The 132541-nt window shown below is 48.0% G+C and overlaps 2 protein-coding genes and 1 long non-coding RNA gene across 3 annotated transcripts; all 3 read left to right on the top strand.

The window, feature by feature from the left end:
* Positions 1 to 5632: 5632 nt before the first annotated feature.
* On the top strand, positions 5633 to 8618 carry FUT4 (fucosyltransferase 4). The gene has a single exon (XM_035328562.1). It carries the CDS (start codon positions 5748 to 5750, stop codon positions 6810 to 6812), a length of 1065 nt encoding a protein of 354 aa, XP_035184453.1. The 5' UTR covers positions 5633 to 5747; the 3' UTR covers positions 6813 to 8618.
* Positions 8619 to 55143: 46525 nt separating this feature from the next.
* AMOTL1 (angiomotin like 1) lies at positions 55144 to 122393 on the top strand. The gene is made up of 15 exons (XM_035328516.1): positions 55144 to 55279; positions 57227 to 57277; positions 73483 to 73629; positions 75922 to 76819; positions 88618 to 88888; positions 94875 to 95019; positions 96132 to 96221; positions 103580 to 103725; positions 109561 to 109710; positions 113377 to 113567; positions 114644 to 114769; positions 116638 to 116864; positions 117525 to 117788; positions 119135 to 120013; positions 120611 to 122393. Exons 1-14 carry the CDS (start codon positions 55195 to 55197, stop codon positions 119236 to 119238), a joined length of 2895 nt encoding a protein of 964 aa, XP_035184407.1. The 5' UTR covers positions 55144 to 55194; the 3' UTR covers positions 119239 to 120013; positions 120611 to 122393.
* Positions 86192 to 87746, top strand: LOC118168273. The gene is made up of 3 exons (XR_004751461.1): positions 86192 to 86308; positions 86560 to 86994; positions 87454 to 87746. It is a non-coding gene; the product is annotated as an uncharacterized LOC118168273 (long non-coding RNA).
* Positions 122394 to 132541: the final 10148 nt, after the last annotated feature.

Raw genomic sequence — 132541 nt, 5'->3', positions numbered from 1 at the left:
GATAATTTAAGATCAGAGTTGAAACGTTCTTTGTTCCTACTGCCACCTCAAACTGATGATTCATGTCACTCCTAAGACATTCATGTGATCCTAAGAGGTGGAGATGGAATTTCTCTGTGGGACTCTGAGATTCTAAGGAAGGATCTGAATATTGTTAAGAAAATAATATTTTCTTATTCAGAAATATTATATTATTCAGATATTATTCAATATCTGAATATTGTTAAGAAAAGAGCCTCAGTGACAACTTTATGAAACTAGACTTTCTGTTTGTTTGCTTTTTTTATGGTTATCTGTGAATGAAAAGGGACGTTTGTTTTTTGATTGCCTGGAAGTCTTCTCAAACACTAAAAAATTGGTTTTATTTTGGTATCAGTGATAAGGGGAAAAAAAAAAAAAAAAACCTTAGTTGGCTTGAAGGTAACAATTTTCAGCATTTATATTTGACTTCTAAATAATAAAAATATTGGCACTGAAAATTGCCCCTGAGGCGCTAGAGGATTTGCGGCTTTTGAAAACATTATTTTTAGTTTTGAGATGCAAATTTGATCATGAACCACACAATGATATTTCAGAAGCACTGGGTTATCAGATAGAGGCTTTGATTAACTTTGCTGCATCTCCCTTCTGCTCCTTGCTTCATTTTTATTCAAGCTTCCTCTGCCTGTTTTCTCAATCTTAGTCATTATTTTCTTTGTGATCTTATTTTAAAACTTGCCAAATGAAAACACTTTGTGGGTTCAGCACAGATTTCAGATTTCTGCACAACCTCAGTTTTGCTACGACAAAAACAGATCTGTGAAATTCGTTGATGCCTTTGCTTTTTCATGCAACCTTGTACAATGGAGAAATGTCTTTTAGATCTTTTCTACTGAATATGTTGTTATTTCAGTTATGATTATAATTTTTTTTAATGCCTCTCATCTTACATTGAATCAAACTAAGCAATTTGTTTAAATATAATGTCATAGCAATACTATCAATATTACTACGATATTTATAATAATTCATTAAACTGTTTTTCTGCTAATCTAAATTAACTGTACTCATATTTTATCAGGCATTTTTTATCCTCTAACTCTTCAGCTGCCCTTTTCTGTTATTTTTTTATTTATTTTTCAAAACTAAACACTGCTGTTTTGAAAGACAACAGCTAGCATTGCTTCCACATATTGAGTCAGTTCAAGCACTGTCGTCTTTCAGCAGCTACGTCTGCACTATCAAGTAATAAGGCACAGTAGGAGGGGTTCAACAGATTAAAGCAACTGGTGGTGAGGGCCCCAAAACTATGTGTTTTAGGAGATTTACTTCAAATGAGAGCCAGGCTTGTCCCCTGGACTGCAACATTGCTTCGGTGGTTGAGGTTCAAAGATGTGTGAAGAAAAGCTGTACCACAAACCCGTGCACTCGGGCCTGTGGGATGCTCTCTGGGTAAAATGAGAGCATCAGAGCATTCCCCTGGGAGCAGGCGTTTGCCTGCTCTGTACAGATGGCCGTGAGTCACTGCCCCTGCAACGGGTGCTGCTTACGATGCAGTCCAGTACTTCAGAAAACAAGACAGATTGAAATCCATGATAACTGCTAACCCCCAGAGCCAAACTCCAACTTGCTGGTATACACACACGTGTCAAATTATCTGAGGATCGTGTGGTTTTGGCAGGAAAGTTTTCTGCTCTGATTTTGGTTCTGATCTACACTGGTGACCAAAGATATGTGCTGCACTGGAAGGTAGAAGAGATGGGATCCTTCCTCCACGGTGTGCACAACACATCTGTTCGTGCCCGTGCCTTGTCCTGGAAACATCAACTTCACATAGTTTCAGTGCAGTGCTGCTCAGCCACAAATAGATCTGTATAGCCAGGCAGAATATTTTAACATCACATTTGCTGCGTGTGCAGTCACGTGGGCTTGTCTGTTCAGAAGCTGTTCATCCAACGAGGCAGGCATCAGCTTTCAACTCAATCTTTTATCTCTAGTCATATTTCAGAATTGTAAACTTCCAAGCAGAAAGATCCTAATTCTAACATGAAACATTAGTTAATCAAACTACAGGCATTTAATTTTTATACTAAAATACAGCAAGCAATTTATACAGAACATTTATCGCTTTTTCACACAAGATTTAGGGCCTTACCTGGCAGAAGCTTGCATCAAGACTACAGTGACTGTTTATGGTAAGAGATTTCAAAGTCATTCTTAAGTGTCATTTTGGTATCAGGTAGTTTCTGCCACTCCTTGAAGCTGGTCACATTTTTTTTAGGATAAAAAAACACCTGCATGGGTTTTCCCTGGTTGATAGAACATCTGACTTGATAGCTGTGGCTGAAAATAAATCATCCTTTGGTACCTTTTAAACCATGTTTTCAAGACAGATGACAAGTAACTTCATAGAGTCTTCTAGGCCTAAATACTTCTCAGATGTGACAAAACAGAGTGAGTCAGAGGACAAGAGGAAGCCAGCTGGGAAGCTCTAGGCAAAAACATTAACTGCTGTTAAAAATTGCAAACATTTAGCCTTCAAATAAGCAAAATGTATTTTATTTTGCAACAGCCTCATTACTAACAGACAGCATTTTATTTTAAATTCCTGTCTATCACCAACAGTGGAGCTTACTGCCGTTTCCATGGAGTGGTTCAATCACAGATCTCCCAATTTGTGTATACTGTACCGAGAAGTCTGTGTGGTCCTTGGGCCACAGAGCGACAGCCTGGGCTGGTTGACCTCCAAAAGCAGACAAGATCAGGTCTGTTTCCTCTGGAATATCTGCAGGCCTCTGGTAATGCCACTTGGCCTTCATCACATTGTACTTCCCATCAGTGTCTGTGGGTATGTTTCCCAAGTCAGACTGAACAAAGCTGCTTGAAAAAACGCTCTTTATGAAAAAGAAATTTTGTAAAGAAAAGTGCTGCTCTAGTTCCCACATCCCTAGCTCTGGTTGAGGTGCAATTTGTGAACGAAAGAGTGCAAGGGACATAGTCATGTTTTTTTTTTTTCTTTGTTTTTGTTTTGTTCAAAGTTGTCACTACTTGGCTTGTAAGAACTTCCATTTGAGTTGTCCTGAAACATTTCATAAAGCCTGAATGAAAGAAAATGTTGTTGACTTCACTATGTGCAGGATTGGGCCTGGCATGATCAACGGATTCTACTTGGCTGGGCTGTGGAACTGGAATGGCTTACCAACAAATCTGCAAGACCAGAAAGGAAAACTTGATTAGGCAAGTAAAATCTGGTTCAGCTTCCTCCAAACTCATATATCAAATTTATGTTCTTGAAGGAAAACAGCTGCCATTGCGGCTCATACAATCAAATTTATTGGGTGAATCATAATTCCACAGAAGTCAGTTGAGCTCTCCCACTGATTTTTATGGGTCCCAAATTTCTCACATTATCAGCAGAAGCAGCTAAAGAAACAAAATTATTTACAGTAGAGTTGTTGACCACTTTGAATCTTTCATTAAATCAGGCTAGGGATTGTGTTCATTTTAGGTAGCGTTCATTGTATTGGATGGGTTCTGGCCTGAGTGATTCCAAGTACAGCTCATGCACTCAAATAATTTGAGTCTGTTAGCGAGGTATTTCTACATGCTTGCAGTTTTCTAAAATAATTTTCCCAGATCCCCATTTTGTGACTAAAATCAGTGTTGTTTGTCAAGGCAGCTCCTATGTTTATTGCATTATTGTTTTATTTTGCTACTGTTGGCTAGCACACTATATTGAAGACAATACTAAATTAGAAAAGGGGATTTTCATACTGGTTTGAACAACTTCAGAGAGGACTGGAGAAGCTTGGACTGAGCCAGCGGAAATCTTGGGGAATTCAGCAAGGAGAAATATAAAGTTCTGTATGTACAACAGAAAAGCCCCGTGCACTGGTACAGTCTGGGAACTGACTGGCTGATAAACAACCACGCTGTGAAGGACCAGGTGAACAGCAAGTAAAATGCAAGCCAACAGTGAGCCCTCCTTGAAAGGAAAGCAAGCCATATGCTGGGCAACATCAGGTATATGTGCAGCAGCTTGAGGAAAGTCCTTGTCCCCCTGCACTCAGCACTGGTGAGGAGACACCCGGTATATTGTGTCCACTTTCCAGCCTCCCAGTTCGAGGTGGAAGTTGAGAATGTGGAGAAGGTCCAGTGGAAGGCTACCAAGGGGTCCTACAGCACACAAACTGACATTGAGGGAGGTGGTCTTGTTTAGTCTTGTGGAAAGGAGGCAAAGGGATGATTTAACAGCAGCCAATAACTAGCTACCTGGAGGTGTTATGAAGATGATGGAGCAGTTCTGTCCTTGGATATAACAAGGGGCCTTAACAGACAGAAATTACAGGCTGGCAAGTTCAGTGTTGAACAGTAGGAAAAAAATCTTGACCAAGAGGGTGGCACAGCACTGGGATAGGCTGTCAGAGGTGTTGTGGCATCTCTGTCCTTGAATATTTTCAACTTCTTGCTGCTAGTCAAGCCAGCACCTACGTGACCAATGTAGCTGGTGCTGGCAGTGGTCCTCCTCTGAGATGGAGGGTGGAGTAGTGACCTCCAGAAATCCCTTCCAACCAGCACTGGGAGTTACAGCAGAGGCAGTAAAATGCTTGCTGTAACCACAGCTGTTTTTTTGTTGTTGTTTGTTTGTTTGTTTTTGAGTGCTTAGATCATGGGCAATGGAGGTCTGCAAGTGTTTTCATGTACAATTAATAAGTTTATGGACTCACATGACCTAGTTGCTAATCTAACAGCGACCTCACATGCAATCACTCAGCATTTTGTGGCATAAATGGGCTTGAATTGCTTTCTTTTCTAACACAGAGACGAGTCACAGAGTCTTGACCTATGTGGTATGGAAACGCTGTGCTGCTACCCAAATTGTCAGCAAGAATCTATGCCCGGTGTACCTTCGCTGTCCTCGGTGGATGAGTATGAGAGGTCCTTGGATCTATAGCTGTGGGTACAAAAATGCACAGAGACAGAGCTGGCTCCAGCTCTGTGCAAACATTCTCTGAGCTGTGTGAATCAACAAAATCGTGGTTCGCTGAAACAAATGACTGGGGAAAACATCTCAGGGCTATCTGATAAAGTTTTTCACACTTTCTGCGTGAAACAGAGCTGGGAAAAGCAATTTTCTAGTAACCATGGAGTTTTTTAAATAGCAGTGGGATTTAAAAACTAAATGAAAACGTATGTAGTCCTAAAATGACAAAATTATATATATATATATTTATTTTTTTTTCCCCCCCCCCCCCCCCCCAATTTGCTAGACCTTTTAGAGGTGCTTAAAACCGTTTGATGACTTGGCAGGAAGTCAAAGCTGCTGTGGCTGCCGTCCTTCCCTTTATTTTTTCCCTCTTTCGCTCAGTAACTGATTTATTCAAGACTTCGCTCGACCTCACCCTCGAAACCGTGAGAGCTCGAAAAGAGACTCCCCCCCTTCTTCCCAAGTACTCCCCGGAAACCGGCGGGCCCGGGCCGTGGGAGAGAGCCCTTTCTGCCGGCCCTAACCCCCAAATCACGAAGAAATAGGAAGATCTGGGCTCCGGGGGGGGGGAAGGTTGGCCGCTCTCCTCACAGGGCGGCGGGCAGGGCCGGCGGCTGTGGGCGGGCGCGGGCCGGCATGGCCGGGAGGGGCGGCGGCGGGGCAGGGGTTGGGCGCTGAGGGGAGGCAGCAGGAGCAGCAGCAGCAGCAGCAGCAGTACCAGCACTAACAGGAGGAGCAGCAGCAGCATGCGCTGGGCGGCCCTGCGGCTCCCCAGCGGGCGATGGAGCCGTGCCCCCGCCGCAGCTGCCCCAGGAGATGGCGGCGGCTGTGGCGGCGGCGCTGGGCGCTGGCGGCCGGGCTGCTGGGGGCCGCGCTCGCTTTGTTCGCCTGCCTCCGGCAGCCGGAGCCGCGGGCTCCGACGACGGGCCGGGCAGGGGACGAGGTGACCGTGCTGCTGTGGTGGGAGCCCTTCGGCCGCCCCCGGCGCCCCGCAGACTGCCGGCGGCGCTACAACGTGACGGGCTGCCGCCTCAGCGCCGACCGCGGCCGGCTGGGCGAGGCGAGGGCCGTGCTCTTCCACCACCGCGACCTGGCCCTGCACGGAGCCCAGGGGCTGCCCCGAGGGCCCCCGCCTCGCCCCCCGCGCCAGCTCTGGGTGTGGATGAACTTCGAGTCGCCCTCGCATTCCCCCGGCTTGCAGGGTCTGGGCGGCGTCTTCAACTGGACCATGTCCTACCGGAGGGACTCGGACGTCTTTGTGCCCTACGGGTACCTCTACATGCTGCCGGAGCCCCGGCCCTTCGTGCTGCCCCGCAAGACGAGGCTGGTGGCGTGGGTGATCAGTAACTGGAACGAGGAGCACGCCCGGGTGCGCTACTACCGGCAGCTGAAGGAGCACCTGGCCATCGACGTGTACGGGGCGCAGGGGCAGGCGCTGGTGGAGGGCAGTGTGGTGAAGACAGTGTCGGCCTACAAGTTCTACTTGGCCTTTGAGAACTCACAGCACACCGACTACATCACCGAGAAGCTCTGGAGGAACGCCTTTGCTGCCAGCGCCGTGCCCGTTGTCCTCGGCCCCCGCAGGGCCAACTACGAGCGCTTCATCCCCGCCGACTCCTTCATCCACGTCGATGACTTCCCCAGCCCCAGGCTGCTGGCCACCTACCTGAAATTCCTCGATAAAAACAAGCCTAATTACAGGAGGTATTTTGCCTGGCGGAACAAGTACGAGGTCCACGTCACTTCTTTCTGGGACGAGCATTACTGCAAGGTTTGTGAGGCTGTGAGGACAGCTGGGAATCAAGTCAAGACGGTACGAAATCTGGCCAGCTGGTTTGAAAGCTGATGATCCTGGTGGGTGAGACTCACTTGGCCAGCGAGACTTCACTAAAGCATGAGGAAGGTTGCATCTCACAGAGATAACCACCTTAGCAAAGTTAGTTTGTCATCTGTGAGAGAGATGTACAGATACAGGTAAATAAGCTGGGGAAAAAAGTGACAAAAGGAAGATTTTTACTACAGGGAAAAATCATGAAAATACAGAGAACCATCAGCCAAGAGGATTCTTCAAGAGCAAAGTTTAATTAAAGTTCCAGAAGTCATGCAGATCTGAAACCTTTGCAGTTGTGCACAGCTAAATGTAAATAAAACATGCCAAGTTCTTCGGCTGTACAGCTGAAACCAATTTTGTCAGCTATGACAGCTTCCTGGACTGTGAAACTTTCTTCTGCTTATAGGGGATACGTGATCAGTGCTGGCTTTCTGCATTCCAAAGACAAAAGCAAATACTTTTAACAGTGATTATTAAGAAAATCAAAGTTATTTGCTGACAAATGCTGAGCCATAAGTGTTGAACGTAAGAATGTGATGATACGGTAGCACTTTTTAGCAATGTGTTAAATTGCAGCAGCCAAATAATAATTCCTTGAGCCAAAAAAAAATCCATTTAGGAAAAAGTGTATGGAAGGGTCTGGGTATGAGTGGAAGGAACAGCTCAGATGATACAAAGTATTTCTTCTACTCCCTACCCAAACCATGAGCACATTTGTCCTGTGTGAAGGCAGCGAAGAGCTTCAAGTACAGGAAAAGACAGAATGTAGAAATAAAGTTGGAATGTTTCTGCCCTCCCTTTTTTCAGGAATTTGAAAATGTTTACAGGAGTCTGCATGTTTTTCTCTGCAAAATTACTGCCACATAGGAAAAAGCAGAGAAAGACTCAGAACTGCAGGGTTTTTTATTACTGTATTGAGTATGTATACAGAAAGGCTAACTTATTTCTCTAGTATCCTTCAAATGTCTTATTGTATAGCAAATGCTTTGGTGTATGGCATGCATTTTTAAAAATTCTGCCAGGTGACAGACTACTCAGAATGCCAGCTCGCTGTTTGTGAAACAATAATTACGACAAAAATCCCGAAGTCCAAGTCCCTGATCACTACCTACAGGAAATTACTGTAGAGAATACAATCTAAACCGTTGTTAAATACAGGTTGTATGGGGGAAGTATATGAAAGGGAGAGGAAGGATTTCTTATCTTTGGTTTTGAAGGTTTCTTCCGCCTATTTTTTTAAAATGTATAACTAGGCTAAAACTACCTTCTGCACTGCCAACCCAGAACATTTAAATGAGGTGTTCCCTTTCAGACTCTGCCATCCTGATGGACTAAGGTCTTGGCAGCAGTCAGTGTGTGGTTACTTTTTGGTTATTAGTAATCTTGCATCCTGAAATCCAGAGAGGGTCTTCAGTTGCGGTTACTGATCCACGGGAACCTCAGCCCTCCCTGCCCTTTGCAGCTGTAAGATTTGGTGGCAAAAAAAAATGATGACCCACAAGAGTGCTGTACAAATGACTGAGGGTTTTGTCCTGCTCTTATTTAAGGACATTAAATTATCCAGAGACTTCACTTGGAGTAATATCATGGGCACAGAACAGGTGGGGAAATGCGAGTTTGTTGCACATAAGGGAAAGGTCAGTTTGCTGGCATTTGGGGTCTTATTTAGGTTAGAATAGGATTACATTTGATTTGAGCAATAAGGGATGCCAGGTTAGGTGCTTAGACTTATCAGCTGACAGCCTCCTGTAATTTATTGTAAATTACATGTTCCCATGTTTCCATGATTAGGTAAGCACGGAACTGAAGGTTACTGAAAAAAAAAAAAATCTGTAATACTCACAGTTCGTGAATAATTTGCAAAGATTTACGCCTTCAGATCTTAGTGGCTCCTGTTTTTATTCTCTCCTGCTTTTGTGGAAGGGAAGATGAGTACTTCATGAACAGGGCTGTTGTTCATGCCAGAGTTGCTGCAGAGATTTTATCAGGAAAGCAGAGAAGACTGTCAGTGCAATGCAGAGTGCAGTAGGGGTGCTCCCTGCTTACTGCTGCGCTTTGGTTTAAACAGTTCCAAGGGATTCTTTAAAGCAAAAGCATGCTCTTCATTGCATGGTCATCTGTTTCTCTGCCAGTGGTTAATGCTCCCATAAAACTGATGTTGATAATTTTTAAAGTAGAAATCTAAGTATAACATTAACACTGACAGCTAAGTGTCAGGATAATAGTCTCTCTCTTTGATTTATCCATTTTTTTTTCTTTTTACTGATTATCTCAGTTTATATAAGTCTTTACAAAAACCTGACCTTAAAAGCAGTGAGCAGTCTCTGAAAACTAATAATTAAGATTGCACTACTTTTTATCAGCCTGCCAAAAAGTGTATTATTTTTTCAGTCCTTCCAAATGTTTTAGCATGTTCTGGAGGTTTTCAGACACACATTTTTTCTGGATTATTTTTTCTGTTCTGCCACAGGCAGCTGAGGCTACAGGAGCATGGGAATTGCCAAAAATTGCAACCGGGACTTCATTCTCAGCTCTTCTTACAGGAATCTTGGTGGAATTTGAGTTTTGTAAAATTCAGAAAACAGCTATGCAATGATCAAAGTGTTATTTTTGAATATCACAGCCGTGCTCTGTTTGTAAGTTGTACAATGATTATTTTAAAAATTGTATAATGAAAACTGCAGTCTTGTAATAATTATTGCAGAGTACTTGTGGGAGAAAAGAAGCCTTTTCTAGTTTCAAAGTTCTCAAATAAGCATTACAAACTTTTCCTGTTATCAGGAGGAAATTCAGACCTGGTCTACAGCTGCTGCAGTCAACAATACAGCATCTCCACAAATCCAGTTTGATTTGTAGTTCAGCCACTCCATGGTCTTAGAAGAAATAAGCTAATAATTAGAGTACTGCTATAGGCTGAGGGCTGTCTTTTGTAATTCCCAAGTGAACTGAGCCCAAGTTCAATGGTAAATAAGAATTTTGTCTGAGCAAATTGGGTTGCAGATCAGGTACCAGACTCCAGAAGACATTGCAGGTGATGTCTATAATGGGTCTATAAAAATGAAGCAAATTATCTTCTACATAGACAAATCTTCTGGAGTACATTTTGAAAAACTGTTTTATTCCATGTATTAAAAGGTTGGGGAGGAGGGAGGGAAAGGAAGAAGATTATGTTCTATTTTTCAGAAGGAGACGAATCAATATTACCCTTTGATTGTAAGTGGAACGGAGAAGTGTGTGATCCTTTCAGTTACATAACGTGTCTCAGGGAATTTTATACTGTAAAGTCTCTTCATCTTCATAGAGTGGAGTAACTTTGTATTAATCATGTAGATTAACACTCAATAAAATTACAGAAAGGAAGTAGCACAAAATGACCCTATTTTTATTTTCTTCTTCATGCGTTATGAAGGGTAGCTGTAGAAAAACGATTTTTTAAGAAAAAATTCTTTTCATGTTTTCCACCTTTTAATCAAGAGAAGTGGCTCATTGTTCTCAAATTAGTCAGACTGTCTGAGGTTAGGAATGAAACCTGGTTGTGCCAGGGGAAAAATATTTTCACAGGAGAGGCTGTACTGGGTTATTTTCACTATGAAAAGGAGCATTTATTGAAGTTGGATGTCTGCTGGAAAAAATGTCATTTAAAACAACAACCAAAAACCATCCAACAAACTCTCTCTTCACCTTCAGAGAATTTGAAAGTCCTCAGAGTTTTTTTTTTCTTAAATTTTGAAGTGTAACAGAGATTGGGGTTGACGTTCAGCACGTAGTGTGACTCTTAGCTGCAGCTTTTTTCACGCTTGTTCATTGACATCTTCAACTGAGCAACAAAAGACAAAGAGCCCTAAGCCTTTTTCCCCTAAATTTCTCAACGTTTTTTGCAGCAAAGGCGATTGATGACCTTTCTCTTTATTCATCTTCTGTACCACGTAGTGGGGAGTTTTGAGTAAGTTTCAGCACTTGAAACTTCCACCCCCCTTCCCCAGGATGTGGTAAGTGCTGCAGCGCTCGCTTTTCTTTTCCCCTTCGGGTGGTTTGTGCTGTGTCACCGCCACATTTAACTTCTGAAAACCAACTGCTTGTTTACCTGTGCCCAAGATGGGAAATGTTTTTTTTTGCTGGTTTTCCAACCGTGATTGGACTCTGGGAGGTGGAAATGGGTGGAAATATTTATCTGCCAAACACTGGGTACCATTTGCTCAAGCTTGTTTGCTGACTTTTAAGTAAGATGTGAGTTATGCTTGATTAGTTAAAACTCACTCTTTGTCCACCAATCATATAAAATGGTATTTGTTTTCCGAGGGCAAACAGTCCTTCCTAGGAAGCATAGAGCTGGCTCAATCTGCAATCTGTTCAAGAGATGGTGACTTAACATGGATTTAAGTGGTATTTAACTAAAGATAAAGCGGGATCCAAGTCTAAACACCTATTTCTAATCAGAAAAAAAAAAAAAGGTTATTTGAATAATTCAAATATGTCTTGGAACAGGCTGTTTATCGGTTATGCTCCATATACTCCTGTGCTTCCTTCTGAGGTCAGCTTGGAAGCAATACCTGAGGCCACCGTATCTATGTCTCTGCTAAATTCTGCAGGCGTTTTGCCTTACAGTTGCTGCTGTTCCTGAGGGCCTTGCTGGAAAGACTCCGAGATGAGTAAGAGAAAACCTGGTCCTCGGGAGGCTTTGGGCACTGCGGGGATTCAGCAGCGAGGTGCTCAGGGTGCATTCGGAAGCTACGAGCCCTGTAGAGTGGGCAGTTTTCTCTTAAGAAGTCAATACTGCCCTAAACCAGTAAAGTGCTTCAGGGATTTCAGGTCCTTGGAATTATATAATTGCATGGGTTAAAATTCTGTGAAGAGAGTTAAAATTGGACATTGTTTTAGTGACACTTAGGATTTTAATAATGTCCTTTTAATAACTATCTAAAGGCAGTGCAAAATTTGAAACCTGGATATTCTTGTGTTTTCCCTATGTCTTATTAAACCATCTTCTGAAGTTAGTCAGCCCGTGGCTTGGCTGTATGTGTTGTGGAAGGTGGCTCAGCATTTACATCCTCAAATTTGCCACCAGAGTAAAAAACATTCTAGGCATTTTGGATGATGGGATGCTAAGTCCAGGAAGAAACAGAGTATTATCGATTTATTTGTGAAGATTATATTACCAGGTACCCCTGAAGATTTCCAGTCCTTTATTCCTCAAAGATGGACCAAGAACACAAAGACCTCACGTGGCATGTCTGCGCTGTGAAAAAATGAGTAAGGTTAAGTAGAGCAGAATTCGTGCTGGGTTCAGGCTCTCATTGAGCTCCATCAGGCACATTCATGAAAAAAAAAAACACACAGGTTCGCTGTTCACTGCCCAGCCTGTTCACTGTGGTGAGGAATGTTTTCTGCACCAAATTTTTGGAGGAAGCCTGAATGGTGCTGAGTTACTCTTGTCTTTCACAGTGGCTTCTCACTGCAAATATGAAAATTGCTGCCATTACGTCGAATCTATTCCTAAGCGCAGATATTGAGTGTATGCTCCCACTCTTCAAAAGTACTTTAAATAATAACAAGAATTACAAAAACATATTTCACTGATGTAACTGGAAAATGAGAGTTGCTCGTGGATTTGATTCCCAGAGGATACTCCAGGTGTACAAAGCTGTAACCTGCAGCTTGCATCCTGGGCTTTATCTGCTTGTCCTACCTCTGCCCCTGCAAGACAAGATGAGCCAAAGCTGCTACCAGTTCCTCTGCCTCTTCTGCTGCAGCCTTCTGTCCTGTTCCCATCCTTGTTCTGGGCAATGCTTTTGGTGTCAGAGGAGGATGAAGATGGAAATACCTGTGAGAGCCTGTGTGAGTGCAAGCTCAAGAGAGAGCTTGAGTGTTCAGCAGGGAAATTAAGAGAATGAGAGAGATCTTCCCAGTCATGCTTCCCAACTTCCAGCCTTCTTAAACTTTTTGGCAGAAGGTGGCTGGAGGAAAGGGGAGGCACAAGCTAGTTTCAGACCTTTTTTTTGGAGAATTGCTAGTTATCTGGGATCATTGCAGGAGAGGAAAGAAAACCCATCCCTTCTCCTGTCCTCATCACTTTCACAGACTGAGGTCGCCTCTGCTGGACCACAACTACCCCATGGAATAAGAACCTTTCAGCATGCCACGGAAGGCAGTAATCCAACTAAAATTATGGCTGTTTGTCCGAGGGTCAGGTGCTTATGACTCCATTTCACGTCAGTAAGAGTTTGGGCAGTGCTCTCACTGGAAACAGGATTCCATTCATTTTGCATCTGCTCTCGGTAATGGATAAAATTAGTCATTAAAATACTGCTTTATCCACAGCACAGAAAGTGAGCATTCTGCCAAGTTGTGTGAAGTTACTGAGGTAACCTCATCCTACAAATTATGGCTGTTTACTTAATTCTTCTCCTCAGTGGCGAATGTTCAATTTTCAATAAAACTCCCATTGTATCCCATAAAAAAGCCTGAGAGAGGACTAGGAGGGCAGGGCTCAGAGCAGGAAGATGCAGGGCAGAGATGACAACTGAAATGCTCACTTGGACAGCCCCAATTCATGTGGAAAAAAAAAAAAAAGTGGGGGTGTCTGTTTTGCTTATTTTATTTTTGCATTAGCCCTGGAGGGAAAGACATTTCCTGCAACTTGACAGATTTTAGCAGTCTTTTTTGGAGTCTCACGCAGTAACCTCTCCCGCAGGAGGTACCTTTCTGCTTCAAACTTTACGAGGAGCTAAGAAAATGAGATCGAGCTCTTAAAGATGGAAACCAGCTTGTCCACCTTTACTTCCTAAGGTGGTTCATTTCATTTTTGAAATGTTAGTAATTGCTGATTAATAAGTACTAATAGTACTAAGAGTAGTAGTAATAGTACTAATGGTAGTACTAATGTCTTCAGAAAGCCACCTTGGATATATTTTAGGGTTTACAGAAGACACCGTTCCTTTAGTTCTGGTGTATAGTTGTCACTTCGGATTCTCTGCCTGAAGCTGCGATATAGCTTGGCATTACAGTTGAGCCATTCCCATTTCTATTAATTAGAAAGTTACTGAAGTGGGGAATAGTTTACAGCAGCTGCTGAGTTAGTAGTAAACATTTTTCATCTGTGATATGTGTATGGAAGGGAGGAAATCTGGCCTGCTCCAAGCCAAGGAGTCCAGGAAACCTGTCTGCTACCCACAGCTCTGCCTCGTCATGGGCTGCAAACCACCGACAGTGAGATACCACCCACAGCTGGTTTGCCAGGACCAGTTCAAAACCCAGTGCATGCCCCAAAACTTTCTCTTCCCACCCCGTTGAGGCTGCTGACGAGTCCTGCCCAGCAGCGGTGCGTGGGGCTCAGGGAGGCACCCACCTGCCCGCTCTCCACCTGGTGACAGCACTAAGGGACAGATGCCGAGGGGATTCAGGTCAGTGTTCCTGCCCACACAGCACCTGGGCTGGTGCTGCAGCTTGGGGCATCTTCCCTCCCTCCTGGACACCTGGTTGTGGCGTTCTGGGGCAGCCCCCAGTGGTACCATCAGTGCAGGCAGTGTGAATGACCAGCAGACCCGGCCATGTGTGAGGCAGAGAAATGAATGTCACCAGAGGATTTCTTTAAGATGCTGAAGTTCTGCTTTGAGACTCGGTGCCTGAAGAACTTGAGGAATGCAAAGAACTTCACAGCACAACACAAGAAGACACCATTTTGATGCCAGACAGGGACTTTGTCGTAGCTGGGTTCCCTTAAGCTCCAAGGCTTTTTTCCACATGCAGCAATCAGAAGAGAGCAAGAGAAAGCAAGGGCATCACCAAGGCAGTAAAATAAATGTGCTAGATGAAAAAAACCTGCAGGAACTTAGGAAGCTGATGAGCATCCCCTGGTGACCTGACGAGGGCTGGGGGGATCCCTTCTGGATCTCCCACCTGGGAGCAGTTACACCCTGAGCACACCAGCAGGGTGTATGACCCACTCTGCCCCTAGGCTGGGCAGCAGTAGGACCACCAGGGCACCGAGCATCAAGCTAAGGTTAATTAGCTGGCTAAGCTAATGATCCTTTCATCAGTCTGCTAGCTGTGGGACAGCCAGATATGGATAGATATTTAAGGGTTTACATGTTTTCTCTGTTCCTGTCGCTCTAGGGGTTGATTTATCTCCCTGTGCCCTTATCTATTACACTTCTGCCTTGGGCCGCCTGCCACTGCGTGCTTTCATTTCCCTCTTTCATTTCCCTCTTTCCCTGCTCAGCGGCTTGGGCAGTCAGTCTGGCCTGGCAGGTTGTGATCGACAACTCAGGAAAAGTGCTGTCATGGAGAAACGGTATGTACGTGATTTTCTTTGGTGGTCTTTAGGGACTGCAGATAGCCAGGCTGGGGAGTTACCAAGCAGCTGGGAAGAGCAGAAAGGTGTGATGAAGAACTGAATGATGTATTTCCTTGCCTTAACCACGGCTTAATCATACCTGAAGGATAGAAGAGCTTCCAGAAGGCAAGTGTCTCAAAATGGCAAATTGACGAAACTCCCCTTATCTGTACTGTAATATTCTCCATGACAGTAGAAGAAATGGAGGTGGGGAAGATCTCCATTTCTTTTTAAAAAAATCATGTTTCTCTGCAAATTTAGGTTCAATCCCTGACTGCCTCAGTCCCTGACTCCCTCATCTTGTGTCTCTTCACATAACGTGTTCACCTGCTTGATCTTGCTTATCTGCAGGGGGATCCAGACTGGTTATAATCTTCCCTCAGGGTTACCCGCTTGCTGTTGATCGTTTCCTCTGGCAGGTGTGTGGGGCCAGGAGCAGGCAGCGAGCTCTGTGCTGAGAGCACCGAAGGCTCAGATCCCATGCTCACATCTGCCAACAGGATGCGGAGCCAGACCTGGTTGCACAGGTCAGCCCCGTGAGGTGCCTGGTGCTCTGAGGCACGCTTATGTCCCCCATCTTGTAATTTGTCTAAGTACTTGAATGGCATTATTTGTGGTGCACTGCCTCTGTTATGGCAGATTATATCTTAGACCCACATCCTTAAAAAGCCCACAAGCTAAACTCACAAATAAATTAGCTCGGTCATCTCTAGATACATCCCTTACGAAAGAAAGATTGCACCACTGCAGGCCATCTTCTTTGTTTTCTCATGAATGACCTCATTTATTTTACAAAAGCTGCAGTGTCATTTTTTTTCTGAAGAGAAAGCAGCTTGATTTTTACCTGATGCTACCTTCTGGTGTATGTACAGGCTGCCTGAAAAAATCTGGCTGCTTGGGACACTGGTGAGCCACGTGCTGCTTACACTGCCTGCCAACATGCACTCGTCCTCTGGATTTCAGAAGTGTGCAAGTTTTTTGGACACATTATGTGCTAGGAAGCAGAAATTCAAGCAAAACTGGTAAATTTTTCTATGGCATGTCCATTTTTCTAAGTCCAGATTGGGACCAGTGTTTTAAATCATGCTGAGATAACACAATTACTGCACTGGTGCTGTTCTGCGCTGCTTCTGCCTATCTGGCACACGTGCTGGTGTAGCAGCCTTAAGGCTGCCACGAAAACAGAGGCAAATAAACAAGGAAATCAAGCATATTTCATCAGTTCAGATGAAACAGCTCCTTCACTGTAAAGTTTTAAGCTGAGAATGAAGAAGGTAATTGTAAATGCATTATCTAAAGTTGCACCAGGCAGTTTTAGTACCTGCTACACTGGTTATCCCAGTGATTGCAGTGTTGCTTCCAGCTGGAAGCTTAAATCTGAGCCTTGCAGCTTCAAGACCGAGCAGCTGAGAGCCCATCTGCCAAGGCAGGGCTCGCCTGGCAGAACACAAGTGAGGGGGGCAACAAATTTCCTAGCTACGCTGTGACTGCCCCCTTCTTTAGGCATGTTGAGGCTGGATGGCAGGTCCATCGCTGGCGAGGTGGAGTTCATGGCATCCTGTGCTTGCAAGCTCATTTTTCTGCTCTTCAGGTGAAGCCACAAATCCCAGCTAATGCTTATTTATATATAGACTTTACTGTGTCATACGGATGCATATGTTGAGTCTGGCTTCAAATTAAAGAGCTACGGAAGAGCTGAATGTGTGTCATTTCTATGTATTATGAATTAGCAATATTGCTGCAAGATGCTTCAGCATCAAAGATCCAGCAGCCAAAGCAGAGTGCTACACCATCCAGACTTGGACCACCAAGTTTCACTTTATATTGAAATTAAGCCTGCACATCTGTAGGAATTTGTATTTGTTTCAGGAAGTCAGCGTGTAAAAACAGGCTTTTACTGGCACACCAGCTTTCCCTGTCTGAGCTGGAGAAGTGCCTGTGTAAGGCCCCTGGTGGATTAGTGCTGTAGTGGCGGCAAGCAGGAGGGGCAGCAGAATGGGGGGAGCAATGAACAGTGGGGAACGTGACAGGGGAGGCAGCATTTGTGTAGGTGTGAGTTGGATCCAGGCACTGGGTCAGGCATGGGGCTGGCACCCACTCCAGGTGCTGTCTGTGTGCAGCCCTGCTGCCTTCACCAAGATACTCGTAGGAAGAATGAAGTCCTCCACTGCATTTGCAGTCCAGATATTCCTAGGCACATGGAAATGCTAAAGAAATATGGTCAGAGTGATTGACAGGTCCGTAATAGCACAAGGAGTGCCTGGTTGGTTGTCAGGAGCCCGAATTTGGCCCAAAACCTAATGGCAGGGGGACGGTGGCTTTGTTCTCACCGAGGGGTCTGATGCATTGTCCCTCCTGGGCTCATCTCATTTCTCATGGTGCTCTCAGTACATTAAAGCCTTCTATATCGATCCCTCTAAAATGCTACAGCTGGTTGAAAGTAAAAGTATGCATTAGTCTCAGCAGCATCTCACCAGTCTGGTTTAACTGGAGCAGGATAAAAAGCGCCAGCGAGGCAATTGACTGCTGTGGGGATATTGAATTTCCAGGGCTGTCACTCAGCCGATTTCACAGGTACTGCTCCACTCTGCTGAGAGAAAATGAGTTCAGTTATATCTCAGGTTACTTGGTTTTTAGCATTAAGCTAAAGAATTTATGGCTTTAGTGAAAATGTCACAGGAACTTCTCTCGGCTCCAGCCTCCACGAAGTCGGTACAAAACACAAGAAGGATGCTAGAGGAGTTTCAAAGTCTGTGTCCAGCCTCGACATCTTTCCCAGCTGACAGAGCCATTGCACTTCAAAGCCTAGGGCCCTACTGTAGACATCTGATCTGCTCCTCAAGCAGCAACTTATGTTTGTCGTTGGCAATAAGAGGAATTCAGTCTCTCTGAGCCAGGAGGGTATGTGGCCAGGCTGTCCACACAGCCGGTGCGGTGTAGGAAGGGGACGGCAGCTTCTGGAGTCTATTTCATTTGCTCCTTGGGTTTATTCCAGCTGGTGGAACTTATCTGTGTCCCCTGCCTTTCTGATGAATGTCTCAAACTGCTCTCTGCAATTCATACGGGCAGTATTGTTTTGTCCTTTTGGTATGCTGGAACTAGGGTTTGTCCAAGCGTCCCAGTGTTCTGCGACACAAATCCACCACCCCTTGTATGAGAAATGCCTCATCGTTAGCCAGTTACTTACATATCAATCTACTCCCAAGCCAAGCTGAGGTATTGTGAGATAGCTTTTTCCATTAATAAAGTGCTATAGGATCTACAAAGAAAAATCTACCGTGGTAGTGCAAAGCAGCTGATGCTGGAGATGACACGGGCGGGTGGCAGCCCGAAGAAAGCAGAGTAGCGCTGTACTAACGCAGCCTGGGTCCAGGGGCTCCGCTGGGACCAGCCACAGGCATCTTTGCTGAACTGGTGCCCTCACGGGAGTTCTCGCTCCTCCCTGGCAGCACAGCTGTAACCCCTGGGCTTTGCCCTCCTGGGGAAATTCACAGCACAGCAATGCTGATCTCAGCCTCTGCTGGAGACGGGGACCTCTCCTTCATGCCGGCACTCTCAGTCAGTTTGACCTGGGGCATCAAAGCCATCTCTTCACTCAGCACTCACCAAAACACATGGAAAATCCCTGCAGAGAATGGTTGGCGTGTCACGCAAAGGCTAGGTGCTGTGCCTACACGGCCACTGCAGAAATTGTCACGGGACAGGGCGCTGCTGCAGCGCCAACCCGCGCTGACGTGGTGTTTGCTCCGAAAGCAGCAGAAAGCGAAATGAGGTCAGACTGTTCCTTCCACAAGCAGTGTTTGCATTGCTTTAATTTAGTAATAGGTGTACATATTCCCAGTGCTTTACATCCCTTTGATCTTTGTAATCACACAAATTGCAGCACAAATAGAGCAGGGGCTGCAGGAAGTAACGCTGTGTTGTGTTCCTGTGCTTGCGGCGGGCATGACCTCATGGATTTCATTTCTCCTGGACCTAAATGCACGAACCTTGGCTGTGTCAAGAATAAAAATGCCAAGGTCACTTGCTCTGCTTCTCCCCTGTTTTCAAGTGGAATTTCATATAAAGTGCATGTGACACGGTATTTCTGACCAATTTTGAATCAGATGGCAAATTTACTCCACGTATGTAACATCACAGAGTGTGTGGTGGAGTTCTGAGCTTTACATGAGCTTTTTCCTGGCTGTGAACAGTGGCCCTGCTGCAATACCTTGAGCTGACTCTTAACAGGAGCAATATACATCAACATAGGCTTTTAGTGAAAATTTTAGGACGTTTTCTCTCAAGCTAATGAAGCAAAGACGCTCAAAGTTTCAGAGAAGCCCACAGCCCCAGCGCAGACCACAGGGAGATGGCAATGGGGAATGTGTTTGTGTCTGCGTGCCGCAAAGCACATCCTGTGGCCGGGATGTGTACAGGAGCAGAAGAGGGGCTGCAGCCCCTAGAGTGGGCAGAGAGGCACTGAGCTGCTCAGCGCTGGTGCCAGCCATCGCCACCTGTCCTTGGCCAGGCTACTATGTAGGTTTTGGGTAAAAAATAAGTGTTTTTTTTTTTTTCTTCTTTTTTTTTCTTTCTTTCTTTTTTTTTCTTTTTCTTTTTCTCCTTTGTCTCTGGAGATGGTGCTCCTTATTCTCTTTGAAGCTTAATAGGGCATTAATTTGCTCTCTCATGCATGGATGTCCAGGGTAAAACCTCAATAATAGCCCAAAATAATGGGCTGAAATGAACAGAAGAACACTTGACCTACACAGCAAAGAACAACTTGCCCTAATCCTCCGCCCAGCTTTTAATAAGGTTGTACTGGGTCTGCCTTGGAGAGAAAAACCTCCTGAAGAGCAACACCCGTAGTAGCAAATGAAAGCCCCTGCTAGCAACGTCCTTCTTAATAGGAAGGGCAGGTTTCTAGCTCAAAAGTTGTTATTGATTTTAAATAAGACAGCATGTAACAAGAAGAGTCACACGGGCTCTTTGGTTGCACATCACACAAGTGGCAGCTGAGTCAAGCACAGGGGGGTAAGTGTCACTCCTTCTCCTTGGTCCTTTCCAAATATCAGGTCCTTTGCCTCAGGACTTTCCACACTGCATCACTGCCAGAGGGCTCTCGTCCAAGGCCAGGACTCATCTGAATGCTGAATTCTTTGTTCCGCTGCACTTTCTCAGGTCAGAAGGAATGCAGATCATCAGATCTCTGTTCAGTGACAAGCTGTTTTCCTTAGCAGGTATTGCAGAACATGCCCACAGAGACTGAGATCAAAAGCTCTGACGACTGCTTTTTTGCCAAATCTTCATCTAGCCTCCAATATCTTTGGGGTAATTAAAGCACCAAGCTTCTATCTGGGACAACCACAAACACGGTTAACTGCACGGTTAGCGTTTCACTCCAACCAGAAAGTATGGCCATGAACACACAGAAGTGCTGATTACACTGATCTTCTCTGTTTGGAGAGCACACATAAATACTGTTTTTCTCTGTTTGGAGAACACTTAATTTTGTTTGTGGACTAGCAGGGGAATTGCCTATTCTCTTGTCACATCGCATGTGACAGCTGGAATGGGCATGCTCTTGAAAACTGGATGGTTCCCATTAAAAGCCAAAAAAAATGGCTAGTTTTCTCTGTGGGTATTTACTCACTTATCAGTTCTCCAGCTGTATAGCTGGTATCTTGCATTTTGCTGTCCTTTATGTTTTTGTATTGTGCACTAAGAATTATAAAATGAACAAAGGGTTTGTGTAGGGCTGCCTGTGTCCCACCTGTTAGCGACGTGGTGGTTGTATGTATCAAAAAGAAGCCGCTCATACTTCCTGAAAACTAAAATAAGAAAGAAAATGTCATATTAACAGCAGCCTTCCAGCACCGAGCTCAGCTTGTTCACTGCTCCTTCAAATCCCAAGAGCAGAGATGAGCACGGTAGCAGACGATGCATGTTATTAGGTCTGAGTCATTTCTGTTTCAGGAGGTGAGGAACTGACTTCTAACATAAATTGAGCATAAAATTGACCCTGCAAGCCCCAGCCAGAGCTGCTGTGGGAGCATCATCCCTGCTGTAACTGTATCAAGATGGCTCAGAAATCTCAGATTTCAGGGATTTAGGATTCAGCAGAAAACAACCCATAGTCAGCCCCCTGTCCAGCACACCATTAGCAGGAGTCCAGGATCTGGGGGCTGTGCAGGGCAATGGTGCTGCACATTCCCACGGCACATTCCCATGGTCCAGCCCCATGGCTTGTGTGCTTGTCCTGTCCCTGCACCCTCCCCTCCCGACAAAGAGTCCCTCCCCAGCTTTGCTGTAGCCCCCTTTAGGCACTGGCAGGCTGCTGTAAGGTCTCCCCAGAGCCTTCTCTTCCCCAGGCTGAAGAAAGGCAGGGAAGAGGTTAAAGCTTCTTCCCTCTGTTGATTTTCTCTCTTTAAGCTTGCTGTTTTAGCTGAAGCGTTATGTATTGACTATTTGTTCTGTTGCTTCTTTCATGTCACGGCTTCTACACTGTGTGGGCTTTAGGGCATTAAAGCTTTTAGTGAAGAGCAAGGTAAAGATGTGCTTTGGTGTTCTTGTGCATCATTTCTTTAATATCTTGAATCTGTAGACGGACCATGCAAGTCTGGATGGGAGGACTGAGCTGATGCTGATGTTTATTGGCAGATGGTAAGAACAGAGCCAGCCCCATTTCCCTGCTTGTGTATTCCCTGGTACAGTGGAAGCCAGATCCAGACAAATAAATATGGTTAATGATAGTGGTAAGACATAAAAATGGCAGTCCTGACTCACTGTCTTGTATTAGTCACGGACCCCGTGAAAAGGTCCACTCTACATTCCTCCAACTGCAAAAAAACTGAAAATAGCTCTGTTAATTTGGGGGCGAGTCGTTTTTCTTGTAAGTCTTGAAGGATATTACTGTACTGAATGCACAATGACTGCTGTGTTTTGTCTGTGCTGCACAAAAATATATACATAGAATGGATATTTATCAGCCTTCAGCATAATTTACCCATGCCTCTCCAACCAGCTATTTTTAGGAAGAGCTGAGTTATGTCCAATATCTTCCCAGTGCCTAGAGCAGGAGCCTAAAACAACCATCTCGGAGGCAGGTGTCTTCTGTAACCTTTTTGTAAGAAAATATAAAAAATCAATTTTATAAAAATAAAGCACCACTTTTGTTTTCTGTTTATAAAATGATTCATCATTTACATTTTTGGGAAAAGGAATTAATAGATTACACTGCCATACTCGTCATTAAGCTGACTGGGACAAGTTTAGTAAGATTAATTTTGCCTCCTGATCCCGTGTGCTCTGCTGGCCGGATGAAAAGCAGTGAACTGCAATGAACCTTCAGATTTGCTATTCATTTTGCTCACCCAAGAAAACCAGAAGACTGTAACACCAGCTGCATCTAAACTTCACCAGTCCCAGGGGACCCAGTAAAAATGAACATTTTCCTCCTTTTCTCTGTATTTCCATTTCCCCCCACCTTTTTCCACACTGCAGGAGAGGATGCAGCAGTGCAAAGCCACATTTTGTGCTCACGGGATGCTGTTGCTGTGTCAGCTATCCCCTTATGCTTGGGGATAAGTGGAAAATGAGTGCAGGGTCGGCTGTGTGCCAATAAGCGTTTTAGAAGCACCTGCCTCTAAACAGTGACAGCGACTTTCAGGGCTCTTTGCATTGGCTCTCAGCACAGTTGCGGAAGGGGTCCCCATGATTTTGGTTCTGAGTCTTGTTTTATAGCCCTTCAGAAGACTCCAAAAGGTGAGCTTAATGCCTATTTTCCTGTACTTACTTGTTGCTTTACAGTCAGCTTTTTCTATTCCTCCACTTAATTTTGCCATCTTCATCATGTGTATTCCCATAAGGTGATAGATGTTGATGGCAGAAAATCACTTTTTTTTTTTTTTTTTTTTCCTCTCCCTTCAGGCTGCTTATATCTTCTTATGCTTCACCAAAGAAGATACCAACAGCACACGTTAACAGGAATTAAGATATTAGTATTAAAAACTTCCCCCCCTTTTTTTCATTTAAAACAGACTCCTGCAGGTACCAGCAGAATTGCAGGAACACGGACATGAGACTTGGTAGCTGAGGGAAAAGGAAAGAAATGCTTTCCAAAGGGAAAGAGGCAGAAAATACGATGGAAAGGGCTCAAGAGTTGAGATAAGGACAGGGAGATCACTCAACAATTATCGTGATAGGCAAAGCAGATTCAGAGTAGGGAGATTAATGTAATTTATTACCTATTACTAACAGACTAGAGCAGTGAGAAACTAAAAGCAAACTACAAACACCTTCCTCCCAACCATCCTATTCTACCTTCTCCCCTGAGCAGCGCAGGGGAACGGGAAATGGGGGCTTTATGATCTATGATTTATTTGGGTTTTGTGAATTTATAGTGAAGTTCTTCATCAGCTTTGTTCAGGAGATTGTGAACAGAGCTTTTACTTCCGTCACATGAACAAATTACCTGTGAATACAGGGGGAGCATGTCCTGTAACACCCATGGAGAAGACAGCTCACAATCCCAGTGCCTGGAAATGAGTTGATTTCCACCCTTTGCAGTTAGGAATTATTAACAGGAGTTGTTAAGTAACTATTGCAAACCACTGGCTTTTTCCAAGGAAGCCCAGCCTTGTCTTCAATGCAGCTGTGTAATATATAGAAAAGAAAAATGTATTATTTGCTAACTTTGGCATGTTTTTGACAGCTGCTGGATGGTGGCTGCCAACAGCTACAATGCCTGCCAAGCCTGCAGAAATTGTAGGTGATAACAACATGGGAAAATCCACGGCTTGTACATGGCAAAATGGTATCATGCTGCTTTTGACAGGCAGGAGTTAATTTTTATTTAATCTAAAACTTCAGGCAGCACCTGTGTTGATGCTCTCGCAGCTCTGTGCTCGTGGTGGAACAGAAGGTGGCACTCCACAGTTGTACATGTGCTTGGGCTCTCACATGTAGCACATTTCCAAAACAAGCATGCTCGTTGCCATAAGCCACCACAAACATAAGGCAGGGAACTCTGTGAGCATCTGGATCTGTTTGGGCTTATCCTCCTGAGTGCTAAGAGGTTTATATGTTTGTACAAACATATAAAAAGTATTGGAAAAAGAAGTAGCAATGGCTATAGATTACATGACAAAGTCCTCCTAAGGATGCGAGTGCTTTGGTCTAAGCCAAGGCGTTGGAGACAGAGCATGAAATAATTGCTTTGTGTTATTCATGCAGTCTAAAGAGAGGTCTATTCTGGCTTTAAATCTATGAAAAGGATGGGCTTCAGCCTGCAGACCCTATGAAACGGTGTCTTCCTCTCTGTGCCATCCAATGTGGCCGGGCAAGGAGACGTGTGTAGGGCAGGGAACCCCTGACACGAGCCGTCCAGCTGCAGCAGAACAAGTCAATTGGGAACCCAAAGGGTGATGGCTGTACCCCAGTGACCCACTGCGGAGAGGGAAAGGGCTGTCCCCTCCTTCCCCACCACCCTACATCCCCCTTACAGTGTCATGGGTGGACATGGTGCAGTGCTGGGGTCTGTTACCCCATGGTGATGCCAACACCATGGGGCCATCCCCATGCCACAGCTGGAGCTCGCCTGGTCCCTGGCTGCATGGGGACAACAAAACCTCCAGAGTACTCATGGCAGAACCCCTTTAGATGCCTCCAGGAGTTTTTTTTAAAAATGGGAGTTTTCCTTTTTACAATATCTCATGTGGGACGGAGAAGTAGTGCTGGGTGAGGTCAAGCTGGGGCAGCTGGCAATGCTGTGACATGGGTGATGTCCCAGGGGCAGCGGGAGCTAAACATCGAGTGAGAATTGCCACATTACCTCTCTACATCAACTATTTTCTTTGCCTTGGATAAGTGTGACAGCACCCATGGGAAAAGCAAAGTTTCAAGCACAAAAACATGCTTTCTGAGATACTCAGATTAAGATGCTCTCAAATAATCAGATTTAGATAGTCTACCTCATGGCAGAGTAGAATTGTATCTTTACTGTCCAAAAAAAAAAAAGTGTGTTTAGGATGTGTATGTGCTTTCTTTCAAATAAATAATTATTTAATCTAGAAAGTGTATGAGATTGTTTTTTTTTTTTTTTTTTGTTTTTTTTTTCTGAACAGCAACCTCACTGCTTTTTGTTCTTTCTGTGTTTATGGCCACAACATCAGGCACACACAGGTGCACCAAAGTGAAGCTACCTTCAGTTGCTATTTCCTGCTGTAAATCACAAAGAATTCAGCTGAAGCCAATGTGATCACTCCAGAGAGAGATGAAAGCCACACCATGACATCTAAAAATGCAAATTTCTGCGTGGATACCAAATCGCTGTATAAATGAAAATGTTTTCCCGTTTGATGTGTTTCTGGAGTCATTTTCTCTCGGCTGAAATTCAAAGGGTGCTCGGTGCAGGGAGGTGGACCCTGCTGTCTGCTCATCTGTCCTGCTGCTACACAGTCCCTTAAATGTCAATGACCAGGGGGCAGCTGTGGCTTATGCTAGTGAGGGGTGGGCTCTTATCTTATGGATTCAGAAAGCACGAGTTACTTCTTAAACTCTCCTTGCAGGAAATGGAATGGAGCTGTTACCTGCTGTCTATATATAAACTATTCAATATATATATATATTTTTTCTTTTTAACCTAGAGGTATCACTGAAAAGTCTGAAATCAGACAGGCAAACAGCTTATTAACAAGTCTTTGCTAATGTGTTGTGCTTAGGAGGCAGTGGTCGTAGATACTCAGCCCTTCATCCTTCTTTTGTTTTCCAAAGTGTCTTTTTTTCCTCTGTTGTGAAAGGCACTGGCCTCACTGCTTTGTCTCTCTGCCAGCTCCAGGGAAGGAGCAGTCATCAGGGCAGATGCAATACCTACCAGCCTCACAGAAGGTAGAAGTAGGGATTATAAAATCATCTAGGTTACAAAAGCTCTTCAAGATCATCATGTCCAGCCAGAAACCCACCCCACCAAGTCCCACCACTAAACCATGTTGCTTACTGCCATGTCCACACCTCTCCTAAATACTTCCAGGGATGGGGACTCCACCATTTCCCTGGACAGCCTGCCTAATGGCCAAAGGTTGACAGCACCATACAGCTCATGTTGAGCTTCTCATCCACCAGCACCCCCAGGTCCTTCTCCTCAGGGCTGCTCTCAATCCATTCTCTGCCCAGCCTGTGTTTGTGCTTGGCATTTCCCTGACCCAGGTGCAGGGCCTTGCACTTGGCCTTGTCGAGCCTCATGAGGTTTGCACAGGCCCACCTCTCAAGCAACATGTTGACCACACCACGCAGCTTGGTGTCACGAGCAGATGAGATGACTTTCATTAATGACTGCATGTATCCTAACATCCTTTACTTGTCCTGATAGCCCTGCTTCTTCCACCCACTGCTGATGGCAAAGTGGTGAGCATGGTAGAAATGACAACACCCTGTGCTGGTGCTGATGATAACTTTCCTCTCCTGGCATTTTTTATTTTTGAAATGAAATCAACACAAAGAGAACAACCACCCTTAGAACCACAATGTCTGAGAGATCGAATAATTGGCAGCTTCTGGGCAGGGAAGATGTGGCTCCTGTCTCCCAGGTGAGCTGAGGATCTTCCTCTCCCACAGTGTAGGAGGCAAGGAAGAGCTCACCAGGAAAAGAGCAGAAAAAACAAAAGCAATTGAGTACTGCAGCTAAGGGATGCACTTCAATTATTTCTTGCTACTCTCTCCATAGGTTGTAGTCTATTTTGACCAGAACGTGAACAATTGTACAAGGGTTCCCTGCTGCTCTATGAATCTGCAATAGTGTCTTTTTTTGTCTGTTTCTTGAGTGGGACCAAAAAAGAAGGACATCGTGGTGGAGCTGGTGCTCAGCGGTAGCTCTGGGGACAACAAGCCCAGTCTCATTATTTGGAAAGTGCTGGCTCCTACCAGCTTCCTAACTGAGACCTCAGCAGTGTCCCAGCAGTCACATCACAGCTCCAGCAAGTGCTGACATCTGTGTTCATGTCACTGAGGGATGACAACGGATGACATGAGCATTTTTTCCAGAAACAGTGAGAACCACAGTGTCTGTACATCATATGAATGGAGGATTTGCTCTGGCTGCACAAGCACTCAGGAAGGTTTGCACTGAATGGCAGTGATAGGAGATGCTCTCTGCTCTTCCATGCTAAGCCCAGTGTGAACAGGAGGAATGGACCATTCATTTTCCAAAGCCAGGCTTCATTTTACTTCCTCATGTTGTAGAAAATTATTCTGTGTTCATGGGTTTACGAGCTTTTAAAAATCATCTTTGTTCCAATTGTATTTAACCAATCTAATCCCCCTTAAAGTGCTTGATCTTGTATAGCACATCCTCAGGTTCATATATAATCAGTACTTGCTGTTGGCAACGGGCAGGGAAAATGATGACTAAAATAGCAACATACATGCTAGAATGAGATGAAAGCTGAAAAAAGGGCAAGCAAGATGTGGTACAGGTAAAAATAGGAGAGTTTAAGAGCTGCACGACAAATCAGCACTATGGGAAACACGGGGAAAGTGGGCACCTGGGGCTTGGAGCAATGTTATTTTCTATAAAAAGCAGTGCCCTTCTCACCCAGCACTGGTCTCCCAGCTGCACATCCCTCTCGGGAGGTGACGGAGTCCCCTCCGTGGTGTTACAGCACCACGAGGCTCAGAACCTGCTGGTGCTTCTTCAGCGCACTCAGGGGACCAGCAGACAACACAGGCAAACCATAAGGATGTCTTGTCTTCGGAGGGCTTGCATTGGGTTAATAAATGCAACCCAGTCTAATCTGCTGGTATTTTCTTTTTCTTGTGTTATAAAGGTGGAAATGAAATGCAACCAGATTCTTTGGAAACTCAGGTTTGCACATCTGATAGCTGTTTCTTTTATTTGTCTTTTATATCAAATAAAATTTTCTACAGAAACAAAGAGGTTCATTTATATTGGGGATCTGGCCAGGCACCTCGTGCACCAGATTTCCCGGGCTGGACACAGGGCTTGGTGCTTGCACAAGTCCTACACCAGCATTTCTCTGCTTTGCTGAGCATCTTTCTTAGGTTCAGCTGGAGCTAGACTTATGATGGGTGGTTAACTGCTTTTGACTATGTTTGAAGAAGGTGTGTGTGCCTGCACAGACCCAGTTTCTAGGGCCAGGGTGGCCAAAAAAGGGACTGCTGCCTCAGCAGCTGCCCCAAGCAGGTATTTATTACTGCAGCTTGCTTTGTATACTCACTCTGGAAGCAACTTATTCCGTTTAAGAACTGGTTACCTCAAAATACCAGGTTTTACCAAAAAAAAATCACCAAACCTGGAAACTAAACTAATAACATGCACCTTGAACAAGTGCAATGAGCCTCATACCTCAGCAGGCACTGGTGCAAGGTTTATTGACGGTGTTGCCTTTGAAATGCTTGGCCATTTGGGGGGGGATCACCATTTCATACAGTGAAATGTTGTTCTCTTCAAAAATGAGCAGGTGCTTAGGTATTTGGATAATGCTTTGTACATTTTCTCAATGTATTAGTAATAGGAAAAGTTTGTGTCCACACTATTGATGCACCAAAAATAAGTCTGTCTTTTTTTTTTTTTTTTCTTCCCATCTTCTGTACTAAAGAAAAGGGTTCGTCAGCACTGTGCAAGTTCAAACACCAGTGTTGACTGAGCCACTTGGTTCGAAGTGACCCATCACTGGGAAGATTCATCCTTGAAATCCACCCCTTGGTTTGACTTCTGCGCCCAGCTCCAGCATGGGCCAGATGTAAAGCCAGGTCCTCTCTTCAACCCTCCAAAAGCACATGGGGATTGTGCAAGGTGCAAGAAGCACCACCAGGCACAATAAAATCATAACGTATAAAACGTTTGTCATTCACCTGAGATTCAGCTTTCCATGTCCTCATTAGTGTTTATTTCTGATGAACCACCAAAATCCAAGAGACTGTTCCAAGCTGGTTGAAAACAGCCCTCTGTTTTCATTGTGTTTGTGCAAGATATCTGCCTTGATCGTGCCTTCAGTAAAAAACACACACAACGTTGAATATCTAAAATATATTTATACATTTTGGGCAGTTTTTTATGTGGGCAGAGACGGAATGAAGAAATTGAGAACTAAACATGGTGGGAAATTGCTGCCAGGCAGAAAGGCACTGTCTGCTGGTGGGCTGGTGGCGTGGCCTAGCAGGAGGGCCAAGCCCAGCAGAAGGCCAGGGCCCGGCAGTTACCACACCAAACCTAAGATGGTGCTTTAGTAGATGTCAGAAGCAGTTTATCACTAAATCTTTCTGGATTTAAATTCCTCATTCCACGTCTCACATCGCTGAATGGTGGTTGGTGTTGGTACAGACCCCCTCCGTGCAGAAGGCTCAGCAGCGGGGCTGGTGGCCCACCCTAATTCCTACGGGGTGAGGTAAGGCTTGTCTAACACTGCTGCTGTTATTGCTGTGCCTGCCTGCCTTGTTAGGGCAGGCTGAGGTTTCCTTCCCACCCTGACTGCCTCAGATTAATCAGACCATCGCTGAGCTGGAAAACCTGCAAAATCTGCAAAAACTGCAATATCTGCAAAATCATACCTGATAAGACTTGCATCTGACCCAAATATTAAGAAATGGAGGAGGGAGGACAGGGCTGCTGGTGCAAAATGGCCCCAGTCACCTCCATCCACAACCAGATGCTTGCAGGAGGTGGTGATGAGGACAGGACAGGACAAGGGGCAATGGCCACAAAATGGAGCCCTGGAAGTTCTGCACCGACATGCGAAATAACTTCTTCACGGTGAGGGTGACGGAGCACTGGAACAGGCTGCCCAGGGAGGTTGAGGAGTCTCCTTCTCTGGAGATATTCAAGGCCTGTCTGGACGCCCACCTGGGCAGCCTGCTCTAGGGAACCTGCTTTGGCAGGGGGGTTGGACCCCATGATCTTTCGAGGTCCCTTCCAACCCCTACAATTCTGTGATTCTGTAATTCTGTGTGATATATCTGATGAGTCTGGTCATGCAGTATGGGATTTCTCTCCTGGGAGCACCACCCTGAAGTGTGTCACTGCAAGGGGACCACGGTGTCCCCAGGGGAGGTGTCACCTCTGGGGTATGAGAGAGGTCCAGGTGTCTCTTGGGCCCCCGTTACAAAAGAGGCCTGGATGTACTGGGGAGATCCCAGTGCAGGGCCACCAGGATGATGGATCCCTGCAGCTGTTTGAGGAACAAATTTGGTGATGGATTTTCCGGTGTATTGGAAAAAGTTGCAGCAAAACCCAAAGCTAGATAGATTCAGGAGAGAGGGGATTATTAATTACTTTTTCTTTTCTTTCTTTTTTTTTTTTTTTGAATAAATTACCATGGGCCATTATCAGTCCTCCACTATGAGCCCTATTTTTCATGTGGAAGAACCTGAGACCCAGAGCTGCCCTCCTATGGGCTGGGGCCATCCAGCAAAGGCACATGAAGCTGCCTGGCATTAACTTTCTTCTGATTTTCTGTGTAATTACTCAGACAGAGATTCCGCAAAATACTCCATTTTGCTCTGAGAGTGTCAACACTCCCATCATCTAGAAACAGATTGAATTACAACATAGTTCCCTTGACTTGGTCAATTGGATGGTCAGCTCTCGGTGCTTCTCTTCCTACAAGTGTCAGATACGGATAGTGATTCACCAAAATGCAGTGGTTCATTATGCACCTCTGTTAAACAAAATCCAAAGCACTTTTGGAGAAAGCCACATATGAATATTACTGTGTTGCAACCCATTGGCTGTCAAAGATTTAATCTATATTTCAAATAATGCCAACTTAATGAAAGCTCCTGGATGTATAAATTTGTCCTTTGCATATTTTTTGCCCTTTGTCTTTTTTTGTCCTTTGAATATAACTTTTATATTTTTGATTTTTATTTTTTTTTCTAGAAAATAGGTACACAAAAGCTTTAAAGTTTTAGTATTTCTGATTTCCTTAAGGAAGCTGGATTTAGAGAGGCGCTGTCCGGTGTCATAGCACGGGATGCCTTTCACCTCCCAAGCCTAAGAAACTGCTTTGGCATGGAGGTGATGTTCACGATGAATGGTGGCAGTGGTCGCCTGTGCCTCTGCTGCTGGGTCCGTGCTCGCCTTGCCCGTCTCCAGACACACAGCTCAGGTACCACAGGAGATGTGCAGCTGCCGTGGGCTCCGCTGACACACAGAGAAGAGGACCATGCAGCTGCAGGAAGGAAACCAGATCGCACAAGGAGTGAGCCCATCTTTAATGATTCTCAGTTCACAGGGCTCACACATAGGGCAGGATCCTAGGACTTTGATGTTTCACATATGTCTTTAAGTGAGATGAATCTGAGCTCAAATTCACTTATATTTAAGAAATATTATATATGCAAGTACCCGGCTATGTGTACTATTTCTTCTCCATTGTTTCAAAACCCAAAGCATCCTGGCAAGGAGGAAATCATCCCTGCAAGGGGGAATTTGCATTGGGCTGAGCAAATATTTGGAATCTGGTGAAGGGCCTGGAGCACAAGTCCTGTGAGGAGTGGCTGAGGGAACTGGGGATATTTGGTCTGGAGAAGAGGAGGTGCAGGGGAGACCTCATTGCTCTCTACAACTACCTGAAAGGAAGGTGTGGGGAGCTGGGGGTCAGCCTCTTCTCACAGGTAACTAGTGATAGGACTAGAGGGAATGGCCTCAAGCTGCGCCAGGGGAGGTTCAGGTTGGAAATGAGGAGACATTTCTTCTCAGAAAGAGCAGTCAGGCACTGGGATGAGTTTCCCAGGGAGGTGATGGAGTCACCATCCCTGGGGGTGTTCAAGGAAAGGTTGGATGTGGTGCTTGGGGACATGGTTTAGTGAGTGATGGTGGTGGTAGGGTAATGGTTGGACCAGATGATCTGGGAGGCCTTTTCCACTCCTAATGATTCTGTGATTCTATGATCTATATACAGCCCAGTCGAGAGGGAAGTAGTGTTGCCCACTGGGTATCTGCTCAGTGTTTGGTGAGAGCATTCAATTCCTATACCAGATCTGAATGAAGAAGGGTATGACTATTTCTTCAGCTAATAAAATTTGCCTCATCTCACTATTTTACAGAAATTCTCATATTTTTAAAATTACAAGTCTGTATTAAAATTGGACTTCTATATTAAATAGGACTATATTAAATAGGACTTCCTGACAGAGTCATTAGTTGCACTGCAACGGGCAACAATCCATGTTAGCTTTTTATTGCTCTAGGATGATCATAGTTCATTAAAAATAGAAGACATGGCATCTAGACCAATTTCACCAGTGTAGCCTTAGATTTTAAAGATAATTCCTAATACATGTCCCTCAGGGAGGAGAGAAATATAAGTGTAAGATTTCTCTGAAAGTAATTCACATCAATCTCATCCCCCAGTTTCTTATAACAGTACTGAGTTGCTGCCAATGTAATTTTAGAGACATTACTCTGGAGTGAAATATAGTAATAATCTTACTGGCCAAGAAACAATATTAAATATTAATTTCAACAGATAATATATTGTCAAGAATTCTTATGGAAGTAGTCTGCATTTGGATATCGTTTCATAATGTTTGAAAGCAGAATTGAGGGCGCACCGGGTAGAAAAGGCTTTCCTAGACTATAAACAAGCGGGTTTGATGCTGATGTGCACAAAAATCTCTTCCACTTCCTGGAGTGTGGTTGCAGCAGATGCAAGGCTCGATGCCTGCACAGAAGCTGCTTTTTGGTGCCCAACAGGATCACGGGAGCCATGGAAGAGCTGAGCCTTGGGACCTGCAGCAGCTCATAACTCCAAAGAGTGTAGCTTGTCCCAAAGCAGACTTGCAAATAATTCAACGTGCGTGATGCTTTGTCCAGGATGGGATTGTCCTTAGAGTGCATCTCCCTTGGAAAACAAGATTCCTGTTGAATGGGAGGGCTCACCTGGAGGTGGGACAGGCGACTCTGCCCCAGCTGGTGCTGGGCATGGGGAGACGAGATCACACCTTGCCACCTGTACTAGTGCCCAAAGGAGACTTGTGCATGGGCTGGGTGCTTGGGGTCAGCCTCTGAACTGCTCTTTATACAGCAGTAAGGAGTCAGGGGACATGTGGTGCCTACTCGTGACCCTGTATTTCAGGTTATTCAGTAATGTCTTAGAGACCCCAGTAGAAATCCTCATTCTCTACTGATGCAGTGCCTAAATGTACCCTTCTGTCACAAACAGCTATACAGCTACAGCACCTTTATACTAACACCAGAGCACAGCTCCCTGTGGTGTGGAGATAAATATGTGCATTACTAAAATACACATTGCTGTAAGATCTGATTAGATTGAAATTCTTGGTCATCCAAAATGAAATAGTGCAATATCTATTGACTGAGAACCATATTCAGAGGCATCAGAGAAAGTTGCCAGTAGAAATATTAAAGATTTTGGAACAAAGTCTCAAGTAGAATCATGAAGAAATGTCACAATGACTATTACCAGAGATGTCTCTAAGTTCTAAGGGGAAGACTAAGGTGTGGAAGGCTGTAAGGCAGAAGATGAGAAGGTGAAGAAGGCAAGCTGACAAATCTAACAGGAAGGTTTGAATTCACATGGTCTATTCACTGCAGGGAGCAATCTCTCCCTCCTTGGTGCTCCTAGCACAGTTTGTCCTCCCACTGGGCTGTGTCCTTCCACTGGACAGTACAAGTGACCTGAGTGACACCAGGGTGGCCTGAGTGGGGTGAGAAAGGGCTCAAGGAGGAGGAGCAGCAGCCTCTGACAGCATCTGACTGTTGTGATGGTGGGAGGAGGTATCCTGATAGCGTTGTGCCTTCTCATTAGCAGAGTTTTAAGGAGCTTTGTGCAGGTTTAGTCCAAAAATGGGGAAAAATATTTTTCCTTCCACCAGGTACAGATATCACAACCCCAGAAATACAGTTTCATAGTGGAAGGGAGCCTCTGGCAGAGCGTAACCGTTGGCAGCCCATGCCCACTGGTAATGGGAAGAACAATCTTATGACAGTGGTGTGTACAGAAAGGGCAGAAATGACCATTAACTTCCTTCAAATGTTCTTTTCTTTGGGTCTGGTCAACTTGGGAACACTCCATCCCTGTCCCCACAGATGTCCCCAGATGGAGCAGCCTTGGGGGGCCAAGCCTGGGGCTGCCGACCAGCCTCTGTTTGGAATCTCACAACTGCCAATACAGTTCTGCTACAAATCTCCCTTGCAGTAGAGAGGGGAAGATATTTGGTTTTGTATTTAAAATGAGGAATAATCTGTTCTCTGCATTAGGACAGCTGAGCATTGTTCCTGCCCGGTGTAGCACAGCATCAGGAATTTTGCTGTTTAAATTTGCATCTCTTGAGTCCCGGAGCAAAATTCTCTCTAACACTGTGAGATGTGGGGCATAAAATTTGTCCACGAAGATTTTACCTACATAAATAGACCCCATCTTGCTTGGCAGGCACTCAGTTGCCATTTATCTTCTACATTCCTTTTCAGGGTCTCCTTTCTAGTTACTGTATTTTTATTGTCCATTTGCAAGAGATTTCAAATAAATTTTAAGAATTAATGGAGTATTTTTAACACATAACATGGATGTTGAATCACTAAGAATATATTATACCAGATTCTTTTTTTTTTTTTTTTTTCTGAGCTTATTATGTTGTTAGTCTTGATACCGAGGTGATCTTGATGAAAAGGAAACAGTCACTGGCTAGGATGGTTTGGAAAATGAGTGCTAACGGTGTCGTGGTGCAGGAGCAGAGGGATCCATGAAAACATATGGGCTGGGAAGAACTGCTCCTGTGGCAGTGCTCCGGGCTGAGCTCTGTACTATATACAATCAAAAACAAACAAACAAACAAAAAAAAAAAACACAAAACAAAACAAAAAAGAAACCAACCAAAAACCACCATATCAATAGGGCGTCTTAATACCTAAATTGATTTGAGTTCTTAGCATCTCACCATACCCAGTGTGATCAGAAGTGATATGAAATATCACTGTGGTGGGGCTATTAAACAGATGTACTTGATGAAAAGGTAAGTAATGAAAATAACTTAAAATTAAAGTAACTTAATTGCAGCTGGGTGCTTGCTTTTCAGATGCTTTTCAAAGGAGTTCTTTTCAAAACAAAGAAATTATTTTCAAAATACAATGAGTGGGAGTTTTCATGGGAAATCACTGGGTTTGACTTGGTGTTTTCAGTCCCTGATAACACGGCAGTATAGGAATTTGTGGCTGAAGGAAAGGGGGGGGGGATCTTCAAACATCAGTAGGTAACTTTACCTTTTTTTCAAAGAACCTACTTTAGAGCAAGCAGCTAGCTCAGCAGAGGTGGTAAGGGCCCGGGGATGAAAGTCACCATCAATATCTTACCTTGTGTTTATTTTAGCTGCAGCCTGAGCCCGTGGCTCTGTACTCTGCCCTGGCAGCTCCATCACAAACCTGGGTCGAGCATCAGCCCGGTACCCAGATCCTGCCCTGAGCAATACATCTATTAAAGCTGCATGTGTGTCTTTCTCCACACAGGCTCTGCAGCAGCTCTGCTGTCGACAGCAGGTTTGCCCATGCAGCAAATTGCTTAATAACAGAAAATCTTCAAAGACTGCCAGAATAAATAAATCCAAAACTGCACAGAATAAACAAATCCAAAAACTGAATCTGAGGATGGTTTTACACAGGACAGCTTTGAATCCAGCATGTAATTTAGCCAACATACTTTGAATTATATAGAGAGTTAACATTTACTCTTCCAAAAGCTTAAGGTTTCTTAAAAGGTCACGTTTCATTTTGTATTAGAGCATGCCATGTTGGCTTTCTGCTCAGGGTTTTTTTTGCACGTACGAGCGCTTAAGGTAAAATATTTTCTAGTTCCAAAAGCAGCAAGTTTCTAGACATTTAATACAAAAATGTTTCCTTCATGCCCATTTCTGGTCAGCAGGAATTTTTCCCGTCTCTTTAAAGCAGCAGGGTAGAGGAATTCAGGGTGATTTCTTCATTATTTTTTTTCTTAGATTCTCCAGAGAGCAAAAAATATCACAAAAATACAAAATTATCTTAACGTGCATGCCCAAAGCATTTGCCTGTCTAACCCATCATGCCGATCTGAGCTGCCCACTTTGTTTTTATGAGTTCTGGGAAGTCAAAACACAAAACTATTTTGCTTTGGCAATCGTAACTTCAACCAGATGAGAAGCAATGTGCTTGCACATCCTTGTGCTGTCCCCACCAGGTTCAGGAGAGCGGCTGCGGTGATGTTTGAGGAGTAGCACCTGCCTCGTACCTACCGGAGCAAGCCAGAACTGAGTGAGGAACTAGAGTGATATTTACTCTAAATTTTAGGAGTGGTCTGGTTTTGACTGTTAAATCCAGTGCAGTTCCAGCTATCAATGGTTCTGAGTTAAACTGAAAAAATACCTGCCTAATTAAACTGTTAATTAAACTGGCACAACCCTGGGCAGGCATGCTTCTGACAAGAGAGCCTGCCATGTAATTTGAGGGTCCATGCAGATTTTCAGTTCATTTGGATTTAAGTGGGTCAAATAGCTGAGCTTTGCAAACCTGAGGGGTTTTGGTTCACGTGGGCTGAGGGACGTCAGCGCGCAGGTCCCAGGCAGCAGCCGTGGGGGGCTGCAGCTCCTGCATTTAAAGCATCCTGTAATGAATCTCCAAAAGAAAGACAGGAAAAAACAGTGCAAACCCTGCAGCTGCAAAGAAAAAGTCATCTCTGAAGATGAGGAACTGTGAAGCATCTCTGAACTGAAACCAAAATGGCGGCGAACAGATTTACGCTGTAATGCCATGAAAATAATTGGGGAAGGAGAGCAAAATGCATGCGTGTGTATGTAAGGGAGCAAAAAAGATGTACTACAGAAGGAAATGTTGTCTGCCACCCTATCCATCAGCAGCAGGTGATGTCAGGTTTATCACAATCGCTCATTGCAGTCCAGAGAACAGCCACAGTCTCCTACCCCTAAAGGGTGGTGGATAATTTAACTGAAACACAGTATTTTGATTTAACGGTGGCTAAAGAATGTCATTTTTTCATCCCACTAGGCTGTAGTGAAGTGTTTCTGGCGTGGCTGCTGCCTTGTGGAGATGCAGCCACCATGCAGAGCATCCCTGTCGTGCTGACGGATGTGGCGATCTGCCTCAACGTGCTGCACAAGCAGTGCAGGCTGAGGAAACACCCCGAGGGAAAGCAGAGTGGCCAAAACTCCAGGAGAAAACACAGAAGATGCTTTGAGGAAGTGTGAAGAACATCTTTTGCAAGGAAAGCCCTCATAGCTCATCATCACGCTTTACCTAGCAGGCACAGGAGGAGCACAGAGAGCCCAATGTAGCTATGCAAATTCAACAGGTGAAAATCTGCCTAAACTATAAGAAACTGAAAGAATTTTAAATATCCTAGTTTCTAAATGCAAGAAATACAAAACAAAGCTGCCCGTAGAGTTCCCAGCATATTGATTGCTCTAACCTTATGGATCATGGATCACATGAAGTTGTGGAGTGGCCTTCTCCCAGTTGTGGCTAACCTGAATTGGTCTCCTGGGTGCTGGTGGTGGTGAAGTGAGAGAGAGGCAACTTGTGAGGTTGATTCAGCCCATCCCAAGAGCACAATTTGGTGTGATTCATCTCATCCTGAATGCAGGAACCTCTATTCACCTGGGATGAATTTTACAGCTTAGATCAGGTGAAGCAAACCCCATCCATTAGATGAGAAAGCTTTGAAAGTAGTCTGCAATTGTAGATCCTTTTTTTGGGGTGGGATTCACTCCCCATCTTTAGGATGTTCAGAAATTGGCTAGCCAAGTCTGAAGTAGTTGCCTTAGGCTTTCTTTGTCATCAGTAGAGAAGGACTACTGATGCACTTCTGCAGGACAATTCATCCATCTTAAGAGAGCTGGTAGGCTGGTTGGCTGAATCATCCTCTGGAAATGCTCATTGTCTTCTGCTGAGGCAAGCCAGTGTTAACCAAAACTGTCCATAAACCACATGTTGCTTAAAAATAAGAAAAACACATTTGGAGAATACAGGATTTTTTATTTTTATTTATTTTTTTTTTTTTTTATAAACTAGAAATACAGGGGTTTGGTAGCACATGGAGACCCTAGGACTGGTTTGGTGGTTGCAGGTGCAGTGCTGAGAGCACTGGGCAGAAGAGCAGTGGAGATTAGCCCAAAGGGAAATCGTGTATGTGCTGAACAAATACAAACCCTGGAAGTCTCCGATCTCACACAAAACAAGGAGTGTGTCTCCCGGCATAGTCTCTGAGGATAGGGCTACAAATGCTGTTAAGCCAGGCTGTTCACAAGGAGTGAAGGTGCAGCTTTGCAAGGCCAACACCTAAGCGAGGTGTCTACCTGGGAGCTGGCTGTCCAGCCTGTATACAGGTATATATATGTCTACATATGCACATGGAGGGAGAATTCAAATGGACCAACATGGAAGAAGCTGCTGAGGCTCATTTTGTGCCCCAACATTCAGGTTAAAAGAGCAAAAGTTCTCAGGAGAGTTGCTCAAAAAATAATTTTCTCTACAGACCTTGGTGGGAGGAGAAGCTGTGGTGCTGGGCCATGGGTATTTCATAATTCCAGTTATTCCAGGCTGAGCCAATGCTTGTGTTCTCAAGGAATTTATGTTGGTAAGACAGTAAAAAATATTAAAAAGCAGTTTTACCTGAACTAGTTATTTCTGTATTGAAAGATCATTAGCAAGAGGCAATTTAGCTGTGTGCCCAGGTACTGTGCAGGTGAAGGTGGTGGGAGGTGTTGGTTGCAGAATCACTTAATAAATGAGTTTTTGTTAGCTGCATGCTAACCCTTGTGTAGTTAAAAATGGTATGCTCTACTTTTATGGACAACGTGGTGCTTAGTTGACTGAAGTTTTCTTTGCTTTTTATTACTAAACTGCATGCAAAATTCATATAGAGCAACCAGAGGCAACAGGGAGCTGCAGACCAAGCAATAAAGAACCATAACTATTAAAGCTGCATGGCCTTCGCAGCCCTCAGAACCCATGCAGAAGCCTGTGCTGATGGACAGGCAGGGAGACACGGGCTGTTAAAGTGAGCAGGGCTGCGAGCCGAGCCCACACCGCTGGTGGGGCTGCCTGGTGGCCCCACGAGGCACATCCTCACCTGCCCACCTCATGCCAAGGGGATGCTCAGCCGAGAGAGGAGCGCCTTGCTGGGTGCGGGGTTTGGGTCTGGATTTTGTTAATTAATACAAAGCTATTGTGGCAGCTCTACAGCTTTAGCAATGCTTGTAGTGGTTTTTAAACCAAAGTAATTGTACTTATTTCTCGTAGAGCTCTTTAATTTCCTAATGAAAGAAGGCAAATTAAAGGAGATTTGTTTCTATTGACAGAAAATACCTATTATAATCCTTTTGAAAAGCAGCGCAGCCTTTTAGATGCAGACAAGGCATAGATGCAGCTAATTGCACAGCAAATTTTCCTGCAAAGTTATGCTTCATTTGTTTCTGAGTAGTCCCAGTGATTTTAATAATCCTACATGTTAAAATAAAATTAAGCAGAGGAATTTTGCATGTCAGAGCCTTAGGGGGACAGTATACAGCAGCTGAAATTTATAATACAGCTCAGTGCTGTGTAAACGGGTTTATGGCTGCTTTTTTAAAAATAGATTCCTGGGCTAGAAAACAGAGATGGGATTAAGCTATTTAAATTAAAGAGAATATAGGCTTAACTAAAGATGAACGTAAACTGCCCCAGACTGTGTTTAGACTGGAAGAAAGCCTGTGACCATCAGAAGAGTGAGCTTTCTGAGCATCTTTCTGATAGGAAAAACAGAGAGAGGCTGACATTAGCTGTGAGATACGCCTTGGTCAGCTTGGCACCATCTCGTGATGTGATTCCCTGTGGCAGGCAGCGACAGAGTGCGATGACCTCGGAGCTCTGCTCCAGCCATCTTCTGTTCCCAGTACGATGCAGTGAGGGCTTTTCATGTAGATAATCTCCACAGACTTATTCTTGGCAACAAGTTTCTTATGTTCAAGCACTTCAATATGAAAGGTGAATCAGGCCCTCTTCTGCAGAGGTAATTGGGTCAGAGGAAATGATTGATGACCTTCAGTGATTGCAGCAGAGGTGGGAAGATGAAGGCACTTGAAATGTGTCCCTGAGCAGGAGAGGCTTTAATCAAGCAGGAACAAAAAGGGCAGGAGAACGACTGATCTGAATTGGTCATTGGATGCTGAGCCAAATTGCAGCAAAGGTCCTTGGTGATCACAGGCTGTGAAAACCTGGAAACTAATGCACAGTGAAAAGCAGTCGTGAGATCAGTACGCTGCTGTCTGGAGGCACAGGTACCAACACTGGAAACAGCAGGGAAGCGGGGAAACTTCAGGTGTTTGTACCCAGAGAATGAAACGTGGGCTTTGCTGTGAGAAGTGCTCAAGTTTTGCACTGAGAACCATTTCAGACTTTTGTGATGAGCTTCAGTCCTTTCCCAAGGAAGTTGGAAAGGACGCTGAATGCTCTAAAAGGAAGCTGAGATGATGCTTTGACCTGGCAGATGGTGATCCTGCTATTTCCCTGCACAGTGCTGTCTGGAGCCCATGTGGGTTGGTGCCCTCCGTTTGGGCTCGGCTCCTGGGGGAACACCCTGAACATGAGTCCTCCAAATCCCATGGGCATGTGAAACCTTCAGCAGCTAAAGCTATGGTGCCTATTTTCCCAGAAACAGAGAAATTTGGAAATGCCAACAGCAGACCTTGAACATGTCCAATAAATTAAGATGTGAAGAAAAATCTTTATACTAAGAGACCTCGAGGAGCTCTACAACTGCCACAGGAGTGTACCCTTGGTCACCAGCAGTATCAGAAACAAGAAGCAGGACATAGGGCCACCAGCCTGCTTGGTTCCACCACCTTCAGGGTTTGGCACATGCTGGGGACAGGTTCTAAGAAAGCAGTTAGTTGTTATCTTGTTTCCCACCATCTGGCTTGGAAGTAGTTGCTTCCCACGGCTGGTGTGTCGCCGGCTGTGTGGTGGCTGCAGAGCTGTGCCTGCAGGACTGCAAACACAGGGCTCTTTCCTTGCACCCTGAATGCTCTGGTCTTCATTATGCAGATGCCACAGAACTGCAGCAAAATACGGCAGCTGTTCGTGCAAGGAGGTGCACTCAGAAACAGAGGGCTGCTGCTGCTGGTCATGGTAAAAGCGTGACCCTTTCATCTGCATAATGAAGATACATGAAAATTCAAGAGTATTGTCTCAGTGGTGCCTTGGGATGTTATTCACATGAAGAACAGAGAGGAATCTCCAGGAATCAGCAAAAAATCAAGGAGAACTAAGTGTCCAAGAAAGGAGACCATACACTGCAGACGCCATCTTCAGATTGCCACAACAACCCGAATTGTATTTACACAGCTACGGCTTCCACCCACCTCTACAAACTGCACACACGCTTGGGATTCAGAATGAAGGGCTTTCCTTGGCTTTTAGAGTCTCCTATGGGTGCCTCCTCATCTTCTGGGGACCTGCAGCCTCTTTTGTGGCACTTTAAGGGCATGCTCGTCCCAGGGCTGTCTGGAGGAACCTGCTCCTGCTCTAGTCACCCAGAGCTACGGGATGGGGATGGGATGGATTCGGGAGGCCAGGGGCTGGAAGCTGCTCCTTTTGAAGGTGTAAGCAGCGTAGCAATGTGGCTGATACAGACACTCTTGGCTTGTGCGTTGTGTTGGAGGTGGTGGCAGGCAGCTGCGTCTCTCCTGCCAGCTTCCCTCTAGACCATTTTAGGACTGTGTTAATCCTAAATTTAACTGCTGATGTCAAAGGCTCGTGTTAGCTCCTTGCACCGAGCTCTGCTCCCACACACCCCAGGGGGAGCCAGGAAGAACTCCCTGATCACGGAGGGTTGAATCCCAACCCAGGCCATGCCTCCTGATGGCCATTCCCGTAGCACAGCCCCCTGAGCCATCCTCGTGCAGGGGGAGCAGCACCGCAGCTGGGACAAACTCACAGCAGGAGAGCTGGGTGCGCCCAGAGGGACAAGGAGGGAGGTAGGCTCTCTCTCGAGGTTGGCTGGGACCAGGATTGTTATTTATTGCTCCAGCAGTGCCCGGAGAGTGGGCGTGAGGACAGCTGTGTTTGCTTTGGCTTCTGAACTGACAAATTGGCAGGGGGAAGAAAACCCACTTCAGTCTGGATTTAAATGTATGTTGGTTTTTATATATATATATATATATATTTTTTTTTTTTTTTTGAGGGTGGGGGCTGTCATTAAAACTACAAAGGGAAGAAGAAAAAAGGTCCGTTCAGAAGAAAACGTCGGATGGGGCTGGAGATAACTGTTTCCACTTCAGGTACCTGTAAGGAGAACAAGGGAAACAAATGGCTCATCTCACAAAAACTATTTGAGAGAGTGGCAGCCACCCTGGTCAGCCTCCCATCTGCTCCCTCCTTCCGTTCCTGCCCCTGAGAGGCAGCTAATGGGATGGTCAAGGCATGGAGGACAGGCTCCCACCAAACTCCATGAGTTGCCATGCGAGCTGTCACCCAGAAAGGCTTTCCTAGGAAAAAAAGGTCTGTTTTTGGATTTTACTAACCATAGTGGGATGTCTCTTCTCATCAGTCTGCCCACTGTGATCCTCTCCACTCACTCTGCTCTTTTGAGGGAGCCCAGTGCTTGTAGCTGGACAAATGTTTAACAGAAAACAAGTCCTGGTGTAAAGGGCTTTCTCCCGTTCAGAAGAAGTGGGGACCATGACAAGCTGAGAGGGACAGGAGTTTTGGCTTGCAGGTGTTTGGATGGGATTTGCCATTTGTGGGAATGGAGTTGTTTGGTGCTATTAGGGAAATGTCAGTCGCAGCCACATGTGGCATTTTACTGATTGAGGCATGAGGATGTGTGCAGGCAGGACGGGATGTGGGTGGGCAGAAGGCTTGAGCTAAGGTAGCACCGGACAAACATCACCTCTGCATTTTGGTTTGGCTTCAGGTTGTTAAATTCCTGCTGTAGCTTGTAGCCCTTCATGTCTCCCAGAGTGCAGCCATGGTGTGGGTGGTGGGATCTCAGCCTGGGACATGCAGAGATCATGGGAAAGACATGAAGACCGTTGCCGGGAAAGCAAACAGCCTGAGCTGTGGCTGGGGAGAAATGTTTCTTCAGTCTCAATTTTTTTTTTTTTTCCTTTTTTTCCTGCTTTGCAGGAGGACCAAGCCCCATCTTTATATTTTTTGACTTATTGATTTTGTTGGAACAGGAGTTGGAGACCAAGATAATAACCAAGGGGTTAATGATGTGGGAAGCTTGGACTGGGGATGTTTATATGAAACAGGCCATCTGAGGTCTGCTAGCTGCTGGCAGCTCCCAGGTGGCTTTTCCACACATCGACTAAAAATTCCAGCCTGAGAAACTTTTCCTGGCAGAGGTTTTGTTGAAAGTGGTATGTTCCCAAAAAGAAGGTGAAAAAAAAAAAGGATGAATCAATATTTTCCAGGGGAAAATATGCTTTATCAAGGCATTTCTGCCTGCTGTGGGCAGTGGGTGCTGCAGGAGCTGCTGCTGACCTGCTTGTGTGCAGGTGTCAGATGGACACAGCTCTCCATGGAAAGGGAGCAGCCCTGGGGCCTCCATGTGTCCTGACTGCTGCTGGCCCCTTGGAAAAGTGAGGAGGTCTGTGTGTCTGGAAAAAACAAAACAAAACAAAACAAAACAAAAACAGAGTGGAAACCCCAGTGATGCAGCCAAAGCCACAGACGGTCAAGAATGGGCTGTTAGAGTTTGTTCATGGAGGTAGATGTCTCCTTCAGTTTGTGCAGAGCATGTGTTTAATGGTGTGTCCCTCATGAAAAAAAAATAATCCCAGAGAAAAACCTAACTCTGGCTTTTAGGATAACCTGAGATGCACATCCACTAGGGTTCACTGTCCCCAGAAGAGAGCAGAAGGTGGGTGTGCAGGGACCCTGCCTGCTCGGTGAGGAGAGACAGGACTGAGATGTGGGGGAAACAAGGAGCAACAGCAGGTTTCTTCCAGCTGTAGTGATGGGGAGCTTGGTCTAAGTGGTTACTGGAAGGAGAGAAAGGGAAAGGCAGCCTCTGTTGCACCATCTTTTGGGGAAGACTCATCACATTGCTCCGTGCCCCAGAAGAAGGTGCCTCCAATTTGCTCAGACGTGCTTCCAGTGCAGGGGGCACAGCAAGAACAGAAAAAGTCTTGAGAGTGGTTGCTTACTTTTTGGGAGAGGGAGTCAGACATTTCTAACAGGATTTACAACTTGCTCTGCATTTATGAGTGGTAGCAATTAAATAAATAAATAAATAAATAAAAATAACAACAACAGAAACCAACCCCACCTCTGAAAATTGTCCATGTCCAAGATGCCTCCAACTAGAGAACAGAGAATCACAGTGGCCAAAGGGGGTAGGACTGAATGTTACAGTGAGCAGCCTCGTAAAGCCACAGGAAAATTGTTCAGATTATTGGCTTTTTTTTTTTTTTTTTTTTTTCCAAATTTTCTAGTGTTAAAGCAGGTGTCTTTTTAGCTATTATGAAGTGCAGGTGAATTGCTGTGTTTCATACAGTAAAAAGATAAAGCCAAGCCCCATACACTCATTTTGTTGCAGCTGGGGTCTGGTCAAGTCATTGACCTGGGGAGGTCCCCTAACTGGGAGCTGCTCCATCTCTGCCCTACACCTGGGGCAGTTTCCATTAGAGAAGTTGTTACCCACTAATGTTGGATTACTGTTAATTTTTTTCCATAATGCACACAAGTAATAATCAGCTGCATATTACCTCATGGAATGATTAAATCACCCAGCTCCTCAGTTTCAAGGATACATCTAGACATGTCCTGCTAGACACTGCCCTCCCATAATGAACCTGAGCAGACTTTACGGTCATTCCTCACCAATAGCTCATAGTGGTTACACGGCATCGCTGTGCTTGTTGGTCTCCTGTGAATCACCAGACCATGGGATGCAAAATTGTTACTTTGGTTTCTTGCTGAGGGTTTAAATAACATGCACAAATCAACAGCCCCCGATTGCCACAAAGTGCAAGTCTAAAGGGCAGTCAACCCTTTAAAATGAGAAAGGAGAAATGGAGATGGAACACTTCACATTTTAGCTGGAAAAAAATATCAGTGCCATGCAGATACTTTTCTGGTGAAGATAGCTTTGTTTTCTTAAGCAGCAAGCGGAGCTGGCTGGAAAATGGCATTTCTCTTTTATGAGGTATTTAGAAACTTCAGCATTTGGTTTTGTTCTGATGTGGATCAAAGCCAAGGCATTCACTTCTTGAGAACTGAAGAGAGTGAGGTCTGGGCTTGGTGACAGGGAATTACCCCCCACCCCCAAGCCTTATCTGAGACACGTGGCCTGTCCCTTGTCAGTAGTGGTGGGGCTCACAGGTGTGCCCTCCTCATGCCCAGTGAGTGCCAAGCCAGACCATTTGCCATTTATCATGGAATCACACAGTCGTTAGGGTTGGAAAAACCCTCCAAGATCATCAGGTCCAATCATTACCCTACCACCAATGTCACCCACTAGACCATGTCCCCAGGCACCAGGCCCAACCTCTCCTTGAACACCCCCAGGGATGGTGACTCCACCACCTCCCTGGGAAACCCGTCCCAAAGCCCGAATGCTTTTCTAAGAAGAAATGTCTCCTCATTTCCAACCTGAACCTCCCCTGGGACAACTTGAGGCCATGCCATCTAGTCCTATCCCTAGTTATCTGTGAGAAGAGGCTGACCCCCAGCTCCCCACACCTTCCTTTCAGGTAGCTGTAGAGAGCAATGAGGTCTCCCCTGAGCCTCCTCTTCTCCAGACCAAACACCCCCAGTTCCCTCAGCTGCTCCTCACAGGACTTGTGCTCCAGGCCCTTCACCAGCTTTGCAGCCCTTCTGTGGACATGCTCCACGGCCTCAACATCCTTGTGTACATGAGTACATGATGCCTGTGGAAGGGTGAGAGGACAAAGGTGACAGCCTTTCCCCACACAATACCCACACGGACCTCCTTGTGTAGCCTCTCCCCAGGTCCCTCCTCCCTGAGCCCAGCTGCTCAAAGACGCCAGGCATGGCACGAGGTCTTCTTTGGGGCCTTCAGGTGGGACCATGAAAATTGTCATGTGCTGGGACATCGGTGATGGTGCCAGGCTGAGTGAAGTTGTGGCTGAAAGGAGGGCTGCTCCCCAGGAGTGGCTGGTGGCTGCATTTGTTTGGCCCTGACAGCAAGACATGAAATCACTGTGCCACAATGGACTGTTTCTGCTTTTCCTTCTCTCCTCCCAGGGGGCAGAGATCACACCCTCATACATCAGCACCACGCTCTCCACGCATTTCTCTTAGAGAAAAGAGAAGGGAGCTTTGTCTCTCTTCCCCACATCACCACAGCAGGGGCTTTCATACTCCCTTTTGCATGGTGGGCACAAGCAAGCCTGCCTTTTACTACAGTGACGAGGTCCCACTTGGTCTGCCCTTAGAATATCCATGGGTTTAAATATCTAAACCCACGCATGACCCATGCGAGACCATCAACCAGCCCTCACTTGTGCATCTGTCAGACATTTGCTCCAGGAAGGGCCTCGCACTGTGTCCGGGGTGAGGCGAGCCCCCAGCACCAGCACCTCTCGAGCACCAGCACCGTGCGGATGAACCTCAGGAGTGGCGCGGTGCTGGGTGTGTTTGGCAGAAGGAGCTGGGGCTCTGGGAGGCCCCGGGGAGAGGCACGGCACTGCAAGCACTGGCCTGTCCTGGGATGGTGAAATGTGGCACCGGGGAAGGTCAGAGCTGTGCAGGAGGAGCTGGAGGGAGCCAGGATGTGGAACAATAGTGCTGGGTGAACCTTGAATATAGGAGGATGGATTAGGAGCCAGACCAGGTGCATGCCCACGTACCCTGTGTATGCAGCCAGATGATGGTGGAAATGACAAGCATCCTTCACATGGACTAGCAAGCAGGGGGTCTGTTTTTGACACAATTCCTCCCAATGTCACCAAAGCATCACTGCTTTAATAACCCATTTCTGGCTCCTTTCAGATCCCAGAGAAACTGCTCAGTGTCCTGCTGTTTGGATTCCCTTTTTATTTTTCCCTGCAGAGCTCTGGATTTTTTTTATTATTATTTTTATTTTTAGCACAGTAACATCCCCCAAAGCAGCTTCCTCTGGAGGCAGCACTGTTACAGGTTTATTTCTAACTTAGTTTTCTGAAAAATAATGCAGCTTAAACAAAAAGCTATAGTATTTCCCATCTGACAGCAGAGATCCTGCCTGAGACACACTGCAGTTACATCAAATGATTCACTTTCGGTTTTGGGGTAGAGAAGCTTCCTCAGTCTGCTCTTGTGTTTCACCAGGGAGTAAATTGTGATTAAGAGGCAGAACTCTTGAGAACGAGACTTCACTAATTAATACACAAAGGGTACCCCACACACCTCTGTGCAGTGAATACTTACAGACCAAGGGCAGCTGGAGGCATGAGGTTGGGACCTCAAGGTGGTTGATGCCCAACGGATTAATTCACCCAAGGCTCAGAAGAGGCTGGGGAAGGGGTGGAAAGGCTGGTGACACCCAGCGTGAACCCCCTCTCCAGCATGGGCTGGGAGGAGAGCAGAGCCACTCCTTCGTGGGCAATCCCAGCTCCTCAGGCACAATGCCGTGCAGGGACGGCTCCTCACCACCTCGCCCCTTCCCACTGGGAAGAGTTGGATTTGGGTTGCAGGTGCTTGCTTTGTTTGCCTGCAAGGCAGATTGGTGCAGCCCGCCGTAAACCTGCAGCAGAACTAATGACTCACTCTGCCTCTGTAATTACAAGTCTGCTATGTAGGGTTTCAGTTCTTTTTTCTTTTTTTTCTTTTTTTTTATTTTTAACAAGCATAATCCAAAACTTCTGCAGTGGATACTGAACTTCTGATGGCTCAATTCTGCCCAAGCAGAAGGTTTCTCCCAGTGTCTCCCAGTATAGAGTCAGCACTTTGGGGCATCCCCATTCGTGGGGCTTCCCCATCCTTGGGACATGTTCTGGGTCACCAGCACCCTGGGGATCAGTGGGGGAGCTTCAGCACTGCATGGGTGAGCCTGGATCTGAGGACATCCTCAGGATATCCCAGCACCAGGGCTCTTCTCAACTCACAAAGGCTCAGAGCCCGCACAGCACATTTCTCTATGTCATTCAGCCCACATGGGTGCTTGGAGCACCCTGGGAGAGGGAGCTGTTGGCTTCCCAGGTCTGAGGTTTTCTGTTTAACTTGGTGGCTGGAAGTGCCTCATGGTTGAGCTCATAACTTTGAAATCACCTCCACAAGCTGCCAGAGAAAATGATGGATGGGCTTGGTATTCTGGGAGATGGACCAAAAACTAAGATCTATTCACAATTGTCTCAGGTATGTGGACTTGCTCAAGAGCGCTGGCTGTTCTGTGTGAATTGGAGTGATCTGGACCTTCATTGCTGAGACATCTTCATTATTAAACATCTGGGAAAAATTGCAAAACTGGCTCAATGTTGCCATGTATCAACATCTGCTGGAGCTATGTGCTCCATGGTAAGCCCATATTTTTCTCTGCAAAAAGATGGCATAATCCAGGACCCCTTCACTCTTTGCTCACCATTTTCTCATGCTTGGCACAAGGGGCTTTTCTGGGAAGCTCACCTTTGTGGAACCTTGTTTTCTCGTAGTACCTATTCCTCTTGTGGGACTGCCTGAGGTGGCATTTGTTCATAGCACAAATTCTTTTGCTGCTGTCACCTTTCCCCAGGTGCTTTTGACTCAACAGAAAATGCAGGAAGCCACCCACCACCCTTATCAAGATGGAACTAGCCCAGACACTGATGCCTCACATCATTTTTTCAGTTCCTATCACTGATGACTCAGTCTCCATTCACCGTCAGTCATCCGGGAATCATCCCGCTACATTTCCCCTTGGCCAGAGGCCATCCTATAACCTGTGCAATCCACCAACCTTCATGCCAGCTCCCCTAGCACCCTGTCTGCTTTCGAGAAGGTGCCGTCGCTTCTCCTTGGCACCTCTAGTATAGGGAAAGGCATGAGTGGAAGCAAACAGCCCCACATCTCCATTAGATTCATGTTTGGTGCATACGTATTAGCAAAGTCTCCTTCATGCTGTTGTCACCTTTTGGAGGTGATCTTCTTGCTGGGTCACTGCTGACCTTCGAGGAATTCAAGTGGCCAGTCCGTGTTTTTCCCCTCCATTGCACTTCCGTGGCTTTACTTTCCCCAAGATAATTATATGACTCAGGAAGACAAACGCATACTTCACATATTTGCGGGAACCATAATGCCGATAGGTGGGTTAGAGTATTTTGAAGCTCTTTGAACACACAAGAGCAGCTGAATTCCCGTGACTTACCCACACAACCCAAAGCAAGTCCAGGCAATGGCTGCATAGTTTTTGTGGAGCCCTTTCCTAACGAAGGACAAACGCCTCCCTGAGAAAGAAAGCTTGGTCTTGCAGCACCGAGGCACAGGCTCTTTTTGTGCTGGAGAAATCACGGACATTTTGTGAGGTAAGATTTACCATTTGTATTTTACTGCTTTTTACTGAGAGATCATGTAAAAACTTAGACTGGACCTGGGAGGTGAGATCTGGATGCAAGAAACAAACAGCATGGAGAAATTATCATCTCTTAACTAGATAAGTGATTGTTACAGGTAAAACAACCTGGCAGCTAATCGTCAGTGGAGATAAGTGGCAAAAAATGAGGTGTGGTGGTGGTTGCTAGCATTGTTTCAGCACAGGCAGATCTGTGGAAGACACAAAAGGAGACACTGTCTTTAAGTGGTTTAACATCTGAATCATTGCATTACAATTTAATTTGCTGAATTTGGAATAAAACAGAAAAGTAAAAGAAATGTTATTATTCCCTGCAGTAACTTGGGGGACTTTTCTTAAAACCACCCCAAACCTAGGTTGACCCAGAACCCCAGATGGGTTTTACTGAAGGGACAGTCAGTGCTGGGAGAGGCTGTGGGCATCCCAATGTGTTCTTCGGGGCCATTCCTGAGGGGTCCTTGCTCAGGAGTGGGAGTAAGAGCTTGGCTGACCTTAAAGACAATATATTTAAAACTTTTCAAGCTATTGTTCCTGAATATCTATGTAGATGCATGTACCCAGATAGGGATGGGCTATTCAATTGAAATAATGACATGCAAATAGCCACGTCGTTACTGATTTGCTTTCCACTTTTACTCCATGCCCAAAGGGATACAGAAGAGCTTTGAGCTCCTGTCCCCATCAGTGCAGGTGACTTGAGACCTGTAAATACCTCCTCTGATACCAGCCTGGGCCAGGTCCTCCAGGAAGGCTTTGTCATGCATCAGAAACAATCCATTGTCCCCTTGTGGTGCTGGGAGCCCACCTGCTTGCTTCCATGGTGGTTGCTCTTTTGGGAAAGGATCCTTTTGGAGGAGATATGTTTCATGGCTCCTGGATATATATATATATATATATATATATATATATTTTTTTTTTGGTAGAGGCGAGGGGAACAATACGACATGTGGAGGAGCCTGTCCTGACGTGTCTGCTGTATGTAAAGTCTCAGCTTTTATGAAAAGCGCTTCTGTCCTAGGGACTGGGGAGCCTGCAAGTGCTTCTTGGCTCTGGGCTTCTCCTGTAGCTGTCGTAAGATCAGATTAATGATGTATTAGTTTGAGATAACTACCATGAGGTCATGTAATTAACTTGCGATCATGCTCTGTGCCAGTTGGCTGAAACACACCGCTTTAAAAAAACTCTTTAAGACCAGCTACAAATAGAGCTTTTTGAATGATGGCATTAACAAACAGCTCATTAGTCACCTTTTGGACTACTTAAAGGAGAGTGTTCAGGGCAGCAAAGTGGTGCAGTGGGAGGTGAAATGCAGCAACCTGCCCAAGATCTCTCCCTCTTCTCCAGCCAGACCAAGTGCCCTTCTTCAGCCCCTGCTGCTTGCCTCAGCCCTGCCTTGGCTGCCCACCTCATCCCTTTGCCATGATCAGTGTCCATCGCACAGGCTGACAGGCTAGGATTGGTGCTCTTTCTTGCTGGAAATGCACTAGAAATGTCCAGCACCTGCTGGGGAGGTTGCAACATGAGCAGAAACAGAGATTTCTCTCCATGTTCTGTTCTCCCAAGCCACTTTGGCTTGGCTCTTGCCATGGTCCATGAAGATGATGAAGGGACTGGAGCACCTCTTCTGTGAGGAGAGGCTGAGAGAGCTGGGGCTGTTCAGCCTGGAGAAGAGGAGGTTTGGAGGGATCTCATCAGTGCCTGTCAACACCTGAAGGGAGGGTACAAAGAGGACAGAGCTAAGCTCTTTTCAATGGTGTCCAGGACAAGCCCATGACAAGAGGCAATGGGCACAAGCTGACACACAGGAGGCTCCCTCTGAGCACCAGGCAGCACTTCTGTGCTGTGCAGGTGGTGGAGCACAGGCACAGGTTCCCAGAGAGCTTGTGAGGTCTCCTCCTTGGGATCTTCAAAAGCTACCTGGACATGGTGCTGGGCAGCCTGCTCTGGGTGTCACTGCTTGAGCAGGGGTTGAGCCACATGGACTCTTCCAACCTCAACCAGTCTGTAGTTCTGTGATATGGCCCTCCATAGGGGCCAAGGCAGTATCAGCTTGACTTGGTGCTTCTCCACCATCAAGGCACCCCACACCACACCACTAGGCTGGACCCTGCTCTAACAACTTCACACATGAGCTCCTAACTACCACAGGTAACTGGAAAGGTTCATCATCCAAATAAACAAACCATTCAATGCCAACTGCTTCTCTGCATTGGAAGCTCAGACCAATAAGGCGGTGTGTGATGATCACCGGCCCTAGCCACGCACTAGGTCAGGTGAGAATAAGCATCTTGTGAAACTGTGCCCTCCTTCATTCCTTGTGGAAGAAAGAAGGACCAGAAAGGCTTAGCATGACTGTGGAAACCACCTCCAGTCTGTGTCTCCTGGAAGGTACCACTGTTTTTTCCCTCCCATGAAGTAGGTGGTTGCAGCTACAGCCCGTTCAACAGCTCTGGAGTTGAACTGTGAGCAAGGAGATAGAGTAGCTCTGAGAAATGGGAGAGCCTTCATGCAACAGCTCATGTCCAGTCAGCAGCATTCTGTTTTGATGAGCTGTGAGGATGAAGCACATTTTGTGGGCAGTGCTTAGGTGAGAGCTGCCAGCTTCTTCTTGTCCTCCATCTTAAGCCCTGCTTGCTGGAGTGTTTAGGGTTTGACACTGTAATCAGTTGTCTATTTGGGTTAGTCTCAAATCATTAACTCCTGGCCTGGCAATGTGAATTCTGCAGTTCATGATACTGAAAAAAAAATCCCAGTGCAGCTGCTGGGTGCCCAGAGGTGCCATGTGGCAGATTGTTTTAAACTAGAAATGTTCCCAATGAGGAGCCTGAATGAGGCTTGTCCTCTGCCAGCCATTTCTTATAGATCAGAGAGGTGGTAAAATATTGCCGAAATCATTATTCCAGTGTTATGCTATTTTATTCTGCAGTGTGGAAGAGCTTTATAGGTCAAGATGAAAAGGGACAGTGCTTTGTGATCTGTGTGGGTGTTAGCTGAAGTATAATGAAGGCTGTGAAGTAAATGGGGTCTTAACTTACCCTGCCTTCAATTATTTTTTATATTGTATTAAGATATCATGTATCATAGCAGGAATGTTGTGTTTGCTCATCTTGTGTTTTTAGAGGACTGGTGGAAGCTGTGGGTGTGTAAAATGAGCTTCTGTTCTAAATGGAGACTGAGCACAGGATCTGAGTGGAGGCTCTCTGGAAATTGGACATTTGTTTTTTCTTTTTCTTAAAAGATGGAGGTAATACGTGCTGGCTATTGACTGCAACAAACCCAAGCACTTTGAGCAGCCAGCGTGTAAATCACAAGTCACTGGGCAGAGCAGCGATGGCTCTTTCTTTTCCTTTGTATTTTAGCAAGTCCTCTGCACAAACATTGCTTACAGCTGGTGGGCCCTGTTCCGTGTCCATCTCTTTTCATGACAACCTACTTTTGCTTTCTCCTGTACTGACTAGATCTTATGCATCAGTAAAGTCAGAAGTTGTGCATTTGCAATTAATTTTCTGTTTGATGGGAGCTCAGGGCTTGTGTCTGAATCATTTCATGTCCGTGTGACTCTGAACAGAGATGGACAGCAGGCAAAGAGGCAGGTCTGGAAGCTGGCTTTTTTTTCTTCTGTTAAAGAAACAAGTGAATATGGAAAAGCCATTTTATTTTCTCTGCAGTGCTGATAAATTGCCCTTTCGTTCTTTCTCTCTCATACTTTTACTGAAGTTGCAGACAAGCCTGTCCCTTGGCAGGTGGAAAGAATAAATTGCCAGCAGTATGCGTTTACGAGATGCCTTTCAGTAGTGGAGCTGTGCAAATAATAGGTTTTTCATTTCAGTTGCTGAACTGAAAAATAGAAAATACTTTTTGTTTTGGTTTACCCCCTAAAGGAGAATGTTTCTTTTCTTCTCTTGGATTTTTTATTCCTTTTCATAGGCATTGCATGAGACATTCTGGTTAGAATTATTTAGTGCTTTTTATATCTTATAAAAAGAAAGAAAAAAAGAAAATAAAACACAAACTAGGTCAATCTCAGACAGAAAACATCATTTGAAAGAACAACAAAAATGTTTCATTATTAAAATGTCAAAATGGAGTCTTGCAGTTTCTCTCAGAATGTCTTCTCTTTCAGCTAAAACTAATTATATATTCATCCCAAACTCTCTGAGAGTTTCAGTATCTCGTTATTGTGCTTTGGGTGAATTTGCAACATCAAAAAACCCATCACACTGTCTGCACGCAGCAGTGGCCTGTTCTGTGTGCTGCTCAGCAAATGCACCCGCACAAAGATTTAATTCCACTTAATGAAGGTGTTGAGCAAGAGAGTGGGTGCAGTGACCTCTCACAGGCCTGTGCAGCCAGGGAAGCAGTGGTGCAGCCATGATTCATCCCAACGGGGACACAGCTGGCCAACTGGGGGCTGCCACCTCTTCCTGTGGCATCTCCCTGTGGTGGGGTGGTGGCCGGGATTCACCCATGCACAGGAGATGTGGTGGTGGGGCTGGGTCATGGAGACAGGGCCCATGCATGTGGTACTAGGCCATGGAGATGGAGCCCATGCATGTGGTGGGACTGGGCCATGGAGGCAGGACCCATACATGTGGTGCTGGGCCATGCAGACAGAGCTCATCCTTCTCTTTCCGTGCCTCGTTTCCTAAAGAAATGGTGCTGCTGTGATGGTGTCCCGCCATTGCTACCTGCCCACACATATCAGGAGCACCCTGAATTCAGGACCATGATGGCATCAAATTCCAACAAATTCCTATAAATTGTGATGATAAAGGGGGATAATAAGAAAGACAGAAAGACTTTTTACTAGGGTTTGTAGTGACAGGGCAACGGGTGATAGTTTTATACTGCAAGAGGGTAGATTTGGATTGGATATAAGAAGGGTGGTGAGGCCCTGGCACAGGTTGCCCAGCGAAGCTGTGGATGTCCCATCTCTGGAGGTATTCAAGGCCAGGCTTAGATGGGGCTTCGGGCAACCTGGTCTGGTGGGAGGTGTCCCTGCCCATGGCAGGGGTTGGAACTGGATGGGCTTTAAGGTCCCCTCCAACCCAAACCATTCTCTGATTCTATAACCTTACTTTAGGGAAAGGAAGATGGATGAAATGTCCCATGCATCCGTCCAAGGGGTCTGGGAGAGAAAACGTGAGCTGCTGTCTCCCTGTGCTGTGAACCCCAGCCATGACTAATGCCCTTGCAATACATCATTCTGCTCAGAAATAAAACTTCATCCCCAGAAATATTGCAAGGGATTAGAAACTTCTCAGCATTAGTAGAAATGGGAGAAGGTCCAAGTATCGGTGGCCTTTTGACCCAGCCAACAGACTTGTCAATATGATAAATTGAGGTTTGGCAGAGGCAGCTATCTACCCCTTGAATTGGGAACTGGGAATTGGATATCCCCCCTTGAATCATGCGATTTTTTCTCTTTTCCTTTCTGCTTGAAACATTGACACAACATTTTCCTCTGCCGAGAGAAGCTCCTCAGCAGCTGTCAGTGGTGTGGAGCAGGACAGGCACTCAGTGTTATCTTCTGGTTATTCCCCAGAGAGAGCTGCAGGAGGCATCACAAGCAGAGCTTTGATGCTGCAGATCAGAGATGGACCTTGGTGAAAACTGGAAGCTGGATGAAACCAACTGGTTGTCTCGTGGTGGGATCCATCCCTTTGCCAGTGTGAAAGGAGGTAGGACATCACTGCAGTTTTTAATCTGCCTGGAGACCATGCTGGGAGCCTTCCTGATGTGCTGCTGCCCATCACTGTGCTTGCAGTGGTCCTAGGGGCTGCATGCGGCTATATCCAGCTGAAATAGTGCTCAGTGTAAAGGTGGGAAAGGTCCGATCCAAACTGCAGGGACTGGCAGATTGACCGACATGCTCAATCTGTTGCTTGATTTCATTCCTTGGAATAGATTTTGCCAAATAAATAAATAAAAATAAAAAAGTAAAAATAAAAAAGTAAAAATAAAAAAGTAAAAATAAAAAAGTAAAAATAAAAAAGTAAAAATAAAAATTAAAAAAGCTTTGGCAAATTAGTACACCACTTATGATAGATGTCACCACCCTAATTGTCCACGGTGACCATGGCTGAGGAGGAGTGAGGAGGAGAGCTGGTAAAAGATTCCATTCTCTCTTCAATCATATTTGTGTGGAAACATTTAGGATGGGTCCTCAGAGACACTGTCCCAGCAGTGACAGGAGGGATGAGGGCTGCTCTGTGTGGGATCACCTAAGGTTTCATCCCAACTTAACACCTCATCAGACCTCCCAGCCCAAGTGCATGACTCTCCAGAAATTGCCAAGAAAGTACTTGGGGAAGATGCAATGGGAAATAGCCAGCAGACCAATTTCCTGCATCAATTAATCTCTACTTAATTTCCAGCCATCTGCTGGGATTTGCTTTTTATTTCCCATTCAAACATTCAGCAGATGCAACCCCATGTGCTCCTTCCAGGCCCCATCACCCCAGGCCAGCACCAGCTGTCCCTCGCTGGGGACAGCATCACCTCCTTTTCCACCAGAGCTGAATTAGATAAGGAAATTAATGCTTTAGGAATGCAGCAGCCCTGGGTGCAGCCTCCCAGCTGAGCACCCTTGAGTAGCATCTTTTTAACAGCACAGCTGCTGCTTCTGAAGCCAGCCAGCGTGGGGTGTCTCTGAGAGATGGGCATGGGGCACATGCCACAGCCCCTGCTTTTTGCCCCTTAGGACAACCTCTACTTCATTATTTTTATTAATTTTTTGCCATGGGCATGGTCTGTGTTATTGTTTTATAGCTGAAGCAACCAAATCTCTCTTGGATTCAGGATCCCACCACGCTTGAGTCTGTAAAGCAGAGGAGGGCAGAGTAGCTGCCATCAACAGCTTATAAAAACACAAAATAGATAAAGAAACCTTGGATTTTAGTTCTGTATGCAGCCCATTGATGTTCTAAACTAGTAGTCTTTTCTAACTGGTTGATCTCGCAGCATTTTACAGTGGGGGGAAAGATCTCTTAGCAATGCCATAGGTATAGACTGCTAAACGGTGTCATGAACCTGCCTTTCTTAAACACCCTCTGTGATCCCCCTAGCAGCAGTCCACAGTTTCCAGACTAAAAGTATTATTATTATTATTGTTTTCAGTCTGGCCTAGGTATTGAGCAAACCTGAAATAAAATAAAATAAAAAATAATAAAACAATATATTTTTTTTAAAAAAAAAAAAAAAACAGCACCCTCTGCATTTTTTTCTTTTTGAAAATTGCGTTGAGTTTCTGGACTTCAGCAGCACTTTTTTACTGAATTAAGTGTTTGAAAATAAAGAAATCTCTACCACTTCCAAAACAATCATCTGGCAGTCCTGCCCGTATTGAGCTGTGCAACTGCAAGCAGCTCACATCCCCTGCCCACACTGCCTTAGGGTTGTAGGGTGATGGCCGGGATCTATCCGGCTGCTTGGGGCCATATCCTGTTGGTCTCAACAACCTACAGGGTCAGAGACTGCACAGCCCCTGGGCAGCCTGTGCCATCACCTGTCTGTCCCTGAGGGGAAAAGGCATGTGCAGAGTGAGCTTAAAGCAAGCATTTTCACCCAAGCTCTCTGCACCTACCTCTTGGGCTGACTTTTCTGAGCATTTCTTCTTCTTCTCTCAGACAATGACATTTCTGAAGGAGCACCAGCCCTGTTTGCTCGGGATCAGCTGGGTAAGTCCATATGCAACATGTTTTCCTCTTTTTTTTCCTCCATACCCAGCAGAGTGGTTAGGAGATGACTTAGTTAAAAACCAGGGTGGATGCTGAATGCTTTCCATTGCATAAATTCATCACTACCAGTGCCTTTTTTGTGTGTTGTTTTTGAATACTGTCCACCAGAGGGATGGATGCTGGAGGCATTTAGCACCTTTCCGTGTGAAATTTGTGCAGAATTTCTTCCCTGGGAGCTGAGCTGCCACCTTCCCAGTGCTTGGGTGCTGGTGGGCTCTGGGTTGGAAGTCCAACCCTTGGCTGGCATTTTTTTGACTTTCTGATACCTTGCAACAGGATGAGTTTTTGGTTGGTTTGGTTTTGGTTGTTTTGCTTTTAGCCCTGGGAGCCAGAAGTAGGGGTGTGGAAAGTCATCTCCCCTTAATCCCAAGGCAGTAATCGAGACAGATGCATTTCTCAGGATGAACTAGAGGAAAGGTTGAGGAGGTGAGGTGCAGGGTGGGGAGCTTCTGCAGGAGGTCCCCCAGCCTCCAACCCTGCAGGTCTGGCACTCAGGGAAGGGGGAAGATCAAGGAGGCACCAGCCCCTCCTGAGAACATGGGGGAAGGCTAGAGATGGAGCAGATAATAGTGGCTGGGGACTGCCAGGCATGACGCTTTGCCCATCACCACATGGCAGAGCACCAGCCCTTCTTCGCCATGGAAAGGAGCCCTGCTCTTCACTTTACAGGTGATGGTTTCCCCACTGCTCTTGAAACCCACCTTGTCCCCAGTAAGGATGTTGGTGTGCATGTGTTGGGCTTCTCAATACATGAGAAGCTGGTAGAAACTCGGGGTAGGATGGTAAAAGTGCAGGAGCCCAGCATCCTGCATCCACCTCTTCTGTAAACCGCTGCTGCTAAGACCCAGGATCTTGAAAAAATCCTATAAATCCAGAGATGCCCATGAGCTGCATGACGCTTGCTGGCTCTAGAAGGGGCGGCTGGGCCAGCAGCTGTCCTCACTGGCAGTCTCATACATCTGATTGCATTTTAAAGGAGTTCTTGTGAGCTCTCTCCACTTGGGGTCAGGATAGAGACTGCTTTGACACGCGTTTGGCCAGACGGGTGTCTAACAGGGAATGGGAATAAAGCCAACAGCCTCCCCTTGGCTGCCTCATTCACTGCCCAGCTGATTTAAACCGAATGGAGTTACTTTAAAACACATTTTCTTTGACACAGCTTCCTCCAGCTCCTTTTCTTCTTGATCTTCTGCATCTCTTCAATTTTCCCTTGACTGGTGCCTTCCTGCAGGGACGTGTGCCTGTTTCTCTTAGCCTTGGCAAAACCTCCAAGTCTGAGCAAACATCGTGACAAAGACAGGCTCCCTCTTCAACACAACAAGATTTGATTGGTTTTAGTTTAGAAGCAGATCTTTAAGATGTGAAAAACAAGATTTATCCCTGGCTTCTTGGTGACCCCTAGTCAAGGGGCATGACTCTGGATGGGGCAGGGATCAGGGATGGAGCACAGGGAAGCCTGGTTCCTGGCATCTCCCCCATGTTAACAAAGCAGTGTGTGGCATCCAGAGTGAGCTGTTTCCTACTGGGGCACTTGGCTGTGCAGGTCAGCATCTCCCAGGGCCTCTGCCCAGCCCTGCTCCCAGCTGAGGGGCAGCAGAAGCTCCTCGGACCCCACTTCCCTCTGCCCAGTGCTATCAGACATCCCTCAGTCTGGAAAAGATTATTGAAAGCAGTGCTCGTATCACCTTACATTTCCACTCTGCCTTCCAAGCACAGCACAAGACGTGATTGCTCCATCCGAGGTAGACACAGCAGACAAAAGCATGTGAGATAGCAGGACGAGTAATGGAAAACTGATCCCTCTTCTTGCCTCCCTCCTGGCTGGTGAATTTTCAGCTGGATCAGCCTGCTGGCCTGAGTCATGCATAGCTGTGAGCTCCTCTGCCAGGCCAGCGGGGTGGTAAGAGCAACCACAGGGTGCAGGTGGGGAGGACGAGAGCATCCATCAGGTGTATGCTGGATTTAAGTGGTGGTGGAACCAGGGCTTGACAGCACCAGGTCAGTGCTCAGCCCTTGTGAAATAGGCCACCTGGTAGAGGAGCAGGGAGCAAAGCAGCATTTTAATAATAACATCCTGAGACAAAACATCAATATGGTAACAAGCCTTCACTATCCTAAAAGTCACAGAAAGGCAGGTCTGAGCAGGGGTCAGCTACGCCACCCTTCTGCCTGAGGGCAAGACTCACAGACAAAACCACCAAGGCATGGTGGAGCAACCTGTCTTCAGAACTTCCAGCAGCCTTCCCAGGGAACCTGCTCCAGTGCTTCACTGCTCCAAACGCTGCAGGTTTTCTTGATTTCTAATTAAATGTCTGGAATGTAAGCCAATGACGCATTGTGCTGCCGAAAACAAGCAGAAAGAGTTTACTCGTTTTCTCTTTATGTTCCTTTGTGCCTTCTGTGCTTGAAGGTTGTTCTTCCTTTAATACATCCTTCCATTGGCTGTATTAAATAACCCAAATCCCTTCTCTCACAGGATGTTTTTTAGACTTGTAGTGGTTTTCCCTGCTCTCCTTTGTCTCTAAACGTTTCTTGTCTTTCCTGAGCTGGAAGAAGCCCTCTGGCTGAGGCCGACAGAGGGCAGGAGGACTGGAGAAAGCCCCTCCGTGGGCCAGGCTGGGAGCAGGGCAGTGCCAGCACCTCTTTCAAGGTCTTCCTTTCTCACAAGAGCATGGTCCTGGCTCTTGCATGGCAAGGGATCTGCAGGTCACACAAAACTGCCACTTCAGCTGATGTTTCTCCTCTTCCAGGCACTGCTCAACTGCAGATCACCAACTCGCATCCTTTTTTCCCTGCTTGTCAAGCCTGCCTTGAACTCCAGTCCTGTGTCCAGCTTGCTGGCAGTTTGTCCCAGCCTGATGTCAATTGCAAACATAAAATCTGTGCTTGGGTTCTGAGTCATTCCTGGAAATGCTGATCAGTACCAGATTTAGGAGAGGTTTGTGCGTAGCCTCATGGCATTAGTAACTAAGCTCTGAGAAGGGTTTTGACCAGTCATGGTGTCATCTCTTAATTCTTTCTTCTAGCCCAGGTTCCTCTCTCTAATTTAGAGTGAAACCATATGATGAGGTATTAAAATCCTTACATATATACCCATATAGATTATATCTGCAATTCTCCCCTCATCCACAAGGTTTATCACCTCATTGCAGAAGGTGAAATTAGTCTGACCAGCTCTGTTCTTGCTGAATCTGTGCTGGCTGTTACTCATATCCTCCTTTCCTGCACATTCGCAAAGCCTTTGATCATTCCGATGTTCCCAAGCATGGAATGAATAATGACTGGAAAATCCCTTCCTAACACTTCTTTCTCTCCGCCTCTTAAAGAGTGAGTTGGGCTTTCCATGCCCAACCTCTGGAAACTCCTCCATGCTCTGAGTAACCAGGGCATGGCTCAATACCTTGAGCAGCAAGCTGATTTCTGGGCTTCTCTGGGGAAGAAAAGGCTCTGGGGAAACCTTACAGCGGCCAGCCAGTACCTAAAGGGGGCTACAGGAAAGCTGGGGAGGGACTCTTTGTCATGGGTGCAGTGACAGGACAAGGGGGAATGGCTTTAAACTAAAAGAGGGAGAGTTAGATTAAATATAAGGAGGAAACTCTTCACTCAGAGGATGGTGAGGCCCTGGCACAGGCTGCCCAGAGAAGCTGTGGATGCCCCATCCCTGGAGGTGTTCAAGGCCAGGCTGGATGGGGCTTTGGGCAACCTGGTCTGGTGGGAGGTGTCCCTGCCCATGGCAGGGGGGTGGAACTGGGTGGGCTTTAAGGCCCCTTCCAACCCAAACCATTCTGTGATTCTGTGATTCTAAGCAGAGGGCAAGGGAGGCAGTAGTGACCAAGGGACAGAGCAGCTTCCTTAAAAGCAGACACTGGGTAAACTACAGCTCACTGAGGTGGAAAAGAGGTGCTTGAAGGAGGATACGGTAGACATACGGGAGTTATGAATGACATAGGAGTAAATAAGGAAAGCCCTACAACAACCCAAAGGAAGTATGTCTTCACACAGTGCACAATCACATTGTGCAACTCATTGCCACAGGATGTCCAGCTTGCCAAAAGCATGAATGGGCTCAAGAAGTGATTAGAAAACATCATGGAAGAAATGTCCACGAAGGGCTCTCAAACCCAATGATGTAGCTGCAGCCTTTGGCTCAGGAAGTTCCCGCAGTGCAGGAACTGCTGGAGAATGGGTTCAGTGTGCTAGAGGAAACAGTACGTGTGTTTGTCCTCTTCCTTATATTTTCCTTGCAGTCGTCTGCTTTGTGGCCATGTCAGAGAGAAGACACCAGGTTAGTACAAAGCAAGGTGGTCCTTCGTGTGTCTATGGTGATTAACCATGAGTAAAAACCACCACCAGCCCACACCTCCTCTTCTTTTCCTTTCTTTGTCTCTCCTCTCCCACAGCCTGACTGCTGGATTGCAGCAGATATGAATCAGGCTGTGGTTGTTGTGTTCCTTTTGTTCTGCAAACGATGAAACCAGAACATTTCACACTCGCTCTGTGGCCCTGCATTGTCTCCTTGGCAAGGCCTGAGGTGGAATTTCTGGCCTTGGAGAAAGTGAGGTCAGGGAGGGAGAAACTTTCCCCACGGAGGAACATGTGCAGATGGCTTTTCTGTCTCTCTGCCTTCCTTGCTCCCTTCCCTCCTCCCTTCTCTTCCATTCCCTCATCCCTCCCTTCTTTTCCACGTCCTTTCTTCTCCACTGGAAATGTTTCTGCTTGCTGTTTTCAGATGATCTGCCTGAATGGCAGAAAAAAAATAATGAAGAATTCTGATTGAAAAGGGAGCCCCCCAGCCCTCCCTGCCCCAGGCTCTTGTGCAGCCTCACGGGAGCGTGCTGACATGGAAAAATAGAGCGGGAGGGCAAGGAGTGAAACCCACCCAGGGAAATCAGGATCAAAATGCTCGTGTGGATGAGTGGAAAGCCCAAGGACCTGTGCTGGATAAATGGACACAGCAGTGGTTATCTTGGTGTGCTCCTTGCACCTGCAGCACGGCCAGCAGCAGGAGCAGGAGGCTCCCACAGCCGCCGACCGCAGGAAACGCTGCTTCGGTGCCACGGTGTGCCGGGGGAATAAATACGTCCAGGAATGAAATCCCACTGGGTAAACAAAAAGGGAAGGAAGACAAAAAAAGCCCCGGTCCCTGCTCTGTTTGTTCCCAGTGCTGAGCAGCCATCCAGCTGTTTCTTTTTCCTCGTTGCCCTGACCTCATCCGATGCTGGAGGGAGTCCAGGGAGCAGTGCTCCACTGCACAGCGCCTGCCAGAAACCAGGCAGGTCAAGTTATTGGGGAAAAATGAAAGGCTCTTTAGCAGAACGGGAAAAGCAGATGTGCAGAGCGCTTTCTGCTGCCTCCAGATACCACACTGCCTATTAAGCACTTATCAGAGGGGACCTGACAAATACGCATAGTTGTCGCTGAGAAAACCTTACAGTGGCTGTTGGTTTGTCCGGGTGCATTTCTCCAGGGCTGCCTCAGCAGCTGAGCGCTCGGCCCACCTGGAAGCTGGCTTCTTCACACACCTCTGCTGGATAGGGCTTGAAACTGCTGCACGGGGACCGCCTCTGCCCGGAGCTCACAAATGGTCTGGGGAAGGTGAGGATGGTTAAAAGGAGTTGAGACGAGCCGTGGCTGGTGAGGAAAGATGGGGCTGTTTCCATCCGATGGGGCAGGTGGTAAAATCGTTTCTTTGCTTGTGGCATTAGGAATCTGTGTGCTTTGCACACACGGGTGGATGGACACGGTACCAGCATCCATACCTGGGTCACTTGGGGTTTGGGATGTCCAGCCCCAGGTCTGGGGCTGACAGCAGTGCAGAGGTCCCCAGCTCTGGGTTTATTGAATCAAAATGGAATTGAAGAAGAAAAAGTCTTTGAAAATCACTTGGAAACATGCTCCAGAAAATGAGGGATATGGGGAAAAAGAGAAATGATACTTCTAGGCAGAATATCAGGCTGCTTTCCTTGGAAATGTAGCAGTGCAACTCGTGCTGCCCTTGCTATACTACTGAGAGACAAGACAGCAGGTAATCCCATTTCTTGATACGTTTGTTCCTCTAGCACCGAAATCATCGCTGATGAATTTTGCCTCCATTTATAGATGGGTGGGTTCGTTGTTCACCTGTCTGTGCAAGCAAAGCCAGAATTCCTCTCCAGGGCAGGCAGGAGAGGGTGCTACACAACCTGGGATACTAAAGACCCGTTCGTCCATTGGACCAAGGTGTCTAATTATCTATTGTCAAGTTTTCCCTTGATTTCACAGAGGATTTAGTCACTGAAAATCTTGAATTTGGACCTAAATTCTTTGCCTTGAGGTACTCGGGGCATCCGCAGCAGGGGAGGGAACTGGGCATCTCTCTCTCGTCCAAGTCTGCTCCCCTAAGTCAGTTGATTTTTCCCCAAGGAAGTTAAAATGCGTGCCAAGGATGCGATGCTTTTCCTTGCCTCCCCCCTGAACAGCAGAAGGGATTTGCAATTCCCTGCTCTGCTCAAGCGCAAACCCTGCCTGTTCCAGCTGCCCACGGAGACGCCCCGGATCCCTGCCGCGCTTGTTCCAAAACCAGCCCCACAGCAGGGAGCGCAGTGCCCCTAAAACTCAGGCGGCTCCTGTCAGTGCTTCGGCTCCAAAGCTTCAGAGACCCCTCCCGGGGCAGCAGCTCTTGCTGCATTTCTACCCAAATTTCCCCCTTCAGCGCAGTATTTTGGAAGCAGAGCCCACTGTCAGTCCCTCTGGGGCCTGAATATTGTGTCCGTGTATGAAGATCGAGGAGGAAGGGGTGCAAGAGGAAGGGGGGCCACGCCGGCACCACGCAGCTCGCTCGGCTGGTCACCTGGAACAACGGGCTTCAGGAACCCGAGCGGCACGCCGGCGGTGCCCAGCACCCCAGAAGAGGTCCGTCCCGTGGGGCAGCGCCACAGAGCCGGTCCCATAAATGCTGGGGTCAGTGTGAAGCGCCCTGCACACACACAGCTGGGCGACGCAGCAGGCGGGCAGCAAGGGGAAGGGGCTGTGTTTGTAGCACCGTGCTCGCTGTGCCCCCCGGTCCTGCGCAGGCGGGGCGCGACCCAGGTTAGTGCAGGAACAAACCACTGGGGCATTGAGGTGAAGCTGGAGGATGCCCTAGGCGTGAGGAGGATGTCCTAGGGGATGGGGGATATCTTAGGGATGGGGAGGATGGCTTAGGTGGTAGGGGATGGGGACGATTTCTCAGGGGATGGGGAGGATGTCCTAGGGGATGGGACCCTAGGGGATGGGGAAGATGTCCTATGGATGGGGAGGTTGCCTTTTGGATGGGGAGGATGTCCTAGGGGATGAGGCTCTAGGGGATGGGGAGGATGTCCTCTGGATGGCCAGGATGCCTTAGGAGATTGAAGGGTGTCCTAGGGGATGGGGAGGTTGCCCTAGGGATGGGGAGAATGTCTTAGGGGATGGGGAGGATGCCTTAGCAGATGGGGCCCTAGGGGCTGGGGACGATGCCCTAGGGATGGTGAGGATGTCCTAAAGAGATGGGGAGGATGTCCTAAAGAGGTGGGGACGATGCCCTAGGGATGGGGCTCTAGGGGATGTGGAGGATGCCTTAGGAGGTAGGAAGGATGTCCTAGGGTCTGGGCAGGATGCCCTAGGGTCTGGGCAGGATGCCCTACGGATGAAGGGATTCTGCCTCGGCTTAACACACAGCTCTGGGTCTCCGTGTGGCCCTACGGGCACTGCCCGCACCCCTGCAAGCCCCTAGGACAGGGCTCAGCCCCGGAGCCCCCCCGCGGCCCAGGGCTGCGCCAGCCCCGCCCCCCGCCCCCCTACCCCATAACCACGCCCCAAACGTTAGCCACGCCCACTAATATAGACCACGCCCCCCAACCCGCTCACAACGCCCACAACTCTCGGCCTCGCCCACCCGGTTAGGCCCCGCCCACAAAGCCAGGCTCCCGCCCACATGGCTGAGCCCCGCCCACAACGTTAGGCTCCGCCCCCTCGGCCGCCCGCCCCGCCCCGCCCCGCGGCCCCGGGCGGATCGCGGCGGGGAGCGGCGGGGCGCGGATGGCCGCGGGGCTGCCGGGGACGGCGGGGCGCGGAGCCGGAGGTAACCGGCGGGGGGCGGCCCCGTCCGCGTGTCCGCGCGTGTGTCCGGCCGTCCGCAGCTCCCCGCGCACCGGGGGGGGGGGGTGCCCGCGGCCACGTGTGCGGGGAAGCGGCGGCGCACGGCCGGAAAACCGCGGCGGGATGCTCCCGGGGATGTGCCGGGGGGGAGCGCGGGGAGCGGGCAGGGGGCGGTGGGACCCACGTAACGGGGGGGATCCGGTGGGAAAAGGTCCTCCTCCGGGGTCCTGCCCCGCCGCTGCCCCGGGTGGGAGCCGCGGGAACCCGCCGTGACCGTGGGGACCCCTCCGGTGACCGTGGGAACCCCTCCGTGACCGTGCCCCCCCCCCCCGGTGGGCTCGGGGCCGCGTTCACCCCGCCCGGCCGTGTCCCCCCCGCACCTTCCCCGGGCACCCGGGGGAGTTTTCCCCGCTCGGCGCCGAAAACCGGGAGAGGAGCTGGGAGAGGGGACGGGGGCGGCCCCAAAAAGTGATGTTTTGGGGGGAATTTTGAAGGAGGAGCACGCGGGGGGGGATTTCTGGCTGCGGACGGGGCTTCGCTGCGGCTCGGACCCGGGGCCTGCCGCGGCTTCTCCTGGTGGTGCGGGGGGGGGGTGAGGTTTCACCCCCTACCCCTACAGGGAGAGCAGAGAAACTCGCGTCTGAGCGCAAAATGCATTGAAAAAGGAGTTAACACCCCAAAAAAACCCAAACCCCACACCAAGTTACCCCCCCCCCCCCCCCCCATCGCAGTCCTCCTGCCAGGTTTTGTGCTCCGTGGTTTTCCAGCCAGGAAGGTCGCCGCTCGCTCGTTTTCCTCTTGCGATGGAAAAACAAAAAAAGGGGTGTGCGGTGGGTTTTTTTTTGTTGCCTTTTTTTTTTTTTCTTTTTCCTGGTGCTGTGCGGAGCAGCTGCGTGTGGGGCTGCGGGGACCCAGAGCTGCGCCAGGGCGTCCGCAGGGCCTCGGGCTGTGTCCAGCCAGCTCGGGGCTTTCTGCTTGGATATTCGTATACGTATCTGGGTATTTTTTCCCCTCAAAAATAAGCCGAGGCGGCTTTCTGAGAGAGGAACAGCTTGGAAGTCGGGGTGTCCCCTTGGTTTTCCAGGCTGCCATTCCCACACGTCCATGGGTGTATGTGCACGTCTCTCGTCGGGAAATGACTCCGAATGACTTTCTGGGCGCTGGGCTCTGAAATCTCTAAAAGGGATCCAGTCCTCGGGGCTGGCGAGGGGATGTTTCAGACAAAAAAGCATCCTGTCCCCATCCTGCCGGGGAAATGGGAGCGAGGCTGTGAAAGGGAGAAGGGGCATTAACCGGTGTGGCTTTGGCACGGAGGTGATGCCGGCGTGATCGGGATGTGTTAGGGTGGGAAACTGAGAGGGAGGGATGTGCCCCAGGCTTGGCTTTCCCCTCCGGATGTGCTGGGAGCAGACAGCTTCGACCTCTTGATGCAAGTGCTGCCCCTCTGAGACCCCTCGAGGTGGCAGAATTTGGGATTGCTCTAACTTATTTCTCGTTTCTATCCACAAATCACTGCTGAGATGCTGCGGAGGAGCTCGGGGCAGTGCCCGTGCTGCTTGTCCCGGAGGTGAGCGCATGGCATTTACCCGGCAGATTCGCGTCTCGGTGGAGATCCCTGCCTCTCCGCCAGGTCCGCAGCAGCTGCAGCAAAGCTGTGCAGAACTGGATCGAAGCACAGGTTTCCTCTGCAGAAGCTTTGGATGCTTTACTCCATCCCCGTGCTTCCCAATTTGCTCATTTAAAACCATTTCTTCCCTCGCTGCCGGTTGGACAAACCCAGCCTGATTTCGGAAAGCAGCAGAGAATCGGCCTCGCCAGGGAGGGCTCTGGTGTGCCTCCGGGATCCGATCCCAGGAGGAGCCATGGGCAGGGGGAGACACGATGTTCCTCGGGGTGAGGTGGGAGAGCGTGCCTTTCGTGGCCCCCCTGGACTGGAAACTGTGAAGGGGAGGGCTGAGCACTCCTCCCTCAGCCCTCGCTGGCTGGCTGCTCGCGGAGCGGTCCCAGTGGAAACTTTGGTGCTGGGGAGTATTCTGTGGATTTGGGAAAATCCCAGGAGGATTTTTGGTTTCGTACAGCAGTTTCTTTTTGGCAGCTTTGGGGTGGATGTAGTCTGGTTCCCATTTATGTCCTGAATTTTAAAATAGACCAGCCTTCATTCATCAGAAATAGAAATGGATAGAAATATAAAATAATGCTAATAAGAACAACATCACCTTTCTCTATAAAAATAATTAAGAAAACTGTTTCTATTGAAACTTTAGGATTCAGAAAGTGTATCTCTTTTTGTGGTGTTTTACGTGGCTTTTTCAGTAGGTGGGATTCAGCACTGAATTTTGGGGGTGTGAAGCTGGGGAACAGCCGAGCGAAGTCCCTCCAGCGGTGTCCTGGTGCACGTGAGAGCAGAAGCAGCGGGATGCTGCGTTTCAGGAAAGCAGAGCCTGGGATTAAAGAACAGAGCAGTTCTCGGGACTAGCTGTTCTAGATGCAAATGTGCCTTAGTTTGGTTTATTTAGGGGAAATCCCTGCTGGATCTGGGGACGGCACTGGGGTCCCCCGAGGTGGCTGGAGGGACCCGGGTGTGCACTGCGCGGGGTAGGCAGCAGGTCCTGGGGCCGAGCGGGGCGTTTGGGTGTCCCGCAGTGTGTACGTGTTCCCCTGCCTGCAGCATCTGGTGGTTTGGGGCCGTTTCTGAACCTTTTCGGAGCCGCAGGCTGCTCGCTGTCGGCCGTTAGAGCGATTTTCCCTGCTGTAAATCTGAGCTCAGCCGTTTGCGAGCAGGAGCGAGAGGCAATTATCTTGTTAGCGCTTCTGTGGGTAACGGCTTCGTTGCGCTTCTGCCTCTCAAAAGCAGCCGAATATAAATTGCGTGTAATGATTTAATAATGGGAGGCTCATAATTGCAATATATAATCGGGTGGGAAGAAGGCTTCGCGTCTTTTTCCCTGAGACGTGCCGTTTGAGATAAGCAGAGCCCTTGCATTATGCTCAGGGCTGGGCTATCGCGAGCGGCTCTTAACGTGGATCAAACGAAGCGCCTGGTGCACGGCCTGTTGGCTGCGCTTAAAAAAGGAAAAGCTCGAGAAATATGAAAATGCATAAGATAGAGTTCAATGCCTGCATTTTCCGTTCAAGAGCACTGTACGGTCTTTGTACTATTTTTGTTCTGCCCGTATCCCAGCCTCCTTTGTACGCTTGCAAGTTTGTGGGAATGACTCAGGGAGAAAGCTATTTAACCTAAAGGACACCACTGGCGAAAAAATACGTGGATAAAGAGCGATGTGAGTGGGAAACGAGAGGAGTTCGTGTGTGTGTCGGAGGAACAGGACCCTAAACAGCCTGCAAATGGGAGGAACGGGGCAAAAACTGCATTTTAAGATGCCGTTCAGGCAGAGCAAGAGGGGAGTTTTATAACGTGGTTGCTTGAAGTACCGAGGAACCAGACTCAATGATCCGCAGTGTCTGTGCAGTCCTAGGTCCTGTTTCACTCCTGTTTAATTAATGGAAGGGCTTAAATATCCCGTGAAACCGATCGTGCCAGCGCCTGTCTGCAATGCGATCGTTTTTAAAGGCAGTAAGTACAGCAAAGTTGACCGTAGCTTAAACTCCTGCCTTGCTGACGCCTTGTCGATGTGTTGTGGCTGGTTGAAGCATGATTATATTATTTTCTGCTAAAAAAGGGGGGGGGGGGAGGCGTTTTCATTCCCTGAGAATTTGCATGATGACTTCTCTCTCGGATGAAAGGGTTTTTTCATGCCTTGGGAAGGAGAATTGACAGAGTAGTGAAATGTCTCCAGTACAAGCGCTGCTCTGATTCACCAGCTCCGTGCCAGCCTTTGTACTTCACTCCTCGACAGTTTCTTCCCTCCCTGCTCCCAGCTCCGAGCACCACCTCGCCTTTTATCTGGGAACGGCGACGCTGACAGAAGTCGTAATCACAGCGCCTGGATCAAAGCAGAAATTTCAATTATTGATTTGATTCCTTGAGCCCTTATTATAAATCCAGGCGGTACAGCAGATCGGTGACATAGCCTTAGAGGCAAATTCGTAGCTTATAATAAATAGAGGCACGTATTTTTCTGCAAACCATACCGAAGCCACATGAAAGCGTGTCTCCTCGCCCCGCCTGGCTGTGCAGGTGCGATAACATCCCGCTGCTGTTAAAACACCCCCCGTGCATCCCGCTCCTCCGCAGCGTGCGAGCCTGGGAAGATGGGGAGGAGGGGAAAAAAAAAAATAAAACAACCCGTGAATGATTAAAATTTCATAAAAATCCTATCCCTGCGAGATGAAAGCTCTGCCGCCGCCTGTGTGCCCCTGCACGCCCGTGCACCTGATCTGCGGGCATCCGCCGGGCAGGGAGGCTTGGCCCCGCTCTTCCAGCATCCATGTGATCCTCTGCCAGCTCTGGGAGCTGCTTTCCAAGGGTGGCTGCTCTGCTTCGTGCCGAGCTCGGCGTTGGGTCGCTTTGTTTTTTTGCTGAGGGGAAGCGGACATGAAAATCAGCGCGTCGGGCTGAAGCGAAACGGAGAGCGTTCCGCCTTAGCTGCCCTTAAATTTGGGTATTTTCGCCCGATTCCTTGGCAGTGATGGGGTTTGGACGCCCCTATCTCCTTTTCTTATTAGCCTTTGTAGATTGGTGCTCGCTTGGATGATGCAATTTTTGGAGAGGGAAACGATGGTACCTGTGCTGGGGGTGCTCCTGGAGGTCTTTTTGGGCAGGAGAGCCCCTGGGCAATTCCTTGGCTTTCTCGTTGACCTGAGATACTTCCATGGAGGAAGCATTTTGAAGATGGAATAAGGTATTTATATATCCTGCTGGCTTGGCCGCGAGACAGGAGGACAGATGTGGGCTTTGAAATGCTGTCGTTTCTGTTCTGTCAGTTTTGGGGTGTTCTGGTGCAGATGTAAGCAGCAGAAGGTGGGCTGGAAGAACACCACCCACTCCAGATACGGTTTGAGGAGGAAATGTGCTGCTGGGAGACGCTGGCGTTGCTCTACAGACGTGGCTTTCCTGTAACATCGCGGCCCCACGCTTCCTATGGGGTTTTGGTTCAGCTCCCACTCAAAACCAGACCGAAACCACATCAGAAACGGGAAACATTCAAGCATCGCTCCTCCATCTGTGGGTCCTTGCTGAGTCCCTGGCGTTAATCTTAGCGAGTGATTCACCAAAATAGTTGGAAATCTTCAAATGAATTGCACGGCTGCGTGGTGAGGCTCCGGGATAAGGCGGCGTGACGTCTGCCTAGCTTAAAGCAGGGAAACACGCGGACGGGTGCCAGGCAGGCACTCAGATAGGGGAGGGTCAGTAAGGAAGGGTGAACTCGGTAATGAAGGGTGAATTCAGCACGGAGTGACCCAGCCCAGGAATGAGATAATGGCTCAGATCTAACAGGCACCAGGCAGATGGCAGCTGGCGGGGTGATGCCTGTGCACTGCCCTGCACCCTCTGGGTTAAAACCCTTCCCTGGGGATGTGTCCTGGGAGGGGTGATGGTCCCTTGGCGCCCCGTGATGTGGCAGCATGTGCCATGGACTTGCAGCTGTTATTTTTTTTTTTTTTATCTCTTTCCTAAAGTTTTATGCTTATGGATGGTGAGCGTTCACGTTTTTAGGGAGTGGAGCTGCTTTGTGGAAAGGTTTTGACCTGTTGATCAAAGGGGTTTCCATAAAAGTGTGCCTTTCAGTAATGCAACGTGGCTCCCTCACTTTTGTCATTAATTTAAGGTGTTATGCTGCAGTATTTTAGGTGAACGTGATGCCAGTGCAATTGGCCAGACTGAGGTTTCACAGGGGAGAGAGGCTCAGAGCTGTGCCTCACTGCAGCATGAGCTGTGCTGGAAGGGATCTGGTCCAAAGCATGCAACTTCTGGGCAGTGCCCGAGACCAGGGTCTTAAATGGAGAGCATCTCCTCCCTGTTTGGAGAGGCTCAGTCCCCCTCTGAGGATGAAGCTCTCGCTTATGACCGAAGGAGCCTGGGCTGCTAACCAAGGTGTCCCAGCAAGTGTCTGATGTTGCTCAGTCTCTAAATCATTCGCCTGTGGGCACTGGATTCCCTGTGTGAGCTGCTTCTCATCTCCCTCCTTGCCTTCTGCTGTAATTCCCAGCAAAACCATCTCACTTCTCCTCCTGTATCCTTTGCCACGGATACAACTCCCAAAGACAAGCGGTCAGGTGAGAATTTCTGCTGCCATTTCAGAAAACCAAATCTTTATTTGCTTTTTTGTGCATAGAAAAACTTGAAGACGCAACCCAAGGGTGTCTACTGGCTCAAAATGCAGGAGGCAAATTAAATAAAGTAAAATGTTAGTAGCAGTTTCTTTATTTTAGGCTTTGTTTGGTGAGGGGTGAAGCCTAGCTGATGGTTTAGGCTGCCTGTAATGCTCAAGACCGTTTTTCTTCCTTGTGTGTGCAGGTTTTGTTTTATCCCAGTCCAGCTTTTATTCGTAAACCAAGCCCAGACTCGTAACTCTTCTGTTTCAGGCAGAATCCCCGGTTCCAGGGCAGGGCCGTGTGTGTGTGTGCACAGGAGCGGTGAAGGGTGGCTGTGGTGATGGTCTGCACCAGGTTATGGGGGTAGTGTTAGAAACTGGGCCCTGAGATTTTTTGTGTCTGTATCAGCATCAGCATTTGTGCTGGAGCTGTCTCCCGTGCTAATTTTGACAAACATATTTGCCTCTTATCTACTCAAGTGAGCAGTCTTCCCTCCTTGCTCTCTAAATATAGCTAACCGCCATGCAGATTTGTGCATAATATGAATGGTGAAGTGCTGAATTCGTTAACATTTCTCAGAAATGCCTATTTCCTCTCCTCGGCGCTCGGAGGAAAATAATTTCTGCGTCTTCATGCCTGCAATGACGATGGGCTAGATCCTGCCTCCTCCTGCTGCCCTGGTCCGTGCAGGGGTGTGGAATCAGCGTTGACATGGATGTAAAAATGTGTGAGATCCTTGTGCAAGCTTGTCCCCGTGCCTGTGGGCTTCCTGCCCTGCCGGGATGGACAGATGCCCTGCTGGGATGGGTGGACACCCTGCTGGTGCCACCACAAGCCCCCCACCTCCTGCCCAAGCAGGTCCCTCGGCAGTGCTGGAGGTCGATGGCCATCTCTTGGCCCCAAATGTTTGGCAACCAGTAGTGGTATAGAGAGGGATTTGGTTGCGTCCCCATGGGGGGATGAGATGCTCACCTCCGAGGTCTGGGCCTCAACGAGCCTTCTCTTTGGGAGATGAGGCAGCACTCAGAGAATGGAGTCGGGAGGGGAAGAAGCCAGTGCCATCCCCACCTTAAGATCGCCAAGAGGCGTTTTGTGTGAGCTTGTTAAATCAAGCACTGCTAGAAAAAGGCACCCTGAGAGCAGATTTAGGATGAGCCTCAGTGCGTGCCCAGAGAGCCTGGTGCTGTGAGGCCGATCCAGCCTCCCCTGTCCATGGGGTGCCTGAGCTGGGGCGCACAGCTCCTGCCGGACATGTCCGGGGGCTCTCCAGCTACATCCTCTCTATTGCATTAAAAACATCTGGTCCAAGTGATTTATGAACTCCCTTGATAGCGTTAGCCATATTTTGTGTCTTGGTAATTTTCTGTCTTACTGAGCTGTTAGTCCTGAGAAGATTTTGTGGTTGAGCCTTTCAGACTAAGGCCCTGTTGAATGTGTGGCTGGGTCCTCACCTATCTGTCTGTCCTCCTCCTTACCCCTTTGGTTTTATGCTGGGTCTTGGCTTTGTGTCCTGGGGCTGTGCCTCGTTTGTGAGCTTGTCCTGGGGCTGTGCCTCATTTGGTAGCTTGTTGCCATTCCGAGAGCCACAGAAGGGTTGGAAGGCACCTCTGGGTCCATGTGGTCCAACCCCTGCTTGAGAAGGAACACACAGAGCAGGCTGCCCAGCACCATGTCCAGGTGGCTTTAGAAGATCTCCAAGGAGGAGACTCGGCTTCTCAAGCACCTAACAAGGCTCAAGATTATTTTTTGGGGGGCTTCTGTCATTAATCATGGCTTTATATTTTGTCATACAAGTGGTTTATTTCCTGACAACCCATCTTTCTTCCTCGCAGGCTCCACAGCTATTTGTTACAAGCCTACCACCCCAGGCCAGCTACTGGAAGACGCTGGCTTTCTTTACCAGGACCACCAGTTGTTTGCTGGCAGGCATGAAGTTTCTCCGCTAACAGCTGAAGCCATCAGTGCTAAAGAAAAAGCTGGTAAGTGGGTGGCCACTCTTCCACAGGAACCCATGGCAGTTACCTCCAGGCTTTTCCCTAAGCATAAACCAAACAGCTTGGACCACTTGCAAGTAATATTTAAAGAGGTGAAAGGCCAGCTCCTCATCCCCAGCACAGTCAAAGGAGAGTTGCCTTTAACATGAGGGTTACAACCACCATCATTTGTCACCTGTGCTTGTGGAGGATGCACCATTTCTGCTCATCCTTCTGGATGTGGTTGCTCTTCTCTGATCAGCTGGACTGAGGTCCGTAGCTTCCTGCTGACAGAGGAGGACTGCTGGTACCCTGTGTAAGGCACACGGTGCTCAGTCCTTCTGGACCTCAAAAATAGGCTCCTGGAGTGCATCTCCTGAATATAAGGATACCAGCGGTTGACTAGCACGGGAGAGAAAATCCTTGTCGTTAATGATAAAGAGCTGTCTCAAATGTGTGGTGTTGGCTTTATCCACTTCCCTCACTCCTAGTCTAATAACCAGACTGCGACCTTTCTCGCACATAAGGGAGGTTTTTATTGCAAGTCTGCAAAAATGTCCATTATGGCAAGACTTCTGTGCACTGTGATAATGCAGATACAGCAGTAAGAGTTCGCTGTAGCTGCGGGGACATGTAATGTAGATGGATGCTTGGCTGTTGTGCAGACAGGTGGCTGTGCACATATATCTGCTGCTTTTTGGCTCCAGCACTGGCCCAGGGAGCTGGCAGACCCTCAGAAACCTGGTGGCCAGGCTGCCACCACAGCCAGTCAGGCCGATGGGCAGGTAATGTTGTCCCAGGGAAAGCAGAGAAGTATATTTTGCAGAGCAGGCATGGAGTGGAACAGCCTGGGAATCTTCTCTCCCCCTCAAGCCCCACAGTCATGTTTAAGCTTTTTTCCACAAAAAAAATAATGTTAGTGGAAATGACCTATTCTCACAGTTAAGAGTCAAAGGCTTCTCTTCCCCTCTGGCATCCGGATTGTATATAAGTTATCCCACAGCATGTGCAATAACTGATGAAACCTCAGGGAAATACCAGACCTCAGGAGAAAGTTTTGCTTTTTAACTACTTTTGAATGCCAAAAAAACAAATACAAGTACTGCTGAAGAACTCCTTTGAGAATTGGAAACAGCAGGATAGAGAAAAAAGTTGCCAAGAATGACCTCAAAAACTGAACTCAGAACAGCACCTCCTTCTTGTCTAGGAAATCGGGAGGACTGTGCAGAGCTGAGAGCTTATTTTCGTTTTTGCCTACACCAGGCTCTATCTTTCAGGAGCACCCCTTTGGGTGCAAGCAGCCCTCATGCAGGTCTTTACACCTCCTTGGGATGATGGGCTCCAGGAAGGAAGGATTATGCCTTTAGATGCTTTGCCTCAGGCAAACTTCACTGCATATTTCACTTTCTGTGGCTTGTGATGCCCGTGCTGCTACACATAACAAGCAGGGGTGAGTTCAAAAAGGGGGCTGGAGCCTGCTTCAGTATTTGGCACCCACCTCCCAGCTGTGCAGCATCGGTACAGCATCGGTAACACCTTATCCCATGCAAATACAGCTTGGGAGACTGGCTGAAAGGATTATACCATTGCCTCTGCTTTACTTCAGTAGTCTCTGCTACGATAGTTTGTTCTGTGATATTTAAAATGCTGATATTACATCTGTGACCTTAACGTCGTCTTTGTACTCACCCAGCAAAATTACAAAAGTTAGCATTGACTCACATACAAATAGTGTTATTGGCCAGAGGGGAAATTGCAGTTTTAAGACAAGATGCCAGAGCACAGATTCCTTTTTAATTACACTCTCCGAGCCCTTTTATTTTCAGTATAATTTTAGAGTTTTTATGTGATGTGTTCTGCGTTACATTTTCTTGTGGCGTGCAGTGCACTTGTGAGGGGATTCGTCTCATCGAACTTCAGCTGTCAAAAATGCGTCGTCTGATTTGGCATTGCCACGGAGGCTGCCTCTGCAGTCTGTGCAAGGCATCTCCAGGGAGGGATTTACCCAATGTGTGTCTTAGAAAAGATCACGTTTCCCTGTGCCTCCATTGACTGGGGTCGGTATGGGGCCCAAGGAGGGTGTTGAGGGGACAGGTGTGTGTTTCTTGGGGGTCACTGCACACAGAATGAATGAAGCTGCGTGGGGGATGAGGATGACAGCCATGAGGCTTCAGAGGGGCAGAGGGGTGCCAGGCCTCCACGTGAAGAACATGGTGCTCGTTCCAGGCAGCCAAAAGCAAGTTGAGCAAACCCCCGGGCTGGCGCAGGGCTAACCGCTGCCTCTCTCTCCCCACCTAGCCGAGGAAGCCCTCTGCACCTTGCACCCTCCAAACTTCCTCCGGAGCTCAGAGGTGGAGATGCGAGGCTCGGAGGAGGTGGCAGCCGGCACGGTCCTGCAGCGCCTGATCCAGGAGCAGCTGAGGTATGGCAACCCCAGCGAGAACATGAACCTGCTGGCCATACAGCACCAAGCGACGGGCAGCGCCGGCCCCTCCAACAGCACTGCCAGCACTCTCTCTTCCACAGAAAACCTCGCGCCAGAGGACCCACAAATGGTCCAGCCGTCGGCGCGGCAGGAACCGCAGGGGCAGGAGCACCAGGGGGACGGTGCTGCGATGGAGAAGCAGCCCCGGGCCGCGCAGCCCCCGCACAGCAGCGAAGAGCTCCCCACCTACGAGGAAGCCAAGGCCCAGTCCCAGTTTTTCCGGGGACAGCCGCCAACAGGGCCGGGATTTTATGTCGCTGGCACCTCTGGCCAGAAGTCCAGGACAGAGGGGAGGCCGACGGTGAGCCGGGCCGGCAGCGGGCAGGCGCATAAGGACGATGCACTGAAGGAGCTGAAGCAGGGCCACGTGCGCTCGCTGAGCGAGAGGATCATGCAGCTCTCGCTGGAGAGGAACGGGGCCAAGCAGCACCCACCCGCCCCAGCAGGCAGCAAAGGGCTGAAGGCAGCCCCAGCACCCAGCAAAGGCATGGACCCGCGGGGCCCGCCGCCCGAGTACCCCTACAAAGCCAAGGCAGCGGCGGTGGCGGCGTCCCCTGGCAGCAAGGTGCCCGAGCACGGGCTCTTCTATGGTGAGCAGCACCCAGCAGGAGCGCAGGACGTCCTCAAGGCTTCCTATGTGGCCCCCCAGCCTGCCAGGACAGAGGTGGCGGTTGTCCGGTACCAGCCGCCCCCAGAGTATGGGGTGACCAGGTAAGGGCTGCGGCATGGTGGCACCGTGGTGCCTTGGTGGCGTTGGTCGGGACGTGGTGGGCAGTGGGAGCTGGGCTGGTGGCTTGTGGCCTTGGGCGTTTGGGGCCAAATTGCCTTGGGGGTTCTCCCTTTCATGGCCCACTTGCAGCTCTTCTTCACCTGAAAAGCTGTGAGAGCCCACCTAGACTGCTGTGTTCAGCTCTGGGGCCCCAGCATGAGGACATGGAGCTGTTGGAGCAGGTCCAGGGGAAGGCCACAAGGATGATCAGGGGCCCGGAGCACCTCTCCTACAAAAACAAGCTGGGAGAGTTGGGGTTGTTCAGCCTGGAGAAGAGAAGGCTCTGGGGAGACCTTACAGGGGCCTGCCAGTAACTAAAGGGGACTACAGGAAAACTGGGGAGGGACTCTGTCAGGGGGTGTGTTGATAGCACAAGGGGAATGGCTTTATACTAAAAGAGACTCAATTTAGATTAGATATTCAGAAGAAATTCTTGACTGTGAGGGTGGTGAAGCCCTGGCACAGGCTGCCCAGAGAAGCTGTGGATGCCCCATCCCTGGAGGTGTTCAAGGCCAGGCTGGGTGGGGCTTTGGGCAACCTGGTGGGAGGTGTCCCTGCCCATGGCAGGGGTGGGATTAGGTGGTCTTTAAGAGTCTTGCCCTGCCCAAACCATTCTGTGATTCCATGATAAAAATTCATCTCTATCCAGCTGATGTGGTGTCCAGCTCTTGCTGTAACACTGAATTTTAGTGAGGAAACGCAAGGCCATGTTTTACCTTGGCAGCAGCTGGGGTTTTGTGCTTTCTAAGTCATGTGGAAGAGCAGAAGTTTGGAGATGAGGTTTGGCCTGTACTTGAGTGAGAATGAAAAAGACCGCTTTCTAAAAATGTGAAAGTTTATAACCAAAGCCCAGTATTCCTGAGCTCTTTGAAACCCCAAATTGAAAAATCTGCAGAAAAATCAGCATGTAGTTGTGAGATAGAGGCCTCTCTTTATTTCAAACCTTTCTCATCACTCGATGATGCTTCCACCAGTGGGGTGAAATTCTTCCCTTTACAAAGAGGGTCAGATCAAGTGTATACATCACTTATGCCCTACTTAAATCCTCCAAACAAAGCTTACATGAGACTTTTATGGTACTTGGCCCCTCGTGCTGGGCCTCTGCGTGAGGGTGGTTTTTTTCCAAGCGCATTAAAAATAATCCCGAGTGTTTATTTCCTGTGAGCTGATTGCTGAGAGCCGCGCGGCCCCTGCCAGCACCGCACCGCCCGGGTGCTTTTGCTTGCTCGGGGCTGCAGGCAGAGGCAGCCCCGCAGGGTTATATGGCTGCTTCTGTCCGTCTGTCCACTGCACTGCCATGTTAACCTGCTTTTCTCGCTCTCCCTAAATGCAAACATCTCTCTGTTTCACCTCACCTGCTCTTCGACCTGTTGGGCAGTGTTTTGCCAGCCTTGCTGGATCTGGGCAGCTGGAGCTGTCTCATGTGAATGTGGTTTTCGTCTGGGGAGTTGCTTAATTAGGTCTTCATTGACCCCAAAATGCCCCAAGGTTTTGACTTGGTGTGTAGCTTGGTGCATGCACTTGTTTTGTAGTGGAGATATGATGGTGCGGCTGCCCCCCTGCTCCCTTTATGAAGTTCTTATGGCATAAAACCAGGGAGTGAATGCTCAACCTTGCAGTGCTTGGAAAATTTTTGCCATCGCTTCAAAACAGGGATGAATTCAGAGCACGGCTTTGGTAAATGTTGCAAGTTATGACAAGGATAGGACCCTCGCTCTCCCTCTGAGCAGAGAGCACTGCTGGCCTAACCCCAGTGAGATGTGTTTTGCTTACCAGCATTCCCTGTGTGGAGTCTGTAATTTTTCAGAGCAAAATGATATTTTAAAGAGCTAAGCGAAAATCTCTGTTTACGTGAAGAAACAGCTATATGAACTCGAGCGCAGCGGGGTCAAGTTGAGGCTGTGTTCTCAGGAAGCCTGAGCAGGGCTCCAGCAGCTGTTGGTTGTGCTAACAAACATCTCCAGCACCGCATTCATCCACACATAAAAGGAGTTGGTTGGAGTTTATCGCTTTTGGAAGATGCTGATTCAATAACCAGTTCTGCTGAGTCCATGTAAACAAGCAGAGCCGGGCGCTGCGCTTACTTCTGCGGCTAACTGGGGATTGGCACCGGTGTCCAGTAAGAAATCCTTTGGGGCCAGTGTCCAAACCTGTCCCAGGTGTCTGGTCAGCATGGGCAGCTGAGAAATCCCGTGGTGTGCTGAGGTTTTCTACGCCCAGCCCCAGCCCTACAGGATGACCCCAGCAGCAGGGACAAAGCCTGCAGCTCCTGACAGTGGTTATGCTCATTCCCAGTAAGGCAGCACAGTTTGAGCCCCAAATCACACCACAGAGGGGATCCTGCCACCCCTGTGTGCTCCATTTCACCTCCAGCACACGGTCAGTCTCTCTGGGGCTGCTCCGTGTCCTGGTACGCACCCAGGGTCTTTGCATCTCTCCTAACCCCTGTCACACACTGCCTGGGTTCTGGGGGACGTGCTGCTGGCTACGTCCTAGGCAGTAATCAGCACCAGCAGGACAGTCGCTAGCGTGCAGACTTAAATTATTCATTCATGGCCCACAGCTCATTAGAGACAGCTTTGGATTTACGCTTGTGCTCCGTGCGTCTTGTGCCATTACAAAGTGTGTTTGGCTGCGCAGGAAATGTGTGACAGAGAGCCCCTTGGCTAGGTGCTGGTCTTCATCCTCATCTTGGGTCATCACTGCCTTTTCCAGCAAATGCTTGGCCATACTGAAATCTTGTCTGATGGCTTTACCCAGATTTAACTGGTGTGAACTGGTCGGGTTTCTTCTCCCCTGCTATACACCAGCTCATATCTGTCCCCCAGTGCTGCAGAGTTTCCTTACTGCCCTGGTATCCAGGAATGTTTGGGTGACAAAAGGGGTAGGGTCTGGAGATGCTGTGTTTTTTTTTTTTTTTTTTTTTTTTTCCTGTTAGGGAAACTGAGGTGAGAAATTCCAGCTTTCATCTCTGTGGGAGGGCCGGGGAAGGAACCTAATGGAAATGGAGATTTGCCTGGGGTCCTGTGGGAATTCCATAGCGCCGGCATCTCCTCTGTCCTGGCTGGTGTCTGTTCCCCAGCCCATCCGTCCTGGCACCCTCTGGGGAGGAAGGACTGCACAAAAGGCTTCTGCATTCCAGAAAAGAGAGGAGAGAAGCACAAAGCTGCATCGGTCTGGAGGGAGTGCCCACAGATAGCAGGGATGAAAAAGGCCTGTAGGATTACCAATGCCCCTCTCCCCCCTCCAGTCCTTGTGTGATGAGGGAACTGTGACTGGAAACCCATAGATGTTGGCAGGTAGCTGTTGAAGGAGATGGAGTAACTGCAGCTGCTGCTTTTTTTTTTTTTTTTTTTTCCCCTTCCCAATGTGGCTAGCTTTAAAAGGGAAAACTGGCTTTAATAATCATGGTGGTGAAATCTCACATCTTTACTGTAAATACCAGTTCAGGAGGGAGGATTTGATACTGCAAATATCAATGGTGCAGTTGGACCAGATGATCTTTGAAGGTCCCTTCCAAATGAACTATCTTATATCAAAATATTTGGTATTATCCTGAACACCTCTTACAGTTATACGATGCTGCAGTAATCAGTGTATTTACATAAATTAGCCTCAGTGACCTCTAGCTTATGGACATCACGATTGTAGAGCAGAGCTTGAAGCCTGAAGCTTGAAAGTCCAAAAAGACAGAAGGCAAATAAAAATGAAGCAATATTTATTCTTGTTGTAAAATACGCATATTTTTCAATCAGCTGCGTGGTGCCTTGGGCCCTGACTCACAACTCGTGAATGCTTTAAGCTGGCCAGGTGTAATAATCTTTAAAAAAATATAAAACAAAATTTCCTTTCCTAGATGCTAGCTTCTAGAGCTCAGCTATTCCTTAATGATGCCTGCTAACTTGCCTGAGATGCAAGTTCAGAGACTCGGAGCTTGTCAGGTAAAAGGGCTTTGAAGTAATCTGATTTGGTGGCATGACACCGTGAATTAACTGCAGTTTGCAAAACATTCAGTCCTGATGGTTATAACATTCTGCAGCTGGAGAATCCATCACGGCCTTTACAGGCTTGTTCCACTCGCTCGCTGCCATCTCTGGCACAGACTTGCATCTCAGTTTCAGCCTGTATTTTCTAGTTACCAGTTTGGATTTTGCAATATCTTCCTCAGATACAGCGAGGAGCCCCATGCTGTCATTTCTTTAATGCATTAAACAGACGGTGCCTGGAGGCCCTTAATTATTTCACTGTTGAGAAGGGGGAAAAAAAGGAGCTTTTTTCCTTGTGGAAAGCTGAACTAGGCACAAGGGAAATCAGATGTAACATCACCTCTCAATGCAACTGCATGGTCCTTGTTTATGGATCTCATAAACGCTTTCCATGTCAGACGTCGGCACCCTGGGAGCTCGCTGTCCACCTCGTTACCCATTCAGATGTGTGAGGGGAGTGGCAGCCCAGGACAGGGATTCCCACCCCCTGCTGTAGCCTGCTGTATTTATTCCTTGGGGGAAGGACTTCTATTTGGACCTGTTCAAGCACATATTGTTTCTTTGTGCCCTGTTTAAGCAGCGATCCAGTTCACTCAATGCGAGCAGTGAAGCCTTCCCATTGCTCCCCGTGTCCCTAGTCAGATCCTGGTGTCTATTATCCAGAATCATTTCCTCACACCATTAGTAAAAAGTGTGTGCATGATGGAAATGAAGCCTTGAGCTGGAAACACCACTGCTTGGCGGGGGGCGACGTGCAGAAGTCTTTTGTGCAGTCACCTTTTAATTCTGATTTAATCCGCATGTTTAAAAGATGGCACAAAACTGAAGGATGGATTTAGGCTGTTTTAAAGCCAGGCCAGTTTTTTACATGCTTCAGAAAATTCCCCCCTGGCCTGAATCTGCAAACCTATATTTAACTGCCGGCACAGTCTGCGGCTTCTCTGGTTATTTGTGCCTTAACCCCCCCACGCCGCTGCTGTTTTCAGACAACCTGTCTATATTTACTCATTCAACCACACGTCTGCAGCCACCCAGGGGACTACAAGGAAGTCCTTTTTCTCCCGGAGACACCCCTGGAAGGCTGATGGATGTCCCTGGGGCGGGCATCGGCGTCAGGCACCCAGGCTGACGTGCGCTGATGTTTCTCGGCGAGGTTGGCGTAACCACCAGCGTGGCTCACAGGCAGTGCCGCCAGCTGACGTGGATGCTGGCAGCTGTAAGGAAGGCTGGAGCATTGCATCACGTCCCCGAGGCTGATGGAGGTTGTGGCACCAGTCACTGCAGAAGAGATTTGTATCATCTCCCGGTCCAGTCTGCCTTTCATTAAAATGAACAAAAGAAAAATGAAGCTGTTCCAGCAGCTTCAGCGGTGCCAGTGTCATTTCTCTTTCTCCTTCTGTATTATCGTCCTAGCTGATTCTTCTAGAACAGCTGGGGAGCACACCTTTTCCTCTGCTGAACAGCAGCTGTCCTTATAAATGATATTCTCTGTGTGGGTCCCTGTGAAGGAATATATCCCCTCCCTCTCTTAACTATGCAGGATATGTTTAATACAGTATGCCTTTTCAGATAATTTTCCCCTGCAAACTGTAATGTAATCACCCACAAAGTAGTTGGACCAAGTCCTACCTGCATTAACAAACACCACTAACAAAATGGTGAATGCTGGAGGGGTGAGTCCAAGTGTGCAAAAATGGGTCTGAAATAAACCTTTGTGTCTGCAAGGTGTTTAGACTGTTGCTTTTCCCATAAAGCAAGGAATAATACAAGGGCTATGTCTTGGCTACTGAAAGGCTTCTCCCATTCCTGGCTGTCTCAGCATTTAATAATGGGCATATAACTGTGCTTCCTTGCACCGTGCCCAGCAGACTGACTTACTGACTTCTCTATGACCCTGCCCTTTTCCTACATGTTGACATCACTGATTCTTCTGTGTTACCCCAGATACAAAGAACAGTGTTTAAAGGCTGCTTCATGCTGCAGAAATCGTACTGGAACTCAGGACGCCTGGCTCTGACGGTAGCATCCAGGCTCAAAGCTCCCAGTCGATGGGCAGCAATAAGCAGCTTTCTTGCACGCTGTGCTCTCGTTGTAAGGCAGAAACTTAAGGCAGTTGCAAAGAACTTCACCCCAGTGACGCCAGTTTCTCTTCACTGTGAGTACAGCATCCCCGGTAGACACCTGAAGCTGGGAGATGAAGTCCTTTGGGAGATAAAACAGGCCAGTTTGCCCTGGAGGCAGAGGGAGGCAAAGCATTCAGAGAAAGATAAGCTAAAGAGTTTAGAGGAGCATTTTAATTATGAATGTAAATGTCGTGGTATGTTGCAACCGAAGTCCTTACTCAACTGGCTGCTCTTTGTCCCTGCACAGAGAGCCGAGCTGTACCTGTACTGGCACAAAGGTAGACTTCCCAGAATATTTACAGGGATTTTAGTTTCGTTACTTCTTAATGCTGCCCTGCTTTGTTGAGCAATAGCTCTTCTGTATTTACAGTATCCTGGTAGTCAACAGCAAGTGGGCTTCATCATCAATTGGTTTCTTATTCCTACATACAGCTACAGATTGCCCTCAATATTCCTCTGTGCTGAGCATCCTTTCTCCCAGGGGTTCCAGTCCAACAGGTGTATTGAGACCATGCCTGAATTTAGGGTTGTGGATGGCTGTGCTGAATTCTGTGGGATTTCTTATGAAAGTGAGGTCCCTGCCCAAGTATTCTGCTGAAGACAGTGTATAGCAAGCTATCCATAGCAAGTTCTGTATGCTGCAATTCATATATCACTTGAGAGTGCAGTATAGTGAGGCTAGCATGATAGCCCTTGAAAAGCTCTCTCTCTGTCTGCAGCTCTCTATATTCTAAAAGCTGATTTCCTGCATTTTTTTTATTGTATTGCAGAAGTATATGCAAGCCCTACTTGTAGAGTCATGTCAAGAAAAAAATATATGTTCTCAATACAAATGCTGCAGTAGTGTTGCAGAAATATTCCAAACTCATGATGTTCCACAGTTGCATGCTTTTAAGAAGGACAATTTTTGATGAAAATGTGGTTGGCTTGAAGATTTTAACCTGCTCTCATGCAGAGTAAGATCAACATTTAAAATACAGTAGAAACATTCTGAGAATGTCATTCTTTACTAAGTCCAAAGGAGCTCAGGATAATCCTGATTGCTTTGTTTCTTTGGAATTTTACGTGAGAGCTTGGACGTGGACAAAGCTGATGTTTTAATTCTCCTATTCCTACAAACGTTGATTTGTTAACATGGCTCACTGTGTTGATTTTATGGGATATATACACTCAGAAATTTTAGTCATAATTTAAGTCATAATTAAATTGGGACAGATTAAATGAATATTTAATCTCCATCCCCATGATAAGAAAGCAGGCAGGGAGGGCAGACAACGAGGATGGCTGAGCAAAGACCTGTTGGTCAAGCTGAGGCACAAGAAGGAAATGCACAGGCAGTGGAAGCAGGGACACGGGGCCTGGGAAGAGAACGGAGATGCTGTTCGGATGTGCAGGGATGGGATCGGGAAAGTCAAGGCATGGATGGAACTGAGCTTGGCAAGGGATGCAAAGAATAACAGGAAGGGATTCTATGGGTACATTGCTCAGAAAAGAAAGGCCAAGGAAAGTGTACCCCCTCTGATGGATGAGGAGGGAGAACTGGTAACAACAGACATGAGAAGGCTGAGGTACTCAACGACTTCTTTGCCCCTGTTGTCACCGATAGTCAGGCTTCCCATATCTTTCAAACCTCAGTGCCCGTAGATGAGGGCTGGGGGAGCAAAGTCCCTCCCAGTGATGAAACTGAGCAGGTACGGGTCTACGGGGCCTGATGCCATGCATCCCAGGGTCCTGAGGGAACTGGCTGATGGAGGTGCCAAGCCTCCCTTCATCATAAATGAAAAGTCTTGGCAGTCAGGTGAAGTCCCTGGTGACTGTAAAAAGGGAAACATCTCTCCAATTTTTAAAAAGGGTAGAAAGGAGCTCCCTGGGGAGCTCTGTATCTCGCTGAGCCTCAGCTCTGTGCCTGGGAAGATCGTGGAATGGATTCTCTTGGAAGCAATGCCAAGGCACATGAAGGACAAGGAGGTAATCTGAGACACCTAGCATGGCTTCACCAAGGGCAAATAGTGCCTGACCAACCTGGGAGCCTTCTATGTTGGAGTGACTGCATCAGTTGACAAGGGAAGACTGACTGATGTCATCTGCCTGGGCTTCTGCAAGGCCTTTGACTTGACCCCACATGACATCCTGATCTCCAAGTTGGAGATATATGAATTTGAAGTGTGGACCATTTGGTGGATTAGGAACTGGCTGGATGGCTGCAGCTGGAGAGTGGTAGTCGATGGTTCTGTGTTCAGGTGGAGGCCAGAGACAAGTGGTGTCCCTCAGGGGTCTGTCCCGGGACCAGCACTGCTTGATATCTTTATCAATGATATAGGCAATGGATCAAGTGCACCCTCAGCAAGTTTGCAGATGACGCCAAGCTGAGTGGTGCAGTTGATACAATACAAGTAAGGGATGCCATCCAAAAGGACCTGGACAAGCTTAAGAAGTGGGCCCATGTGAACCTAATGAGGTTCAACAAGTCCAGGTGCTGCACCTGGGTTGGGGCAATCCCAGACGTGAGCACAGACTGGGAAGAGAACTCATTGAGAGCAGCCCTGCAGAGAAGGACTTGGGGGTTCTGGTGGATGAAAAACTCAACATGAGCCAGCAGTGCATGATTGCAGCTGAGAAGGCCAACTGTGTCCTGGGCTGCACCAAGGGCAGCGTGGCCAGCAGGTGGAGGGAGGGGATTGTCCCCCTCTGCTCTGCCCCTCTGCTCCACCTGGAGCCCTGCGTCCAGGTTTGGGGCTTCCAGCACAAGAAGGACATCGAAGTATTAGAGCGAGTCCAGAGGAGGGCCGTGAGGATGATTACGATGGTCTTGAGGGCTGGAGCACCTCTTGCCAAGGCAGGCTGAGGGAGTTGGGGTTGTTCAGCCTGGAGAAGAGAAGGCTCCGGGGAGACCTTACAGCGGCCGGCCAGTGCCTAAAGGGGGCTTATAAAAAAGATGGAGAGTGACTTTTTACACAGGCAGATAGTGACAGAAGAAGGGAGAATGGCTTTAAACCAGAAGAGGGGAGGTATAGATTAAATATAAGGAGGAAATTCTTCACTCAGAGGGTGGTGAGGCCCTGGCACAGGCTGCCCAGAGAAGCTGTGGATGCCCCATCCCTGGAGGTGTTCAAGGCCAGGCTGGGTGGGGTGTTATGGTCCCCAGCAGTGATGGCAGCAGCAAAATGGCCCAGCATATGCTGGGGACCACCCAGCTCTGCAGAAAAGGACCTGGGGGTCCTGGGAGACGCCGAACTGAACGTGAGCCACCAATGTGCCCTTGACACTGAGAAGGCTAGTGGTCTTCTGGGCTACGTTATGTGGTCCAAAGCATTACCAGCAGGTCGAGGGAGGTGATCCTCCCCTCTATTCAACACTGCTGAGGCCACACCTGGTGTGCTGGGTCCAGTTCTGGGCCCCCCAGTACAAGAGAGACCTTGGCATACTGGTAAGGGTCCAAGGAAGGGTTACAAGGTGATGAAGGGCCTGGAGCACCTCTCCTGTGAGCAGAGGCTGACGGAGCTGGGGCTGCTCAGCCTGGAGAAGAGGAGGCTCAGGGGGATCTCATCAGTGTCTACAAACACCTGAAGGGAGGGTACACAGAGGATGGAGTCAGAGGTGGGTGAGCAGGGACCAATGTCTTAACCTAGCACCAGTGCCCAGGAGCTCTGCAGCTGCCTCAGACCCCTCGCTTTGAGGACATTTCAGGGGAAGTTGGGACTAATTCAGCCCCTGTTGGGACTTGCTTCCTTTTGCAGCTGGGGCTTTGCTGAGCACCATCAGAAGGCCGCTGCATGTGGCTACAGCAGCCAGGAAGTCAGCGTGGGAAGGGCTCTGCACACTCCTTTCCTTTCTGGCGCTGGGGCTGATGACAAATGCAAGCAAGCAGGGCAGCCTGGCACACAAACCGACACGGCACACTCCCCCTGCCGTGCCCCCCTCCACGCTCAGGCAACATCAAGCACCACTGCAAAGCTCTGCAGTGGCTACGGAGAAAAGAGCTGCCGTGGCGTCCTCTCCTCTCACAGCGTGGGATGCTGCTCTGCTCCAGACAGCTCGGCCTTCTGTGGGGGGCGTTTTGGAGGAGCTGCTGCCTTTTTCCTTCCCCTGGTTTCCGTGATTTTGCATTGCTGCTGTGTTTTGTGCAGCAGGGCGGGCGAGCAGGGCCAGCACAGGCAGAGCTCTCACCAGCAACCACGGATAAAGCTTTGCAGTGTTTCTTAATGACTGCGCGTTTTGTTGGCCGTATGTAAAGCATCAAACAACACCTCCCGGACTTACTGTCCGCGGGAAAGCTTTATCCGCTTTCTGTTGAAATTTAGGCTAAGTCTAAGGCTGCACCTATGGCAGGTGCTGCGAGCAAACCCTCCTGGCCCCGGGAGCTGCCCACAGGGCACGGCTCCCTCTTGTGCTCCGACTGCCCTGGGTGTTTCATTTAACCAGGGGAGGCACAGCCCTAGGAGCAGGTGAAAGCCATCGTGAGCCCAGAATGAGCTCGGCGCAGGTTTTCCCAGTCTGTCACCTTTTAGGGCAGGTTGTTGAAAAGCCTGTTCGCTTTTCATCTTGTTCTGCCACAACGGCAGGCAGTGACAGGTTGTTATCGTTGGCAGTAGAATTAGGCCAGCGCTGAGAGTCTTTGAAAACTCCACTTTGAGAAGCTGTGTAGACAATTCATCATGTTTATTATGTATTTATATGGCGCAAAATTGTCTGCCTGCAAAACAGCATTCATGGATCTGCGAGGCCAAATGGTGTAAATACATCCATTTGTGAGATCTCCTGCCTTGTGCGGGGTACAGAACAAAGGCAGCAGGGGCTACAGCAAGCCTAATAGCTGGTCGTTAAGCTAAAATGTACCTTTTGGAAAGTGCTTGGTTGATGGTCTTCAGGTGGGGAAGAGCAGGTGAGGAAGTCCAGCTGGACACTGATGCCTGGTGTGGGCTAGGCTCAGCCACTTGAACAAGCATAGTGTAGATTTTGGGGCATCTGGGCTAAGGGGTAGCTCAGCCTCTGCACTGCGGGCACTGTCCCCTCCTGCTCTTCCTGCTACGAGGTTGGTGGGTGATGGATGCTGCTAGCTGTGGAGTGGCACAGCGAGGTCTCGCCCAGGAAGACGGCTTTCCTCACCCGTGGTGACTGATCGGGGCTGTGCTTCCAGCAGCTCGGCGGCAGCCCTTGCCTCGGCCGCTTGCTAACGCCACGCAGGGACGTGGCTCCATTCACATCACTTCCTTTTGCCTCCGAATTCGGCCGCTCAGCCCCTTGGCTCGGTTTTTGAAGGGTGAGTAACACGTCCCTTGTGCTGCAGTCCCGTCCGTCGGCTTAAGCCGCTCGGCGGTGGGGTTTGCGGTGAGGTGGGGGCAGGGAGAGGCTGCCCAAGCGCTGAAATATTAGCTGTGCACCTAGGCAAAAATGCTGCTTCCCACTCAATGCTTCCTTTATCCCTCCGTGCCAGATGTATACATCACTGTCAGGAGCAGGCGACGAGACAACTTCCCCCGTCCCTGCTGCGATTGTTGGTATTTAGGAGTGACTAAAGGCCGGAATCACGCCCGTACAGTTATAACCCTATTAATAAACCACGCGGAAGCCCCCGTGTGCGTTCTGAGGCCTTGTGGCTCTAACGCCTCCCCTGCCTGTGCTTCCCCGCAGCCGACAATGCCAGCCGCCCTTCCCAGCGCCGCCGCCAGCCCAGCAGCACAGCCCCATGTCCTCGCAGGCCTCCTCCGCCGCCGGCCCTTTGCTCCCGGGCTCCCTGGGAGCTCCTGCCCAGCCGCCCGCGCCACCGGGCCCGCAGCTGACACCCGACGCCTTCGCCATCGTGGAGCGGGCACAGCAGATGGTGGAGATGCTCTCCGAGGAGAACCACGTGCTGCGGCAGGAGTTGGAGGGGTACTACGAGAAGGCAGACAAGCTGCAGAAGGTACGTGGAGGGGTGGGGATGGGGTCTGGGCTCGGTGCTCCAGCATTTAGGTCCCTCAAGATGTTGCACAGTCGTGTCACTGCAATGGGGATGTACCAGTGGGTCATCTCTAATGATTGCCTCTCCGTGGTGGTCTCCCAGAAGTGTAATCCTATGGCCCAATGTCCATGGGCTCCTCTGCCTTTAATGGGGCAGCCCATCAAGCGTCCTTCAAACGGGGACTTTCCCCTTGCATCCTTCAGTGCCAGCTCCTCTGGAGCATGCCCCAGAAGAGTGAGCAGGGTCTACTCCCCAGGGCAGCCAAGTCCTGTACAGACAGCAGAGCTGCATGTGAGGAGCACCTGAAGAGCTTGGCCACATCTGTCCTGAGCTGTCCTATTCAACACAATCCTCTGTCATGTCTCTCTGGAACCATAAAGGCTGACAGTGGGATTGTGATTTGAACAATGTGGTTGAACAACCCAAATGATGAGGTTTGGGCACTATGGTTGGCATAGAGGTCTTCAGTGACTGCTCTGAGTTTCTAAAAGTTGCTCTTAGACACATATGTTTGGACATCTTGGTTCAAAAGGCACTACCCCCATAGCTGGATGAACTATTTGGTGAAGATTTTACTCAAAAACGTGTTTGCAAAGAGATCCTGCACCCTTTTTTTCTGTATGCACACTGGACATTTTCTTTGGAGAAGGATTATGCCTCATTCATGGCCTGGATTGACAAGGAAAGAGAAGGGAAAATTAAACAAGGGAGATGCTGGGAGCTCGCTGAAGTCAGAGCAGAGATGTTCCCCAGGTCTGCTGGCTTTGGGTCCCAAGGGCTCAAGGCTGTGTGAGTTATTTACATAAACTGGCAATACAATACATAAGCTGCTGCAACAAGTCTGGGAAAGCCCTAAAGCACATTGAAGGTAATTTCTGTCACAAGAATTTAGTGAGCCAACGAGGAAAGGTGCCTTCCTAGCCCTGTTGTTTGGGAATAGAGAAGACCCTGTGGGAGATGTGACAGCAGGTGGCTGTCTTGGCCACAGTGATCATGAAATAGTTGAGTTCAAAATGTTTTGTATAATAAGAAAAAAGGTCAGCAGAGTTAGCACCCTGGATTTTAGGAGAGCAAACTTTAAGCTTCTCAGGGAGCTAGTTAGCAGTGTCCTCTGGGAATCTGCTGTAGAGGGATCAGGGGTCCATGAGAGCTGGTCGCTTTTCAAGAGCCACCTTTTAAAAGCCCAGGAGCAGGCAATCCCACTGTGCCGCAAGTCAAGCAAGTGGGGCAGAAGGCTGGCTTGGCTGAACAGGGAACTTCTCCTGGAACTTGTTAAGAAAAAGAAATTATATGAACTCTGGAAGCAAGGTCAGGCTTCACACAGAGAGTACAGAGCTGTGGTTCACATTTGTAGGGAGAAAACATAAAAGCCAAAGCTCAGCTTGAGTTGACAGTGGTCACTGTGGTGTCAGACAACAAGAAAAGCTTGTTCAAGTATGTCAACAGCAAGAAGAGGCCTAAGGAAAACATTGGACAGATACTTGATGAAGATCGTCACCTAAGAAGTAAGAGTGAGGGAAAAGGTGGAGAAATGCCTTTTTTTTGCCTCAGTTTTTTAATATTAATGATAGATCTTGGGTTGCCTTGTCCTCTGAGTTGGAGGATCGTGACTGGAGGAGCAGTGTCTTCCCATGTGTGGTCACAAAAATTATCAGGGACCAGTTGTATCAGCTGAATAAGTCCATGGGGCTGGATGGGATTCACCCCAGACTGCTGAAGGAGTTAGCAGACGTTATAGTTGGAGTTTTACCAAGGGTCTTGGGAGTCCAGGGTGCTCCCTGATGACTGGAAGCTGACCAATGTTATAGGCATCTACAGAAGAGGTATAAGAGAAGACCCAGGGAACTATAGACCTGCTAGCCTAGCCTCAGTCTGGAACAGTTATTGAAACAGTTATCCTGTGTGCTGTTGGAAGGCAGTCAAAGAGTATAACAATTATCAGGCATGGCAATATGGGTCCTGCCTTAGTAATTCGGTCTCCTTCTATGACCAAGTCACCTGCTTGGTGGATGGAGGGAAGGCGGTGAACGTCGTATTTCGGGGTTTCAGTAAGGCCCTTGATACCGTCCCTCACAGCATCCGTCTGGAGAAATTGTCCAGCTGTGGTTTGAGCAGGTTCACGCTGTGCTGGGTGATGAAGTGGCTTGATGGTAGAGCTCAGAGGGTTGCAGTGGATGGGGCTACACCTGACTGGTGGCCAGTCACTAGTGGTGTCCCCAGGGCTCAATTCTAGGGCCAGTCCTTTTCAACTTCTTTATCAGTGATCTGGATGCAGGGCTGGAAGGCATCCTCAGCAAGTCATTTTATGACTTCACACTGAAATGGGCTTAGGCTTCAGGACTTTTCTCTCTGAATTTAGGAGTCTCAATAGCAGCCCAATTTTCCTGTGCTGTGCTTTGTCAGGGTGTTCTTGGAGCCACCTTTCACAGGAGGAGAGGCAGCTCTGAGAGACCATGTCCCAGCCTCAGCTTTGGGAAAATCTGTGACCAGAAGGTTCAAAAAAGTTAGAAAGAAGACCTGTTGTTCTGTAGCTACTGTCATCTTTTCAGCCTCCTCCACTATGTTGAATTCACAGAATCTCCTAAACTTAGCCAGGAAATTTCTGCAGCAGCATTATTTGTGAAGATGGCTGTAGGGATTTTAAGGCTGACTTCCCTATGGCCTTTGTGGGCAAAAATAAGGATTCCAGTTATTAATTTTACAAAAGCTGCGTTGTTCAGTAAAAGGTACGATGCCCTAAAAATGTTCAGTTTTCCTTTCACACTCTTAGGAACGGCTCTCTCTTTATCTTGGATGCCCTGCGAGTCGATTGCATCAGACACCAACAGAAAGGTATTCAGGCACGGGGCTGAAGTCTCACTTCAGTCAGCAGAGTGTGGACTCGAATCCCATTGACTTCAGGGGAATGTAAGCAGACTCTTAAAGCAAAACACATGCTCAAGTGCATTCTTTCTTCGGGAAAATTTCCTGAACCAAAACCGTAATACACGTTATCATTTCTGTGCTGGTTTTTTTCATGTTTGAACGCATGGCCGGGGCAGGTCCTCCTGTGTTCCCACAGCCTGAGCTGAATGCCACCTCTAAAAACCTAACAGTGAGTTAAATTCCATGTGTAGGGTGTGGAAACTCTTCCCTGTTGTTGGAAGTGGAAGGGTCATGAGAAGTACTTCTCATCTGTGTGTAACAAGGTTATTATAGGTAGGGCAACCCTCCCTGCACTTCTGTATTCCCATAACAGAAGAAATAAGAGAGGGAAAATCAGCCTGACGCAGATTGCTCCCTTGGGCATTCCTAGGAACGGATCAACCCGGAGGGCTGTCAAATTCTAAGTCATGTCTGAACAGACATTGTGCAGAAAGGTACAAGGCAGCGATTAATCCCTGTGCTGTTTGATGTGTTGTCTGGTTTTCTTATCTAAAATAAATGGGAGGGAAGTGCACATTTTAATTTTAGTGTTTTTTTTTTGCTAAAGTAGAGCATTACATTTTTTTGCTGTTGTTTTTTGTTAGGCAGTGTTACCTTGCTGAAGTTTAATTGCTGGGCTGGGCTGGCTCTTTCCCATGCTGTTTTGTGGGGGCTGTTTGAGTAGGTCAGCTCTAGATGCTACCAGAGAGAGAAGAGGCTGAATCGTTCTTTTCTACCAGTAGAAGAAGGGAAAGGAAATCCCAGAGCTCCTGAGAAGCATCAGCATAATTTCTTGCTGTGTTGCCCTCTTCTAATTTTGTTCATCGCTGATGGAGGTTCTTAATTTTCCTGCAGCAAGTCTTTGCCTCCTGAGCTGGAGGAGGCTCGCGTGGTGATGTGCTTTGGGAAATGTGGGTACCTCAGCAGAGAACGGGCAGAGCAGAGCCCTTACATTAACCAGCAGCGTGGGGCAGGACTGCTGGGCTGGGGAAACCCTCTGCCGAGCTGGCAAATCTGCTCTGCTGCAGTAGGAGCACTGCAGGCATCTCCTGCAGTAACGGCTCAGCGGGAGAAAGGAGATACAGGAGGGTGCTGGGACACCTGACCGAGCGTGATATCTGGCTGGGATCCTGTAGTTAAGGGTTCAGGAAAGGGCCTTAAGGATGACTTTTACTGAGCCAAACCTTCCTTTCAAGGGGAGAGTTAGAGAAGATCAGTTGTGTAAGTGGTCGAGAACAGTGCAAGGTAGCTTGAACACAACCTCTAGCTACTTACAGGTAGAGAAGTTCTGCTAGCAGAGGTTATGCTGAAAGAAAAAGAAAAAGCCATAACAAAATCAAGTGACTGCAACCATGCTGTTATTTGAGTAACTAATCGGTATGTTCTGATTCTGCAAAATTCATAGTAAATGGATGAAATACATGATACATTTTGATGAGGCTTTGTATGAGCTTGTGTCGTTATGTGTATGAGGAAAAATACACATAACAGCACAGGAGAGGAACTGAGGAGGGGCTCTTTATCAGGGAGAGGAGTGATAGAACAACAGGGAATGGCTTTAAAGTAAAAGAGGGGAGGGTTAGATTAGATATAAGGAGGAAATTCCTTACTTGCACAGGTTGCCCAGGGAAGCTGTGGATGCCCCATCCCTGGAGGTGTTCAAGGCCAGGCTGGATGGGGCTTTGGGCAACCTGGTCTGGTGGGAGGTGTTCCTGCCCATGGCAGGGGTTGGCACTGGATTGGCTTTAAGGTCCCTTCCAACCCAACCCATTCTGTGGTTCTATGAAAAAGAAAACTTATTGTCTGTTTTTGAACCACAGTAATGTTCAGGCTGCATTTTAAACAAAGATTCTCTAGTGCATGGTATTTTTAATGCTGATTTCCTGTTGGTGGGAAATAAATTCACTGCCAATCATTCTGAGTGCAGGAAAGGATAAAACAAATCTTTGCCTATACTTTACAGCAATATAGTTAGGATTTATGGAGTTTTCCTCTTGAGTGTGCTGTCCCCATGGTGGGGACACTCTTGGTGTCTGGCCATGTCTCAACAGACCGGGGACCCACTTTTCCAGAAGTGATTAGCTAAAATGTAACGGGGATTCCTGGAGGACCTGCTTTGAAAAAGCAGGAAAGTCAGAATAATCATTTGTAGTTCACCCAAGAAAGTGTTGTAGCATGAGATATGGCTGGTTCAATGTGTCATCCTTGTCTTGGAGCCGTGGGGAATCATTAGCTGAAATTAATGTACGAATGGCAAAGGTGACTGCTCCAGCATCCCTGGTCCTGGAGCTTGTATTCTGCAAGCGCTGCAGCTGGCAAATTAAACCTAAAGCTTAATGAGCCCCGGAGAGGGACCTGCCTCCACAATGAGTGGAGGTGGGCTCGCACCGTGGCTTCACAAATCATGAATCCGTCCTATCCATGACTCAAGAGGCTCAAAAAGCACCAGATTTAGAAAGGTATGTGGGAGGCTATACATATCTCTCGGTTATCCAGCCCATGCACATTATTGAGCTTTAATCCACAAACACAAGAGCCAGGCATGCAGGAGCAGATTCCCACCTTGGTGCTGATCATTCCTTCAGCAATGATTTAGCCAAGCTGTAATACCTGACATGAAATCAGCTAATTAAAAGAGCTGGATCTGAATGACCCGAACAACAAAAGCCTGCTTGGGACTGCCTTCCTGTCAGTCTTTTGGATTCAGGATTTAAGCTGCAAGCTTGCCAGATTTCAAGGAGATGATGTTAAGATTGAACACCCCCCAAAATTGTTTAGGCCTGTTATAGAGAACTTGTTCTTGTGTAGAGTCTTCAGTCAAGGGAGGAAAGGAGTGAACTACAATGGTTTAAAGCTGAAGCCAGGTTAGAGTCAAGGCTATGTTATAGTTCCTGGTGGTGTGCAGAATTTCTCATTTTAGAGCCAGGTATGACACTGGGCACAGGCATTGCCCCAGCACCCACACCCCATCGCAACGCTCTGTGTGAATGCCAGATGGGACACTTCCCTGCTAGGCTTTCATAGGAGCTCTCTCTCCTTTCAGTTTGAAATAGAGATTCAGAGGATTTCAGAAGCTTATGAGGGCCTGGTCAAGACCACCACTAAAAGGGAGTCTCTGGACAAAGCGATGAGAAACAAACTGGAAGGAGAAATTAGGAGACTTCACGATTTCAACAGGGATCTCCGTGGTATGTCAAGTTTGCATGTTTCTTTGTTTGTTTTCCACAGCTGACACAAGTTTCACTTTTCACAAGCTCCAGCGTAGCGGGCTTTAGAGGATTAAGTTCACACGTTTTAGATAACCTTCTTGAGAAATCAGGCCCCGCTCACTGGGATACCACAAAACTGCTGTCGCTTCCCTGGTTGCAAACAAACCTTCTGGCAAAATGTGAAAGACAGCTTTGAGTGGTGCCTTTGCATTTAAGACTTGCAAATATCGGTGTGACTGCCAGGCCACCAGTCCTGAAGTTGCATCCAGCTCTAATGAACAGCAAGTTGCAAGACAGAGTGCTGCCATACCACCCATATATCCCAAAGTTTGGTGCCTTCACAAACCAGTAGCAAGTATCAAAGGGTATTTTGTTTTGGTATTAAAAACGTATTTTTGAGAAAGCAGCCGGAGGAGTAACTGTTACCTGTCCAGGTGCCTGATGGGGCACGTTGGTACCTTTTTGTGCAGTGAGGTGCTCTCTGCAAGCAGCCTCCTACTTTTAAGAGGAAGTAAGGAGGCCGGCCGCTCTTTTTGGTGATGGTGGGGGGCACACCCTAAGGCAGGTGGCAGTGGGATACTGCCCACAGTGTCCCTGCAGGCTAGTGGCAGGGGAGTCTCATCCCTCTTACAGCGCCCTTCCCAGGGGAAATCATCCCTGGCTGCAGAAACCGTTCCTTTCCCATGACAGTCCCAAGGATCAGTGACACCAGGGTGGAGGCCACCTTGCCCCAGAGCATCTGGCAGCACCAGGGGCTGCAGTCCACCATGGGAAAGCATCCATCACCTTGCAAAGCTGGTAAAGTCAGACTGCAAGTGCATTGCACGTTTCAGACAGCATGAGAAATGAACTGATTGGACACATTAGCTGCAGATGGCAGAGGTTTTTCCTCCAGCTTCTGTAAATCTGAATGACACAGCTTCATAGAAGAGGTCAAAGGTCTCATCTTTTATGTATGTGTCAGCCTCCATTTAAATGCCCTCCTTCAGAGTCTATTTATACTGCACTGCTGGCACACATCTTATTTTCTTGGTTGGCCTACAATTTTATATACATATATTTATACTTAAAGTATTTCCTGTTTTTTGCAGAACGACTGGAGACGGCCAACAGGCAGCTAGCCAGCAGAGACTTCGATGGGCACGAGGATAAGTCCACAGAGGGCCTTTATGTCACTCAGAGTGAGTACTGTGTTAATCTGTTTCCAAGGTGCCTATATGTATATGCACACACACATATATGTACTGGAGTGGAGGCAAATGCTTTGCTATTAATTTTTATTGTCCTTATGGCTTGGTCCTCCTCAGCTAATTCGTAATATACTCTTATTTAAGCTGCAAACTGGATTGTTTAGACTGTTCTTTTCTCTGAGCACCAGAAACAGGCAGTGGGAGTTAATGGTAACACAGCTTAGCTTATTTTTTATAAATATTTGTCTGAAATTGCTAAGTGTTGCTTGCAGGGATCATCTCTCAAAATACATGTTTTTTAGAGAGGCCAAATTCTGCTCTTGTCTGGGAAAAGTCTAGAGCAGCCTCTGATGACTTGTTGTCAGTGCCATGGGTTGATTAACAAGAGGCAGAGAAGAAGAGCTGGACCTTCATTTTCACAAAGGACTGCTGAGACAAAAAAGAAAAATATGGTTTCTACTGCTATGAAAAACACCCCTTCCCATCAAATTTTAGGCTCCCATAATGACCGAGCACAGCACTACAGCATTTCCCCACCATGTGGTGGTGGCTCCACGTGACCAGGCAAACTGAAACCTGAGCACCTGGATGCTGTGTGACAGCGCGTAGCCTCTTGTGTATCGTGAGCATCTTCAGTATGCTTCCAGAAGGGCTTGGCTTGACCACCCAGGAGCTGTGCACTACCTTGTGGGCTCAAATCCCATTAAAGCAAGACCCTGTGTCCGGCTGATTTCTTCTGTTTTATTTGTTGCACCAAAAGCTTTCTTGGAAGATGAGCTCCAACTGCAAATGCTTAGCTGGAGAGCCATCCATCTCCATTAACCCCACGATGTTAACAGCGCTCAGTGTGCCTCACCGCCAGCCCTGCAACATCCTCCAGGTTCTCCAAATGCAGGAGAGCCTTCTCCTAGCTCCTGCCTGCAGCGATGATGCCAGCGCAGCAACACAGCTGATAGTTTGGTGCGTAGATGCACAAACCAGAGGAGAATCTAATTGTTAGCTTTGCCATATTAGCAAGTGTAGGTACTGCTGCGAATCCAAATGGCTCGTCTGTTAAAAAAATAGTGCTGTGTAAGTCTTGTCTTCCTTGGGAAGAGTTCAAACAGGGTACGTTGCACAGAGCAAAGTGCAGACTGAGCTCTGCTGTCTTCATGTAGAGGCAGCCTGGCGGTGTACACATGTGATGGTAACTGCAAGGGTGAAGTAAATCCCCAGGATGGACAGAATTTAAGTTATTTTCCAGCACATAGACACACTCTGTGCTTCTAATGCTAAACATCTAGCAGTAGAACTCCATGCTGTGCACTCAGCATATCGCTGCTATCAATTCACAGCTAACAAATATAGCCTTTCAGATCCTATCACATAAGACAGGCTGGATACTTGGAGTGTTTCCTGTCTAGCCCAGAGAGCTCAATGTTACCAACGTGATGCAGAGTGCTTCCAAGAATAGAAAAGTGGGCGCATGTAAAGCAGGTCCTCTTCAGTCATGTTCTTTGGGCTGCTTTGGCACACACAGGAATGCGCTCGATATCAGGGTGTCAGCCTCAAACATTCCTCCGAGGGCTCAGAAAGTTTTTGGAAAACAACCTGAAAACATGACCCTTAACATCCCCAAACCAGAAGTTACATAAAAATACTCCAAAATTTAGCAGCTTTCTAAATGTTACCATTTTAAAATCAGTCTTATGGTGAGATGAAGACAAAAAGACAGAACTTCTGAGGTTTTTTAACATTTGCCATTGGTAATACTGCAAATACGGAATTAATTCTGTGGTAAAACTCCAGTCACAGGACGAATGCCCTGAAAGAAGTCTTGCAAGGCAGGGCATGCGGGGATCATTTCTCAGTTCTTGGCAGCTCTCTCCATTAGCAGTGCAGCATTGCGGAGTAGTCGTGTGCTCTGAGATGGGGACAGAAGGTGACAAAAACTCTTATTCTTTGTAATAAGGATAGGCAAAGCCAGGCTGCATGCCTCTAAGTATTAAGTGCTAGGCATTTGTGTGGAATGAAAAATGCTCCTGTTGTGTCGGGTGCAGTTAGAGAACTCACAGCCTATTAATTCATTGGCAATTATGTGATGTTTTGTCAGTGAAAAGGGTTCTTTTTTTAAAAAAAAGACATGAAGCAGCAGCTGATGAAGGTGTGTGGGCCCATACAGGCAACAGAAGAGGCAGGAGGCAGAGATGCTGTGAAAAGGAAGAGGCAGGAAGACTGATGGTTTCAAAGACAGGCTGGAGAGAAAGGTTATAATACAGGGTGTCAGAGGAAAAAATTGTTCTGGTGGAGTCTGAGAATTTTGTGTATTTTTCTGGGATTTCTGGACTTTGAGCCACTGTCAGAAGAGCAGGGGTTCCTCCAAGGGACTGTTTTCTCAGGTGTCTGAGGCAGACTGGAGTCTGTACACATCCGGGTTAACTGCACAGCTCTGGACTCATGAGAGGGAATGTGCAGACAGTTTTTATAGTGTATTATTAGAGCCTCGTGCTTCATGGGAACGTGCAGTCGATATGCTGTGTAGTACTTGTGCATGTATCTCTGTCCCAAAAATCCCAGACAAAGAAATATTCCCATCGAATGAACCCAGCCAAAGAAAACGCTTACACTAAATGTTCTTGGTGGTGTTTTGGGTAGACTAAGAGCCATTTGGTATTAAGACAAGAAATAATCAGTGCAGAGTCATAAGTTTCAGGGGCAAGTGAAAGGGAGGCCCTAGCTCTGTCGTTTCACTGCCGTGAGCTTCACATGTGGGTGATGGGAGAGCTGCTGCCCTCGTGCACCCAGAGCCAAGGGCAGGAGCCTGAAGAAACAGTGCTGTATTGAAAAATGCATCTGTTCTGCATGATTTCCAAGTTTTCATCTTGTGAAGGTCAACTTCTCCCCTGGCTTAAACCTCATGACATGCAACGGGCAATGCCCAAGCTGTAAATCAAAGTGCATTTAAGCTGCCGGTGATACTTCTGTAGGGTGAGGAAAAGCACCCACAGATGGAGATGTGGTGACTTTCTCTGACGAAGGAGGAGAGAACTTCAAACCTTTCTGCATCCTACTTTGGTCGGTGACCATAAGTAAGCACATACTGAACCATTTGTTAAGTACATTAAAATTCATCATAATGATTAATTCCAGCACAAAATCCCTGTTAATCACCATGTGAGAAAATTAACCCAGGGACTTCAGCTCCTCAGAGCACAAAGGCCTGCAGCTTCTCAGCCTTTCCTTGGTCTTTGCATGGCCAAGACTCGAAGGAGCTATCAGGAATGTGCCATTTGTGAGCAAAACTGCAGGAGGAGTAACTTGTAATGAGCTCTGCTGGCATTTGGCCAGGATGCAGGGGTTAATGCAGCTACTCCTCATGAAGCGTGTGTGGGGTTCCTGTGCTATCTCGTTTTCTGCAGCACAGGAACCCAGGCTGTATGAATGGAGCTGCGTTTCTGGTGTGTGCACAAGGGCCAGGGCTCGGCCTGCTCAGCAGGGAGGTACTCTTCATAAAAGTCATTGGGATGAACATACAGAGAGGCTTAATCCAAGCCATTCTGGATGCAGGAATGAGCTAAAAAGAAATGGTGACCCTTTGGGACTGTGCTATTGCTTTCAGAAAATGCTCTATTGAGACAGAGCATTTGGTTATCCCTCCCATTCAGGGTAGGCTTCTTTCATGTACGTTGCCTCACATCTTGGGAGGCCATTTGTATCATCTTTTTTCTTCTATGGGAAGAGAGGGTTGTGGGTTTTTTTGGTTTGTTTGTTTGTTGTCGCTGGGACCTGAGAATGAGGATGGAAAGAAATGCCTCATTTCCCAGTTCTGCTTTGCTGCCTTGGGCCTTCCTTGGCCCAGCCCAGTCATTACCAAACTGGAGCTGCAGAGGCTTGGGCATAGGGACTGGTGGATGGTGGCTTTGCTGCTTCTCTGAAGGGAAGAGTGGAAACCACAAACTGAAAGGTCTTTGGAGTAAGCAAGAAGGTCCTGTCTTCACTTCAGATTTTGATAATCCTTTTGCTGGTCACTCCGAGATAAGGGGCAGGATATGAGGGGCCCATCGCATACTTCAGCCCTGGGCCTCACCATGCTGGCACCCTCCTGGGGAGGTCAGGCCGCTGCAGCTGGCCACATCTTGACTGGACCTGGAAGAGCAGAAGGAGCAGCTCTGGTGCCCCGGCCCATCCTGGTGAATCACCCAGATCAAGGGGGCTGGCAGCAGCTGCTGTGACATAAGACCATGCCTGTGGATGGCAGATGACAATGCTCCTCCTCGCACTTGCTGTGTCAGGAGTTGCAAGACTAATGGGAGGCTAAATAAGTCCTGCAGGTTTTACTTAAGAAAGGCATGGTCACCAGAGAGTGCCTTTGGAATTAGCAGCTGTGAACGAAGAGTGATCACTGAGAAATACAAACATGCATACGAGAAATTGTTGGAAATGCCACAAGGAATGTGGTAGAGGGGTGAGCAAATCTGCAGGCACATGCTGCTCTCGCTGCTGTCATTTGATATAATTTCTTCCACCAGTGGTCATAATGCAGGAACAAGGAGCGTGTTGAAAAGATGTCAGTGTTACCACTTTGCAGTATCACAGCAAGGAGAAATACAGCTTGGGATGTATGGATACGGTCACATAATTAGTCAAATAAGTTGATACGATGCGGTGTTCAGGTGTGGGTGGCTTTGAGGACAAGCTTTCAACTGATGGGATGAATCTCTCTAACTCTAATTCTAACTCTAATTCTAATTCTAATTAATTCTAATTCTAATTCTAGTTTCTGCTTCAAAGCAGAAGCAGGCCTGTTTTTGGCGGAACTACCCAGCTTGGCAACTCAGAATGCTTGTTTATGAAGCACCCTAGCAGGCTTTTTGCTTTTTCTCTTCTTTCTTCCACCCATCCTGAGCGTAGGTGTGATGTCTTCAGTATGACACTCAGAGGCAGTGGGTGGAAAGCTGTGCTGTAAACCGCAGCAGAGAAGCCTTTTGGGAATTCCTTATTAATGGGATGTGGCAGTGGCCTGTCAGAAAATGGAAACAGTTATTAGCTGGAGTCTGCTGGGTAAAAAACACATGCCAAAATAGAAGGGATATGCACAGTGTAATACAGTAAAATGGGATTTTTAGACTTTAAGGATACCTTGTATGTACCTGAAGAGAATTTAAGGTATGTTTGATGAAGTTCTGTACTAAAAATTAATGCAATATAGGAAAGTGCTTATAAAGTATACCTCCGGTATTTTGCAGGAAAAAGCTGACATGGAGAATTGTTGAGAGCTGTTAAGTAATTTTTTTCTTGCCAGCTTTCTAGCAGGTTCAGCAGTCATTTTGAGTACAGTATGATCTTGTCCTCCTTTTAGGGGGCACTAGAAAACTTACTGCAGCTGGGCGAGCCGAGTGTTTTGAGTTTCTTGGATGAAACTTGAAAGTGAAGGTCCCAAATCCTGGTTTTGTACACACTGCCCTCACATAACATAGGTTTCAAGTCCAGAGCACAGCAAGCATGGTGCCCACGTGAGATGACTGAATGCCACAGGACTGAAATAGTGTTTGTCTTCCAGCTTCCTCACCCTCTAACAAAATGAGCTGCTTGATAATTTGCCTGGATTTACACTTTCATACAATAGATATTAATGTTTCTGCTGGTGAATCAGATTGAAGTAAATGTGTTTGTGTCGAGGGAAGAGGCCTGCATGTCAGACTTAGAATTCCTGGCCTGTGAGGGAAGATGAAGGATGTGTCATACTGATCTGGTCCTGGTGCCAGTTGGTGATGTGGAGCCAGCAGTCGCTGTGCTTTGCTCACAGGCTCCACAGAGCCGAATGTGCTGGTGTTGCTGCCAGGGTCTGCTTTTGTGGAGTGGTGTTCTTCCTTTTAGGACAAATGGAGAGATAGCCAGGTGGGTTTGGGGTCACCCAGGCCACTAGTGCTTTGATCCACACGGCTCGGCTCATATTCATCTCACTTCACTGCAGAGGTGTACCAGTAGGTTGTAAATTAATGCCATTCTCATTCTATCTATAATTAAGGAAGAATAAAGCCCTTCTGGGGCAGTTCAGTTCCAAAATGGGCTGGCTTTGGCCATGTGAGATGTCCTGTCCCTCCTCTGTGACTGTGTGGAGGGAGGTGACTGCTGGGCCTCACAGCTTGAGTGTTCAAGCTCAGGTGGGACTGAGGATAGATGTCAGGGACAGGTTTTCCACATTTGGGTGATTTTGGAACAATTTTTTGCTTCATTTAAAAAATAATAAATTCTGTAATGCTGTGTTTAAAAGTCAAAAATCAAAATAATGTTTAATTGGCGCCAAATTAATTTTTGGAGGAAGTTTTCCTTCCTGGAGGCTTTCCAAGTGTTCTATTTTTGCTGTGATCCAAAACGAAGGCCAGATTTTGAAATCTCAGATTTCACTGAATGAAACCTCCATCCCCTGTTTCTCCCATCATTAACTGTTTGCTGTCTGACATTGGAGATCCAGCAACCAGCCTGTGATGTCCGTATTCCCTGAAATGGTTCCTCAGCACTGTCAGAGCAGAGATGGATGGAGCTGAGCCTTTCAACATGCAGCTTGCCAGGAAAGTTGATGGTGGGCCTGAGGTTCATTGATGAAGGAAAAATGTGAGCAAAGCTGACTGAGTTTAGCCATTTTTTAAATTATTATTTTAAATCCTATCCAAAAAGGGTATATTTTTTGGCATGGAGGTTATCTGCTGGGTATCTGCTTGCTCTTGATGCATTAGGGTGCTTCACAGGAGAGCAGCACCAAATGCTGGATACTTAGATCATGCAGGACATGAAAGTCACCCAAGGCCCCCTCAGGGTTGATATCTCAGCTCCTGCGGCTTCCTCTTTCCCTGGACAGACAGAAAAAGCCCATCTAGATGCCCCCTATCTTATTCTTCCTTATTGGTGCATGCTTGTGACCGACTGAGGTTTCTTGCCCCTTAGAGCAGGGCAGCAACACGCAAGCTGGCAGCTACAAACATTGATGCAGGCTCTCCTCAAGCAGCGTCTGGACATTCTGTGTGGTGAAGGGGTCGCTAGTGCAAGCTAAAAGGTTGCTGGGGAAGATGCTAGGAGTTCAGCGGTAAGGACAAGAGTGAGGGTCCACAAGCTCTGCTAGTGCAGCTGCAGCCTGAGCTGCCACTCATCTCTGTCTCTGGTGCTTGCATAAGGATGGGCAGTGAGAGGCTGAGCTCTGGCTGTAGAAATTCCTTGCCTGTTGTGTCTCAGCCGATGTTGTAATGGATCCACTCGCTGCAGCTTCACATAGTTTTTACTTTCCTAGGAAGGTGGCAGCTTACCTCTGGCATGTGGCCCGGGGCCTGTGAGCTGTTGTCACGGAGCTGTTCATGTTCTTGTCTTTCTTCCAGACAAGGAGCACTTGAAGGAGAAGGAGAAGCTGGAGATGGAGCTGGCAGCCATGCGCTCCACCAACGAGGATCAGCGGAGGCACATTGAAATCCTCGACCAGGCCCTGAACAATGCTCAAGCCAAGGTCATCAAACTGGAAGAGGAGGTGAGGCATGGGCATCATTGCTCTGCTCAGAGGCTAGCAGTGCCTTGCAGTTAGGGCTTTCCCCATCCACATCCTAAATCTATTCTGGCCATGGCGTGGCAGGTCTTCCTGCTCCCACGCACTGTCCCTCCCACAGGGAAAACACATAGCTATACAACACTGAGCCAGACGAGCAAGCAAAGGAGACCACAACCACAGATACTTTCAGAGCAGTCTTCAACATGTAACCAGGACCATCATCAAACTGGACTGAGTTGATGGCTGAGGTGTTGTTAGGACTTAACTGAAATGTCAGGCAAAAAGCTGACTACTCACTGATTCAGGACTGTGATAAAAGTACATGATGTTGGTACATGCCATTTCTCCCCAGAGAATTCCAGGGGGCTTTTGAGGTGTGCACAGCAGCACAGCAGTGCAGGGCTTGGCAGCTTCGCATGTCAACAGTGGTCTTAGAAGAAAAAGGCTGATCTGGCTAGAGGCAAAACCTCCAGGATTTAGAGCTACAAGATTTATGAGAGCTGAAAAAACTATTGTACAACGAAACCTAAGACGTGTTATCTATTCAAAATCCCCAAGATGTTTTTAGGCAATGTTCCTATAGGTCGGATAGTGAAAATCAATATTCAGAAGGGAAGAGAAATCCCAAGAACAGAGGGCTCTTCAAACTGACAGACAAATACAGAACAACATGTAGTAGCTGGAAGCTGAAGCTAGACAAATTCAAAGTGGAAGTAATGCTCGGTTTTAGCTATAACTAAGAGTGATGTTGTCAGTTCTCCATTACCAGAGGTCTCTAAATCTGAATTTATTGTATTCCTTAAGGACCTTCAATGATTAGCTGAAAGTCTATGCACTCTGGCAGATAAGGCAAGACTGTCATAACAGGACTTTGTGGCCCTGGAATCTCTGGCTCTGTGACCAACAAAGAGGGAGGATGTTTTATGGGGAATAAAATAGATGCAGTCTTCACTATCTGAGCAGGCAGACCACGAGGGGAAGGATGCTCACCTAGCAGGGTTCATACTCTGGCACAGACTGCTGGCATGATCTTGGGCAGGTCTGATGCCTCGATGCCTCATTTCCCACCTGCACTCTCCCTGAGGCTGGCCTGTGGATGAATCCACAGGAGCCTGCTGTGTGCACAGGGGTCCTGTGAGGAGCGTGCAAGATCTTTGTTATCAAATACATGCAATTAACTAAGTGCAGTTCATTTTCTGTCTCTGTCTTGAAAAGGATGAAATGACCTTGGTGATATTTGATTATTATTATTATTATTTTTAATGAGGTTAACAGCATAACAGACCCCCAATTAGGCTAATTAATGGTTACTCACAGTCTGGATGATTTAAAGTATTATATAAAGGTGGTTGCTGTTTTGTTCCTGACCATTAGACCATTCTGACTTCCTATTTGGAAACATTTTTAAAACCCCATTGCCTCTGGTAGATAGGTTCAGCAGCAAGAAGAGGATCACATTAAGTGCTCCTTTGTTAAGCTGAAGTGTGGTCATCGTCCCTGTGTATTTAGGGCAGTCCCTTTGGGGTAGCTGCAGGAGCTAGTTAGTGTAGCTTTAAGCTGTCTGTTACTCACTTGATACTTGCCTTAAAGGCAACCAGAGGTTTTCGATTTGCATTTTATTATAAAGTGGCTGAATAAAGGACTAAAGGAACGTTTTAGGCGGCAACACCTGCTCCTGCAATCACAGCATCATGCAGGGGATGGGAAGAAGCGTGGTTAGCTCCTGGCTGTTCCACACTCTGTTGGTGTGACATTGGCAGGTAGCACCAACTTGCTGATCACACAGTGGTGAAGGCAGCAGAAGCATAAATGCAGATTTCCAGGCAGGTGGGATGAGAAACTACCCTGAACCTGCTGGGCTGTGGTAAACACATTTGCAGCCTTAGGGCTCTGTGCCTAGAGGCTTTGTGGTTGCCAGTTCCTAGCTAATGATCCAACAAAAATGTGCCCCTGCTGGATGGGGATCAGAAGTTAAACTGAGGAGAGAACAAATGGTCCCCTCTAGAGACCTGGTAAACTCGTGCCGGGGGCATGTTAGGTGTTACAGAGGTGCTAACCTTGTGCTCGAGTTGTGTTAGATGTTACAGAGGTGGTAACCTCCTGCCTGGGGCATGTTAGACACCACGTGGAGGTGATGTGACCATATTTGCCAGAATTTGCCTGTGAGAGCCCTCAGCCTCAGCAGACCCACCTGGTAGTATTTAACTGATTTATCATTCTAGGGGGAGTTCAAGTGAATGCAACCACCTTTTTCACAGTCCCCAGTTTTTGGAGCTCAATTTGACACATATGCAGTCAGATATTGCTGAAGTTTTGAACCTTCACCTGAAACCAGATATTCTTACTATAATTTGGGATACATCAAAAGATCAGAAATCTCTCAAACAAAAAAAAATGGCTATTATTAATAATGGAGTTCTACCTCATGCACTGCTTTGTAAATCCACACAGATTTCTTCTACCATCTGAATAATTAAGTTTAAAAGCTTTTTAAATCAAGGCTTGAGAAACAAGCAGCAGTTACTGAGTCGAATTAACATAAAATAACATACTATGTAAATCTACATTATCCTGAATGGCTGCTAGTAGAAGGATCTAATTCAAAAATCTGTAGGTGGTATTACCACCACATGTCATTTAGGAGACTGGAATCGTGTGTCTGGTTGATGCTTCAAGGAGACGACTGAATAACTGGAGAGGGTTCAGGAAACAGCTGTAGAAGTTATTTGGAGCCCCGAAGATGTTCTTTGCTGTGAACAATTAGAGTTAAGGAATGGCTGAGCCCCAGTCCATATGCATGAACATTAAGAAGAGATTGCTGTCAGCCAGATTAAACATGGCTTTTTAACATAGGAACAAATAATGAGATGCAGTGTTTGGGAGCTGAATCTAAGCAAATCAGGCCAAAAGTAAAGAGTCAGAGTAATTAACATGGAAACAACCTACTTAGGGAGATAGTGGATTCTCCATCTCTTAAGATCTTTAACTCAAACCCATAGATTTTTTCCAATTGCTGTTCTGCAACTCAAACTGGAGTTGTGTTCACAGTGCAAATATTTTTCCATGAGACCCACTGGTCTCTACTCAGACTTGCTTGATCAAGACCACGTTTGGATCAGCCCCTTTTTGGCCTTAGCTCTTCTTAATCTTTTTTTTTTTTTTTTTTTCTTCCCTAATCACTGGGATGAGGACAATGTTCAGGCAAGTTTGCTGATCTTACAAACATGTGAATTGTTTCATTAAATGCTTCTTGCTCTAGTAGATCACAATTTGGAAACAGAACAAGAAGTAATTTGCTTAAATTGCATAAGAGAAAGACAGATTAGACATTAGGGTAAAAGTTTTCAGGCAGTAAAGGAGAATACAGCGTGAAGTAGCTTGCAGGGCGAGGTTGCGGGGTCCCTACTCCTGCAGGGTTTGCAAACAGATTAGGCAGGCATCCGCAAGGTTTTAGGAAGAGCCGATCCTACCTGGCAGCAGGAGAGTGGCCTGGTACCTCCTGATGTGCCTTCCAGACATTTCTTTCTTGGAGTGCATCTCTGCGAGGTAGTGGAGCTTAGAATCACATGTTCCTGATTGCAGTCGCCCTCCCTCACAGATGCACGCTCAGTTGACAAGCCCATTCATTTCAATGACAACATGTTACACTTTGATTTTTAAATGTACGCGGGTGAAATATTTGCTTACAGATCTTAAGGCAGGATTGAAAAAAAAAAACACAAACCAGAATTGGCTCAAGAACCTTCCTATAAATTTATGAATGTGGGAATTGTCTTGTCGCATATCTCTGACTAAATTGATTACAAAGGCAGTAAACGTGTGCATGGCCTAACCCCCATACATGGAGGGACACTTATGCATAAATGTGTGAATCCTGGGCTTTAAAGGGCTGCTGCAAGGCCCAGTTCTGGCTGCCATGGTACAGATGGACTCCCCAGCACCGGACAGGACATGGGGAATGAGGTCTGCTGCCGAGGAGGGACAGGGGGAGCCCACTTCAGCTCTCAGACCCGTGCTCACGCAGCTGGCAGGTGACACAGGCACCTTCCTATTTGCAAAATAGCACGTTCACTAGGAAATCAGCAACGTGTCTGTCTCATAAAGTTGTGAGCTCCCGAGGCATGTAATCTTCTTGCTGCTGCCAGAGACCAGTGGAGATTATAATCTCATTAATTTTCATGGTGATCCCCAGGAGCTGTGAGCATTAGCCTGGATTACAGCAGGGCTAGGGAGGTCACGCTGCAGGTTGTTGGCTCTGGCTGAGGAGCCAGAGGTTTGCTTTGACCGAGCTTTTCTTCTGCTCTGAACAATTTCACTTCATCTAGGACATGGGTGGATTTAGGATGGTGGGAGAATTTTAAGAAAAAGCTATTTTATTGCCATTGTATTTGGTGGTAGGGGGGCTTGGTGAATCCAGCATTAATTACACAGGGAAAAAGCCATATTTGCAACACAGGAGTCCCAAGCTCAGCAGGAGAGGCTGGATGGAGGGGAGTCCAGCAGAGCCAGAGGGACCAGTGCTTATTTGCTCCTCGTGCCCAGGAACAGGGCGGCAAATGTCTCACTACGTCTCCCAGGCCCACACAGATGTTTAAGGGCCATCGCTTCTCTATCAGAACTCAGATTGCAGTTAACTTCAGTAACAATTTAAGTACTTAAAAAAGAGGTAGGCACTAGAATATCTTCTTGTCTCTAAACTAGCCAGCTTCTGGTACGCATCTAGCCTTTGATATTTCAAGTAGTTCCCCAGTATTGATGAGGGTTAATGCATTTTTCTGCCTCCTGTTTTGCTTCTGAAAAGCCTCAGGTCCCAAACAGGTGCCCAAATACATGAGGAAGAAGAGACCAGAAGCCCTAAAGAGCATCATGGTGATTAGGGCAATGACCTTGAGCACCCTCATTATCCCTCAGGATAACGGAGTTGGCAAAGCCCATCTGATCCATTATTCAAATGGATTTACCCTCCCTCTCCAAATTAGGGCTTTAAGTCAAGCCTCAAGCCTGAAGCTGTAAACCCCCAAAACTTTCAGTGTCAGTGACAAAATTCATGATTCAGAATTCAGAAGGTTGGAGGAGAAGGCATGAACCTGCTTTCCCGAGGCTGGGACCCCAGCCCATGGGATGAGCAGACTGACCCCACTGCTCCTGCCTCATGGGAGAGTTCTCAGCTCAGCATCTGTGCTCTGTGAGTCCAGGCCATGCTGTGGGCCTGGCCTCCTGCACCCCTGGGCACACACCTGTTTCATGACAGGCTTTGACACCCATCTGTGTCCAGCATCACCAGCCTCCTCTCCCCACGGGCTCTCAAGCATGCTGGCCCTTGCCGTGAGTCCCTGCCATGCCATGCTACACTGTCACTGAGTGCCTGGTGGTGTGGTGGGAGGCCAAAAGTAGAGAGAGCTGCTGAGCACAGGACAAGGTTTAAAATCTAAAAGAGGTTAGGTTTACATTAGATACAAGGAAGAAATTCTTCACTCAGAGGGCGGTGAGGCCCTGGCACAGGCTGCCCAGAGAAGCTGTGGATGCCCCATCCCTGGAAGTGTTCAAGGCCAGGCTGGGTGAGGGCTTTGGGCAACCTGGTGGGAGGTGTCCCTGCCCGTGGTTGGAACTGGATGGTCCTTAAGGTCCCTTCCAACCCAAACCATTCTATGATGCCTCCTAGCTGGGGTCAGCCCATGTGCTTGCCCAAACCATGTCTAACACAGTGACTCTTGCTCAGAAACACTCGGGGGGCTGCTTGTGGGCAAGCGTGCGGGGTCCTGGCTGCGGGGTGTGGGTGCCCTGCCTCTTGGCGCTGCTGACCCCCTGTCCCCGCAGCTGCGCAGGAAGCAGGCCTACGTGGAGAAGGTGGAGAAGCTGCAGCAGGCTCTGACGCAGCTGCAGGCGGCCTGCGAGAAGAGGGAGCAGATGGAGCGGCGGCTGCGCACGCGCCTGGAGCGGGAGCTGGACTCGCTGCGGATGCAGCAGGTGAGGACGGGGAGCTTGCAGCCCTGCCGGGAGTCACCTTGACATAGGCTTCGGGTTGTTGGGCAGTTCACCAAACTTTTAACCCCGGATGTTCAGTGGATGATGGGTGAACTCTGCTATGGGGCTGCTGGATGTGGCCAAGTCCTCCTGCTTGAGGAGCCCTGCCCAAACTTTGTTCGGCTCCCCCTGCCTGATGGGGGACGATGTCCTTTGTGGTTTCTCACCAGGAATTAGAGGTTGTGCAAGATCAGGTCCGCGCTGAAGGAGGAGAGGAAAGTTGTGGTACCTACAGGCAGGAGATTTAGCCCATAGTCTTTGGGCAATGTGTTAATAAAAAGCAAGGTGGGATGAAGTGGGGTTAGGTGGGAGCAACTGTCTGCTCAGGCTGTGCTCAGTTCTGGGCAAAGGTGATGGACCAGGTTCCAGAAACCTCTGTCCACAGCAGATCTGGAGACAAATGGTGCCACCATCAATGATAAATTAATTAGATCTGAGTCCAGTCCAGAATGGGCTAGAAATGCAGGTTTGTATTTCTTTTTATGTCCCCTTGTTTTTTATTTTGACAGCCTGTGACCTCAGAGGTATAGGGTTAGAGGTATACATAGAAGTTATAGGTTACAGAGGCATTAAGCTTGTATTTTATGCAGGTATTCCTTTGGGTGGGCACCTCAGTCTCTTATACTCTCCCCCATCCCCAAGCCCCGAGTCCAGTCATCCTTGTTAAGGGCAAGCACAAGGAGGTCGCAGGGAGGATTTCCAGGTTACGGCCAGCACCACGTGCCAAATCCACGAGTACGGGCTTCAGCGGCGTGAGCAGATGCACTACATATATCAAACCACTGCCTGGGGAAAAGCAGCAACATAAGCAAGGCACGATGCTGCTGTAACTCCTGAAGGGCTCGCTCATATCTCTGTCAAGAAATGTGTCTGCCACAGCAACCCTGCCTTCTTTATGAGCTATCAGTAAAGACCGAAGCAGCTGTTACAGAGAGCTCACATTGCCAGAAGGCAGAGGGGCTGACCCTGCCAGCAGGATGCAACTGAGAAATAGCTCCATGGGCAGGCAGTGTCAGCGATCTGCAGAGTCAGGGTGGCTGGACTGAAAACCTCCCCTTCACACCCGGCATCCCCGGGGCAGGGCAGCCCCACCACCCCTCTCTTTAATCCACTTGAGCAAGTCCCTCTCTGGGAACATGTCCCATCCATCTTGGCTCTTCCTTGCTGCTGTATCAGTGCTTCACGTCTTTCTTGTCCACTCCACCGCAGCCTCAGAGGACAGGCTATTGCTGCCGTCTTCCAGTAGCTCTTCTCACTTGCCTCCTAGCCTGCTCTCCGCCTTTTAAAAAAAGAAAGCACACGAGGATATAATGTGCTGATGCTGGGGTAAAGGGGAGGTCATTTTAGAAAATACATCTAAAATTCAAGTGAGGGTAAAAGTAGGACTAGAAAAGGCTTTGTTTTCTGGGCTGGAACAGAAGGACAAATCGATAGATTCATTGGGATGGACTCTCACCTAAGTCTTTGCCTTGGGAGCTCAGGCTATGTCTGATTATTTTTGCCAAAAAAAAAAATAATCTCTAACCTACAGATTGCTTCATGGTTTTTATTTTGGAACTGTAATTAGCAACTGCATTTTAGGTTGCCATAGTTCCCAAATACCTGCACCCATCCCATTTAAGAAGTCTTAAGAAGAAGACTTCTTTGCTTTCACATCTCACATCAGTGTCGAGGGGGAGGCTTTGGGGTATTTTTTATATTTTGTGCTTTATGAGCCACAACGCTGCAATAAATCACATTGCTTCAAAATACCCCAACTTTTTAATTCAGAGCTGTCTTCACTGAGCTGTCAGAGCTATATCTCCTGAAATAGTTTCTCATAGCAGAGAAAAAGAGCTTTTTTCTCCTTTTCACCAGGCAGCAGAAGAGCGACAGCACACAAGGAGCCAGAGTCTCTTCTCTTCCTTAACTCAGCCAAGTCCAAACAGCAAATCTTCACTGTCACTGATGCTAGGACAACAACAAAAAAAGTAATAACCCTTTTGACTTAGTGTTGCAGGCTGAGTGTGCAGGGCTGGCAGATGTTCTGACTGCGAATGAAGGAGGCAGGCACCCGCAGTGTCCCAGGTTGCTATTTTACAGGCCAGAGCTGTGCTTCGAAAATATTACCTTCCTGCCAGGAGCTTGACAATATCTGAGTGTATGTTCTGAGTGCACTGGCTTGTTGTGCGGGAGCAGTTGCTCCTAAGTTGCTCCTTACTGTGCTGTTCCAGAAAGCGTCTTCCAAACGCGTCATTACTGCACCAAAGCCAAGGGCTGCAGCCCTCCCCTGCTATCTCTTGCTTCCTGTAACCCGGAGATAAAGAAGGAAGAGCTAAAAAAGTATTTTGGAAAAAGGAAACGGCTGCTGCAGCCCCCACGCTGGTGGGATGGCGCGTGCCCGGGACCTGCTTCACCAGTGGAAATTCCTGGTGGGGCACAGACGCAAAGCTGCTGCTCCCGAGACACAGTTTCCCCTTTAGCACAGTATTGTGCACCGTGGAGTGTAACAAATCTCTTGTATTTTTTATAGAAAAACAAAACAAAACATTTACTTCTGCTGACTTCTGACACAGCTTTATGCCTGTCCCTCTGGTGTGGGCTCATCCTGGGCTGGATCTTCTGCAGCAAAGCAAGAAGCTCGAGCCAGCTACAGTTGCAGCTTAGGTGCTGTAATTATGTGCCTGTGACCGGGCAGGATAAATCCTGCCTGGCTAGGTGCTTCCCTCGCGGTGCAGATGTGAAGGGTTGGTGAGCTTACGCACCCATCGCTGCATTCAGCATCCCCCGGGAGCCACCTCGCAGCCTCTGGGGATCTTCTGCCCAGCCGGGTGGAAAGTCACCTGCTACCCACACAGAGCACCTCCTGAGGGCACCTTAGAGCTGAAATGTGCCAGAAGAGACAGGCATAAATCCACGCCTGGGGTATTTTCCCAGCTGCTGTTCTAACCAGCGTTCTCTGTTGTGCTGTAGCTAGGTTACACGCCACCTTTTTCTGTTGTTTTTTAATACATAAACCCTCTGGTAATAACTGCCTCCCCATGCCGAGCAGCACCCAGCCATGTGATGAAGCCCCAGCAAGAAGAATTTCCTTCAAAGCTTTATTCCTTCTTTTTCCCGTCTTTTCCCTTGGCTTGGGGCATCCCAAAAAATCCACACGTATGCAGGGGGCAGCCGGACCCCTGCACCTGGCACCCGAGAGACGGGTGCTGGTGCTGTACACCAGGTCAGCCTGCCAAGCCTCCTGCAACCCAACAGCAACGCTGGGGCTTAGCCTGGGATTCCCCCTGACCCTTTCAGGGGGCTTGGCACAGCTCTCGTGGCAGCCAAGACACTGACCTGTCCGTACCGAGGAAGCACGAGCTGGCCCACTTGGACACCACAGCTCTTAGAGGCACGGCAGTCCCCTCGTGTAGCACCGGCCTCATTTGGAGGGGATGGCCAGGGTGTCCCGGTGCCAAGAACTCCAGGGCCATTTACACCTCCGTGGTTGCAACTCCTTGTCTCCGGAATTTGCTGTGGGACGAGGAGCCCTCTTTAAGTCTTGGGCTGTGTGCTGTGGAAAAAAAAAAAGGGGCTGGTAGCTCCGTACTCGTCAGGGTGAGTATCTGTGGCTGTTTGCCCCGGCAGAGGCAGGGAAGCTACCAGACAAACAGCCTCCCGGAGCACAACGCCCCGGCGCTGATGGAGCTGGTGCGGGAGAAGGAGGAGCGGATCCTGGCTCTGGAAGCCGACATGACCAAGTGGGAGCAGAAGTACCTGGAGGAGAGCACCATCAGGCACTTCGCCATGAACGCCGCAGCCACGGCTGCGACAGAGAGGTGAGATGTTGTTAATGGGAACGGGCGTTTCTCTATTTCCAGCAGAAAACAAGGAATGGGTATTTTCTTCAAGCTGGGTTTTGCTTTGCCTTCCCCTGAGATGCTCTGGCAAGGTGAATGCATCTGTCCCTGGCAGTACGTCTGTGAAATACAACAGGATTTACCCTTTTGACCATGTCCAAAAGTTTATCCTTAAGCTTCAAATTAAAGAGGTTGTCCTAATACCGAAACTGAACCTCTTAGCTGCAAATTGCATCCATTTATTCTTGTCCTTCTCGGGTGTTCATGATGAACAGCAGATCATTGGCAACCTTGTAACAGCCTCGTACATACTGGAAGACACATATCCCCTCGTGTGTCTTCCCTGGCCTGAACTAAGCTCACTTCCTTCAGCCATCCCTCATACGGCCTGTAGTAACCCCCTTCCTTTTCCCGGTGCTTTCATCTGGGTTGTCTCCAGCTTGCCTGCACGCACGGTGCCCCACAGCACGCAGCATATTGCAGCAAGGCTTCCAGCAGTGAGGGGTTCGGGATAATTAACCTGTCGCCGAGTTTCTTCAGAGCCAAATCCCCTGAATACATCCTAGGAAGAGACTTGCCTTTCTAAGTGTGATGGAGTGCACGTCCCAGTATGATGGTTCCTTTTGCTCGCCAGTCTGGACAGCAATTCCTGTGCTATTTTTCACCTTCCTACAATTTTGCTTCTCATTTGTGATGCAGTCTTGGAGACTTGGGACCATTTCCCCGGTGAATGAGTCCCCTCAATATCCAGCCCCATCCTCTAGGATGGTGTTTCACCCCATGGGGGCCACGCATGATTTTAGCATGCTCTCTGTTCCACCAGTCCCAGCTATTAATGGCATTAATGGCATTAATGACCTCAGTCTAGAGGAGACCACGGCGAGACAAGCAGACAGCCGTCTGGTTGGATAACCAACCATTGCTAGCTCGCTCTTCAAACGTGGGATCAGGGTTTTTCTTTGCAAGCACCAAGCTGCCTTGCAGAAGCAGCCCTCGTGGCTGTAGGACCCGACTCCGTGGTCCCCCCGACTCACCGTGTCACACCGCTTTGCCAGGGACGCCTCGGCCCCGAGCCACTCGCGCAACGGCAGCTACGGTGAGAGCGCGCTGGAGGTGCGGGGCTGGCAGGAGGAGGAGGAGATCGTGCAGGCCAACCGGCGGTGCCAGGACATGGAGTACACGTAAGGGGCCGCACCGGCTTGCCGTGGGGTTGGGGACGGGGTCACCCTGCCTGGCTGGAGCCGGGGGTGGTGCAGGATGCCCTCGGGTTCCTTCATGCACCCCCAGGAAGGATGGGCTTAGCTTCGCTATGACCTAGGCTCTTCAGAATAAAAGCAGCAATTAAATAGTTGCTGTCCTTAGCTTTTTGCCCCTCTACCTTGCAGTTGAGCCTTCTTTGTGCCCAAAATGACCTTCTTGACAAACGGAGGCAGTTCCCATGTTAAAAGGAGGTTGGCATGGCAGGAAGCTAAATGCTTGCTTAATCTCGGTGAAAATCCCCCTCTGGAAACGAGCGTGTCTCGTTGTAAAAGCTGAAGTTGTAATCCCACTCCTACATAACCAGCAACACAAGCGTCTGCATTTTCCTTCCTCTGCACTCCTTCGGAAGTCGCCTGCTTGTTTCTAGATGCTCTGTTTCACACATCCAAGCAGGGCGATGTTCACAGTGGCATTTAGGAACAAGCCTGCAGAATTTAGCACCAAAAGCACTTCGAACAGAGCTGTGTTTTCCACTAGTAGAAGGTATAAACTTTTTGGGATACAGGCAATCAGCAAGAGTAACATTCCTTGGCACAGACACTTCTCCATTTTCAGCACACAAATAGACATGTGGCTACATACTCAGCACCATTTATAATTCTTTGCTTTTTTTTTTGTCTGCTGAAAAGTGGCCTTTTGATCAATAACAATCCCTTGAGAATGGCTGTGTATTTCCCTAGGTTTTTAATGAAAAATTACTTAGAATCTGTTCTTCATTCTTGGCCTTGCCGCAGAATGACAAGTCTGCAGACAATTTTAAAGAACAGAATATTTGTTGCTTGTGGAAAATGTAAATGATTGTTTTTACTGGGTTTATTTTCTGTTTTCCACTCACACATGCAAGCTAATCCTGCTTCCAGTGAAGCAATGGAGTTTTGCCATTGGCTTCATTAAAGATAGATTAGGATCTGGTGTTTTCATTGCAAATTAGACATCTGATTATGACAACTAAAGCCCACATTAAGTTGCTGTCTATCTCCCTTTATGTATATGCTTTGCAGACATGGCATTTTAGCTTTCACTGCTTCACAAAATGGAGCTGCGTTTGCTTTCGCAGTAAAGATACAGTCCTTTGACTATCATATTTTACATTTGCAAGTTTCTTGTTTTATTTTTAATGTAGTTTCAGCCCCTTCCAGTATGATTTGGTGTTAATAATGCCCGGAGAAAAGTCTCAGATAATCACTTTTTGTGTGTTTTGAGAGTCTTTAGGTCAGTATTAGAAAAGCACAGGGAGCTGTGCTCCGCTCTGCACACCCCAGGCAGATGGTTTCTGCAGCGTGCAGTGGAAACAAGGAGCCCAGCCCAGCTGTTACAGGAACCAAAGGGAACTTTTTCAGTCACTTCGGCAGCAGCAAAGCTTTACTCCAGCTGCCAACAGACCCGAATGATGAGGTTAACTCGGGATTTTAATTCAGATAATACTTACTCAGGCAAACCCCTCCCTGTGGCAGCCCGCCAAGCACGGGATTCCAGATTTGACAGCAATGGGGGAATGTTGCTTGTGGTTTTTATTATATCAGTGGAGGTAGCAATCCACAGTGCAGTCAGGATATTGCTCTCATTGCTGCTGCTGTGGTAAAGCCACAGCAATAGGTGGGTTCATTTAACCCATCATTATCCCTCAGAGGACCTGGAGGGAGCTGCCTTGTCCAAGTCACTTACAAGTGGAGATGACAGAACAGCAGGGCACATCCCTACGGACTGGTCCTGCTCCCTTAGGGTGCCAGTTGCTGCCTGTATAAACTCATTGTCCATTCCCGTAAGCAGAACATTCATATTTTGGTAGAATAAAGAATCTCCACGCAAAAATAATCGAGAAGGATGCCATGATCAAGGTCCTTCAGCAACGCTCACGGAAAGATCCTGGAAAAGTTGACAGCGCCAGCCTGCGACCTGCTCGGTCTGTCCCCTCCATCGCTGCTGCTGCAGGCACACATTCACGGCAGACCTCGCTCACCAGCAACCAGATAGCTGAGGAGAAGAAGGAGGAGAAGATCTGGAAGGGAAGCATAGGTGAGTGTCGTTTTGGGTAAGCTTTGGGTCATTCATCACTTCATGGTAATCCTTCTGCCTGAGCTTAGCAGTGGCGCCCATGGCTGTGGCTCTGTCCTTGTGCCAAAGTCAAAACCTAGTCCATTTTTAACCTGGCTTCATATCTTAATTGTAATTTAATCATATTAAGCTGTTCTGCACCGATTATAGAAAGCCATAGTCTGGGGAAAAACTCCTAGACACAAGGAGATGATGTCTGAAACTTTGTGGAAGTAAAGACGAGGAAAAAAAAAGTTTGGTTAAAGCTAAACAAGAGGATGAGCATCCCTTTGGGTGGGAGTTCATGGTGGGATGTGGCAGCTGAGTGGGGAAACAAGTGCAGTACAGCCTGTGGTATGGGGCCACATGGGACGGGGGTGCAGAGGGGTGCCTGTGCCAGGGTTACTGCCGGGCCTGGTGTGCAGAAGGATGCAGGGCAGGGCAAGGCTCTCAAAAGGCTGTGTTTGCAGAAAAAGCACATCTGGCCTGGGAAAGTACTGTGGGGGTGTCAAGAAAAAGAGTATCACGCAGGGTGGGAGGGCTGGAGAAACATCCAGACCAGCACCTTGTAACTGTGGGGTGGGATGTGGGGACAGCACTTACATTTGGGCTGGGATGTGGCTGAGCTGGGTGTGTTTTCAGGGCTGCTCCTGGGGAAGGAGCACCACGACCACCCGTCGGGCCCCTCGCTGCCTCCTCCGCTGCCCTCCTTGTCGTGCACGCCGGTTCCAGCAGCCTCCCACGCGAAGACAGGCAGCAAAGACAACAGCACCCAGACGGACAAAAGCGCCGAGCTCTTCTGGCCCGCCGCCGCCTCCTTCCCTGGCCGTGGCCGGCTGGGCACCACCCCGTCGCACAGCCCCGCTCCGCGGCCCCCGGGGGCACGGCCAGCGGGCGAGAAACTGGGTGAGTGCTGCTGGACCCCCCCTCTGGGGCAGCAGGGACATGCGGTGAGGTGCTGGCACCCCCAGGGCTGTTGGCATATTCCACAAGGCACCCCAGTGTTGGAGCAAAAATTAAAGGGAGGGGAGTTTTCAATGCTGCCCAATCTGGCACGGCAGAGTTCAGTCCCTGGCAGCTTTGATAAGGTTCTGCTCATCTGTGGCAGGCAGAGTTTCTGACAAATGTGATAATTATGCATGCTGCCAAAGATAAAAATCAATCTTGGACGAGGTCACAGGGTTTCACACCATAAGACACTCCGTACCTGTTCATACAGTCAGACCTTTCTCGTTTTTCAGCTTAAACCATTGTTAGTGAAAGCAGCACCTAGCTTTTGAAGGAAAACTGGGGGGAAAATACAAAGAGAAAACAGAGAATGTCTTGTTGTTTGTTTGCTTGTGGTAAAGAAATATGATTGTAATTATTTCTGAAAAATGGAAACTGCTGGTTTGCAACCACAGCAAGGGGAGACATTTATTTTACAAATGCTATTTTGAAAAAGCCATTTTCCTGCATATTTATCTATTCTCAAAAGCAAGTCTTCCCCCCTCGGAACTTCATATATATCATTGGTAGAGCTAAATACCTCTAATTACTTGAAACGCTGGATTAGCGCGTTTCATACAGTTCAGGCTGGAGTTGTGCCCAGGAACCCCTAAGTTAGCCTTTCAGGTTTTTACCTGTTTTAAGAAATGAGAGATCTTCTTGCTGAATCTGACAACGCCATTAACTGTGATGATAAATACCTGACTAAATGTATCAGAGATTATCATACTTGGCCATATACATGTTCTTAGCCTGCTTCACTGGTAAAATAATATGTTTTAGATTAAAACACCCGCCCGATTATTTGTGTTCTGCCTTCATGTTTTTTCAAACTGCCAAATTTTGTACCTGAAGCAGAACACGAATGCAAATGTGCAGAGTTAGCACAGATCAGATGATAAATACTAAGATGCTAAAGTGATGCAGACTTTCCACAGATGCCTGCTTCTCTCTAGGGAAACAGCCACCTTTTAGAGGGTGCTTTTGTCTGTTTCTCTTAAATGCCACTTTTATGCCTACCTTGGGGTCTGTGCACACCAACAAACCTGCTGTTGTCAGTGATACTCCATCACTGTGCAGGGAATTCAGGATTACATATTCTGGGCCTCCTGATCAAATTTGGCTTTACAATCTTTAGGAGGTATAATTGTGCCCCCCGCCTTCCTCCTCCACGTCCCCCCAAGAATGGTTTTCTATTTGCTTCAAACAATTTGCTGTTGAATTTGAGCTGAGGACTGACTTTGTTTCCCTTGTTTCCTTTGCAGAGAACTCCAGCCATGGGAAGCCTCCCGACAGCAAAGGCAGGGTGAGCAGCTTGCTCCACAAGCCCGAGTTTCCAGATGCAGACATGATGGAAGTCCTCATCTGAGCAGAGGATGGCATCTCTGGGGTTTCATGGGCATACTTCCAGGCCTGAGGACGTCGTTCGTGTGCCAATCTTAAAAAATAACTGAGAATTTGAAGAAGGATGGAGAAGGTTTGTGCCTGAAATGAAACCTGAGTCTGCTACGTTGAGACTTTGGACTGGGCAAGAAGTAAAGAGCACTGAAGAGGAGAGATAAAATGAATGTCTGGGACTTTCTGAGCAGAAAGGGACATTGAAAACTGAAGGTGGCTTGAGAAGGTGATCATCGAGGAAAGAGGAAACTGCATTTTCTGGTGTAAAGAGAAGGGAGCTAAGTTACAGACTGGGTGCACAAGGCGGTTCTGGTTTACTGCCTCTGCAACCAGGACAGGAGCAAAATCTTGGCTCTTCTGGGGCCATACGAGTTTCTGAAAATAACAGGAGAAACTTGCATCTTCCTCAGTATTGATTCATTTCTTAAAAGTATTCACTGCTGAGTTTTAGTGAAGCGTTGGTCTGTAGATGTACACGGCAGGTTCTTGTAAGTATTCGTTTGAAGTGGTGTGGTGTGGTTTTCCTGGACATGTAGGTCAGGTGCCTCACTCCTGGCTGGACAAATGTTACTCTTGGAGCTGCATTGCAGTGCAAATATTCGGGTCTTGCAAACTCAGAGCTTGCTAAGGCTTCTTTTTTTGGTAGGAGCAGTTGTTTGCTGGAATTTCCATGGAGGATGAAGGCGGGGGAGGACAGGAGCTCCTTCAGCAGGGGCTGAAGCAATCCCTTCTGTAACACTGGGGACGTTTCACGTTTCAGGAGGGAAGGTCGGGGAGGATCCAGCCAGCTCCACTACAGGGGCTATGCAAGGCAGGGTTAGGTAAGAGGTGAAGTGCACGGGTGCATTTTGTGGGCAGCGTGTCCCCTGAGCACAGCCCCGTGGACGGCGTTGCTCCAGCCTGCAGTGCTCCTGAACCTGGGCTGCACCCGATGCTGCCAGCCGCACGCAGGTTTCAGCAGGTGGGAATCTGAGCACAAGGCTGTACACAGTACGTAGCCGAGGGAACACAAACCCTTTGGGGCCAATTACATTGGAAAGATGGAAAAAAAAAAAAAAAAAAAAAAAACAGAAAACACCGAGGGTTTCTGAAGTCAGTTCAGTGGAATTAAGCTGGGCTTGCACGTGAGATCAGCAGATGCCTCTTACTGTGCACTGGTTCACAACAGGGGAAGAATCAGTGTGTTTGTGGTAAGAACAGGAATTTGTCCTTATTTTCAGGGCCTGCAGCCAAAGCCTACCTTCCCTGAGCAATCCGACCTGCCGTTCAAGCTGATGTGGGACTCAGCATTAAGGGATGTAGTATCAAGCCCAGAAGGGTTTAACTGCAAAGGGGTGCATGAGCATCACCTTTTTTGTGGGCTGACTTGCAGTCTCTTTTCACCTTGTTTCACCCAAGACAATTACTCCTTTTCAGCTCAGTCCCTGATTTCTGTAAGAGATGGCAACTGTCTGTAAGACAGCCAGCTCACCGGCAGCGTTACGTACACATTTTGCTTCCTGTATTGCAAATGCTGATAGGGAAATTTTCCTCTTTGAGGTATTTTTATGTTGGATTTTGTCTTCCTCAATCTTCTAATGACATTAGGAAGAATTTGGCTTTGGGAAAAGGGTGATGGGATTTTGCGTGACGCTGCCTGAAGTGGAAAAGCGATGGGTGCTCATGTGGCTGGAAGGAACCGTGTGCTCAGGACTGGCTGGAGGTCATCCCTTCCTGTAGGCATCCAAGTGGAGTTCTTGATTGTGAACACACCAGGCACATTAAACGCTGCTTGTGCTGAAAACTGAAGTCCTTGCAAGCTCAAAGCCTGCAGGTGCTAGAGCCCTGCGCTCAGTGCTGCGTGGCTGAGAGAGACCATTATTTAACAACAAAATCTCTGTGCTAAATCTATGCACTTACTCGTGTGTGTACCTAGAATTAGACGTACGTCGGTGTCGCTGAGTTTTGCACTTGTTAGCTGCAGTAGTGCTAAGTAGGCTGTGTAGTCAAGAGAATCGTGTGTTCCGAGTATTACCAGCTTTGCAAAACCAAATGTGTAAAACCCTTTGAAGATGTTGCGCTGCTTAATATATGCCTTGTAAAATAACTTTTTTTTTTTTTTTCTTGAAAGTTAATTTAAATGTTGTGTTTGCATAAAAGCCGGGCCTGTGTGTGGCAGTGGCTGCCTGCAGGCTTCAGCACCCCCCGATCCACCGCGATCACCCTCCCGCAAGGGAGCCAGCACCAGGAGCTGACAGAGCAAAGGAATATAAGCTAAACAGCAGTGAGTATTTCCCCATCTTTCTCTGAGAAATAAGGATACCCAGCTGCTTGGAAGTCCCTCAGCGTTGTATGACTGGCTGTATTATTTCTTTTGATGACACTATTTAATGATTCCTGCACAGGCGGACAGCAAGGTGTCCGGCAGGAGCAGCGCTGGAGCAGTGTGCACGATGTATTTCATAGTGGTGCTGGTCTGCTTCTCAAAGTCAGCTAGAATATCACACTCCTCCTCCTCCTCCTCGTGGAGACAACAGGCCCTCCAGTTCTGGGTGTCCAAAGGTGCGTTTACAACTGGTGCTGCCCCAGCTTTGTGTTCACGTATGGAAAACCATTTGTTACAAACACAGTGCGGGCAAATTATACTTTCAGATTCACAGCTCAGATCAACGTATAGGTTCATTCTCCTCAATTTAACTGACCTCAGGAGATTTCAGCTTTTCTGGAGCGAAGGTCTGAAGGCGCAGGGGTCTCCCCCGCAGCCCGAGCACTAGCAGGACTTGCATGGAGTACTACTGCCACAAAGCAGCCCCTCTCAGCAGAGCGGTGCAGCCCCATTTGTACTGGTTTTCCCAGCTCTTTGAACTGTATGGTGTTTTGAGAAACTGTGCTGTAGCCGTTCCAGGTGACGTTGGTAACTAGTTGTAAAATACTGTCATTTTTTATTGTCGTCGGTTGTATAGAGAAGTTGGTGTACAGTGTTGTACAGCTGGAGGGTTATTTGTACATAGGTGGGTAAACGAAGAACGTTATGTGTCACCCACAGCAAATATTGATATTGTTGGTCAGCCAAAGATTTCTTATTCTTTGCTGTTGAAACTTGTGCCTTAATATTGTATATAATAAATGTATAAACACGTTTCTTTCCTCACTTTTCCAGTGTGAGTATATTCAGTCCCTGAGAGGAATTTTTAAACAATTCTCTGAGCTTTTCACACAACGTGCTGAGATGAAGAAGTCATACCTCGATGACTTTAGGCTGTAGCTCCTGTGTTTTCCACAGCTGCTAACGAAAGGCCCCACGGTAGGTGCCATCAGTTAGTAGGTGTGGGCATGAAATCAGTAAGTCTGTAAAGCAGAGAGCTTTGCCAAGCTACAAGAGCAGGGTTTTAGCGAGATCGTCTTTATCTGAAGGAAATCAGGGTGGAAAGTTAACAAGACACTTTGGTGAGCATCAGAAGTTACTTTAGCCCTATATCCCATTAAGCATAGCACTCCCATTTATATATGTATATATATCCTTGTGGGTCTGAGACTTCTTTATTTGGCAGGTGTTGGATCAAAGTGACTGAGATAACTAAATACCTTGTGGACATTGGTATTCTTGAATTACTATGATGTCCTCGGTAAGGAATAAAGATCATGTCCCATTTCAAGCTGTTGTATGGACAAGGAGAACGCTCAGACCTTGTGAAGTATTTCACATATGTTTGCTTATGCAACTGAAAGAAGCTCCTGGCTTTGAGTGAGTGAGATTTGCTCAGCACGCTCTCACATGCTCTTGAAAGTGTCTGTTAGAAAATTCCTGAATCGGGTCCCGCCGAGCTGCAGGCATGAAAGGCACGAATGCCACTAAGGGCATCTCTCCCCTGGGGGCCCCAACTGCCTCCCCAGCTCCCTCCCCAAAATCCTGCATAAAAGAAAAGCAACCTGCCCCAAGCAGGACTGTGTCTGCAAGACCCGGGGGGTTTGCAGGAGCTCGAGCAGCAGCGTGCTTCACCCACGTGGCAGCACCTTGTGTTCCCCGTGCAAGCACGGGGTCGGTCTGACCCCTCTGATCACGCCATCCGCAGGACGTGGCAGCTCTCAGTATTTGTAGTGCCCAGGCTGTTTACCACCAGGAATAAAAATTTGGTGGTTGCTTAGATTGTGGCTTTTCAGCTTGCTTTGGGACAGGATTTAACAGCAGGATTGGGGGTTTATCTCGTGGTTTCAAGCTTTCTTTTCCTTGTTTTCCTACTGGAGAAAAGAAACCAACAGAGGCAAAACCAGTATGAGGGTGGGAAAAGCCTCGTTACTGTGTTCAGATATAGAGCAAGGAGGGGTTTCATCCCATTTTTGGGTCGTGCCTTCACCACAGATGATGCGGCCAAAAGCTGAGAACATCACTGTAAAACTACCTGCAGGTTAAGTACATTTTGCATGTTACCCTCTGGAAAAAAATAGTGCAAAAAGCAAACTTCCAGAGATGATTTGTTTAAATGTTAAAACCCCTGATTACTGCGTGTTCCCAAAAGTAAGCATTGGACAATGTCCTCTCTGATTATCACACACAGGGAGAGAGCTCAGAAGAGCTAAAAATGTTGACAAAATTTCCATTTAGAAGCATTCAGAAATCATGAGTCAACCCCACCCAAAATTAGGAGACCTTTTTAGGATTAATTTGGATTTGGTGCACTACACAGCTGTGATGTCTTTCTGTTCTGGGTTGTTACCGAAATCAGGGCTTTCTCCTCCCTGTGCTGTAATGGAAAAAACACAGCCACTGGTGAGATTTGTTCTTGAGGAAAAGCTGTGATTTCTTATGTCATTAAATGACTCAGAGCTGGACTTCAAGGAGCACATCACACCGAGGCTTGTGATAGCACAGCCAGTGCTGTCACAGAAAATGCACAGCACCGGCGTGGATCAGCGGTGCCTGATGGGGAGGAGAGACCCCTTGCGCCTGGACCTTCAAGCCCATCCTGTAGGTCTGTAGTTCTTACGACAGAGATCTCAGTAATCTGGGAAGCACTCGTCCTTGCCCACATGCTCCAAGAGTGCTGCTCAAACAATGCGCCATGCAGGGACTGCCCCGTTTGAATCCCTGGCACGACCACTACCAAAACTGGTGGTCCCACAAGCACTAAGGTAACATCTCCCCAGACCAAAGCAAAGGCAGCGATGTCTCAGGCCATCAGGACAAACAGGGCACAGCGTGCACAAGTCCGGTGCCCGTCTGAAAGCTCAGCAGAACAAGAGCAGCTGTCATCGTCCCCGCCGTGATTAATAGTTATCCAGACCTTAAGCTGCGGCTTCACGGCCTCGTAAAACCGACAGAGAGCACCCGGCATTCCTGAGCTATAAAAGGGCCAGGAATTCATTGACTCGAGGTATGAAACCCCATGGGGTATTTTCTTTCATACCAACCACTTCAGCTTCAGATGAATAAAATATCAGCGTGCATATTTTCCAGAGTAACCCTGCATGGCCCTGCCGCGGCGTGATGCTTGGTCCTTCGCCAGCATTGCTTTGAAGCAGGGCAGCGAGTCCCCGCTGCTGGGGGGCAGAGGAAAAGTCTGTGCAGGTCTGAAAGCCTGCACCTGCTTTCGGTCCCTTTCCAGGCAGGCAGGGAGCGTGCACATGGAGCATCCTCTGGTTTGGCTAAAAAGAGGAGTAAAAAGGAGAAGAGACTGGGGATCCGACATCACTGCCTGTTAAAGAAAACAATGGAGAGGTTGAGCTGAAATACGAATAAAATCACAAACATTTTGCAGTTCTGAGCACTGATCCCAGCACGAGCCCCCACAGGTACAAGGCTGTGAGTGTCCAGGAGCAGAAACCCCTCTGCGTGGAGCACAGCCAGCAGCACGCCAATCCTCACCCTGCTGCGACCCTATTTATTTTGCACTGGCTGCTGCGGTGGCAGCGGGCCGGCATGGCCGGGCTCCAGGCCACCCAAGTCCCCATCTAGGGCTGAAATATCCATTACCTGGAAGCTCGGCAGCAGCGGCGAGGGCAGCTGGTGACCCTGCGGGAATGCAAAACTTCCTGTGGGACAGCTGGGCGCAGGCCGGGGCCGAGGGCACCGTGGCAGCCGGGCTCTCCGTGGGGTCTCTAATTGGGATTTAATCAACCAACACTGGGAAAATCCCTCTGGGACGGAGCAGTGGAATACAGGAGGGCAGGTGAGGAAGCAGGTGTGCTCCCTTGGCCTGGCAATTCTGAGCATTTTCAAGAAAATAAAAATAATATTTTTTGCTTATAATCTTATTGCAATACTGTGTGCAAAAATAATTTGAGGGATAATAAGGATTGAGGGATGGATTCTGCATGAATTCATGCCATGCCCAGAAACGACTAGGCAAAGCAGATGAGCGAGGTGAAGTCTGCCTGCACAAACCCAGCCACCAGTGGCATTTCCAGCTACGGGCACGGGGTCTGTGGTGTGGGGCGAGCAGTGGGGCTGCAGGGGCTGTCCCCGTGTGTGCAGGGCTGCTCTGTGGGACACAGCCCTGTCCGTGCCCCACTGCTCTGCAGCACACGTCCTCATCCCCACCCTGCTGCCCTGTGCTGCTGCTGCATCCTCGCAGCACTCCTCCCATCCTGCCCCGTACTCCATCCCTCTCACCCTGCTGCTTCCCGCATTTTTTTCTGATTAAACCCTGCCAGAAGAACCAGGGAAAGACCACGCTGTCAGGTATCGCCACACCAGTCACCTGTGCTACCATTTCCCCTATTTAATGTTAAGATTGCACGCCTGGGAGGATGGGGCTGCCCTCATTTAGATGTTTGTACAGTGCCTTGCACGGTGGCAGCCCCAGAGCACTCTCTCACCTGTAAATAATTATATTGTATTTTATTATTTGTTCACCAGCTCACTTCCCCCCTCCTTTTAAAACCAAACATTCTCCCTGAGCCGAAATCCAGCAGAGAGGTAAGAGCCCTGTCACTGAGGTGTTAAGCAGTGCCCCTCCACGCCACCACGGGGCTTTTTTCAGCTGGGTGAGCCTCTATTTTCGGCCTCCCTGAGCTCCTTATCAGGTTACCCAGATGCCTATCTCTGCGATGGCTCTTCTCCTGCACGGGGCCCCGCAGCCTCGCCCGACCCCACTGGCCTCCCTCATCCCCATCCTCAATAAACAGTAACTTCAGGGCAACAACAAAAATAAGGAAGAAGAAGAAAGAAAGGAAAAGGAGGAGGAGAATAAAAGAAGAAGAAGAAGAAGAAAGAAGAAGAGAAAAGAGAAAGAGAAAAGGAAAAAGAAGAGGAAGGGAATGGGGAAGGGGAAGGGGAAAGGGAAAGGGAAGGGAAAGAAGAAGGAGAAGGGCAAGGGGAAAAATAAAAATAAGAAATTCAGTCCATCACAGAGGGCAAAAGAAAGGTTCAAAGGTGAAGAATTTTAAATTTGGCTGGTGCTGCCAGCTCCATTTGGGCCCTCTCAGGTGAAACATCTAGGCCTGAGCACTGAACTTGGATTCTGCATGCAGAGGACAGGGTGATGTGTTCACAGGAATTGCCCAATATTTTAAAACTTTTTATTTTATTACATAGTCTCTGGGCATTGAAGTCCTCTTTGCTTCATCATCCACTCGACTGGTTAGAATTGAAAATGCTCCAGAAGACCAGAATATTTTCAGTTTCAGAGAGGAATGTCATACACCTGAAAGCAAACATTTCTTAGCTGTTGGAGATATTGACCCGAAGCACGTCGGCTTTCCCTTTTACACTTCACCAGTGGCAAGATGTTTTCCCATGTGAAAAATGCACTCGAAGGCCTACGCGGTGGAGATGTTTGGGGCGTGCAGGCTCCACCCCAGCTCACTGGCTGGGACCCAAGGGGCGTGGGTAGGGGAGCACCATCCCATGCAACAGCAGCAATTGCTATCTCAAAGGGTCAAAAATCAGGTATTTTTTGTCACCCTTCCTTTTCACACTATTTTTTGAAGCCTGCCTGTCAGAGGGTAAGGAGGAGTGAGTATAGCTGGACAGACAAAGCTGGCCCCGGGAGGAACTTCTGCTGGTAAAACATCCCTCTCTTGGAGCCCTGTGCTCCATGATGAAAGCTCAATGCAGTTTGCCATGCTTCACCTTACATTTAAGATTTGGAGCAAGTGGTAGAGAAACCCTTCCCCTGGAAGAAACACATTTAGAAACACTCAGCTCTGCTCTGGCCTGGCAAAGCCAGACGAGGTGCTGGACAGCCTGGCCTGCTCCACTCGCTCCGTCATTGCCTCATTGCAGCTGTGGTTGTACCTAGGTGCCACGAAGGATGAATTGAGCCCTTCAAGAGCCTTGAGCCTCAAAGTCCCCCCACTGCCATTGCTGCAGATTGGGGAGTTAAGAAACTTCATGGTTTGGGAGCAATGGAGAGGCAAAAGAGGAGGCCGGTGGGCAAGGAGGGAGAATGAAACAGGTTGGCCTTGTCCTTGGTCTTGGGGTTGGAGATGGGGCCCAGTTTCCAAGAAGGTACCTACAGGTGCTTCAAAGTGACACCTAAATTAGGGGCCTAAGGTAAATGGTGATCGAAGGAGCTTAGGTTTGATTGAGAATCCTGGTGGAGGAAAGGGAAAGCTGATAGTGTAATTCTCAAAGGGGTTGGTTATATCGAGCAAACCTGGTGTTTCTAATGGCAGCTTCCAGGGTGAGTTTGTAGAAGATCAGGCAAAAAGTGTGGGTCAGGCTGGGGAAGCATGTGGGAGGTGATGACTGGGACACAAACTCGGCAGAGGGGATGGAGAAGTAAGTGGGCCTTGTCGTGGCTATGCGGAAACACGGTCCCATGAGAGCACAAGTCTGGATGAGAGGAACCAGGGCCTGCAATGCTTTGTCTAGGAAGTGTCTAGGAGGTGTTCTGCAGTGATGGGAAGGAAATGGGAGCACCAAAAGCCTGCACAAGGGTGGTGGTGGCAGTTTCCTCTAGGTCATTAGGGTCAGATGTGGGTAAGGACAGGGATTTCTGCGCTGTTGTCATACAGCTGATGCTAACAAGTATGGGAGTGGTGTCCCTAAGGAAGACCTTAACCTCCCGTCATGTTTCTGGTGGCCACGACGTGCAGCCACTCCAGGACACAATGGGCTGGTTTCTTCACTGAAGTGCCCTCAATCCAGCAAAAGGGAAGACTTTCTTGCTCGGCTTTCATAAGACGTAAGGACATTACAGAGAAATTTGTCATAGAAAATATCTTGGATCAAGTGCCCTCGAGGCATCTCAATGCCTTAAATCATAAAGAAGTTAGCCTGACACTAACTTTTTCAGAGGGGGAATTTAGAGAAATTAAGGGAATTAGTCATAGAAATCAAATGAGCTTACAACAATCTGGATCATATATCCCAGGCAAGAGAGGAAAACTCTCAGGGGAAGGGCCAAAGCCTTAATTGGATGAAGAATTACCACAAAGAGAACATTAGGAATAACCACAAGACTGAAGTGAATGGAAAAAGGGATTAACCAGCAAAGAGAGTTTTATGTTAAAGGTCAGGAAGTGTAACATGAGAATCGCCAAAGTCAAGCTGTGTTAGATCTTGCAAAGGAAATTAAAACAACTAGTAAAATGTTTGTGAGTCACAAATGAGAAAAGAACAAAGAAATGCAGCTTCTGCTTGCCCAGGATGTGGTGGAGCTTAAAGACACTAAAACTACATCCCGCAAATGAGGTGGCTGTTCTGTGTCAGGCTTTGGGAAGAAAGAGGATGCTGAATCTCAGGACAAAATGAAGATAGATGAGGGACATCAGGATATGGAAATGACCACATCTAAATGGAAAGAAAATCTCAAAGAGCTGAGTGTGTGCAAATAGGAGAGCTGGACCAGCTCCATCCCAGAGGTAAGAAGAAAGAGCCATCAAACTGCAAGTCCAACAGTAAGTAATTGAAATTAATCTGTGGCGTTTCAGAACTGGTACTGGAAAATAGTAATTTAAGAAAGGCAAGAAAGATGCCTTGGGCAACTACAGCTCTGCTTGTCTACAATAAGTCTGCCAAATGAAATTCTTGCCCGAGAACTCTGTGAACTTTCCTGAGTAATTGATTTTCTAGACAAAGGAGAGGCATTCAGTCAAACCTCTCTGGACTTCAGCAGTTTTTTTTATGGCATCTCACGTGAATTTGTTAGCTAAAATTGGGAAGACAATATCTTCTAGAGGGAGGAAACTGTGAGATGGGTAGCGAATGGACTAAGGGAGATACCAGTGTTCTGTTTCAGAAAAGTTTTTCCCAGGCTGCAGGGAGATGATACCTGCTGGAGATCCTCAAAGATGAGTCTTGGGTTACACTTCATATTTCTGACAATGCCATTGGCACAATAAATTACTTGCTAGTGGAATTTGTGGTATCATAAAGTGGAATAATAGAAATGGGATGGAATTTAATGGGATAAAAAGCCTGAATTCATGAATAATGGAAACGTTCACTAGAAGACAGGGATATATATCTATATATACACACCACTTTCAAATGCTGGAGCGAGGTGATGCTGATGAGCCATCAGCGTGATGGAGAACCCAGGTACCCTCACAGGAGTATCAAGCACCTGTTTGCCTCCTGCCACGGAAGAGGCGGAGGCACTGGGCACATCCACATGAAAACAAACCTAAACTGGGACAGTGAAGCTGAGCCAAGCCATGCAGCCCATGCCCACAGAGAGGAGAAAAGCGGTGGCTTGGTGTTTCTAGGATGCAGGGCAGGGGCTGAGCAGGGATGGGCTTGTCTCCTATCAAAATATGCCTGGAGGAGAGTGGACATCAACCAGGACCAGAGGAGCCAGGAGGCCAGGAGATTTGTTTAGAGAAAACACCACAAGAGTGCATTTTTCCTGCAGTGTTTCTGTTTGTAGATACCCCAGCTCTCATCCAGGACCCTCCAGAGAAAGTGCTGAATGACAAAGCTCGAATCCACGTTGGGGAGTTGACCCAATGGGGAACCCAAACTGGATGGAAACCACCAAAGGGCCATTTGAATTGGTTTTTATTTTTTTTTCCTCCCTACCTTGAAGCAAGAATGTGTTAAATAACCCCACCTGGGGGACAGAGGTGCCCACTTCCATCCTCCAGACGGAAACCACCGTGGTGCTCTCACCCCATGACTAGTGGTTGGTGGGTCTGGGGGTGGTGGAGTGGGATAAGCAAATGGGTTAAACTGGGAACCCAGAGCCTGGCGCCCAGGCTGCCTGTGCAGCAAGCACTTGTCTCTGTGTCCCTGTTTCCCTGGCCATAATGAACCGATGGGTGCTCCAACCCAACAGAGATTGATGAACAGGGACTGAAAGGGCCAAGAGCTGCAAATATGCCCGGTGACTGCAAGCTGTGGGGCTGCCTGCACGGTCCTAAATAACTCCAATGGGGTCACCCAGAAACCCGAGTCACTTGTGCACGGCTCAGCCCCTCCGAGGGCACCCTCTGCCAAAAATCCCTGACTTGTGCTTTGTGCAGCAGCTCATGTGAACCTCACAGAGCTGCTCTGTCGCGGGAGGCCAGCAGCACGTGCTCCAGCCTGAGCCCTGGGGACACGCCGCCCTGCCTGGCTGCCCTGGCCACGCTGACGTACATTATACTTCTTTTTTCCAGGAAAAAAGGATTCCCTATTGATGCCGCAGGCCTCTTCCCACAAGATCCCTGCCAAGACAAGCAGTTGTTTAAGCAATAGGAGGGAAACTGGCCCCGCTGTGATCGCCGTGATCTGCCTTTGCCCCAGACTGCTGTGCCCGGTGCCCTCTGCTTGCGGCGGTGCCAGCTGGGTGACGCTGCTCCCGAAGCACACGCTGCTGCATCCCACCCAAACAGGCCCCAGCAGCTGTAAATAACGGTGGTGGCAGTAATAACTGTAATTAATAATATCGGCCCTTCTCACACAGCCACCAGCAAACCCAGCCATGTGTCACAGCTCTTATTTTCAAGCAGGAGGTGTTGCTACAGGCAACGTGGCAGAGCAGTTTGCTGTCTGGCAGAGCAGAGCTGGAAAGGGAGTTGCAAATTCCTCCTGACGTGTAACATGGCTGCAGCAGAAATCCTCCCAAGGATCGCTTCGTGCTTCCCCAGGGCAGAGGGACCGACCTCTGCAGCACCCTGTTGTCCCCAGTCCCTGCTGGGAGCAGGGAGGAAGATGCTGAGAGCCAGACCCTGAGATCCGTGCTGTCCCCCAGGGGTCCAAGGTCGGTCCTGGCTCTTGCCAGCACCCCTCGGAGCAGCCAGCAAAGTCCTGGGGCAGCCAGCGAGGCTGGAAGCAAGCCCACGACTCCGTGATTTTAATCATTCTCCTTGGGAGGTTGGTGGCGCTGATGTGAGGATCGGCCCTTCGACTTGTCTCCTGCTGTGGGTAAATCACGAGCCACTTCTTCAATCCACAGAGCTATCGAAATCATCCTGGGGGAGCAGTCGGGGGAGCCGGAGACGTGCTGGGCTTGGGGTCCTCTCTGCCACGTGGGCCCTCGGTGTCCCCAGCTGGCCTCAGGACCTGGCTCTGCCAGCACCCAGCCCGGTGGGGTAAGGCACAGCCCTTGCTGTGCGGTGGAGGAAATCACAAGAAATCCTCTCTTCATCTGGCACAGCCACGAGGAACGATGCCTTGGTGTTATGGCTCTGCTCCAGCCTTACCACCCCAGCTGGAAGCCCTGGTGAGAGCATTGTAGGTGTGTATGCCAACGGAGAGCAAAACCACATGGAAAATGCTAAAACCTTAAAAACCCATAGGAAGAAACTTTCTGAATAAAGCTTTTACTGCCTTGCAAGCGCAAGAGGGATTCCTTGCACGTTGGTCGATGTGATGCTCCCAGTGACTGGCACCGAACATTTATCTATGCTATGAATGCACAGAGTCGGTCTGGAAACGCACTGCCAAAATAAGGGCTGAGGATGCTCCTGATGCCACCAAAGGCTGGGTCCTTGGCGTCAGACCCACACGTGGAGCATCTCCAGAGCCGCGTGGACCAGACCGTGCCTTTCTGTGGCCAGAAAGCATTCCTGGTGTGCTGCCTGGCTGCCAGCAGCCCCTTCACCCCAAGTACAGCTCGCTGTGCCCAAAAGCCAACAAAGCAAAGCCAATGTTCCCTCCGGTTCAGCTGCCCTCAGGCAAGGCACAACTTTTGCTCTTTTCTTCTGGTTTGCCAAAGAAAAAGGACTCTATTCCTGGGAAAGATCCCCGCTTACTAGAAATGACCGTCATGAAAAACATGATCGCTGCATAAACACGTTATTCTAAATATTATTAGACTCAGAATGTCTGTGTTGCCATGACCCAACAGCTTGCCTAAGTGCCAGCAGTTTCAAGAGAACTGAAAGCTCTTTTTTTGTTGTTGGAAGTGGGTTTTCCCATCTGAACC

The sequence above is a fragment of the Oxyura jamaicensis genome, chromosome 1 (assembly GCF_011077185.1).
Source record: "Oxyura jamaicensis isolate SHBP4307 breed ruddy duck chromosome 1, BPBGC_Ojam_1.0, whole genome shotgun sequence".
Lineage (NCBI taxonomy): Eukaryota > Metazoa > Chordata > Aves > Anseriformes > Anatidae > Oxyura > Oxyura jamaicensis.
The sequence above is the reverse complement of the archived record's forward strand: the minus strand, read 5'-3'. Positions and strand labels throughout refer to the sequence as shown.

Bases quoted from the DNA above. Each gene is read 5' to 3' on its own strand.
- FUT4 (XM_035328562.1), top strand. From the start codon at position 5,748: ATGGAGCCGTGCCCCCGCCGCAGCTGCCCCAGGAGATGGCGGCGGCTG.
- AMOTL1 (XM_035328516.1), top strand. From the start codon at position 55,195: ATGGACCTTGGTGAAAACTGGAAGCTGGATGAAACCAACTGGTTGTCT. The intron at 57,278-73,482 runs GTAAGTCCATAT...TCTTCCTCGCAG, and splicing joins GTTTGCTCGGGATCAGCTGG to GCTCCACAGCTATTTGTTAC. The intron at 96,222-103,579 runs GTGAGTACTGTG...TCTTTCTTCCAG, and splicing joins GGGCCTTTATGTCACTCAGA to ACAAGGAGCACTTGAAGGAG.